Source organism: Cavia porcellus, unplaced genomic scaffold (genome assembly GCF_034190915.1).
Source record: "Cavia porcellus strain 051 isolate PalLab524CR breed Dunkin Hartley unplaced genomic scaffold, mCavPor4.1 scaffold_31, whole genome shotgun sequence".
NCBI classification, from domain to species: domain Eukaryota; kingdom Metazoa; phylum Chordata; class Mammalia; order Rodentia; family Caviidae; genus Cavia; species Cavia porcellus.
Genome location: NW_026947514.1, coordinates 13,302,176 through 13,411,805, shown reverse-complemented (window position 1 = coordinate 13,411,805; position 109,630 = coordinate 13,302,176). Strand labels below are relative to the sequence as shown.

General features: G+C 43.4%; 2 protein-coding genes and 2 long non-coding RNA genes across 8 annotated transcripts; 3 read left to right on the top strand and 1 right to left on the bottom strand.

Annotated features, from left to right (window-relative positions):
- Window positions 1-4,464: 4,464 nt before the first annotated feature.
- Window positions 4,465-19,209, top strand: Psmc1 (proteasome 26S subunit, ATPase 1). 2 transcript variants are annotated; one of them, XM_003472344.5, is made up of 11 exons: window positions 4,465-4,548; window positions 7,838-7,891; window positions 8,542-8,638; window positions 11,028-11,152; window positions 11,380-11,565; window positions 11,828-11,956; window positions 12,777-12,873; window positions 15,355-15,544; window positions 16,386-16,537; window positions 17,213-17,367; window positions 18,851-19,209. In XM_003472344.5, the coding sequence occupies exons 1-11, from the start codon at window positions 4,546-4,548 to the stop codon at window positions 18,983-18,985; spliced, it is 1,323 nt and encodes a 440-aa protein (XP_003472392.2). In that variant the 5' UTR covers window positions 4,465-4,545; the 3' UTR covers window positions 18,986-19,209. The 2 variants fall into 2 exon arrangements, with proteins under 2 accessions (XP_003472392.2, XP_063097232.1); XM_063241162.1 differs by lacking the exon at window positions 4,465-4,548 and having other exon boundaries at window positions 7,884-7,907.
- A 4,717-nt stretch (window positions 19,210-23,926) lies between these two features.
- On the bottom strand, window positions 23,927-69,460 carry Nrde2 (NRDE-2, necessary for RNA interference, domain containing). The gene is made up of 14 exons (XM_003472345.5): window positions 69,304-69,460; window positions 56,168-56,276; window positions 54,951-55,184; window positions 51,246-51,395; window positions 44,683-45,133; window positions 43,445-43,850; window positions 41,782-41,915; window positions 38,512-38,632; window positions 36,485-36,660; window positions 33,789-34,175; window positions 32,108-33,036; window positions 30,922-31,060; window positions 26,231-26,302; window positions 23,927-25,693 (listed from the first exon to the last, which is right to left on the bottom strand). The coding sequence occupies exons 1-14, from the start codon at window positions 69,365-69,367 to the stop codon at window positions 25,568-25,570; spliced, it is 3,498 nt and encodes a 1,165-aa protein (XP_003472393.1). The 5' UTR covers window positions 69,368-69,460; the 3' UTR covers window positions 23,927-25,567.
- Window positions 53,105-53,566, top strand: LOC134474210 (uncharacterized). The gene is made up of 2 exons (XR_010044895.1): window positions 53,105-53,315; window positions 53,453-53,566. It is a non-coding gene; the product is annotated as an uncharacterized LOC134474210 (long non-coding RNA).
- Window positions 68,963-75,505, top strand: LOC106028210 (uncharacterized). 4 transcript variants are annotated; one of them, XR_010044893.1, is made up of 6 exons: window positions 68,963-69,273; window positions 73,482-73,588; window positions 74,023-74,267; window positions 74,472-74,604; window positions 74,773-74,843; window positions 75,040-75,505. It is a non-coding gene; the product is annotated as an uncharacterized LOC106028210 (long non-coding RNA). The 4 variants fall into 4 exon arrangements; XR_010044892.1 differs by lacking the exon at window positions 74,023-74,267 and having other exon boundaries at window positions 68,971-69,273; window positions 74,422-74,604; XR_010044894.1 differs by lacking the exons at window positions 73,482-73,588; window positions 74,023-74,267 and having other exon boundaries at window positions 68,979-69,273.
- Window positions 75,506-109,630: the final 34,125 nt, after the last annotated feature.

Genomic DNA, 109,630 nt, shown 5'->3' with positions numbered 1-109,630 from the left:
GCACGAAAACAAAACAAGAAAAAAACCTATCTCAAGAAAAGACATCTTGATGGCTTCTTCCAATGGCCCCACAGACCCGCAGGTCACCAGGTTTCTTCTCTGTCTCAGCTCTGGGTCACAAACCTTGGCGTCACTGAGGACGGTTGTTTAAAATGCAGGTGCCAGGGCCCTGCTTTTGCTGCAATATCACCTCTGGAAGGCGACCCCAGAAGCTGTCTTTTCTGTTGTTTGGTTGGTTTGCACTTTGGTTTTTTGAGATGAGGTCTCACTATGTCTTTAGGCTGGCCTTGAACACAATATGTAGCCCGAGTTGGCCCCAACTCTTGGTGATCTTCCTGCCCCAGCCTCTCTAATGCTGGGATTACAGAAGTGCACCACCACTTCTGGCTTAGAAGCGGCCTTTCGAGGTTGGAAAAGGGTTGCAAAGCAAGGCAAACCCTGGCCTTCAAAACAAGACTTCTGTCCACCTTTGGCCTCCATCCTGTCTCAGCCACCTTTCCATATACTTTGGTAAAATCCTACTGACCATCAGAAAAAATAATACATTGTCCTTCTCCCCTGGGCAGTTATCCCACTATACAGATGAGAAAACTGAGACTGAGCTGGGTTTCCACTCTTGCCAAAGGCCCATAGCTGGAACTGAGCCTCTTGCCCCTCATTCCCACCTCATATCTCTGCCAAGCTCGGTGGCATTTCCCCACAGCTGGACTTTGGCCAAACAACACCCCTCCTCACACTAGGTTCTCTACTGTTCTCCCCTGAGAAACTTTTGTAGTTTTGAGCCCTTTTGGCCACCAAATCAGTTCCACCACCACTGTACCCAGTCACAGGAGCTCTGCGTGGCTTCTGGCGCTGAGGATGCTGGGACTCAACCCAGCCTCCTTGAAGCTGCTGCATCAGCCAGGCTGGGGCATCAGGAGCCACCTAGAGCATCTGCAAGTGGGGTTGCTTAGGGCAGGTGACAAGAGGTGGGTGCAAATGCAGCCGGCCCAGGACTAGGCCGCAGGAAGAGGTTTGCTGTCTCGCCCGCATGACCTCTCACGGCAAGCAAGCCAGAGCCACGGGGACCCCAAGGCTGCTGCTCAGGGGCCCAAGGCCAGCCCTGCAGAAGCTCTGCTCCCTTCTGCACCCTCCAGCCTGCATGTTGCCTTTCACAGGGGGAGGGGATGGAAGTCCCAAACGGAATGACAGGAGATCGTCAACGGACCGTCGAGAGGGAGACGTCATAGGTTGTTCTGAGTGGCCTGAATGGGATCACCAGGGTCCTCGAAAGTGGAGGAGTGAGGCAAGAGAGAAGGAGCCTTGACCGCAGAGCCAGGGCCAGGGACAGCGATTTTGGCTTTGCGGGTGGAAAAGGTGGCCACAAGAAAGGCACGCAGGGGACCCCTAGAGGCTGCAGACGGCATGGACGCGGACGCTCCTCTAAAAACACAGGCCTGTGGTGTTGATTTTATTTAGACTAGAGGCGTCTCAGTGGGACTTCTAACCTACAGAACCTTAAGGGTATAAATTTTTGTGTGCTTTAAAGCCACTGAATTTGTGATCAGTTCTTACAGCTGCAAGAGGGAACCAGGACAGGTAGTAAGTGATGGAGTCCAGATTCAGGCTGAGGTAGTCTGGTGCCAAATCTGCTCTTCTCATTTCTGGGCTATTGCTTCATCTCCAACCCCTTTGCTTCCCCTGGAAGCTGTGTCTGTTTCTGGCTTCACTACATAGGGCGTCTAATTTTCATCCCTGACAGCTCCTACCTCAGGGCCTTTGCACTGCCTTATCCCTTTATCTAGAAAGTGCTTCCCATAAGTAGCTCATCCCTCATCCTTATGGTTTTTGCTCAAGTACTATACTAACTGAAGTTAAAATCACCCTCATATCACCACATAATTCTTATCCTGTTTAATTTGTCTTGTGGTATTTATTGCCATGTGGCATATTATATATTTTATTTCTATATTTACTTGCTCATTATAAAATCCATTAGGGAAGCAATGTTTTGCCTGCCTGTTTATGGCAGTATCCTCAGGCCCTTGAGGAGAACCTAGGGCACTCAGAAATTATTTGCTTGTGAGTCTTGAGGCAGGATAAAGAGGTCTCAGCTAGCCATTAATGGAAAAAGTAGACTATTGAAGTATGACAAGGGTAAAATGACAAGAGCTGAGTGGGCAGGGGTGAGGGAGAGAAAGAATGAGAGGGTCCTGCTTGGGTCTCTGTATGGTGGCATTAGCCAGGAGAGATTGTGTGGGATTGAATGGATCCTTAGGGAAGACACTAGGTTCGGGTTGGGAACCTCTAGGACAACATGTGCAGTCACGTGCTGCTTACACGACAGAGATGCATTCTGGGAAATGTGTCCCTAGGTGATTTGGGTGGGAATCTCATCCAGTGCACTTTTATAGACTAAGATGGCTATCATGTCACTAGGCAACATACTCTTAAGGACTGATATCCTACTCTCCATCACTGACCAAAACATGCTGCAGGTGACTCTACATACATACTACAAGTGCGTGGGCTACAGAGGCACAGGGAGAAAAACAGATATGCACATATGTGCACACTCACACACTCAAGCATAATCATATACATAAACGCATATACAATTATATACATTAATAAAACATGTATACGTTATTGCCAAAGCATTAGATTCCATACTGTGTTTAAATTCCTGCATATTGTAAGGAGAGGTAAGGCAAATTAAAAAAACTAATTCCACATATAAGAGAGATAGCTATCCATAATGTCTCCCAGCCTTACCATCCTAAGACAGAAGGACACCTCTTAACCAGATCGACCCCTGTGCCCCCTGTCTTAGGAAATCCAGGGAACTGATATAAGATAAAGAAAATGAACAAGAACAGACAATCTAAGCATATTTACATCACGAACAGCCAGGAGACAGCAAGAGAGGTTAGGAAGACCGCCGAGCACTTGAAGCTAAGGAAGGTTAGAAGTTGCAAGTGGGAGACAGTAGCGCTCCTGTGGCTGTCGCTGGTGGAGAGTCTCAAGAGTGTCAGCCATAGGAAGCAAAGAGAGGCGCAAGTCTGCTGTCCATGAAGGCATGGCCACCTGTGGTGCGTCCTCTGGAATTTAAATCTTACATTTTGGCCACCATCTCTTTGAATGTGGTGGTGTCTTAGGAGCCCAGGATGTAATTCTTTGATTGTACACAGGCCCAATGGTCATCCTATGCAACACTGGCATGGCTTCCAGCTTCTGCAAAACTGTGGCCCTCTTTCCCTTGTCCTGCCATTTGATTTCATGTATCACACAGGCCAGATGTCAGATTGGTTAGTGGAGGTTGACAGGGATAAGAGTTCCCATTGCAGTGTGACAAGAATCGTGAGGTGTCACAAATTGTTACAGATCAAAGAATGGTGGCAAAAAATATACATACAGGTAAGAGAAATTCATTCTTACTTGCAACTTCAAGCTAAATCAACAAACTAAGAAACAGTTCTGGGCGAACATGATGCATATATCCCAGCAGTCTGGGAGACTGGGACAGGACTGCAAGTTGCTGCCCAGCCTGCTGGACAACTTAGATTCTATCCTAAGGCGCGCGCGGGGGGGGGGGCATTAGAGCGAGGGCTGGGGCTGTAGCTCAGTGAAAGCTCTGAATTCAGTCCACAAGTACCACCAAAACCAAACAAACAAACAAACAAAACACCTCTGTATTCTTTTCTGATATGCTGAAGATCACCTGTCCAGGGCACATCTCTCCTCCTTTTAGAACCAATGATCAAGAAGCAGCAAAAACTTCCCTTCTCATCCTAGGACTTTTCCTGCCCCTCTTCTCTACAGCCAACGTAAGCTCAATGTAAATGTTTCTTCTCCCCAAAATGTCATTCCAAAACACCTTGGCTCCTTCAGTCTGGAGGGCATTTTCCAACTGCTACCTGTACATGCTGCTGGTGAGGTAGAGAATTTATATTAGGATTGCTCCTTTTACCTTTGGCCAGCATCCTAAACTTAATAACCCTTTATTTCAAACATGTCTTGGTCTCAAAAGTGTGAGAGCAAGAAATGGTGTTCTTACGAATTCAAGATGAGGAATTTTAGACTATTTGACATATGTCAATGGTTGTCAAAAGAAAACAGGTTTAGACAACTCATTACACAGGTACCCTCAAGTATGAAAATTAATTCTAAAAAACAAATAACGTGTTTGAACAAATATGTATGTCAATTTAACAGTTCCAAATACCCCTCCAGTTTTCAGAGCTGTAATTTCTTTCCAGTTATGATTTTAATATAAGATAAATATTTTTATATTTTATAGCGCAATTGTTTCCGTTTGTTGATAAGTTAAACTCATTAAAAATTTAATAAGCTCGGTAAATTTTTTTCAATTAAAATATTTGTAAGATGCACATCACATGTTACAACGTGGTTCCAACTAAACCGCACAATCATTTTGAGTACAGGTTCATCCGCATAGATTTGGTCCCTTTCAGCTACCGTAGCGTTCCTCAGCAACTTCCGCCTTTGACGTATCTCCGCGGGGAATGCACTTCCGGTAACAGCACCTAGAGCGGCCGAGGCAAGATGGTGAGTGACTAAGGTTTTCGATAGCTAGTGGCGATACTAAGTGGTTGGAGTGGCCCGAAGCGCGCGAACTAGGCAGATACGCAAGGAAATCGGTCCGCTCTCTTCCCTCCCAAGGGCCCGGTGTCTCCCGCGAGCAGAGGTTCCCGGAGATGGCGCTCAGGTCCACGGTGGGCCGAGTCCGACCTGCTGGCCTGGCCAGGGACTGGGCGCGCAGGGTCCCCAGGCGAGCGACGGTTGAGTGGGCAACCTGGGTAGCTTTGCTGCTCCGCTGACCTGGGCTCCGCAGACCAGCGAGGGCACCTCCTAGAGGAACCGGGAAGGTGCTTTCTGAGCGGGTCAAGCAGCAGGATGAACGGTCGGCGCAGAGGGGACTCACCCCGGCCGAGGTTGGGGCTGGAGCGCTTCAAGGAAGCAGCCAAGGCGGACGCTTTATGACAGGCGGCGCTGGGTGTTGGTGGCCGCGGTGCAAGAGCAATACTAAACAGCATTTGTTCATTAGTTCGTTGAACAGTCGAGTACTTGCTTTGCTTTTTTTTGGCTAGGATCTGTTCTGGACAGGGTACAGGGGGTGGGGAGCAGGATGCCTTCGTGGCGTTTCCTTTCTAGAGTAGATGGGCAGTAAACAGAAGTATGTCGGGGAGCACAGTAGGGCTGAGCTGGCTGGCCACGGTTGTGTTGGGTGTTTTATAGAGATGGGGAAAGTAGCTATTTTCGATAAGGTGTCAGGAGGACCTTTGAGGGTGGAAGTTGAACAGGAGCTAAATCGGAGGGATACCCATACTAACATCAGAGGAAAACATAGTCTGGCCAGAAGGATCAGTAACTGCAAAGGACCAGAGATGGGATTGTGTTTAGCGTGATCATGAGCAACAAGGAAAAGGTCCAGACCATCCAGAGGTCTTCTGGGGACTTTGGGGTAGTATTCTGACTATAGGGCAGGTACTTCACCAGCATTTTGTCGTTATTCCAACAGTCCCTGGAGTATCCTCATCTCGCTAAAGAGGGCGACTGTGGTGGAATATGAACTGTGTCAGTTTTTTCTAATAGATATCTAGATTCTGTTGACTAGCAGACCTAACTGTTTCTGCCTTCACGTTGGACGAGCTATGACAGTAACCAAGTTCTTAACCTCTCAGGGGCTTGATTTCCTTATCTGTAGAACGGAGATAATGATAGTACTGTTATAGTTTTTGTAAAAGTTGACTCGGATGGGATAATACTTTGAGAATGTTTGGCACACTACTTGTGCATAGTACTTTGCACTGTTTGAGGTCGAGAAACATGTAAAATGTCCCAAACATGGAGTTTGGGACCAATTCAGGCAAATGTCGCCTGTTGGAGCCAGGTTTGTAGGATCTCACAAAAGGTACTTGTATAAGTCTAGAAAGGTTAGAAGTAATCAATTTGGCAAGGACTGGGTATGGCCAGGGAGCAGGTGACGGTGTTTGAGATGCAAAGGGTCAGTTTTGGATGTTTTGTCTTGTTTTGTTCTTTGGTTTTTTGAGATGGACTCATTGAGTAGTCCAGGCTGGCCTTGAACTAACTATGCAGTATAGGCTGGCCTCGAACTCAGCAGTCCTCCTGCCTCAGCCTTCTGAGTGCTGAAATTACAGGCGTCCACAGCTGGCTGTTTAGGAAGTAGCTGGATTGGTGAAACGAAAAACTGGACCCAGAGCTCTCAATTGGGAGGCTTGTTTCCGAACAAGAGATGACGATCCAGACCAAAACAAGGTTGGAGGCATGGAGATTAGAAAGAAAATGGCAAAAGAGAATGAAGAATGGATTTGGATTTTTTTTTCTTTTCTATTTCTTTTTGAGACAGGGTCTCACTATGTGTTTCAGACTGGCCTTGAACTCACTTTGTAGCCCAGGCCTGTCTCAAACTTGCAATGATCCTCCTGTCTGAGCCTCCCAAGTGCTGGGAGTACAGGCATGTGCCATCACACCTGGCATTTGGATGGTTTGTAGCCAGACTGATACTTAAAATCCTGACCTTACCCTTCCTTATTTCACCAATAAAACATTGGAGAAAAATTAATCTGTGTAATTGGTAAGTGATTTGCCTAGGTAGCTTCATTTTCAGCAACAGATAAGAGCTAGTATCTTCTTTGCTTTCCAGTGAAGGACAGCAGAACTCAAGGAAATGATCCGATTTATCCAAAGCCAAATAGCCTATAGTGATAAAGCCAGAATTCAAACTTGTATTCATCTTAATTCCACAGTCTTTGTTCTCAGGCTTGTCTCAGTTTCTCACCTATAAAAGAGGGAATAATGGGCTCTACCTTGGGGAGATTTAATGGAAATAATGAGGTAATGAAGTATAAAATTAATGAGCTAGTACAGAGTTGGGCACATAGTAAGGATCCCAGTAAACATTAGCTGCCCCAGTCACTGGCATGTTTCCTTACTAGGCAGAATTAATAAAACCCTGTAACTTGGACAGCCTATTTCAGCATGACTGGTTACCTAGAATCTCTCCCAAGTCCTTAAGTGCCTAGAGAATTAAAGCATGCAGTTTGTTGTTGATTTGTTTTGTTTTTGTTTGCAAGTGAGGAAATACATTTGACATTAACTTGGCTAACAAGGAAGCTGCTAGTATACTGATTTGAAAGGTGCCTACGTGAAAATGATCTGAGGGGCCTGAGAGCTCCTCTTAATTAATAAGTTCACGTTAATCATGTTTAAAATGACACCATTTCTAAGGTTTGCTCTGTGTTAAGCATTGATTGTCCTGTTAATGAAGGATCTATTTTAAGAGCAGAAAGTACAGTGTTTTTTGTAAATTCTTAACACCTTCAGGTGCTTTAGCTTTTCAAATTAGGAGGAAAGTCTTGCCTGAGAGCTCCTGGACTTCAGGGGTGGGAGGAGCTAAGCTGTTGAAAGGGGTCTTTGGGATCCTGTTGTGATCTCCCTAAAGAGTAAATGATTGTTGAGTGTACAGTGAAGTTCTTGTACTTGATTTCTTGAAATACACTAGTAGCCGCAGTGTTGTAGTTTTACATTAAAGAATGTCAGGCTCTGTACCTTTCCCTTGGAGGAGATCTTAGAACCTCAGCCCTCTTAGTTATGTCTACTTTATAACAGAGCTATTCTTGATGCTAAGATGTAATCAGTTATATGTACTCTCTATGGTACTAAATGCACACATTGGCTGCAAGGTACATCTTGGTTTCACAGGTGTTAAACTGAGAGGAATGTGTTGTGTTTCAGAGTCATAGTACCGTAAGATAGATATCCTTTTGAAGTGAAATGCTGAATTTATATTTGTGTCTGATATTTTTTCCCCCAGGGTCAAAGTCAGAGTGGTGGTCATGGTCCTGGAGGTGGTAAGAAGGATGACAAGGTAAATAAGAAGCCATGTAAGTCCTGTGATATGAGCAAATTGTGGAAAAATGTCAGTGGTATTGGCTGGGTTCTTTCGAGAGTCAAGAATTTTAGAAAGCAAAGTCATTCAGTAGTTATCTAACTAGCATGCCTATCAATGGTACACCCTTTTTGTGTTTTTAAAAGATTTACCTAACCATCAGATAGGTATTTATGAGATAATTATTTTAAATGAGTAAAAAGATTAGTGTTACAGAAGTTTTAAGGTAAATTGCCTATAATTTTAGGTTAAATATTATGAGGTCTGAAAAACTGTCTTATATTAAACTTTTGATATATAACTCAATTCTGATCTTTTTGTACCTTACTGGAATAACCTACTTACTGTCATTCAGTAATATCAAGAGATTATTTATTAAAATTGCAAGAATGTGAAACTTAGTTGTTTTGTTTTTTAAGGTAGCATTTTAATAGCATTCTAAAAGATAGGGAAGGGGCCAGGGATTTAGCTCAGTGGCACAAAACCTGGCAGGCAAGTGTGAGGTCATGAATTTGATCCCCTCCCCCAAGATAGGGAAAACTCTATCACATAGAAATACATGATGATGACACAGAAATAAGTTTGTGTTTTGTGACTTCCATATCACTTTTTTTTCTTAAAACCTCAAGGACAAGAAAAAGAAATATGAACCTCCTGTACCAACTAGAGTGGGGAAAAAGAAGAAGAAAACAAAAGGACCAGATGCTGCCAGCAAACTGCCACTGGGTAATGATAGTTTCTTCTTGCCAGGGAAAATCACCTCTATGCATGTGGCATAGTCTGCAAGGGGACATGGGAATAGGAAAGTGATTAGAGCTCTAGCTTTGTGGTTGTATCTCCCTTCCTCCCTTCCTCTAGATTGGCATAAAAGTTACACATTATTTTAAAATAGAGGGGGGGGGGTTGTTGTTGATTTGGTTTTGGTTTTGGTTTTTTTGGTATCAGGATCAAACTCAGAATCTTGTGTTTGCCAGGTAAAATACAGTATTATAGAAGTCTGTCTCACTTTTAAAAATTGCATTTTCTTTACATAGCCAGCTCATTTAGTGTATTAAAAGTACAGTTTTAGATTATAAAACCCAAGTTGAACTTAAGTATCTCAGAAACACTCATTTCATGAAATAAAATGAATTAAAAATTCAAATCATATGATGCCTGAACTTAAAATTTTCAGTGGCTGCCTGCTGAACATAAAATTACAGTAGTTGTGACCCAGCTCACCTCTCCTTGCTTAGCCCTGCCACTCCCTTTTGCTTATTTGTCATACTGTCTTATGTCCTTTGAGATCTTTGTCCTTACTTTTACCTGTGCTTGAAATGTTCTTCCCTGGGTCCTTCCCCTGCATACCTACTTCTCTTCTCTTTAGGTTTCAACACAAATATTGTCCCTACCCTTGCTGAGAAATACCTCTCTCAGAAGTCTAAGATACTGCTCAGTGTTACACTTGAGATCTTACTGATTGAGCGTAATTCGGACTCATGCTATACCTGCCTCATGACCTTGCTCTATAAAACTTCCTTTGAGAGTTGGGCTCAACCCATTCAGGATCCCTCCTGGCTCTCAGGAACTATTCCTTTTCCCTGTTCCCCACTCCTATTCCCCATTCCTTTTCTCCAATAAATTTTCCTCCTTTGAACCTCAAAATTTTTTTGCTCACTTAAGAATGAAAGGGAGCAGGTGTAGTGATGCTTCCCTGTATTCCCAGATACTTGGGAGGCTGCACAGGAGGACTGCAAGTTCATTGCCAGCCTGGGCAAAATTGAGATGCTGTCTCAGGATTTTTTAAAAAGGGTTGGGATATAGCTCAGAAGTACAGTGCTTGCGTTGCACGCTCAAAGCCCTGCGTTTAACCCTCAGTACCTCCGAAAAAAACAAGAGTCAGATAGTAAAACCATCAGTAAAGAATCAGCTGTTAGTCTACTATAATGAGTCCGTGCCAGTACAGAAAGAGAGGTCATGAGAACGGAATAGGAAGCCTAAAAACAGTCAGGTTGTATGGCTATTTAATGTATGTTGAAGGTGACACCTCAATTCTATGGGGAATGGGATGGGATACTTAATATAAGTAGTCTCCATTTTTTCTTTTTTTTTTTTTTTTAACTTTTATTTATTTATTTAGATACCAGGGATCAAACTCAGGACCTTACACTTGCCAGGCAGCTGCTTGTGCCATTGAGCTGTATCCCTGGTCCTTCCATGTTCTGTTTTTCTGTCCAGAGAAAATTAAATTAGATCACTTGCTTCGTGTCAGATGGATTACAGCAGCTCCAGTGGTGCAGTCAGATAGCACACAGTACATATACATGGATTAGAGACCATGAAAGAAAACAAATAAATGAAAATCAAGGAATATGTTTAACCATAGGGAAGAAGCAGCTTTTTGAAGTTAGAAAACTTGGAAACCATAAGAAAAAGTTAACAGATTTTTCTATAGAGAAAATTCCTCTGTGGCACAAGACTTCAAAACAAACCCAAAAGAAACAAAGTATAGAAAAAATATTTGCCACATATGACAGAGGTGGTTGATAGACCTGATACTGTAAAATTCCATCAGTGGATGAGTACATGTAAAGCTAGCCTGCAACAAAGTATGCTAACTGAGCAGGAACTGTCTATTTTGTATCCATGGGAACAATAACCAAACTATCTTTTGTGTCAGTGCCTTTTTTCTTCTAAGTAAAACAGACTGTTGAGTGAACATGTTACTTTTTGCTCACTATTTGTCACAAACCCCATCCCCATGCTTGGTTGTAACTGCCAGAATTATTCTCCCTTTTTCCTCTTGGCATTTGCTTATTGCTTATTGGGGTCAGCAACTTTGAATTTTTCAGAGTTCTTTTTTTTTTTTTTTTTGAGGTAAGGTCTTAGTTTGTAGAATGAAAGGGAACAGCTGCAGTGCTGCATTCCTGTAATCCCAGATACTTGGGAGGCTGCACAGGAGGACTGCAAGTCCTGTGGCAATCCTCCTGCCTCAGCCTCCCAAGTGCTAGGATTACAGGGGTGCACCACCATACCCAATTTAGAATATTGAAGTGAATTTTATTTTAAAATCTTAGTATTTTTTCATTAATTACAAACTTTAAATTCCAAGATGATACTTATTTTTTAATTACAGTGACGCCTCACACCCAGTGCCGTTTAAAACTACTCAAGTTAGAGAGAATTAAAGACTATCTTCTCATGGAGGAAGAGTTTATTAGAAATCAGGAACAAATGAAGCCGTTAGAAGAAAAGCAAGAGGTAAGTGCAGAAGGTACTGTAATGTTCTTTTTTTTTTTTTTACAAATTCTATTTAGAATTCAAAACTGTCAACAAATAATGAGATTTCAGGAGTTGCACCTATCCAGACTTTATGAAACCTCATTAGCTACCTTTTGAAACTTAGTTGCCTCATAAACCTGGTAAACTATTAGGGCCATTCACTTTTCAGGTATAATGTACTTTTTCTTCACGGTGTATTCATTTAGGAGGAAAGGTCAAAGGTGGATGATCTGAGGGGAACCCCAATGTCGGTAGGAACCTTGGAAGAGATCATTGATGACAATCACGCCATCGTGTCTACATCTGTGGGCTCAGAACACTACGTCAGCATCCTTTCATTTGTGGACAAGGACCTGCTGGAGCCAGGCTGCTCAGTCCTCCTCAACCACAAGGTGTGTTGTTTTTCTCCGGGAAACCTATGAGAATGGTGAGGAGTTTGTTTGTTTTTTGGAACTGAGAATCAAACTCAGGACCTCGCACTTGCCAGGCAGGCACTGAGGAGTTGGTTCTTCCACTTAGCTCCATCTTCCTGTCCCATGATGTGGTCACCGGAGCACTCCTGGTGGCAGAACGATGCTGCGAGGGCTGTGCTTCACTGTAAACGTGTTGCGGTTCCCTCGTGTTCCTGTGCTGAAGCTTGATGTTGCTTGTCAGGTGCATGCTGTGATCGGGGTGCTGATGGATGATACAGATCCTCTGGTCACAGTGATGAAGGTGGAAAAGGCCCCCCAGGAAACCTATGCTGACATTGGTGGGTTGGACAACCAAATCCAGGAAATTAAGGTATGGCTGGGAGCCAGTTCTAGGGTGTTAGATGTTAGTTTCTTATTGCTGTCCCATTTAAGGTACTTTGGAGTTGGTTTGGTTATTCTTTGTCATTATCAGACTGGTGACTGACTCAGAGCTTGCTTGTTGTGGTTGTGTTAATACTGAGCAGAAGGAACAAGTGTACGATAGTGCCTGCAGCAGCAGCAGCACTGAACTGCTTTTTATATGTAGTATTCAATGAACTGTCTATGTGAAGACACGCTGAATCCAGTGCAGCTGTGGGTACCTGGAAACACCTAGTGTTGTATGAAGGTAGCACATTTACCTGCGAATCCTTATGATGTGATGCGTTTAGAACACATAATCCCAGGGCTATCTGTAGTTTAACACATTCCTGCCAACCTGACCCATGGGAATGCATGCATGACCATCCCATTGGGCAGCATGGGACGTCCGTCAGGTGATACGTGCCGCACAGGGAGGCCTTCTTGGTGATTCACAGCTACCTGGCATTAGACATATAAATTACTGCCCCCTGCTGTGAATGCATTAAATGAAAAGGTGAGTGTTCTCTTTCTTAGGTCCCTTTTGCTCAGGAGTAGCTTAAATGTTGCTCAGAGCTGACTTGTACTAGAAAATAAAAGGGACATTGGGTGTAATTTAGAAGAGATGGCTGCTAGAAGCTCATACGTCCTTGGTGCTGATAAATGTCAAGAAAACATCGTAAGAAAAAAGATTTTTCACTTAATTTTGTTGCAAGATAGTCTCATGATGTAACACGCTAATAATATGAGAAGGAAACCTTTCATTTTTACCCAGTGTTTGTTTTCTGTAGGAATCTGTGGAGCTTCCTCTCACCCATCCTGAATACTATGAAGAAATGGGTATAAAGCCCCCTAAGGGGGTCATTCTCTATGGTCCGCCTGGCACAGGTATGCTCTGTGTTTGCCCCTCTGCAGGCACTCCACCTGTATGTTGAGCAGCCTCCTTCATTAGTTATAATTACAACAGTGTCCACTGAGGACACCACAGTTCCTTATTTTAAAACAGGTGCTCAAGGCCTGGGCATACAGTTCATTGCTAGAGCACATTGCTTAGCAAGCATGAAGCCATAGGATCAATCCCCAGCACTCCTTTCTTCACCAAAAAACAAAGCAACAGTGACCAAAACCAAAATAGGTGTGCCAGCTTGCTTTTACAGGTGCAGGAGAGCCACCTTGGTACATTCAAATACTCTGATGTTGGTTCTATGCCCAAGAACTTTGATATATTTGTCTGAAGTGTGGTGAAGCCTTCAGAACCATCATGGAGAACTGCTGTAAAAGCTATTCTGGGGTATTCAGATGAGGTCTATTTCCCTGTCAGAATGACACTGAAGACATTTGACGGATGAATAAAAATTATATTTGAGTGTGTAATGAGTGGACAGGTTGCAGAGAGCAGGACCTAGAGTATAGTCATTTGGCTGAGAGACTTGAAACAGTGTTCCTGAGTGTGCTGATCTGTGCTGAGGGTTGCCCACATTGGGAGGGCATGGGGGTGGGGGAACACAACTGGGAGGCCTGTGCCCAGAAGCCTGGCACTAGAAGAGACCACTCCCGCAGCTCCTCATCTTCTAGCTCTGGAAAGGAACTGTTCAGAGGCTGGGCTTGCTTGTCGAGTCCAGGGCTTGCTTTTCTCTGGGTGGTAGCTGGTACCCCGATGGAGCTGGAACACAGGCCTCCTCACCAAAACCCATGTGTCTTCTGCAGGACATCGACCCTGAACCCATGTGCTTCCTACAGGGGTGCAGCATCTAGTGGGCATGCCCCTCAAAGGAGTGGAGTCTTACTCCATGATTCCCTGATCTTTGAAGCAACCTAGCAGCTAGTATTGGCAGAACTAAAGATCCCCTCCGTATGAGAGGGCCTTTTGGTCTTTCACCTGTGAAAGACCAAGGGGGTAGCCTTTTCACCTGGCACTCTCCTTTCTGACTAAAAGGAACAATATTGCCATATGTCACAAAGCTTAGCTCCCTGTCCTTCCCACTCTGGAGCCCTGGACTCTCCCTAGCTAGCTGCCTTCTCCCCTTGCTGGTCTCAGGGTGCTGGTTCCTCAGATGCCTCTAATTATGAGGCAACACCCAGGCCCTCAGGCACGTCCTCCCTCACCCCCAGAGAGGCCAAGGTTTTCCAGCATTGAAATTCTCAGAGTCATTGCTGTTTGCTGAGTTTTTGTTCTTAATCTGAAAGAAGTGTATCAGAATACAGCAGTGTTGGAAGTATTATTTTAAATTTCTCTAAGAAGTCAGGTGTGGTGGTACACACCTATAATCCCAGCACGCGGGAGGCTGAGCCCAAAGCTAGTCCCAACTGCATAGCAAGACCCTGTCTCAAAAAGACAAAAATAAAAAAATCCTTTTTTTTAAATCTCTCTAAGATGAGTGAGGAACTCCTTGGCCCTTGAAGGGGCATGCTTCAGATTAGAAGTCTCTCAGGCTCTCACCTGCGGGTTCCACTAAGAGCTCCTCTTTGCTCAGCTGTCTGGCTGGGAGTGTGGCCACCTAGAACTCCTCTCTTGACAGCAGGGCCGTATGGATTGTGCCCGGGACCATATCCAGTGTCCCTTTAGGGTCAAAATCCTAGACTTCGTTTCATCACTGACAGTTCATGGGAGTTTAGTTGGTCCTCTAACTGTGGGTTGTAAAGGATCAGGTTAATTTTATGGCATAAAAAATACAGTGAGTGTTTGAGGGAAATTTTTTTAATTTAAAATTTTAATTAATTAATGCCATTAATACCCCTTGCTTCTAAAACACTTACATCTTGTTACAGTGAAAGACATACTGCCATCCATCTCTCTCTCATCATCTCTCTCTGTCTCTCTGAATACTCCCCCTCACTTCAAATACATTTGTCTTGTCAGTAAATGTGTCTTTTACTATAGTAAGTTTTTAAAACTTCAAGCATTTACTGCATTTGTTGGTCACCTCTTGTATATGAAAGGATCCTGGAAAGGCTAACCTAGAGAAAAGGTAAGATCTGTTTCGTTGTTAGCACAAAACAGTTCTTCCTACTTGTCAAGGAAACTTTGGATCAAGATTTGAATGCAACCAAGTATCTAGGGCCGGGGATGTAGTTCAGTGGCATAAGCGCCTGCCTGGCAAGCATGAGGTTGAGTTCGATCCCTGGTCAAAAAAAAAAAAGGTTTTCTGAAGTGTTATCAAGGTTTATGAAAATAATTCAAAATAATCCAGACACGTTAATAGATATATAGTTTCCCCACCTACTCTGGTTAAACATTTGATGGTGGAATCTTTTTTTATCACTAGGGTCTGTCCCCTTGTAGTGTCCTGTTAAGGTAGTAACATCTCTGTAAGTTACAACAACACTTGACATGCCCTTCTTTTATCTTTTTCTTTTCATTTAAAACAGGTAAAACCTTGTTAGCCAAAGCAGTAGCAAACCAAACTTCGGCCACTTTCTTGAGAGTGGTTGGCTCTGAACTTATTCAAAAATACCTGGGCGATGGGCCCAAACTTGTACGGGAATTATTTCGAGTTGCTGAAGAACATGCACCATCCATTGTGTTCATTGATGAAATCGATGCCATTGGGACCAAAAGGTAGAGCATCTTTTACCTGTTGCACTTTATTCTGAGGACAGGTCTTCTCTGAGAATGAAGAGTGTTGGGCTCTGCCTATGTGGCGAGCTCTTGCCATGGCCCGCTGGGTGCTTTAGGTCCTACTGTCTCAGAGGCCAGATGACAACTACCAGAACTGGGAACTGGGACTGTCTGGACAATCATGACTAACCGCCAGGACCGTCAGGACTCTGGAGACACAGCTGTGGCCATGGCAAGGTCTCCCCAAGGAGTTCACAGTCACTACACAGTTGGAATAAATGATAGTTTCAACCCCAGAAACTGCTGCGAAGTATTGTGATCTGTAGCATGGCTCATTGGGTCATCTGAGTCCACTTGTATTAATTACTCTAACCGAATCATAGACAAGCTAATTTATGAAGATGGAAGTTTATTTCCCCACAGTTCTGGAGTCTGAAATGTCCAGTGTCAGGAGGCTGGTGTTGGAGAACAGTGAGCTGCTCCCAGGATGGCACCTCGCAGCTTAGCTCTCCAAAGGAGACCGCTTCCTCTGTTGTGTCTTTATATGACAGAAGAACAGACAGAGCCAGGGCTAGTTCCCACCAGCCCTTTTCTAAGGCATCACTTTCCAGCAGCCACACCTCTGAGTGCAATCACAGTGTGGGGATTCAAGTTTCAGCACTTAGGTTTCGGGGGACACACTCCGACCATAGCAGTGGAGTGCTGATTTGGCTGTCACAGTGTGAGGGAGCACCACTCAGATTGTGAAGAGAGTATCAAGGTGTAGTGTCACGATAAAGTCCTGTCATTCCCCTTTAGATTAGATCAGTTGGGTCTTCATTTTATTTCTTCTTTTCCAAAGATACGATTCAAACTCTGGAGGTGAGAGAGAAATTCAGCGAACAATGTTGGAACTGCTGAACCAGTTGGATGGATTTGATTCACGGGGAGATGTGAAGGTTATCATGGCCACAAACCGAATAGAGACTTTGGATCCAGCACTGATCAGACCAGGTTAACTTTGCTTTAGGTTCAAATGCAATTAATGTGTTTATGTGTGCTCCTATTTTAAGTGTGCTCTGGGTGCAATTATAAAATGATGTATATGTGGCTTACACTGTAGTAAAACTGGGAATTCTAATTTACCAAAAATATGCCTCCTTGAGATAAGGAACAGCACTCTGGAGCTTGTCCAGCCTGGCCCTTCTACTGCTTCTTTTTCTTAAAGAAAGAATTCATATGATAGCTTGGGCTTATTCTTTTCTCTCTTTTTTTTTTTTTGTTTGGTCCTGGAGATCAAAGTCCCGACCTCGAGTTTGCCAAGCCAGCACTTCCACCACTGAGGCAAACCCCCGGCCCCTTATTCTTTACATTCAGGAGGCACTAAAAAAAGTAATTTGTGCTCTTTTATAATGTTTTTACCAAAGTAGGCCTGTCCTTTGTCACTAAGAACAACTCCTTTCATGTATTTCTCTTGGCAGAAATTTCTTTTAAATGGGGTGCATTCAAGTGTAGAAATTTACCAAGTAGAGAAATGATCTTCACTTTTAAGGACTTGGATGCCATTCCCACACGATGCCATCCAATGGCAGTTGCTTGTTTTCCTGTAAAGAAATGGGGTGAGACCTCATTCTGGGGCAGGGCAGAGCAGGGCTGGACAGCGTGTGATGGAAAGCTGTGCACTTGCAGGGCGCATCGACAGGAAGATCGAGTTCCCCTTGCCCGATGAAAAGACCAAGAAGCGCATCTTTCAGATCCACACAAGCAGGATGACACTGGCCGATGATGTAACCTTGGACGACCTGATCATGGCCAAGGATGATCTCTCTGGTGCTGACATCAAGGTGAGCTTCCAGGTGGTGGGCTCACCCTGGAAATGCGGCCATCCCTCAGGACAGACCGTGAGCTCTCAGGGTTAGGGCAGGGATCTGGGTAAATGGGGTGTAATGTCATGATGTCATGTTGGCGAGTGCCTACAGGGTAGATTCACTTTTTATTTAAAGCCATTAATCCATATTTTATGAAATAAGTGCCCCTGAAGCTCTGTAACCACAAGGATAAGTCAGTGACGCTAAGCTTACCGCCTTCCCTGCACAGCCTTGCTCAGATGTGCGGGCCACTCAGTCCCAGCAGAGGAAGGGGGCTGCCACCCACTGCACTCGTGTTCCTACTTTGTCTTTTCATGGACGACACCCTTGGTTTAATCACAAATGTACATGAGTTAGAGCATTTGTTCCCAGCTGCCTGGGTGTACCAAGGCCTGTGTCATTGCATGTGGGCACTACCTGCTGTCCTCAGGTAGGACTGGGTCTTCACTGACAGAAGCCCCCTGGTTAGGTAGGAGTGGCACATACAGTACTCTTTTGGCGAGCTCTGCACTGAGTCTCTGGGTGACTGGCATTAGTGCTAGAGAGCTAGGGGAGTAGCTTAATTGATGAATAAAATGTATCTTTCTTTTTGGTACAGGGGATTGAACTCAGGACCTTGTGCTTGCCAGGCAGGCACTTACACCACTGAGCTAAAGCCCTGGCTGTCTTCCTTTCCTTTTTTTTTGTTTTTTTGGTGTTTGTTTTTTTTGTTTTGTTTTGTTTTAATAGATTACTTTGTAATTGTTCACCAGCTTTTTAAATTTTTTTGAGACAGGGCTTTGCTAAGATGCCCAAGCTGAGCCCAAAGCTGTGACCCTCTCACCTCAAGCCTCCTAGAGTGCTAACTTACAGGCGTGCTCCACTGGGCCTGGCTGTTGTCACCCATTTCTGTACATAGACACTCACTTTTTGGCTAAATCACTTGAAGTAAATAACCTGGTGACAATACCCAAGCAGAAATTTTAGTGCCATAATTTTGTTTTTATCGCATGTTGAAAGTTCTTGTTGCTTTCCTATTGATAAGTAATTGGTCTGAAACTGAGAAAACAAGTATTAGAATTAGCAAGTTCTGCAGTTTACAGTATCTAAGCAGAACAAATGTTCTGCTGTAAGTAAGTAAAATGGACACGTGCTCCCAATTACTTCTAAAGTTCAGGGTATATTTTCCTAGGAAGTCTCCCTTTAGGGTAAGTACAGTTACAGGAATTTACCGACCTGGCAAAGCCTGGCGCCCACAGCCTTGAATCCAAGCCAGTCTATTTTCTAAATTATCACTATTTCTAGGTTTAAGCCATCCCAGATTCTTTCAAAAATTAACAGGGATGCTTAGAATGTTTTAAAAATATTCTTTTCCCAAATGAGCAATTGTATTTAGTCTGTCTTATACCTGATTTCAGAATAACTGTATTGTGTAAGATAAAAATATTTCACTTTCTGAACTTACCGTTTGTTCCTTCAGGCAATCTGTACAGAAGCTGGTCTCATGGCTTTGAGAGAACGTAGAATGAAAGTAACAAATGAAGACTTCAAGAAATCTAAAGAAAATGTTCTTTATAAGAAACAGGAAGGGACCCCTGAGGGGCTGTATCTCTAGTGAACCACAGCTGCCTTTAGGCAAGTGGTTGGGACTTTTCTCAACCCTGGGAAGGACGAGGTTTGGGGAGGTGCCGAAGGAGACTGTGTTACAGTTGGTTTTTATTGGCAAAGCATGTCGTGTCTTTTCCAGTATGACGTTCGGTGCCTACTGGATGGCCTTTGTCTGTGGTCACTGTGCTGCTTGCTCTCTGCTTCCCAATAAAATGTACTCTTTCACAAACACCCTGTGTCTCCACCCAGCCTCAGCAGCAACTGTGAGGAGCCCACATTGCAGTACCTGTTCACCCCACTTCATACTCCAGAGTTGAAAAGGCAGTAATGGTAACAATCACACGGTATTGTTTTCAGAGGAAATAGCTTTCCTCTGTGGTCCGTGCAGATTCCCGGCACTCTAGGGGATACGGGTACAGACACACCATGAGGCCGAGGCAGTGATGGCAAACACTTCAGAGCCTTCAGTGTAACGCACAGCCTGCTGTGGCACGCATCCCACAGGTTTGCCACCACTGAAGAAAAGGTTCCTAGAAGAGAACTCGGGGCTGGAGCACTCACACCATCCTTGTCTTTCCATGTTCTTGGGCTCAGGAACCTCATCATCTTCAAGAGTGTTCAAAACACAGATTTCTTTCCCTTTCCTTTAAAGGAACTGGGCCTAAAGCTCTTAGGTGGAGCAGATTAAGGTAAGCATCTACCTGGCAAAAAGATTTTAAATTCAAGGCCAATCTGAACTATTTCAGACAGCCTGCTTCAGAAAAAATAAAGGTTTATCTCAGTTCTAAGATGAAAAGTCTAGCTCTGGTCATAGGGTAAAATCACGCTGTGGGAAAAACTACATTTGTTTTTTAGAGGCTCAACGACATTTCCTCATGGGGTTTGTGGGAGACAATTTGAATGACTCCCCTTGAATGCAGAACAGTTGCTGTGACTTATATCAAGCCTTATACTGATATGTACAACGCCAACCATGGTATTTCTGTCTTCAATTAGCTCTAAGCATTGCAAATAAGGCTGGCCAGGTACTTGGTATATAATCTCTAAAGCTGTCAGACAGTCTCCTGTTTCCTCACATAGTGCTCTGTAAGATATGAGCACAGCAGGATGGTAGAGCCAATCAGCTCCAGGAGTGTCAACTGGGTGTGAGCCTCCAAATAAAAGGGCTATGAGTTCCCAGGGCACAAAAGTTTACATGTCAGAAACTGAAGCAACAGCCTCCAAAAACAATTCAGTTTCTACCTTAATAGAATTATGCAGATTGATCCTTCTGCATGTTATTCTCCCTGCCTGGCTAGTCAGCTCAAATTACTCATAGTTCCTGCCATCCTTAAGCCATCCCTTCTTCACAAGATAATAAATTCTGGGAGAGGCCTTAGCTTAGGGCCTTTGCCCACACATCCTCACGGGGATTGGGCTTAGGGCCCCTGGGCTGCCCTTTGAATGTCCTGGTGACTTTACTGTCTCGCCCTAGGTCGCATTGCAGATGGTAGATTGGAATGAATTAACTTGCTAGGATTCCCATACATCTCAATGGGACTACAAATATAACGTTTTGGGTTGTGAGGAAGACTGGAAAAGGGATTACAATACTTGGGTTATTGTACTCAATATTTGGGATTACAATAGAGGTTTGCTGGCAGACCTATTTGTGGGAGTCACAGGTCTTTCCTTGCTGGCCTCCCAGTTTGAAGTTTTCCTCTATCCTCAGAGCAACAGCAGCTCAAGCACCTATAAAGCTGAGTCTCCTGCATTTCTTCTGTGTGCACATCTCGGGTCATCTACCTCCCTTTTCTACTTGGACCCTTGTGATTACACTGGGCTCACCTAGATAGTGCAGGATGACCTTTTAAAGACAGTTTCTGTTTGCTAAGTTCCTTACTGTTCAACAGTCACAGGTCCCAGCACTTGGGTGTGGCTGTCTTCGGTGAACCACTCTGCCCACCACAGAGAACATGCGAACATGAGCAGTCTGGTGCAGGAAGAGGACGGGGGCAGTTAGGGGCACCCCATAGAGTGTAGAGTGAGGGGCAGTGCTGCATGGGGTGTTGCTGTGAGCAGGTGAGGATGGCATCCAGCTGGGGTGCTGGGGCTCAAGGCAGAATGACACAACCATGGGAGCTGGGGGGAGGGGCGCGCTTGAAAAGGCAGCCTGATGAGAACCCTTTCCTGTCTTTGTCATGGTCCAGGAAGGTTTATATTGTAATCCCAAGAAGTTGTTACTGGAATTCTAATCAGTTAATTCCAATCTACCACTTCCAGTGCAACCCATGGTGAAAAGAAAGACAGAGACATATACACAGTTGTGGGAAGCCAAAGGGTCCTAGGACCAGCCAAGATGGCGGTTCACAGAACCAAGGCCTCGGCCCAGAGCCCAGCCCAGATTTTACTAACTCTCCATGAGGGGAATGGCTTGGGGATGAGTGACGGAATAGCAGGGAGTACCTGACTATCATGACTACCATGAGCTGGGCTACGTAGAGGTCTGAGATCACCTCTGCGATAAGCAGCAGGCGAGAAATGCAGAGAGCAGTGCTTCAGTTCAGTTTTTGCTCTGGGAAGTCACAGCCCCTTTCTCAAGGCTGGGCTGACAGCGACAGTGGACAGTGTAGAGCATGGCTCTCCACCCTGCCCGGCTCAACCGTGCATCTGGAAGGCAGGGGTGGGGTAACACTGACCTGTGGCTTTACTCAGAGACTACACATCACTTCTCAGCCAGCCCAACTTACACTGCTTAAAGCCATTTGAAGGGACAAAGAAATAGCCTTGGCAGCTCTTTACATACCAATACTTGGAGGTAGGGCCAAGTTTATGCAAAATGGAGAAAGCTGCTTTTCTTTTCAAGGAGAACCATCTATGTAGTTCCCCACACTGGAACCCATACAGGCAAGGAGGGCATCAACGTGGAAACGGGCAGTAGAGGAAGGGTGGCAGGAGTAGGGAGTGTCAGATGAAATAAGGAAAAGGCAAAAAAAGAAAAAACCAGAAGTCTGTCCACCGAGAGCACCTGGGAACCTCCATGTGCCAACAGCAAAGGGCACACCTACACCCACATCTTTGCTCCTAAACACCACTCTTCACTACAAGGAGCCGGGGCTCAGCTGGGGCGGTACCAGATAAACGTGAAACACATTTAGGCAGAAAGCAGGGCAGTGCTCAGCAGAATGATTGGGACGAGTCCAAAGGGGACAAGCTGACCTGAAGCTGCTTCCAAGGGCCAGATCTGAGCATCAAAATAATGTCAGTGGAATATAGTTCTTTAAACAAAACAGGAATTAAACTCATTCTAATACAAAAGGATAAAAAGTTTCACGAGGAATGGGGTAGTATCTCCCTGTAAAACACTTTTCTATTAGACCCAGCTTCATATTGGAGAAATTCAGACAATCAGTGATCAAAGTGAACACTCAGTAATGGATAGCATAGAAGTACATGGCACACAAGAGGTGTCACCACTGTGACATTCCTGGCTCAAGATGCTCTGCCTCAATCAACTCAAGAAACATCGGTAAACACAAACTAAAGGCATTCCACAAATTCAGGATACTCCAGACATGTCCAAACAACAAAGTCAACTTAAAAGCTGCAGACTGAAGACCAGGGACATGAAAGCCAAATTAACTCATGATCCTGAACCGGATCCATTTCTGTCAGGAGACATGAGGACCACTGGCAAAGCGCAGGGCTGGAAAAACACAGGAGTACCGTACCTATGCTCATTTCCTGTTTGCTGCAGTCACCTGTAGGAAACTCAGCCACTTACTGATGGCTCAGGGGAAAAGTCCTTTGTAATGCACATCTGCCTCGGTATCCGTGCGTTTCAACCAACTCTGGGGCAAAAGTATTTTGGGCAAAAAACTGCAGCTGCACTGAGTATGTAGAGCCCTCTTGTCACTTTGCATACAACAAAGGATGCACAACAATGTTTACACAACATTTATAGGGCCCTGGCTCTTGTAGGCAGTGTATAGGTGGCTTACAGCACATGGGAAGATGTGCATAGGTTATATGCAAATGTATGCGGCCTTATACAAGGGACTGCAGCATCCTTGGATTCTGGGATTTTCAAGGGATTCTGGGACCAACTCCTTATGGATAGATACAAAGAAACAAACTACTTAAAACTTTTCTCTAAGTTTCAGGTTAAGAAGTGAAACCCACATAGTACACCCCTATTTCCTCCTAGGTAATTTTCAGGTCCTTTCTTCCTCTACCCTTAGGGAAAGTCTCCACGGTATCCACTGCACAAAAGCAGCCAAAGCAAAGGCAGTGCTCGAGGTCGGGTAGAGGGAGGTGGGGAGCTAGGGTCAAGCCAGAAATGCACTCCGTTCCCTTGTTGACCAAAATAATGCGGAAATTACCATTCCTACAGATGGTCACCACGGCCTAGAGTGCCTCGCACTGGGGATGCCGGACTGAAGCGCTTGGGTAACAAGGATTCTCAGAACCGTAACAATCTTCCCCGGCTTCTTCCACCTGGGGCGCAGGGCAGGGACAACCCTGCCACCCATGCAACAGCCAGTGCTGTCTGCGGCCCTCCCTCAGCAGTGCTTTGGGGGAACTCAACACTCTCACTGCAATATCTGGCCTTCCCCAGAGACCACCAGTCACTGTTTAGTAAGGAGTATGTGTGTGATAAGCAGCCGGAAGCAGAGAGAAGCCTCCACTTACGTGGACAAAGTACAGAGCACACCTCCCAGCTCCTCTTCCTTCCCAGTAACCCAAAGTTGGCCCTGCGTCGCTCAAGAACACTGTCCCACACACCCAAGGCCTGGCCGAGCCCTGGGGTCTGATGTGGTCAGCCATTCCCCCAGCAAGCAGCCACCACTCCTGATAAATGCAACAGCGATGGTCCGATGCCATGGGTGGGCCTAAAACCCCTTCTCTGCCCACCAGATTTACTGTCCATCACCTTACAGACTCAAGTCTAATAATCTTTTAACCAGGCTTTTAAAAAAAAAATTCTTTATAGTGCTGCAGATTGAACCCAGAGCCTTCACACATACCCCGCCCCACTCCACATCCTTGAGGCAAGGGTCTTGGTGAGTCCGGTTGTCCAGGCTGGGCTCAAACTTGTGGTCCTTTCGATTCAGCCTCCCAGAGAGCTGCAATGACAGGCATGCGCTGCCCTGCTGGCTCCAACAGGCTTTTAAAAATCCTAACAATGAGTATCTCACCATCCCTTTTTCTATACCATCTTTACCCACAGAGAATACCTGGTATTTTTAAACCTCTCTCCCCATTTGGCAAACAGTGTGAGTGATCGATCTGAGGTGCTGCAGAGGTGAGGTCCACGGGGTTCACTGCCCACATGCACAGCCCACCCCAAGCTCCCAGGGTACAGACTCCCACCAACACTGAGGCACCAATTGGCCACAGGCCTCTCCCTGCCATGTTCTACCCAAGTGGGAGACGTGGAAGCAGCAGGGGACCAGGGCATTCATATGGACGCAGCTTGGTCCTGGGCTTCTGCCTGCACACACAGGCGAGGGTGGCAACGTTCTCCTCGTGGGCAGCCCGGAAAGCTCTGTTCTCTCTCATTTCCGTACAGCCCGAGTCCCCACAGTCCTGCCCATCACAGCATCCAGCTCTCAGCTCATGTGAGGCAGCAGAGAAGCCGCCACACAGCAGTCTGCAGCATGGGCAGAGACAGGGCCGGCTGGCCAGCGTTCTTCTGTGTGTTAAGACACTGCCCTAGAAAGCGCTGTAGTTCCTTTGCCTCTCTTATTTTTTTTTTTTTTTTAATGTGTAAACTTTTTTTTTTGGTACTGGGGATCGAACTCATGACCTCGCGTTTGCCAAGCAGGCACTTAGGCTGCTAAGCTAAACCCCCAGCTATTGCCTCTCTTCTTTTTTCCCCAACTATGTCCATCAATTTCTTCCCAAAATTATGTTCCACAGCACTGGCTTCTGGATGAGGTGGTAAAGAAATCCAAGTCTTTGGTGGCTCCATGGATAAGGATTAAGAAAAACCGACAGAGCCAGAGAGCAGCTACCCACTTGGCAGCAAGCTCAGGAACGCAGGCGAGCCCCTGTCCCCGTCCTGTTAACCTTGGAAATGACTGCACTGCAGGTCTCTGCAGCACTGCAGATCTCTTCATCATCCACAGCTCAGACACAAACCAGAATGTGCCCACTTCTCCTCTCAGCAGGAGAGTCCAAGGAGCACCCGGACATGCACGGCTTGGCTGGGGGAAGGTGGTGGTCGTGGATGTCACACTCTGGGCTGGGGTCAATAACACGCTTCCTGCAGAGGGGTGCTCATGCTCTGGGTAGCACTTCCCGCGCTCTGCTGACCCATAAGCACCTGGGCTTGGGCAGAGGGCGGCTTCTGACTCAGCAGGACCTCCCGAGCATGCCTGAAGAGGCTGCACCAGGACGGGCTACGCTGGCTGGGCGGAGGAGCAGAGGAACAGGAAGCTGCACACCCCTCAATCACTAAAGGTTTCATTATCCATCAACACGAGTCTTCGTCTTTGTTCGCAGAGTCACATATATAATGTGTAAACAACAGCCTCTGTGTGGTGCACATGTCCCACACCGGTGCTGGAGGAAATGCCTGGGAAAGAGCGCACACACGCCTGGCGCCCTAGTCCTCCAGCAGGAGCTCCAGCTCCTCCAGGGGCAGGCGCACGCGGAGCTCCTTCTCGGTCATCAGATCCAGGATCTCCTGCAGCTGGTCGGGAAAGTACTCCACAGCATCCAGGTACAACACCTAGCAGCAGAGAATACACCCCACAGTGAGGGAGAGGGACTCGGAGAAAAAGAGCAGGTCCCCGCGAGCCCGCCCTCTGCCACCCTCCACAGCCCACAGGCCCTTTCCTCTGGACTTTCCTCGCTCAGGCAGCACCGGGCACATTCAGGGAAGAAGCCAGACACAAAATAGAGGGAAAGCCAGTAAACACCAAGTGGGCCTTCTATTTCCACGGGGCCAGAAGTGTGGCCAGACACTGCAGCCACCACCAGTTTGATATCTGAATGTCTCCTGGGTCCCGAATCTTGGTACCTGAGCTAACTTGGGCAAATGTTAGGAAACCAGCTACTCACCACCCACCCCGCCATGAGCACCAGCCCCAGGATAAGAAAAGGGTACTAATGTCCACGAGGCTCCAACTCCATGGGAAAACTCCGCAATGTGCCTTGGGACAGGCTACTGCCATTCCCAGAGCTGATGTCCCCAGAACACTGGCTGAGCTGAGGCCTGGCGGGAAGGTCCTTGGGATCTGAAGATACCCGGGTCTTAGAGACTTACCTTTGCCCAAGGACAGTTCTGAAGTGCTTTGTAGAACACGCCTTTGCTTCTTTCTTTGTTTCCTAAGGAAACCTGAGATAAGAGGGGAAAAACAAAAACAATCCATTGAAGCCAAGGGACTAGGGCTATAAAAACACCATCCCTGATCTGTTCAGTGCTGTGAGCCACTGTGAGGGTGACCTGGCACCGTGGTAGCTGATGGGAATGGTGCCCAGAGAGCAGAGAATGTTTCCCTCTACAAATGGCCTTTGGGAGCTGACGGTTATCACTTCTGACCCTTAGAAGGAAGTCCTGCAACATCCTTTAGAAGTCCCTTTACTGGGAGCCACCTGGTGACACCAACAGTGCTTGGAATGCATCTGTCAAGTGATGAGGCTGATGACCTTGTATGAAAGAGAAAATACTTTTGTTTTAATATTTGCCAGGAAGAAGTCTGTGGGTGCCACCTGATATCCTCCCACAATATCCTATCTTGACAACCGAGACTCCCTGTAAAATTCCTGGCAGGGCTGAACCGTACATGCAGGAACCCCCTCTTTTCTGGGGTTCTCACTGCACTCCGTCACCCCACAGAACTGTGCCGAGGCACACCAGGAGTGTCTCCGCACAGAACTGAGGCACCCACAGCTGACGAGGGAGCAGAACTACGGACGCCAATCCCTGGCTCGGGCCACAACCATCTGCCGGCACTGACCAAGGGCTTCTGAGGACAAGCGGTCACCTTTGCGGCTCACAGGAGCCTGAGAGCCAAGCTCAGGAAGTGGCTATGGGAACAGTAAGACCGCCCTGGGAGGAGGGACACGAAACTGACAACCACCAGCGGACAAGCACAGCCAGCCTAGGCTGACCGTACTGAGGACCCTGCACCTTCACTTCGTTGACTTTGAGCCCTATGCTCCCTCTTGGTTACCTGCTTCAACCGACTTTAAAATTACTAATCTGGCAGGTGCTGAGGAGCACATTATTAATCCCCATCAGCTTTGCTGTAAATCACAAGCCTGACATACAGGTTATGATAATGGGTCTGTGGGTTCCTTTTTAAGGAAACTCAAACCACTGACTCGTCTTGGTCCTGCATAGGTGGTATGAACGGTTTTTGTTTTGGCACCAGGGATCCAACACGCAATCTTGTGCTTGCCAGGCAGGTGCTTGTGCCACTGACTACACCCCCAGCCTGATGTCAGAGAGTCAAAAACTCCACCATCAGATTGTGCTCCACCACCTTTTCCGCACATGCGCCCTGAAGGCCCAGGCAGTGTGATTACACAGATGCAGACCACTGATTACCTCCATCACTCCTCCGCAGGGCTTAGACCACTCTGCTTCTTTATCCCCTATGTGTCCCTAACCCTATCCTCAGGAAGGCGGAACTGAGATGTGGGCCTCCTGCCTGCACCTTCAGCCTCCTCTGCCGATGTGCTGTCCCAGGGTCAGTCTGGGATACTGCATGGCTGGCGGAATGGCCTGGCTTGGCCACATTATTACAGGTCCAGGGAGCCTCTGATCCAGCCACTGCCTGTACCCTGGAGGTGGGGAAGGGAGGTCCTACCCCAGGCTGCTTGGCCTTCACACTGAGCCCCAGGGCCCGAGAATTGCAAGAGCTGTGCTGCGCAGGGCACTAATGCATCTCCCGTCCCCACGCTGCACAGGGCCACGGTGCATGGCGTGGTGGCGGCTGTGGGCTGGCTTCAGCAATACACACAAGTGTTCGCATTGCTGTTTGAGTCTTCTCTGGTGCTTAGCAATCACTTGTTTTGGCATTTATGTGCCTTCCTGTCTGGTGTGTGTCGCTTCCAGATGAGGGAAGCAACATCTCTAAGATGAGGAGCTGAGGTCTTCAGGTTTTTGCAAAATCTGATTCTCTTTTCTTATCTCATTATGACCACATCTGAGCAACTACTGGCTCATGCAATCTTTAAAAACAATTAGACAAAACTCACATCCAGCTTCTTTAAATAAGAAAAGATAAAAATAAAATAAAAAATATACCTTCCTATAGGGAAAACTGACATTCTGAGAAGTTTTATTTTATTTTTTATGATACTGGAGATTGAACCAAGGCCTTCACACTGAGTTACATCCCTAGCCCTTTTCAGGTCTTTTTTTTTTTTTCTTTTGGTACTGGGGTTTGAACTCACAGCCTCGCACTTGCCAGGCAGGCATGTATGCCACTGAGCTAGATCCAGGCCCTTTAGGTTGTATTTTGAGACAGGATGTCACTGAGTCACTAAGAACTTGCAATCTTCCTTCCTCAGCCTCCCGGAGTGCCAGGACTACAGGCATGTGCGACCCCAAGAAGGCAGCTGAAGATTCTTATCCCTCCCTCCAGCCTTGAAGATGGTGGCTTTTCAACATGGCTAACCTCTGCCAGCTGTCCACAGGATGGGACAAGCAACTATACTGTGGGGATCAACCATGCAAAAAATGCCACTGCTTCCTTTTTTGAGAGTTCTTTGACCAATCCCCCCAAGTTAGCTAGCTTATCTACTTAAATCTCCTTCTTTCTTCTGTGTGTACATGACCTAAGAATCTCGAAAGCAAGTGCCACTTAGGCAAAACAAGAAAAAGGTCTACCTGAAAGCCAGGCATGGTGGTACAAGCCTGCAGTCTCAGCTACTCAGGGAGCTAAGGCAGGATGATTGCAAGTTCAAAGCCAGCCTACGGCAATCAGCAAGACAGTATCTTTTAAAAAAAAGTTTAGTGTGTTAACACATGTATTGGAAGGCCTCACCTAAAACCAAGGTTTTAATCTGCTAAAACCCAACTTTAGTGGAAATTTTAACTGGTTTCAGCCAATTCCTCTACCTGTATTTACCATGGCCAATGGTAAGTTTTAATTGCCTCAATCATTTCTCAGAAACAAAAGCCAGCACATGAGCAAGCGTGGTGCAAGCTGTGCCCCGCACACAGGAAGGTGCGGACGCAGGAGCAGAAAGGACCCTCCTCCAAGTCCGCTCCGCTCCCGGCCGAGGCCGCCTCTGCTCTCTCCTCCTCTCCTGGTACTTGCAGCCTACACCTTGCACTTGGCCCTATTCCGCTTTTCTCACTGAGCCCACCAGATGCCTCAGGCTCTACTAGACAAAGTCAAGGTGCTAATTAATCCTTAGTTCAACACCTTTTCAAAAAGACAGAAAATCCTTAAGGCCCAGATCCCCCCCTCCCCCCCAGTCAACAGCAGTTTTTTGTCTAGAATTCCCCCAAAGCTGGCTAAGTTATGGTCTTGGTAAAAACACTGCAAATCTTTACTTTACCCTATCTCTACCTATTAAGAACTGGGGAAGTTACACTGGCACATTTGCAAGCTTTCCCTTTTTAAATCTAAAGCTCTCATTTGCGGAGAAACACCGAGTGTCAGGGCTGGGGAAATCAGGGAGGGGATAAGACTAAAGCCCAGGCCTCCTGACCGTGCCGCACCTCACCGCCTCTGGAGCCCCACTCCAGCATGTGCGCCCTAAGCATCCACTTGACACAGGAGCCAAGTAAGACAGACCTGGGCTAAAAATGAAACGTGAAAGGAAAGCACAAACTTCACTTTGGATGTGAACTTTCTAGATGTGCTCATTTTTCCTGCATGTGCAATGAACCTCGCTTCTGTGTGCATCCCCCCATGTCCCCACACCTGTGCACGTCAGGGAGGCACAGCCAGATGCATTCGGGAACCCAAACTGCGAGCCAGGCAGAGGCCAGAGCTGTCCTCATTTCATTTACTCTCTGCACCTCCCTACTTCGGCTTTATTGTATGTCAAATGCAAATGTTTGGGGGCTGGGGATTTAGCTCTGCCTTGCAAGCAGGCAGTCGTGAGTTCGATCCCCGGTACCAATAAAAAGGAAAAAGACAAAAAAAAAAAAAAAAGCAAATGTTCAAAACCTACCATGTTTTGATAATTTACCTTATAGGAATAATTAGACATATTCAGTAAGATTTGCAAGTAAGAAAGGTGACACCTGGCTTCTGAAAGGCACGGCATTCACTGACAGTAACATTCATATGACTGGACTAAAACAAGGAAGACGCCTAGAAGACCAGGGTTTCCAAAAAAAGCGGAAGCAGATGTACAGTATTACTGTATTACAGTAGTGCCGTCCTTGCCAGGCCAGGCTTTCACGCAAGGCTAAGCCAAGTCACAGCCTGTTAAGTCAAAAACAGCATTTCAGCCTGCACACTTAACACTCACAGAACTACAGACAGGGCCTCACCGATACTCCATTGCCCCGGTGCTTTTCAGTGAACTTATATAAAGCTGCTCCTACTTGAAAAATCACACCCTGGGCTGAATCTTCTAATAACAAAACAGGATCACAATCAGTAAATTCCTGTGAGTAGAACAGCAAAGAACCTGGGTTTCGGCCCAGTGAAAGCTCTCAACCATCTTCCACGTTGTTGGCTTAATGAACTCCACAGGAGAAACCTGATGTTAAGCTCGACTGCACCCAACAGTCCCCTAATTATACTTCACGTTCATTCTACCAAGTATCTTGAGTAAATCGACAACCTGCAATGTCTTCCCAAGCCCTGAGAAACCTGGGGGGCCCAGGGTTCCTGTGAGGACTGCCCATGCCAAGAGCGTGTGAGGGTGGAATCAGGTCCTCCCAGCTTCCCAGGCACCAGCTAACTGGACACCTGCATTTCTCCCTTACGCAGGAAGAAACAGTTCTGTCAAAACAAAAACCGAAGGTCTAACATTGCTTACCAGGAAATTCAAATACATCCTCCATAGTAAGGGGCACTGGCTGCCACTGTCACTCCGCATTGCATTTTCAAACAGGGCTTTGATCCGATGTGTTAAGCCAGTCTCGGGGATGGTGGCATGGACCTCTCTGCCATCTACCCTGTAAAGCAAGGATGCACGTCACTCTCAGTCAGGGTCTCTCTCCTAACGTTACAGTGGCAAAGGATGCTTTCATGTCCACAAAGGTTAGCAACGACTGGATCAGAGTGTGTCAGGGAGTGTTGTCCTCCAGGTGTGATCGTGGTGGCATCAAGTACATCTGTGATGTGGCTTCTCCAAGCCCAGAAGGCAGCAGTGGCCTAGATTCTGAGTTTTACACACACTGAGTCTGTCTAGAAACCACACAAACTCTGCTTATCTGTTTTCTAAAGAAACCAATCTTAAAGTTTGAATGCAAATCTCTTCTCTGGGAAGGAAAGATTTTTCAATTTAAAGAAGACAAGAGAAGACTCACATGGAGTAAATAAAATCCCAGTGGAAGAAATAAAACACAAACAAAATGAAATGCTATTCAAAGGCAATTTCGCCTAATCTATAAAGACGGAGTGAAGCAACAGTAAAGACTCCAGGAGGAACAATGATGCCTCAGCTAGTACGTTCCCAAGACTACCATTTAACGTTCCGACGAAACCCAGGGGGAGAAAACACGGTACTGTTCTCACTGGCGACCCTGACCAGGTGGCAGTTACAGGCACTTCCCTCACCGATCCCTCAAAGCGACCTTCTAAGTAACTTCTTTAATTATCCCCCTTCACGAAGAGGAAACTGTTTGGGAAGTGATTTGTGTCAGGTCATTCGGTCGCCTGGGAATCAGAGAGGTGACCCCACAGCCTGTGTGTTCAACACTGCGTTTCCACCGCAGCCCCTCAGAGGCCGACAGCCAGCCAGCTGCAAACCCGAGCAGCATGCAAGCTCTTTGAAGCCCAGGCCCGGGAAGACAGGACCACAGCCTCTAATGAAAGAGGCTGCTGCTTTCTAAATATCTTGCTCTATCTAATACTCTACTCTACCACTGTACCTCTGGGAACACCACAGCAGGCATTCTGGGCCTGTGCCGTGCCCAGCTCTGCACTCCTAACACCTGTCAAAGGGGGCCAACACACCAAGCCCCCCATAAAGCTTTGTGAAACACGTGAAGGATCTTTACCTCTGAACAGTTTCCACCAGTCTTTTCCTCATTTTCTCAGCTTCAATTGCAAACAACCAAGGCTCCAAGGGTTTGGCAGACCTGGTGAGGGAATCAAAAAACCTTCTGGTCTTGCTAGCACTGTGGGACTTATTTTGAATCTGTACGTATGACCACCAAAGAACCTGGTTGCCTGGATACAGCTTTAAAGCCTCCGAGAGCGCCTCCCGCAGCGGACTCAGAGGATGAACACTAACTTTCATGTGGAATCTCAGCAGACTTGTGTGCATCAGGGTGACAGCTTCCAGAACACTGCTCCAACTCTGGGAGCTGGCACCGTCCTCCAGGCCAGGGCCTTCTGGGACAACGAAGCCCTTCAGTTTGATGAAAAGCTGCTCATATATCCGCACAGCAGCGTCAATCCCTACGGTCAAATACTGGAAGAGCATAAAGCATTTCACCAAGCTACTCAGGCAGTCCAAGGAGTCAGCAGCAGCCGCACCAGAGACACAGTTCTCACCCAGACAGTCCTGTAGTGCGTGCTCATAAGCCTTCCGAGCTTTCAGAACCTGAGTGCCCAAGACCTGCCCGGTGTAGGGGCCGTAGGAAGTGCTCTCGGTCAGCCTGGTCAGTATGTGAACAGCCCGGCCTGTGGCGGCCCCTCGCAAGTCCTGCAACAGCTCTACCTCCAGCTCAGCATAGAGCAGACTGAGTTCGCACAGCTCCCGGTCTTTCAGCTCACTGCTGCCTGCCATGCTGACCGCTGTATCAAAAACTTTTCTGGCATCCTCTATGTTGCCTAGCAACCACTCCAGATGTGCATACTGCTTCCAGAGACAAAAATTGTTGCGGTTTTCTGGCTCCTTAAGGAGATTCTTGGCTAGTTTTTTGCAGTTCTTCCCCTGGGACTTTAACCTCTTCTTGTTTTTAGTGTGTAGACACCATATAACCTACAGACAAAAGAAGAAGAATGATTCCAGGTGCTCTATAATTTTTAAGCAACCCTTTTTTACTTTTGCTTAAAAGGTACAAAGTCTTCTATGCTTCCTTGATCGTGTATTTGGTAAACACCAATGCTCTCTGAGCTGGGAAGGAAACCAGGATTTGATCTAGGCAACACTAACACGTCCAGGTTAAACCTATACTCAAGGCTGATACACTCCAAATGTTCTCCAAAGAAATGTGGCCACCACATTTTATCAGACACTTTTCACACAACCTGCAGCATGAAGCCCACAGTTAGCTTGAGAACTTTGAGTATTAAGAGTCAGTGCTAAATGTAGCCATCAGAGGGCAGAACAGGAGATGGAGACTGCATTTTTCAGCAGATAGCTATAAAGCACAGGATAAGTAAGTAGCTTATTTAATCTATCCTAATAAGCCTTTAAGTCCTCTAACCCTGCTTAAGCTTATGCCAGTTCTTAACACTAACTACCCATATCACACAGGCATCTGGGAAGACAAAACTGCACGCAGCAGACCGCACTGGCCACTGGGGGTGACCTGATGGGCTGTTGCTTTCCTCTTTCCCCCATGAGCCCTCCAAAGGGCAGCCACAGACAGTGGCCTTCAGGAGTCGCTGAAGGAGGCGGCACTGTGGCACAGACCCCGGAGGAGCAGTCGGAGCCCTGCAGGCCCCTTTGCAGCTGCTGTGAAACGAAAAGGCCCCAGACACGCAGAGCGAGGAAGCAGCTGCAGTTACCTTTGCAGTCTCATACCGTAACCAGGAGGAGCAGAGCTGAGACTTCTGCTTGCCTGAAAATACAGGCATCACAAGGTGGAAGATGTTGCGGATGAACTCCTCGCCCTCTCGACTGTGACCCCTGGACCAGCGAGGACAGCCCAACCGCTCCATGTGGCCGACACAGCTGACGCCAGAAAACGAAGGGCTGAAAAAAGTCAAGGGCTTTTCCTCATAGAGTCTGTTATCAAAGATGCTGTTCTCATCCATGGCCAGGTAAAGGCAGGCGGCTGGAGGGACGGCACCGGAGGGCACACCCAAAAACTGCAGAAAGGCCTCAATCAGCTGGAACCGCAGGTCTTCGCTGGCCAGTCTGATCAGGGATTGTCCAATGTCATCAAACAACACCTGCAACGAAGGCAAAGGACAGTGAGCTCCTTAAAAAACCCACAAAGCCTTCACGTTCTTTCACAGTTCTTTCTATATGGATGCACAGTGGTACCTTGGTTCACAAACTTGATTCTTCTCTTGATCCTGGTCACAAACCAAGTTCGATGAAAACTGAATCAAATCCAGTGGTTCAACACTGACCTTGCGGGGAAATCTGATTCAGTTCTCATCCAGTGCAGTTTGTGACCAGAATTGTGGAGAGAAATGAGTTCATGAACTGAGGTATCACTGTACTAATCATAAACATTATTCAAACTTAAAATTTTTAAGTGGGTAGAGCTAAGTTTTCTGCAAAACAAAGCCTCCCAAGACAACCCAGACAGCAGAGGACTCCCAGGAACCCTTGGACGTCAAAGGCACTTCCACACTCCACTGGGTACCGGAAAGGAGGGAAGAATCAATACATTAAAGCCAACTTTCAAGCCACCCGGCTGAAGTTATGAAAAAATCTACAACCATGTTCTCTTCGACAAGCACACATAATTGCTTTTATAGTTTGACAAATTATAACTGAAAATTTTTTTTGTCTTAGGATAGAAAATTAACTGTTAGAAAAAAAGAAAATTAAGTTTGTGGTTTCTTTGTACAATTTACTTCAGGAAATGAAAACAGCTCTAAGAAAGACAGGAAAGGTAAGAAGAAAACAGGAGCAAGGGCCGGGGATTTAGCTCAGCAGCATAAGCACCTGCCTGGCAAGCTCGGGGTTGTAAGTTCGATCCCTGGTACAAAAAAAAAAAAAAAAAGTAAAAACAACGGGAGCAATGGACCATGTTAAAAGCAATTTTAAAACCCTAACACTAACTGTGTGTGTTCACAGCCAATTTCATGTAACTGTTTTAGAAATCTAAGACCAAGGACACTACCTGCGTCTCAAGGGTTACGTATCCGTTCAGCCTCTACAGCTCTCAGCAGGAGGAAAGCAAAACTCAATACACACAGTAAGACTGAACTACCTGGGATTTGATGCATCAAATTAGTTCATCAGAAAGCTTTTCTCCTTTGGGCTTTGATTATAGAAAAATCTAAATGACAAGAAACTGCTCACGCAGCAGCTGGCTCCAGAAATCAGTTTTTAGAAGACAGGCAAAATTCTGAGGCTGAGAATATTCCAAAGGTTCACTTGAACTCAATAAAATAAATCCTCGAACACCAAAGAAAGAAAAAGAAAAAGAAAGAAAAAACAAAGATCCCATTGTCTTCTAAATATCCAGCCTCAGTGTGGAAAGGGGCCTCCTGAGCAGACTCCCCTCCTACAAAAGGCCAGTGTGAGGTGTCCCAGGAAGCCAGCCCTCCCTGCTGCCCAGAGAGCACGGCATCCCCTCCCGGTGTGTCCCATCCAGGCTGGCCACCCCACCCATCACCTCTCAAATGTTGCTGGTACTCTGAAGCTTCACATGCCAGCATCAAACAAATATTCCAGCGACATCCAAGACTTACCAAGAAGCCAGCACAGGAAAGACACTGTTCTAGGTACAGGTGACAAACCACAAGCTTGTAAGAGAAGCAAGATCCCTGCCTAGGCACCTCACGTGCAGAAAGGGTCACAGAGCCTCACTACTGAGAAAACCTTGAACATAAGACTAGGATATTGTGCAACTAGATCACTTCTAGGAATCAAAATAACACATCTCCCTATTTTGATTTAAAACCTTCTCAGTGACATAAACACCTGCTTGGTAAGCACAAGGTCCTGAGTTCGATCGCCAGTACCAAAAAAAAAAAAAATTTTTAAAAGCTCCAGAGCTGCTGGCCACTTGACAGAGTATTGTGGACAAAACCACGTAGTGACAGTAAACAAAACAACCTGAGACATGCCTGGCACTAGGCAGGAGTCTGTCCACACTGGCTTCTTAAGCGAGCCCAGCTACGGCCACACTGTCCCCACCAGTTTGACTTCATCTTCCAGAGTCGAACCTGGCTGCTACATCTCCACATATCCAACAGGCGGGTGGACAGTGAACACAATTAAGGAATCTAGGGCAGTGACCTGGGTTTTTAGAAGCTGGGGCCACAGAGTTCTAAATGAAAAATTAACTCGATGACCAGCAAGGCAGTCTCTGGAAGGTGACCACAGGAACACCTGGTCAAGTCCCCATATTGGGCAGGAGAAAAGTTTCCCCAGACCTGGACAAAAACAGGTGAGCATCTCCTACATCAGCCAAGTGCTGGGGAGCCCAGCAACCTTCTTTCAGATACCAGACAAAAAAGAGAAAGAGGAGGGGAAAGACCCTGCAGGCAGCTCCCTCCCAGTGGCAGAGGGCACACACCTGTCTCTCGGGATCCTCACAGTCTTCTTCGGTTTGCTTCTTCGTCTTATCAGGGCGCCAGGGCCTCCAGTGCCTCTGGTCTCGGGAACGCTCAGCAGCAAGCCAGATCTGCCACCTGGGCAGAGTTTTGTCTCTTATCTCCTGTTCGTCCTCTTCTGGTTCATCCTCATCCTCATCTACACAAGAATGAAATTTCTAGTTCACCTAAGCAGTACGTAAAACCACCATGACTATTTAATCAGCCCACTGTACCTGGTATGGGCACCTGGCCTGCCCAGAGGGCTCAGGGGCAGGACAGCCTGCCAGGCACTCGATGGCGTTGAAAGTGAAGGACGTTCCTGCAAGCAGGTAAGGTCCCAGGAGAACAAGCAGGTAAGGGGGTAGAGCCAGATAACTCTTAATGCAAAAATGGTAGTGACACATATTCTAGAAAAGCACTGTCCCACAGCACTTTCTATAATGATGGAAATATTCCTTATCCACACTAATACAGTAGCCACCAGCTACATGTGGCATAAAATGTAACCAATGAAGGAACTAAATTCTTAATTTTACTTAACTATAAAGGGCCACATGTAACCAAACATTACTGCTTTGAACCACAAAGTTCTAGGATGTTAAATAGCATTTAATGACTATATTGGTTTAGATTTCCTTAACCCATAAGAATTCTTAGTCAATTAAAAAATAAACTTATAGTAAGTTATCACCTATTATTGTAAATTGACAGAAAAAAATCAACTCAGGATCTCCAATAATATTTCACCTTGTGTCTCAACTGTACATGCAGAATACAAAAGGAAAAGTCTTGGTTGCTGCAAAGTTCAATACTGGAAAATAAACAGGGTATACAAAATGGCACAGCCACACAGGAACAAGTCTGGCAGGTTCTCATAAATAACTAAACATTCATTTAACCAGAACTATGCTCTGGGACACTGAGCACAGAAAAATCGAAATTTATGTTTACCCCAAAATATATATACTAATGTTTATGGCAGCTTTGTTCATAATAGCCCAAATGTCCTACAATAGATGATTAAATAACTGCGACACAGCTGTACAATGGACTAAAAATGAACAAATTATTACTACACGCAACGATTGTTTTACGTCTCTCAAGAACCTTGTGCTAAGTGAAATCCAAAAGGTACAGAGGATGAGAGTGTGGCTGAGGACGTGGAGGAGCTGGAACCTTGCGCACTGCTGCGAGGAGAGTAACACGTATCACCTCTGTAAGTCACCGTGGCCACTGCAGAAAGCTACACACAGTTCCCTCAGCAGTGGGCGGTTCTACTTCTCAGTCTGGGGTTACAGGTCTGGCGCTACTATGCCCAGGTCCGTTTTACCTTTTTAAATGTGGCTACGAGATCTGAAGTCACATATGTAACTCGTACTGCATTCCAAGCGGCTAGCCCTGTGTCAGAGTGTAGATCTAGAGGGTACCTTGGGGTCGTGTGGAATGGCAGTTATATAAATGCTTAGTTAGTAATTATTTTGTAGTATCCCTAAAAAACAAATATTTTTCAAAGGCTCTGTTGGTACACATTGTGAGAAGAACAAAAAGACTGTCTTAAAAAATGTATAATAAAAGGAATGCGAGGTAGGGAGGTTGGCAACAATCTGGCTTCTTCAGGGACTGAGGGGTTAGCTCAGCGGCATAAGCGCCTGCCTTGAAAGCAGGCAGTCGTGAGTTCGATCCCTGGTACCGATAAAAAAGAAAAAGACCAAAAAAAATAAAAATAAAAAAAAAATCTGGCTTCTTCAGAAGTAATTTACAGAAGAAAGAAATGCCTTCCTCTGGAAACTCAAATCTTCAGAGCCCTATGTACCCAACAAATGGGACACTGAGTGCTTTGAAGTCTCCAAAGAGAAGAAATGTCCTACTTAATGTTTTTCTAAAACATTTTGATGTCTGTACAATGTTCTTAAGTGACTGACAAACGGCATATGAAGATAATCATATTGATGTAACGACAAATTCAAGACGAGAAAGGCAGACCCGTCCTCACCGGGAGGAGCCTCACCTGGGTTGATGACCACCCAGCCGCCCCGCTCCTGCTGGTGCATCCACGCCCGCCAGCCCCGGGCGCCCTTCTCCCCAGGCCGCGGCTCTCCGCTATCCCAGAAGGGCTCAAAGAATTCCACCTGTTGGGTTTGGAAAACAGAAGTTAGACCTCCTCTGTACAAACTGAGGGGTCATGGGGCAAATGAAGTGCTGGGAGACAGAGGGGATCATGGGTCACCTAAAATCATGTTTGCCACCAGTGTTTAAAGTCAACTTACAATACAGACCCCAAAATAGAGAGTCATCTGTACTGGTAGGTTGCCCCCAAGACAGCTCTCAGCACCCCACCCCACCCCCCGCCTTGGTACACATGCTCTTAAGTGTGGCTTGGACCTAGTGACATCTGACAAATCAAATACGGACCAAGTGACAGGTGCCACTTTCAAGAGTAGGTTACAAAAAGACTGGCCGAGGCCTGGTTCCAAGGGCCCGCAGCTGGGGCAGAAAGGGGCAGTTTCCACTTCTGACCCTCCGGGGCAGTCTAGCCAGGGACAGCAGCATTGCCATTTCCTCTAAGGCCACTGGATTCCCTCATCAATATCTGAGCTCGTGGTGCTTTCAAAACCTTTTCAGAAAAACTGAAAATTCCAGGGGGACAGACCATGTGCTACCAAGGGGAGGAACACATCCTAGGTAGCCGTCTATTCCTAACACCTGGCCACGTGGCACAGTGCTCACAACAGAGCAGGGACTCAGTAAGTGCTGGCAGGCACAGAGGTGCAGAGGGAGGCCTCTGGCCAGGAGGCAAACGGTCTGCATTTTAAAGCCCAGCCCTGTGAGTCCTGAAGACTCTCACCCAGTGAGCCTCAATGTGTGGGAAGCAATTGGCTACGGTAAACAGGTCCCTGCAGAACAGAACGCGAAAGCAGCACTGAACGGGAGTGTGAGCTTATGATCCACGGGTGGCAGGACTTGAAAAATAAGCAACAGGGCTGGGGACGCAGCTCAGTGGCACAGGATCTGTCTGGCAAGCACGAGGTTGTGAGTTCAGTTTCTGGTACCAAAATAAATAAATAAAATGAAAGCGAGCAACAACCTACCCTCATTAAAACTTTTATACGAAGCCTTTTAAAGGGGACAAGCAGGCTTCCAGGAGGCAGAGTCACAGGATCATGTCACCTGAGGCTGGACAGTGCCACACACGTGTTGATGTGGGAATGTGTCAGTCACCCCCAGAAGGGGAACTGAAGTGGGGGAAGATTATAGTCCATCTTCACAGGTTTGCTCTTGTAATGAGTGATGGAAGAAAATGAATCAAGACTTTTTTTTGGTTTTGGTGTTTTTTTTCGGGGTGGGGGGGATGGATTTTGAGACAGTCTTCTGTGTTATAGTTAAGACTGGTCTTGAATTCACTAGGCAGCCCAGACTGGCCTCAAACTCACAGTGATCCTCCTGCCTCAGCCCCTCTCAAGAGCTGGGATTTACAGACATGTACCACTATACCCAGTGACAAGAAGGGTTGGAGGGCTTTGGGATTTTTATTTCCCCCAGGGATACAGCTCAGTGGCATAGAATCTGCCTGGCAAGTGCAAGGTCCTGAGTTCAATTCCCAGTACAAAAAAACAGAAGAAAAAAGTTCTGTTTCTTTTCTTCTTTTTGTCTTTTTGAGACAGGATTTCATTATGCAGTTCAGACTGGCCTTAACTTAGTTTGAAGCCCAGGCTGGCCTTGAACTCACAGTAACGCTCCTGCCTGAGCCTCCCAAACCCTGGGATTACAGGCGTGTGCCACTGCGCCGAGCCAAGAAGAAGGATTTTTTAAAAACAGTGTGGCAAATGTTAACAATCAATTAATTTATTCAAAGAAACAGACCGGTGATCTCAGACTGCCTGTTTTATGTTATGCTACTGTGTTTATGGTAACAGTGTCACTGGGGAACAGAAGCAATCGGTGTAAACACTGCTCAGTGAGAACGCTCACTCCCAGTCATCATGTAAGCGCTGTGGAACACACATGCCGTGTTTCCGCACCTCAGATCAGGGTCCTCAGTGCCTCACAGCCACGGCGGTGGCCTCCCACGCATCAGTGACCATACCCATCCCACACAAGGAGTCTCAGCAGACCAAGGGGCGAGACAGGGCTTGACTCTCAGTGTCCTCAGAATCAGTTAAGATCACTTCTGGGTAGATATGGTGACACACACCTGTAATCCTAGCACCTGGGAGGCTGGAGCAGGAGGATCACCGTGAGTCTGAGCCAGTCTGGGCTACATAGTGAGTTGAACAACAGCCTAGACTACATAGCAACACCCTGTCTCAAAAAAACCGAAATAAAAAAAAAATCACTTTTGAAGCACAGCATATTCTTAAAATACCAAAACATTTCTTAAAACTACTTCTCTGGCTTATTAATAATCAGCTAACCAATATCAACTGCAGTGATTCTTTAACCTCACTTTGTCTAGAAGCAGCATCATGATGAAAACGGGCTCTACTGGCCATTCAGGACAGTTCTACCTGCGTGAAGCTCAGCCTTGCAGGGAGACTCTGGCACGGTGGCCGTAAAGTCAGATGCTCTATTCATATTCCCTGACTCTCTTTACAGGACAGAAAACTGAGTTTTCTTTGGTATAAAAGGGAAGAAATAGATTTTCACATATGTATAGCTCTGTGGCAAGATGCTTTTATTGCTTCATGTAACAAACACTGACAAAGCTTGTCATTAAAGGTCAAATCCTCCTCAGTGAGGTCTGGTGTGGACTGTGACTTCCTTTGCAGCTCTAGCAAAGACTGAGGCAGAGCTGAGGTTCGTTAGGGGAGCAACACAAGACCCAGACGAGCAGGCACAGAAGTGGAGACGGTGACTCGGGCTTACAAGTGAGACGGCTGCTCCTGACTGGTGGGGCACCCTGCATTTGACAGGGTAGTCGGGCACGCTGTGCTCACCTGCACCCCAGCACTCTGGGAGGCCGAGGCAAGAGTATCACAAATTTGAGCCCAGCTTCGGCAATTTAACAGACTTAGTGATACCCTCTGTCAAAATGAAAAATAACAAAAGGGCCGGAGGGGCAGCAAAGGCCCGGGGTTCAATCCTCAGTACTAAAATACAGCAAAAAAATGGGAGTCATACACAAGGAAAAACCGTATCAGTGAATCTCGATTTGGGGGGAAGGAAGGAAGCTCCTTTTATTGACCCACAGTTCACCACTTTCAGTATGGAATTTTCCTTGGGTCACTAGAATACTTCTGAGAGAGAGCGCGCGGCGGGTCATGCAAGCAGAACTCAGTACCTGTACTTTGGTAGGAAGATCTTTCACGCTGTCAGGTTTGAAGAAGGTAAAATCAATCATGGCCTGGAACAAAGAGACGGCCTTCTCCGAGTGGCCGGCCTGCCGCAGAAAATGGCACTGCTGAAGAAAGAGTGCTACCACAGGAGGGCAAAGAGAAGGGTCCCTGGTTAATACCACCGACGGGAGGTGTGCAGTGAAACACCAAGAGTTTCTTTTGCTAGAAATACTGCTGCAGTTTCAAAGCCGTAACACACGTCCTGATTTTAAAGGGGGAACGGTGGTACTGTGATTCGAATATAGTTTTGCTGTTATATTAAACCACCACAGAACACAAATATATTAACAGTGAAGAACACATGCTACCTAAAAATAAGTCCAACGGCTGATAGGAACTTGTTGTCAAATACTCAATGCTCACGATCACAGGAAAACTAGGGAGAGGAAGAAGGCCTGGATTTTTCTCAGCCAGCAAACCTCCGCTCACTTGACTGGACACTAGATGGCAGTATTCACCAGCAAAGTGCACTTTATGTTCCAGGATGGCTGTGAACAATTCTAAGTTCCAGGTTTGAAAATTTCCATTCATCTTCATTGGATAACTCCACTTAGTAAATAATACAAAGCCATTTAAGCACATCACAAACAATGCCAAACATAAGGTTTACAAAGACATCCCATGCTACTCATTTTTATTTACTTTTTTTTAATTTGGTGCCGAGGATTAAACCCAGGGCTTTGTGCAAGCAAAGCATGTGTTCTATCACTAACTATACCTCCAGCCCCAAATGTCAGGCTTTGTGCTGGTATGGGAAGTTCTTATACTTCTAGAGCAACCTATTTACACTTTAGGTACTAACAGAAATACTCAATTTCAAACAAAAGCCTGCCACAGGCTGCACACTGAGCTGACCTCACCATGTACCATCTCGTTTAAGGCCGTGCATGACAGCCCTACAAAGCAGGAATTTCACCACTGTTCCTGTGGGAGAAATGCAGCTCACACAGCTCAGGAATCTGCCTGAGGTCACCACAGTTAATGAGACTCAGGCTGAAGACTGACACAGTCCTATTCTAGGCTTCTCTGGGATACACCAAAAACATGAACAGCAAATAACACAAACAGTTTATATCCACGTAGTCAGTACAGCATCACACGAGCGTTAGTGCCGGAGACCCTGGAACTGAGGTCTCCACAGGTAAAACCACTAACAGCCAAAAATCTGACTTGCTTCACAAGTAGGAAAGTTGGAGCTTCCTGTCTAATGTATTTTCCTAGCTCTGTTGGCTCTGATCCCACAGCTACTTGCCCATCCTTAGAGCTGGGAGGTGGAGGTGGGGTGGTGATTTGTTGTAACTAACTGGAGTTACAGCATTTATTAAAAAGTCAGTTCTGACAATTTATACTCTTAAAATAAGTAAAATCTTCAGCCAGGCAAGATGGCACATGCCTGTAATCCCAGCCCTCAGGAGGCTGAGACAGGAGGACGGCTGAGAATTTCAGCCCTGGGCTACATAGCAAGTTCAAAGCCAACCTGAACTACATGGCAAGACCCTGTCTCAAAAAACAAACAAACAACAACAACAAAAAAATGTTCATTTTCAACTAAAGTCGAATGATAGAAGGTGTGACTCTTCCCACACAACTCTCCGCTTTCCCGCTTACCAAACATGGCCTCTTCTGTGCCGGGCAAGGCAGGGTGCGACAGGATGCTGCCGTCCCTCACCGCAGACAGCGTGCTCAAGCACTTTCCATAAAGGGCGTGGATCTTCGAAATGGAGAAGGTGCTAAACTGGCTCTGGCAAAACAAAAGGTACTTCTGCCACAGGACGGTGTTGTTGGGATGCAGAAAGATCAGCTTCTGCCACTCCTTGACCAGCATGGGAGGCTCCCAGAACTCGGCGCACAGCTTCAGCTTGGCCAGCTTCAGCTCCACGCTGCTCGGGTTACTCTCCACGGCCCGCTCCAGGATGGCCAGCTTCTTCTCCAGGACGAGCTTCAGGGACTTCTTCCGCTTCTCCTGCTCTCCCTCCTCCATGGCGTACAGGCCGGGGCTCTTCATGACCTCGTCCTCCGCAACGGAAACAAAGACTTACTATAGCAAATGCGAGGGGGAGCCTCAGAGGTCAACGGCGCTGACAGCCCTGGTGGGGTTCCCACCTCCCACCTGAGTAGCACCTCAAACTGCTACTCAGACTTTGTTGATGGCCGCTTGTTTATCTGTTTCTTTTCAGGAGAAGTTGGTACCCAGGGTTCCTATGGCCTTACTCCACCCAACAGACTGTCTACTGTCATTGTTAACTTAGATTTATGTTCAATGCCTTAGAAACCTTTTTCTTAAGAGCCAACCTTATCAACAACACAGACAAACGTGCAGCACAGTCTGACACGTGCAGGAAGGGTTCAAAGGCAGAGAAAGGCTCCTTTGGGAAGCTCCGATGACCTGCGTGCTCAGTAACTCCCCGCGCAGCCTGTCTCTCCCACAGCCCTGACTCTGCCTGTGAGGTCTGCGCCCCAGGACCACCTCTCCCCACCTGCTGAGCACTGTCTCCCCTCTAGAGCCTGTTTCTGTGCTGCAAAGGTAGCTCAGCGGCAGGGTGCTTGCCCAGTATGAAGCTGGGCTGGGTCTCCAGGACCACAAGAGAAAAAAAAGCATGGAGAACGGAGTCTTATTCTAGTGTCCCCTCCCCTTGGCAGCCTTTCTTCCTCCCTCATGACAGGTCACCACGTTCTCAAGCAGCATGAGCACATTCTCGACCCCAGGGTGCATTCTTCCTCACTGGACTCCGAGCACGCTGGGGGCTATAACTACATTCCAATCCCCTTTATGTGCCCGGTGCCAGGGTGTGCCCAAAATCAGGGAAGTCACCCCATGGCAAGAGAACCAGGACAGCGACACTTACCTGAAAAGCCACAAATGCCATCCACAGCTGAATATCCCGAGGATTCTCCCGAACCTTCCTGTTAAACTCCTCCACCTTGGCCTTGAGAACAGCGCTCTCTCTGTCTGCCTGGGAATCTGGCTGCTTTGATTCTGGCTCTGAAGGACCCTGTCCTTGTAACCACTGTGTGGTTGACTGATCATAAATGCCCAGCGGATTCAACCAGCTGGTTACAGGAGCAGCGACATCTTCTGAGTCCTTCACCGGGATAAACGAGACTGGCTCCGAGGAAGGAGGCTCTGTTTTACTGGTAACAGCGATGCCATCAATGTTCATTAATCCCACACTCTTCTTCGTAAAATAGCGTTCAGTGTGCTTGCGTGGCTGCTTCTTGGCCGTGGAAACCCCTTCCCAAGACACACACTGCTTCTTAGGGTTAATGCCCAGGCAGGAGTCTCCTTTCCTTTTATATCTAACATTAGAAAAGAAAAACAGTTACTGCCTACCAGTGACTGGGCACTCACCACACTCACTGCTTATACACAAATTTACCCTGCTGTCCAGCTGTCCCTATTTAGAACCACATTCGAATTAGAATGAGCTTTCTTCTGCGGGGCTTGACTTCTTCCTGTAACACTTTAACCTTTTATTAACATCTCCCTGAATTTAAATAATGCCTGGCTTCTGCATCTTAGAAACTTGTATTTTTCTGGAGCTCTGATCACCACAGTCATCTGTGACAGGCAAGGCAGAAATCGCCGCCCCTTCTTTCATACAGGTCCTAAATAAGCACACAGACCTGGAACCTGGGTCCCATTTTCTCAATACTGTCTTGCATACCTACTTAAGAGTATATCTAAGATTTTTTTTATGCCTGAAACAAAGTATGTCAAATGAACTTACAGTGGTGGTTTTCTACTCTAGAGGAAAGAGGATGGATTCTAAATTGCTTTCATGGATATACAGATGTTCCCAGAGACACCAACAGATGACTACTGAATACTTGCACAGGCGAAAGATAAAGAAAACTGTTCACTTTTCTGTCTGTATGATAGCAAAGAACCCAGTTAAAAACTGAAAGATAGAACCTGAAGTTTCACACAAGAAGACACAAATGGCCAAGAGGTGCAAGAAACACCCTCCATGATCAAGGGAGTGCCCATTAACACCACGAGACAGACATAGTACACACCCCAGGAACAGCAGTAAGTGACCACAGTTCTCATATGCTGCTGGTAGGAACATCAAGTGGTGTGATCACTTTGGGGAAACGTTTGGCGGTTTCTTAAAATACTCTAAACACAGACCCACCCTGTGACCCAGCAAGTCTACACCTAGGTATTGACCCAAGAAAAGGAAACTGTATGGATACACAAGGACTTGTGTATACTAATGTTCTCAGTAGCTTTATTCTTAACAGCCAAATATGGAAAGGGTCCAGGTGTCCATCAACAGAAGAATGGGTAAACAGGGGTACAGCCATACAATGGAATACTCCTACCAGTAAAAATGAATACAGGTTCAAACTCCATGCAATGAATGTTATCACTATATATATCTAAAACATACCAGTAAAATAAAAAAAAAAAAAACAGGAAATAAAGGAACCAACTGCTAATAAATGTCAATGGATAAATCTCAAAAACACTGTACTAAGGGAACTCAAATACAAAAGACCGTGTTGTATGATTCCATGCATATGAAATTCTAACCTGGCAAAACTGATCAACAGTAGGAAAAAATTAGAATGGTCACTGCCCTTGGGAAGTGCGGGTGGGGACCAACTGGAAAGGAGCGTGAGGGGAGATGCGGGGGGCAGGATCACAGTAACAGTGCATATTGTCATAGAGGCCTGGGCTACCCGGAAGTATCTGTCAATGCCCAAAATCGCCAGGCCACACTCTCGGATGTCCCAGCCTAACCTTCAGCCAAATACGCTTCTTTATAAATTACCCCTTCTCAGGTATTTCAATATAGCAACAGGAAACCGAACAAACAAACCTTTTCTCTATCACACTCAGTTCCTCCCAGATCTTTCTCTTTTGCCCTGAGAATCAAAAACCACTAAAGCCGGGGCTAACGTGGTACAATGTATGCTTACCAAGCACGAGGCATCGCCAGCACCACAAATGAACCAACACACAAACGTAAGGAAGGTGTGACGGGAGACCACAGAGAGCACCAGGCCGCTCTAAACAAGCCTGTCACTCCCTAAGGAGCAAATTATATGTAAAAAAGCTAATTCTGTCCCATTACAACTATTTCAATAGTACTGATTCCTCATCAGTTAAAAACATGCAGTATCTGATTCATACAATTTATTAAAAATGTTTACTTGGCTCTTCTGACTTTTCAAATAATAGCTGCGTTTTGTGCAGCAAATTAAAAATGCTGAGAAGAGAAGAAAGAATCTTTCTGGTTTATCTAACCTCCTTTCACATATGTTTCTGCTTATGTATTTACACACATCCTTTTCAAAACAAGTGGACAGCACATAGTTTCAAGCTTTCCTCCCTACTTTTAAGCATTTCTCCATATCACTACCCTTAGAAAAATGTGGTTTTAATTAGCTTCAAACTCTACTGTTCTATTGTATGGATTACAATTATTTAACTATTTTACTATTGTTGAACATTTCAACTGTATATCATAGAACCTTAATACAGGTCCAGACCATAACAATGCAATATTCCCCCAAATGAAGGAGCTTTTCCTATAAAAATCCTCATCAAATAATCTGCTAGACGTCACTTGAATCATTTCAGAGGTAGAAACTCTTATTTCAAAGGTTCAATAAATGATATTTTATATACATTTAATTTAAATGAATGCAATTATAAACAATAAAATGGAGAGAAAATAATTATCTCTAAAAGGAGCACACAGCTGTGCCCTGAATGCACTCAGTGGGCCTGGCTCTGGAGTGAGCTGAGCTGGGCAAAATACATTTGCTTTTCCTTAGTGGCTTCCACTCTCACATACTCCTCATAGTGTCACACTACCTGTGTCCAAATTCCAACGCTACCAATGACTGGCTGAACGAACATGACCAAGTTATTAAAACCTGTGTCTATCAGTCAGCTTCTCATTACTATAACAAAATACCTGAGGCAAGTTACCTTACAGAGAAAGGTTGGTTTGCCTCATAGTTTAGGAGACCAGAAGTCCAAGGAGCATAATGCAAGCACTGTTGAGGGTCCCTTTTACTACATCACATCATGGCATCAGTACATGTATACCTCTGTGCCCATCTGGTCTCTTGGCCTCTCCTTACAAAGCCACAAGGATTCAACCATGGGGCTAAATCCAAATGACAAAATCTAATCCAACCATTTCCTAAAGGTTTCACTCTAACCACCAAGGTTAGATTTTCACCCCCTGACTACCTTCAAAATAAGACTTTGGGGATTAAACTGCATATATGCAGAGGCACAAACCACATTCAAATCACAGTGGCTTCTGCCTATAAATCAGCTACTCAGAAGGCTGAGGCAAGAGTATCACAAGTTTAGATCAGTCTGAGAAACTCCGTGAGATTTGCTCTCAAAATACAGTAAGAAAAAGGCTGGGCTTGCAGTTCAGTGGTAGCATGCAAAGCCTGTGGGTTCATTCCTCAGCACTATAAAAACAAAAAAATGAAACAAAAGCACCATCTGTGCCTCAGTTTCCCCATATATCAAATGGATTCCGAATAATAACAGCACCTGTGCCACAGAATTACTGGAGTGGTCAAAAAATGAACAAATATAAAACCCTTGGGAGATTATCTGCCACATAGCAAAGGCAAGATAATTGAACTGTTATTAGCACCTTATAAAACTTTGCTCCTCAACATATACCAATTATTTTATCTGCTGGATAGCCAAAGAAACAATCTATTCAAAAATGGAGAGTAAAACTGACTGAGCTGAACTGCACTGAAAGTCAGTATTTTACTGCTGATGGTTTTCCAAAGGTAATGACTGCGTCGTTTCCATGTGACACTCTAACTACAGAACCAAAGCTCTGTTTCCCGTAATACTCCACACGTGCCGTGTCACTGCTGGATACACACACGCTTCCCCTAAACCTGGCTTTCTGCAACTTCCACTCAGTCTCGGTTCTGCCTCCCTGAGCCGCGCAGAACACTGTGTGTCCATCTTCCAGAGGTCAGCTCAGCAAAGCTTAAGCAACCAGCCGGAGCGGTGGTGCTTGCCTAGAATCCCAGCACTTAGAAGGCAGAGGCAGGAGGACTGCTGCAAGTACAAGGTCAGCCTAAGCTACATAGCAAGGGCCCGCCTCAAAAAACAAAATAAAACAAATTTTTTTTAAACACTGAAACCACCATTATCAATCATGTACCTCCAAGAGCCAAATATTCACTACCGCTCATCTAGTTCTCACAGGATGGAGCAAGTCTCATCGTGAGTAACTTCTTACAATCTTCTCAAGGCCCTCAGACTCTCTCTGTCCTCTCAAGTGTGAACACTCAGTACCTCACAGAGACTCCACTGTCCACTGGCCAGCTCAGAGTGCTGTGTGACCACACATTCCAAACCTGGGTGCTAACACTTACGCAGCCACTGATGCAGGCAGGACTGCCCTGCTGAAACTTAACTGAGTTATGAGAAAATCAGCAATGCCCCACGTCTTTTAATAGTGCTTTCTTTGCACTTTAGACTAATAAAGTTGTGCCCAATTACTCTCTGCGTAAGAACTGTGCCTTTCATTAGCAGAACCTCGAGAGCCACTCTTGTTAATGTTTTCTCCTTTTTTCATCTATTAATAAATAATAACCCTTTAAAACTGCATACAAAGTTCCAACTCTATATCAAATATTAATAATATCTGAGTGTAAGGCAGGACAGGAATTCTAATTCCAAATTTACAAATTAAAAACAAGCTCACAGATAGATGACTTGCCTGGATTATACAACTAGTAAATGGCAGGCAGAATGACAGAGTGGGTCCTCTGATTCCAACTCCACAAAGCATCCTACCACAAACCTGACTCCTTCCTATTTGTGGTTCAAATCCCAAGCGTGCTGCTCCCCGGTTGCCTGGCCTCAAGCAGTTACTTAATCTCCCTGAGATTCCTCTTCCTCCCCAAGGAGCCTCTGTGGGCATCCACAGGCTGACACAGTGAAAGGAGCCGAGAACCACAGCACGCACCTCCCGCCAGAGCACGACTGCTGACCTCCCATGGAGGGGGGATCCAGACCTATGGCACTGCTCTGTCGTGGCATGAAAACCATGAGTGCAGGTGCGCCGAAACAACCCAAACAGCAGCTGGGCATGGTGGCACATACCTGTAATCCCAGCATTCTAAGCGGCTGACAGGAGGATCGTAAGTTTGAGCCCAGCATGGGTAACTAAAAGTATGTCTCAAAATAAAAAATAAAAGCGCTGGGAATTAGCTCAGTAAAAGGCCCTGCGTTCAGGACCCAGTACAAACAAACAAAAAATGCATATGCTTTAAACATAATAATCAGGGCTGGGGATTTAGCTCAGTGGCATAAGCACCTGTCTTACAAGCAGGTATAATGTCAGGATGAGTGAAACATGCTCAAAATTTGGAAATGCAGTAAGGTATTAGAAAATGAAATTTATTTTAAAGTGTAATTGTCCTACATAGAATATCCTTCCAAGATTTCTTCTTAATGTTATATCCTATGGTTCTCTAGCTTTGATTTTCATTACCTATAAACTTATCAATAGTAAAGACTGTATTGCTCTTTACATTCCCAAATTTCCTACAAATTACTAAATGTCTAAAGGGTTTTAGTAAGTATTCAAGGATCTGTTGTTTTTGAGACAGGGTCTCACTAAGTTGCCCGGGCTGGCCCTGAACTCACAATCCTCCCCATTCTGCCTCCCAAGTAACTGGGATTACATGCATAAGCCACTGCGCCTGGCTTATGCAAATATTATTTTTCATTTGACAGTTTACAGGGGAAAAGTCCAAAATCATTACAACAAATACCTACTACAGTAAATAATACCACCCATTTTTATGATCATCTGGTGTTACACACTAGAAGTAATTTGAAAAAAAGTCATTTCTATAAAATGTCATTTTCTGGGCCAAAAAAATAGCTCAGCAGCACAGTGCCTGCAGTTGGCAAGCACAAGTTCCTGAGTTCAATTCCTAGTACCCCACTCCCCAAAAAGTCATTTTCTGAAATGGCACGTGTAGGGGATGAATAAAGGGCTTTTGCTACTTTTTAAAGTGAACACAGATTAGAACAAATTGCTTCTGGATACTCATCACAATTAACTGCTGGAATTTGCAGTCACAGTACTACTGTAAAAATACTGTATTTTTAGATTCATTTATCCAACAAACATTTATTAAATACCTATTACAGCAGCCACTATGCTAAGGACTGAGGATAAATTAAGAATAATCTGAACTGACCTCAAGGATTACATTTTCAATTCAGAATGTGAGATGAAATATGTCCCTTTAACAACTTAACAATGCTAAGACCCAAAAGAATCTATGAAAGAGAAATAAAGGGGTAAACAGACAATGCTCAGAAAGTTCAGAGGAGAAACGTGTTTTACTTCCCACAGCAGCAGTCAGGGGAAGGTGTTACGGGTACCTTGCTATGTCCCCTCTGTAAAGAGACTTATACTCCCAGTTCGCGGGATCTGGTTTCTTATCTGTCCTAAAGAGCTCTCCTGTCACAGTCTGGATGTCCTCAAGCCAAATAGAGTGATGTCCAGCATCAGCGGCAGCATTACTTCCTTGACTGTGAGACAAAGGAAAAGGAAAAGACAGTTCAGAAGTCTTCCAGTGATGTATTAGGCATTATCCTAAATAAGAAAGCTCATCTTTTCAAACCGCACATACAGCATCAAAAACACAAAAGTACATACAACTGCACATGTCATAGAGATGAGGGGAAGATTCTTATTCAGGGAAAAGTTTTAAAAATAAAGCAAAACTAAATGACATTAACAAGAAAGTCTCAGAAATTAAGCTGAGGTATTACTGGAGTGGGGCCGGAGATACAGCTCGGCAGCACAGCGCCTGCCTGGCAACTACCAGAGTTTCAGGACAAAACCCAGCTTCAGGGGTCCCAACAGACCCAAACCTTACACCAACCGGAGAGACAAGCAGTGGTGAGAGGCAGGAAGGGAGCTTTAATCAGCTCTGAACAGATCAAAAGGTTCAAAATCCGCCCTCAAGGGGCTGGCAGAGTTTTAGGGTAAGAAAGGGGAAAACAGACAGGATTTGGGGTCTGCACAGCTGGAGGGAAGCGAGCCTGCTCGGGCTGTGTTCTGGTGCATCAGTATCTCAGGACTGGTTCTGTGGGGTTCTCCGAGAGTCAGTGTAGCTCAAAGGGGTGATCTGGCTCTGATACTGAGACGAGACATGCACTGCTCCTGCTTGGTGGGTGACCCCATCAAGGGTGGTCTCTGAGGCTCTGCTTTCCTGCAATCCTAAACCGCTGTGCTTTCAGGAGAATGACCAGAGGCTTCTAGGCATCCTCCAGGGGAATGACAACCAGCTGGGAAGGCCGGCAGCTGGATGTCCCCACATATCCTGAAAGTTACTTTAGTTACTCTCATCTTGGTTTCCTCAGTCTTGAAGAAATGAGACAGGCTAGGTAAGTTTAGGACTAATAATCACTCCTTAATGATTCACATGCCTGTGGGCAGAGCCGAGCAGGAGTCTGACTCTAAGTTTTTAAGTAGTAAAGGAGAAAAATGAAGGCGGACATGCTAAGCTTCATCCTGCTTCAGTTTCCCAGTGGACACTTGCAGGCCCAGTCTGTGAGCTCCTGTCACAAGAGGATTTAGGTGTTCTTTTTAAACATTTGCCTTGAGTGAGTCAGGGATATAGTTCAGCAGCACAGGTGCCTGCCTGGCAAGCATAAGTTTGATTCCTGGTACCAAAAACAATTTTTCATGTAGCGGGGTGTGGTGGCACACACTATAATTGCAGCACTCAAGAGGCTGAGGCTGTTTTTCTTTTCTGACTTTTCTCTTTTTTAAATAAAAAAAAGATACATATTTCATTTAAATGGACTTAATTGGAATTTCAAATTAATGTCTAAATAAGGTTTTTTCCTTTAAAAATATTCCTATTCTGAAGCACTTTAGAATGCTAGGCAGAGGGACCACCACACATTCAAAGGTGACAAACATGACACGACAGTGAGATACCTTTGCTTCACCTAATATGGTGACAGTGAACCTTTTAGAGACCAAGTGTTCAAACACCAAATGTCCAGCCCAAAACCCACTGATTTATCGCCAAGTGCCAACACCACACTACAGTTAAACTTGAATACCGAGGTTTTACTTTAGCAAAAACAACTGTTATTGATGCTCAGCTGCTGGGGCCACTTGGCTTGCGTGCTGAGCGCGACACAGCCTGTGTGCCAAGGTCTGCCACCACTGACCTAACTTACATGCAAGTGCTCACTTCCTGCAGCTCATTCCTGTGGAAAGGCACTGGCTGAACTGCTTACTGGGGTGTGGTCTCAGTCCTTTCCTACAGCCCTGTCCTGTGTATGCTGTACCTATACGTCTGCGCCTCCTACGGAAAGAGCAGAATCCTGAGAGTCCCCTAACACAAGACCCTTATTTATCTCTTTAAACCAATCTGTGGACTGGCTGACTTTCAGCTCTGATACAGAGGAAAGGAACGGCTTCCCCAGGAGGTAAGCGAGAGGGAGGGGAGCATTCTCTGGCATCTAACATCCTTTTTCCACTGCAGAAAATCAGCTCATAATGCTGATGACACAATAAGCTGCCAAAGAAGTCAACACAGCCATTAACCGCTGTTCCATCTTTTTAGCTCTGCCCAGATACAGATTCTGGAGGATTCTAAACCATTCTTGGCAGAGAATACAAAGGAATGGCATTTCAAGGATACAAAGTAGCCACTTAATAAATATATGCTGAACGATGAGCCTCGGGTTAAAATATAAAATTCATTAAAATGAACAACTGTGGAAGGCTGTCTACAGAAGCTGCAAGGGACAGAGGAAAGAGGAAGTGCCCACTGGAAAAAGATCAGCACATTCCAGAAAGAAAAGGAAAGCTGACTGTGGGTGTAGATGGAAGCTGCAAACCACTCCCTGGGAGGAAACAAGCCTTATCTCTACCCTGGTGGATACTGAGGTCAGGAGGCAGGATGTGGGGGGGAGCTAGGAAAGAGCTGCCTCCGCCTCACCGTGAGGGAAAACTCATCCCAGGAAACAAAGGCCAATTAGTAGCAGAAACCTCTGGGGATCCCCGGAGTAGAGTCCCACATGGTATGCTACTTTCCTGACATCATGGAAAGTCATTCACAACGCACTAATATCTTAATCTTTGTCTATGTGGAAACAAATAGTTCTTGCAGGCCAGTCTTCCCCAAAACAGAAACCGTAGAGGTTAACAGCAAGAAAGCACAGAGAAGGACAAGAACAACATTTTTTTTTTTTTTTTTTTTTGGTACAAGGGATCAAACTGACAACCGCATACTTGCAAGGCAGGCGCTTATGCCACTGAGCTAAATCCCCGGCCCAAAGACTACATATTTTGATCTTAGTTAGGTTACTCCACAAAATGGCAAACTTCAAAATGCCATTTGGACCATAAAACCACAAAGAGGCTCTGCTCTCTGAAGCGGATAAAGCAGAAGATGGAATTAACAATCCTGCCGATCTCTGTGTGGTTCCTACGTGGCTTCAGGAAATTCTTTAAAACCCATTTTCCTCAGCTCTAAAAAAGGACAGGCAGATAAAAGGTTAATTTGCAGAAGCTGTAACAATTAAACTAGTTTCTTTAAAGACATACTAGAAAGTAAAGATAATGGGCTAGCTATGCAGCTCAGTGGTAGAGCACTTGCCTAGCACATACAAGGATGTTGGTTTGATCCCCTGCATCACTGAATGGGGCAGGTAGACGGACAGACAGCAGGTGGGCACAGTGGCACATGCCTATAGTCCCAGTGCTCTGGGAGGCTAAAGCAAGAGGACTAGCATGTTCGAGGCCTGCGTGAACAACTTAGTGAGACAGAGTCAAAGTGAAAAAAAAAAAAATTAAAAGTGCTGGGGATATAGTTCATAGCTTAGTGCAAAGACCTTGAGTTCAGCTCCCCAGTGTCCTGGGCGGGCCTTGAATTTGCAGTGATCCTCCTGCCTCATCCTCCCAGAGTTCTGGGGCTACAGGCGCATACCACTACACCTGGGTAGAGTTCTCTTTAATTCACTGGCTAGATAAACATTCAAATATCTAACTTGTGGCAACCATCAAGGGAGAAAAGTTCAAATTTGAAATATCACCAGTATTTAAGACCGGCAAGCTACCTGGCTTTCTCAGATTCCCTCTGACTACCCCTGACGCCTCTGTTCGAGCCGTCCTTTCCAGAGTCAGTATCTGGCTCGGAGTCACTGCTATCCGACTGCCCATGTTTCCTCTTCGTCTTCTTGTAGTGCTGATGCTTCCTTTTTTTCTTTTTCTCCTTCTTCTTTTTCCTGCTTACTTGTGCAAGCTTTATGTGAGGGTCACTCTCATCTGATGGCTCTGATTTCAGAGGACTCCTGCTTGAGAAAATCAACTTCAGAATTATTTTCAAAAGAGAAGTAGAGAAAATACTATGTAAATAAGTAAATACACAAATAAGTATATAATAGGAATCTCTACGAATGTTCACACAAATCTGCTATTTGCCCATACAGTACAAGTACTTCCCTGGATTACAACTCCCCTAAAGACTTAAGAACCATCCCCAAAATGAGTGAAGAACATTTCACCCTAGTAGTTTCTAATCCTGTACTTTCACAAGTAGTCATCTTTAAAGGACTACTTACTTTATCAGATAAAGTATTTGAGCAACATTACTAAAGGTTTATTTTCAGTGCTATGAGATAGCCTTAGGATCAGAAACAAAAGGTTTAATTGTGGTCCTTGTTTTTAAAGGTGAAAATGAATTGTTCTTTTTCATTACTCAAATATCTTAGACAAAATTCTTCTTGAGTGTTAACTAGTATCAATTTCCAAAGGCTTCCTAATACTTAGGATTCAGGTTTTTCATCATTAGATTCTCTAATCTATTTGTGAAAGAGCACACTTCTCAATTATGTGATCTACAAAAAATTATTTCATAGCTGGGTAGGTGTGTGCCATTCTGCTGTCCCCAGTGTTTTCCTTAGATTTTGCCCCATGTTATGTTATATGGGCTATTTTTACAAAAGTGTTGAATATGCAATTAAAGAAATTCTAAATTACAATATCCTAAAGGTTACTAATGAGGAGAGTAAAGTTACTTGAGAACCACAATGATGCCATTTCCCTCGTGGCCTAATTACAGGCACTAATTGTGTCACGTACTCGCCACTGCAATGGAAAAAAGAACAATCTATACAAGTGAGATCAGGAAAACAGCCAAGAGTCCCTCACTGCTCTAAGGAGAGGAAAAGCTCAACGGGGCTTTCTCATTATAGGGTTTTCTTATACACATCATCTAAGCTAACCCAGAGACAACATGCAAACAAAGGCTAAAATCCCTCTGTCAGAAAACCACCTTGTCAGTGCGGAGCCTCTGGAAACAAGGGCTGCGGCCTCCTTGGCTTCTTGGTTCAACGATGTTATCGCTCCAACACAGAAGCTGGGGTTGCTCAGCCAGTCCAATTCTACACATGCCAAAGGGAGAAAAGATCAATAACATTAGCTCAATACGACTTCGAAAGTGGTAAATCCATTCATCCCAATTCACAGCCAATGGCTGCCAGACACTTTGAACACCCACAGAAGCTGAACAGAACCCATGAAATTTTTATTTTACAGGGACAGTGCTTGAACATACTCTAAAATATTTAAGACTGAAATCCCTTTCTGATATATCGTGGCTTTTGCAACTTAAGCAAAAGCCAGGAAACAAGTATAGCCTAAAAGGCAGCAAAGTTTTAGGTATTCCATCCATGTTACCTAATAAGCTTGAATGCTTCGGAAGCGTTAGGTCTGTTAACCTCAAATTAGATTTACACAATTCCGAAAAATTAACAAGGCAAATCATGCATAAAAGTTCACAGAACTTCACAGAAGCTGACGTTATAAGGATGAAAATCTTTTTAAAAGTATGCAATGATCTATCTTAGTACAGTAATTTAACCTTTCCTCATAACAGTACCAATCTTTGGAAATAACACGATTCAATTACCAATGCTAAAACTATATACATGTTAATTAGTACATCTGGGTGGAAAGATTAAATATCTAAACACTTTTCTATTTATCCGTAACTTCTAACTTTTCCAAATAAAGTATTTCTAAATTGCTTACTTGCCAACTTTTTTTAAGAGTCTGAGGCAGGCGTGGCATGCCCCTGTAACCCCAACCCTCTGGAATCTGAGGCTTCAATTTAAGGCCAACCTGGGTTAAATGGTGGGTTCACAGCCAGCTTGAACTATATAGCAAGATCCTGTCTCAAAACAGACACACACGAAAGAATAAAGCATGAGATGGCCATAGCAAGGAGGCCCATAGAGGGGCTCACATTCTGTCTAGTTTTGTTTTAGGGTGAGAGGCCAAAGCACATTCATATGCTAAGGGAAAAGAATCCAGGAAAAGGCTACATCCCAGAGAAGAGGGTAATGACAAATTTAACCATGTCATTGATATAATTTACATACTAAAACGTCCACTCACTTAAGGGTTGTATAACCATCTCCATCACTGCAGAACGTTTTCATCATCCCATAAATAAATCTGACTCTACAAAGTCCATCACCTATCTCCCAGTGTCTCCCCCTTTAACCCCAGGCAAACACTCGCTTTGCTCTACAGATCTGCCTAATTCAGACCTTTAATTTAAGAGAGCTCAGATGACATGCAGCCCTTTGTAACTTCCTTCTTCCACTTGCGTAATGTTTTCAAAGGATCATCCATGCTGCATTACAGCTTTCCTTTTCATTATCTAACAACAATCCACTTTGCTGGACATGGTGGTGCATGCCTATAATCCCTGCTGGAAGACAGCTATGAGTTCAAGGCCAGCCTGGGCTACATGGAAAGTTCAAGGCCTGATTGAACTACACAGTGAAACCCTGACTCCAGGGGGGGAGGGGGGGCCCTACCTTACGGATATATCGGTTTCTTTATTCACCAGCTGTTGGATACTTAGAGGTTTTGGTTTTCTTTTTCTTTATGACTATTATAAATAGTACTGGATACAAATTTTTAATGGATATTTCATTTTTCTTAGGCGATATCTCAGAGCGGAACTTTGTCTGCTGGGCCGTATGTATTTATCTCATTTAGCATTGTGAGGAATGCCAGATTGTTTTCCAAAGTAGCTGGATCATCAGATCCCATTTAACAATATATAATTCCATTTTCTCTGTGTCCCCTAAAGACTCATTATTGTTTGTCTGTCTGATAACAGTCAGCCTACTGAATGTGATTAAGTTAACTCAATGTAGCTTTAATTAATCTGCAATTCTCTCATGACTAATGATGTTGGCATCTGAGTTTACTGGCCATCCACAGATCTTCGGGGAAGTACTCAAATCCTTTGCCTGTTTTTACACTGAGTTGTCTTTTGATTACTGAATCCTAAGAACCCTTTACATATTCTCGATTTGAGTCGCTTACAGTAACTACATCTTTGAGAGGGGATATTGGCAGCATGTTCCCTGAAGGCAGGCACTTTCCCTATGTGCTGGGCACACAGGAAAATGCCTGGCATACAGTACAAATTCAACAAACATTCATAGGAAAGAGAAAAAGGAGGAAGGATGGAGAAATCCAAAATCAGGCTACTTGTGGGCCAGACGGCAGGCTGGCAGCATTTACATGTTCTAATCCACGTAACACTACTCTAGAGGAAGTATGACAAAGAACACTTCACAGAAGAGGAAACCAGTGCGTGAAGGAATAAAGTAATTAATAAGGACAATAATTTACAAAAGTTCACACAATCTTGTCTCCTTTTGCCTTCTGAGGTCATTCTCTTCTGTTGGGCCTAATTCCTGGCAAGAGGTCTTTGAAAACAGTTCCTATGGCTCACCAAGATTGGAATTGTTTCCACAACAATCAGATTCTATTGCGTACAAAGGAGAAAAGTGGGCAAAAAATGGAACAAACAGTATGCCAGAAAAGATACTCTCGACTCATTTCAATATATTTCACTTAAAAATTTGAAAAAGACATAACTAGAAGAAAATGTAAACAAATACAAACATCAAAACTAACTAAGTACCTGTCTTAGTAATTTAAAATACCCAAAACCCGTAAGTTAAAAGAAAATGTTTATGTTTAGCTCACAGTTGGTAGAGGTTTCAGTCCGTAACTGGCTGGCTCCAAGGCAGAGTGGAGGAAGAGATCTGAGAAACAGTTCACGGGGAACAGAAGGTAGTAAAGCCACAAGGGACCTTAACAGAGTCTTCCTGCCCCTTTTATCTTATCCAGGCTACTCAGGGCCGGTAGCACTCACACCCTTAATCCTAGTGCTTTTTATTTTAGCACTGTACCATCAACCAATTCCAGTGTTAACACATTCTAGATCCAGTCACCTCTGAAAAAACCCCACCTCTGACTGCAAGAGGCTTTGGGGGACATCTAGACACAAGCCATAACAGTATGTGACTCTCCCAGGCCTTTCAAAAGGTTCAAGACAGGCCTCTTAAGGATGCAAAGGAGGCTTTGCCACAGGGAAACACGAAAGGAAAAACAAAAGTACTTTATAAAAAACTAACACTTGCCAGACATATAAACCCTGTAATTAGACGTGTAGGCCTGTAATCTCAGCAGTTTAGGAGCTTAAAGCAGGAAGAGCAAAAGTTCAAGCCCAGCCTGGGTAATAAGGGATTTACTCAGACCCAGTTTCAAAATAAAAACTATGAAGTCCTGGAGATGTAGATTAGTTCCAAAGGGTCTGGGTTCAATTCCCAGTATAACTTACTTACACACATAAATACGTACATACAGGTCTTGAGTTTAAACCCAAATTACACAGACCCTCTGTGTTGCCCTCATATCAAAAGCCAAAAAGTAATTTTCACCTGATAAAAACAGGGTTTTTTTTTTTTTTTTTTGGTAGTGTATTACTTGGCTATTAATGAATTCTTAGAATAATCATTGGGTGATTATTACTCAAAATTTTGGATGATCAGCTAATCCAAGGATTTTCAAACTTTTCTTAGCCAAGGAATTCACTTTTCAACGTCAGAGAGGTACAATATGCAGAACAGAAAAGGCAGGAATGCTCACCCAAGTGTGCAGCCGACGGGGCAGGCTGAGAAGGTTCTTGGAAGCAGAGCTTGTAGCTCTCTGCCTCACCTGTAGGTCACATGGCCAAGGGCACACACAGGAACCTCGATCTACAGACTGCATCCACTGCTCTCCACCACACCATGGTGCTACTATGTTTCCTCAATTGAGAGGAGCTTCCTTTATGTCTCCTGGACATTGGTACGGGAGGCTGTTTTAACAATCTTCACACTGTGAATTCATTATCCACATGCCTCTCTTCCCACTATATCCTAAGCCAGTGATGGCAAACCTTTTAGAGACCAGTACCCAAATTACAACCCAAAACCTACTTATTTATCACAAAGTGCCAGTACTGGAATTAAATATGAATACAATATTGAAGTTTTAGTTTAGAAAAACACAACTGTTATCCCATGCTCAGCTGCTGGGTGACCTGACTTGTGTGCCAACACAGAGGGTTCTGCACACCTGCTGCAGCACGCATGCCACAGGTTTGCCATTGTTGTTCTAAACTGATGAACAACAACTCAATTATGGGAACATGATTAGTAATGACGACTGTGCCATAGACAGTGGCAAAAGAAAAGTAGTCAATACTATTCTGCCATTCAAACAACCACATCAACCAGTTTATAACTCCTGCTTTCTCCCCTCCTCCCACCTGTTTCTTTCCAAACTGAAAGCAACATGAGGGCAGGAGCTATCACTATTTACTCCCGTATACCTGATTCCTAATACAAAATAGCTACAGTCAATTCATATTTTTGGAATAAATTATTAAATGAACGAGGCTACCAACCAAATCTTTGTATCTTTTTCTCTAGCACCTAATAGACTATACAAACTAAAGAAATCTGAGACTGTCCTCCCAAAAATCCATTATTCAGGTATAAAGCACAGCCATTATAATTCTTCCATCTTTCACTATGTGTATTTAATTATTACTGAGTGCTCATGAAGTGTCCAGGCACACGCCAGGTACTGGGGTACTGCAGACTCTGCTCACATGGTGTTTGTATGAAATTGTAACTCTGGTCAGATGATACATTTGGATTGCCAAATTCGATTTTAGTTAAATAGAATCCTGGAGAAAATTATCTGACATTAAGAGATACTTCATCAATCAGACTACAATGTCCTTTTCAACTGTTACTTACATCCTAACATAATTTACAGTGTTTGACAGAAATCAAATATGTATATAGATAACTGTGCCAATACTCCACAGGATGTAACATACTGCAGAGAAAACCAGCAGGATACCTAATGCCTGCAGCTTAAGAGAGTGGGAGGACAATAAATAAATAACAGTTTGGAACACGCCTAAAAAATGGCATTCTGCCATTCACATTCCCCTCAACATGGAAGAAAGGTGGAAGCATTAAGCAGGAAAGACGCCTTTAAAAAAGCACAGAGCTAAGCGGTAAAACCACAGCATGCAAAAGCTTTCAGGGTAATTTAACAGCAAGTAATACAATGAATCATCAGCAAATACTTAACACTGGAATTCTTTTGTGGTAAGTTTATTATGTAACTATTTCTGTAACACCACTGTCAATGTTTTTATTCAATTTCACCATGGATGGAAGGAACTGTCATGAATAGATTTTGAATTTAATTGTATAAAATATCTAAGTTCTGTACCCAGTCTGCATTCTGTTATAACAAACTAGCACTGATTACTGGTTTGCTGGTGTGAACTGTGAAGAGAGCACCACCCCTCTAGAGATAATTCCAAAACACTTCTAGGGCCAACTGCATAAACACAGTAGCACTAGGCATTTACCTAGGATGTGAAGAGGCCCAGGACCTTCAAGGGTGGTTAAAGCACTAAGCCCCCAGCACTGATGATACCATAGCACAGTCCAATACTAAAGTTCCAGAGTCAGAAAACTCGTGTTCTAATTGGCTTTATGGTTTATCTGTAGCACGATTAGAGAGCAAAACAATCTCCCTGGGTCTCTTTTACGTTCAGCAATTTTTTTCCAACTGCAAGCCATACAGTGGATAAATTCAACAATAATCTCACGGAGCTGATTCAAAGAAAGCAGGCTAGGCGAGCATCTTGGCCAAGGGCATGCTCCTAGGCAGATAAAACAGGTTGCACACAGGTCTAAAAACCAAGAAACCACGATTTTTGGGGGAACACCAGTAAGCCATTGTGGCTGGACCACTGGGCTGAGTAAAGCGGGGGCAAAGTGACAGTGGTGAGATGGGGCCTTAAAAAAAACAAGGGCCTTGAGCAGTGGCACACACCTGTAATCACAACACTCTGGGAGGCTGAAGTAGGAGGAGGGTAGCCTAGACAATTTAGGGACCCTGTCTCAAAAAAATTAACTAATTAAAATAAAAGGGCTGGGAAGTTAGATTAATGCAAAGGCTCCTGGATTCAATTCCCAGCATCATCCCAAAAAAAGTCAGTTTTGGTTTACCCTAAGATCAGTGGACAGACGTTCTGAGAATTTTGAGCAAGAGTAATAACATCACATCTGGTGTTCAAAAGAGTAGTGTTTAAGAGCACTGGAAGCTAGACTGTCTAACTCAGACTATGGCTCTGGGACTTACTAGCCACAGGAGCCTGGACAAGTACTGGCCCTGTACCTCCATCTCGGCCTCCACAAAATTCAGACACAGGACTGACTTCATGGGGTAACATCTGTAATGCATTCACAAACGTGAGTGGTATACAATGATTTAAAATAAGCACATTTGAAGATTCTTATTCCAGTGTGGAATGGTTCAGGGAGCGAAGGCAGGAGTGAAGGGAACACTGTTTTAGAAGGTTGTGGTGCTCATCCGGGCATGACTATGGCCAAAGTGAGGCAGGCATGGTGAGAATATGAACATAAAGGAAGGAACAGATCGCAGGGGTGCTTGCGAGGACCAGATAAAGAACTAAATGGAACAAGGGGGAGTTGTGACGTGTGTCCGTTTCGGTTTGGTTGAATGATGGTACTAGTTTCTCGTGTGGACATCGGAAAACCAGGTTTGGGGGGAGGGAGAAAATAAATTCAGTTTTTCCCCCAAATATGGGTAACAGACCTGCTTTGTATGTTATTATGAATTATGAACATTCAGCGAACTGATATCCACGTTCTGTCTCAACTGTTCAAGTATTTGACTCACAAAAACAGTACTTTAGGGCACACAATTCTAATAAACAACCTTGAAAGCAGAAGAAAAGGTCAACAACGGGAGGAATCAGAAATGAGGGTTCTCTGTGGACCTGACACAATGTCCTCTCCTCACACCTACTTGTTACACAGCTCCCCCAGGCTCCCGGCGGCCAGCGATGTGCAACATTACCTTGGCGCTGGGGCTGGAGCTTAGCAGTGTCTAAACACTGACCTTTGCTCTCATTCTGGGATTGCCCGCCTTTCTGGTCTGGAGTTTAATGTTATTTAGATTGGAACTGTATACTGGCTACTACTAACAGTATCTTACATTTTTTATAATATTTTAAAGGCAAAAAGTTCAGAGCTTCTATTTATAACAGCAGAAGACTGGAAACAGTTCCAATGTCCTTAATAGGGGACTGGCTGAACAAAGTCTGTGCGACAGGATAAAGACATAATGAAGGTCACTGCACTCTGCTGGTAAGAGTAACCTCCAGGGTCTAAGAGAAATACAGAATAGTATGCACTTAAGAAAGAAAGGATATCATCAAAGAATGAAAATCTTAACCTGGAACCCCAGCATGGTGGTACACACCTGTAATCACAGAAGTCTGGGAAACTGAGGCAAAGGGATTCAAAGTTCTAGCCTAGCTTGGGCAACTTGGCAAGACCCTGTCTCAAAATTTAAAAATATTTCGAGCCCCACTCCTGGTACCAAAAAAAAAAATTTTTTTTTAAATAAATAAATAAGGCTGCAGATGTACTTCAATGCAAAGGCCCTCAGTTCAACCCCAAGTAACATAGCGACAGGGGAGGGACATATATGTTAAACTCCAGAGTAAGGGAAGAACAAGCTTGAGGACCAGGTATGGAAACATTTTTTTTCTCTGAATATAGCTGTTTCATATTTTCAACTTCTGAGCCACACAATTGTTGTGTACCATTAGAAAACAAATCAAGGGGCTGGGGATTTAGCTCAGCGGCATAAGCACCTGCCTTGCAAGCAGGTGGTTGTGAGTTCGATCCCCGGTACTGATAAAAAGAAAAAAGAAATCAAAAGGAAGAAAAAGGCAATGGCTAAAAATTAGCAACAAAATATCACATTGTGTATCAAAAATGGTGGCAAAACTACAAAGAATTATTTCAAGTGACTTTAAAATAATAATTTAACCACACATCCACTGTCCTAAGAATAGGATCATTAAAAAATCTGAAGGCCAGGTATGGTACCATACACCTGTAAGATCCCCAGCACTCAGGAGGCTGAGGCAGGAGGATTATCTAAGTGAGCTAGGAAGTGAGCTCAAGGGCACCCTGAACTGCATAGTGAAAAACCATCTCAAAAGCAGGCAGTCATGAGTTCGATCCCTGGTACCGATAAAAAGGAAAAAGACAAAAAAAAAAAAAAAAAAGAAAAACCATCTCAAAGAAAAAAAAAGACAAAAAACAAAATAAAACAAAAGTTAGCTCTTTCCCAAGCCTACTTTGAATGTTCCCCTAGAAGTTATTAGTCCTGACATCTCTAACATCTTACTTACCTTGTTCTGTTACTTTTTTTCTGCTTATTCATACCACATACTGTTGTGTATTTATCACTGCTCTGTACATCCAGCAAATAGTCACTAAATACTTGCTGTATTTTGGACCTGTGCTACAGGCTAAGTATGAGGTATGATCAAAAAGTACAGCCAATTTTTAAAAGGTTATTACAGTAAGACACACCGACATTAATCCCCCTCACAATACTCCACCTCATTTTAAACACACTTATTCTGTCATTCTTCCCATTTCCTGAAGCAGTTCTGAAGTCTTCTTTCTTGAGTGTCTTTAATTGTGCTATCACGGCATCCTGAGTTGACTCAAAGCTTTTACCTTTCATGGTCATTTTCACTTTGGAGAAGAGTCAGTAGTGCCATCACACCAGATTAAGTAAATACGGTAGATCAGGACATGTTGTGATGTGTTGATGACCCTGCCTTTCTGTTAGATGGCAGCAGCACTCACCACATTTTTGTCACACTACATAAACATTCACAAAAGAGAACTTCCAGAACTGCTTACGAAAACAGCAAAAAGGAAGGGGTAAGTGTATTCAAAGCAAAGGGAAGTATTTTGTGAGTTTAATGACAATGGGTTTTTTTTTACCATGATACAAATTTGTAATTTTCACATTCACAGTATAACCCCGGGCCCCACAGTATATTTCAAATACAGTGTTAAGTTTTACAATGAAAATACTGTCCCTGATCTTGCTGGAGTTACAATCTGATTTTGCTGAAGTTACTATCCACATAAGAAATTATACACAATAATGAGAACTGTTACAAAAAGAGAAGTGGAGGAGCTAAGATAAGATGTAACAGACTTTAGTCACATATTCCCCTCTCAAGCGGGAGTGGTGGGGAGCGCTTGGCCTGATGACGCCACGGACTAGGATCCAGTAGGCTAGCCCAAATCAGGTCCCTGCGCCTAGCGGTGCACCCTAGCAGTGAAACATTCAGTAGGTTGACCTGGAGGGGCGGACCCAGCAGAGTCTGCCCAGGTCTGTGTCTCCTTAGTACACTGCAGTGAGTGGGAACACCTAGCCGGAGGATTCAAAGAAACTGCAACAGACAAAGAGAAAAAAACTGGGCCTCCTACATACGCTTGTATGGAAGGAACAAAAAGTATGGGAAAAGGGAGCAACAAGAAAGGGTCCTCAGTCCTCAATCCTGAGAACACTGATCCAGGAAAGGTAAACGGAAAAGAGAATGAAGACAGAAAACATGCAATATCTGACACGGCACCTATAGATATAAAGCGGTATCTCCGGAGCCTCATAGACAAGTTCAAAAATGAAGTATTTAATGAAATAAAGCAAGAAATAAGTAGAATAGTTAGAGAAATGCTAAGCACTGCCCAAGAAAAAACAGACGGTAGAATGGAAGAACAGAAAAAAAGGGGAGAATTGTTTGATGGAAAAAATAGAGAAAACACAGAATACGTGAAGCAGGTTCAAAAACATTACCAGGAAACTAAAAACTCTATTGAAAGCTGGCATAACAGCTTGAAAGAAACTAAGGATAGATTATCAGAACTGGAGGACAGATTTGTAAGGTGGGAGCATGAAATGAAAAACTTCTTAAAAATAACAAGAAAACAAACAACAATAATACAAAGACTAGAAGATGATAAGATGATCTATAACTTAAGAATTAAGAACATAAAAGAAGTAGGGATTCAAACAAATGAACTACAAAAGCTATTCACAGAAATAATCCAGGAGAATTTCCCTAATTTAGCAAAAGGTAAAGATACTCAGATGTATGAGGCATACAGGACCCCAGCCACCTACAACTCAAACAGAGCTACACCCAGGCATATAATAATCAAAATTCCAGAAATCCAATATAAGAACAGAATATTAAAAGCCATCAGAGACAAGAAACAGATCACTCACAAGGGAACACCCATCAGAATTACAGCAGACTTCTCGGCACAAACCATCAAATCATGAAGAGCGTGGGGGGAAATAATTCAAGCTTTGAAAGATAATAACCTCCAGCCAAGATTGATATATCCTGCACAACTGTCCCTAGAAATTGATGGAAAAACAAGGTGCTTCCAGGATAAAGAGGAACTAGAGGAATTTGCAACCACAATTCAACTCTACAGAGATTACTGCAGGATATTCTAAAAATGAAAAATACCAAGATCCCAGAAACAGTGGCAGAGCGGCCACAATGAATGGAGCAGAAAGCGAAATGAAGAGGACAAACTGACAACTAATGACAAAAAGAGCCCAACAGAAATGAGGCAGAGAAGGTTGGATGGTAGGAATAGCCATTTTGGAGAAAACAAGACATCATAATAGGTAGTGCTGATTTAATATCCTCTTGTTTTGAAGTCCATCAAGCTTTTGTTCTTCTGTCTCCATCGGTTTTAACGTGTTTTATCTTATTGGATTTTATTATATGTGATAATATAAACAAAGACTTTTATAGACAAGGAGATTATACAGAAACCATTGTTCATTTTCTGTTAGTTGATTCTAAATACCCTGTAATACTGTCATTCTCTTGAATGGTTTTACATTGTCTTGATATGTTTGATGCTATAGTATACGAAGTTATACCCAAAGATTTTAAGGGAAGAGACATTATGGCAACTACTATTATGTCAAGATTATCTTGTGGTGAAACACTATTTTGCTTAAATGGCTATGTTTTGATCTGCACTGTTTTGTTGTTATGCCCTCTTTTTTTATCTCAATCTCCTTTTTATTATCTACTTTTTCATTTTTATTCTTTTAATTAAGGGAAAAATAAATAAAAAATAGTAGGATATATTATAGTAACCCACTTTGATTTCCTATTAACTTGATTTGAAACTCTATATTGCTCTCACCATCTTGTTTTGACTGATTTTCCTCAATCTGTTATGCTAGATAGTACCACGTTTGAAAATATAGGCAACAACTATGAAGACAATAAGATTCACTGTGATGCCCATTCTGGTTGACTATTATCTTCTTTGAAGTCCTCTAATGTCTCCAATGTTTTGGTTTTATTGATCTTATTCTTTACTGTTTTGATCAATTTTATTATAACTGATGACATAGGCAATTCTTTTTAAGATAACAAGAGGCATTATGGTAAGCATTGTTGATCACCTTGTATTTTGTTTTTACATTATCTATTATGTCCATCGTTTTGATTTGACTGACTCTGTCCTGGTATGTCACATTTGGTTTTACTTTCTTCAAAAAAAACAAAGTAATAAGAACTATGGGAGTAATAAAACCCAAAATGTGAATTTTCATTGTACAAAAGAAAAGAAAGTTCTCTAAAAAGTATAACTGCATATATATTTAAGTGTATAAGATAGATAACCATATTACTGAGTCTTGTTGGATCATTGAACAAAACTGTTTGCAGTCTCACTGTTTGAAAGTCCCCTCTATATGCTTTAATTTTGTAACTTCAACAACTATTTCCAAGATGACAACATGTAATTAACTAGTGATTTCCTACTGTTTATTTTTTCTGAAATTCTATATAACTTGTACCCTTTTTCTGTTTTTCTTCTTTTTTCTCCTTAAATAAAATTAAAAAAAAAAAAAGATGTAACAGAAGGTGTATTACATTCAATTTAAACTCAGAATGCCTCAGGCACTTGTATATGTTGTCCCAAACTGCAACCTGGCCTGATAGATAAAACTGAAATCTAATGTTAGGGTAAGAGAATACTCATACAACAGTTATGTCTTAGTGAATCACAGCAGCTGAGTTAGGTCAACTACAGGAGCCCAGCTGACTCAAGGCAAAACACTAAGCTATAATCAATTAAGTTGTCTCTGTATGTCATTTTCATTTTCTATCCAGAAATGTTATCTGACCATATTACAAACCACCAGTTCATTGAACCTGTTCTGGGCTGAGGACCACAGTATCTAGAATGGTAAGAGCTGAAAAGCCAGTTGCAGTGATAACATGTCTATAGTCCAAGCTACTCAGGAGGAAGAGAAGGATCTCCAGGTCAACCTAGGCAATTTAGCAAGATGCTGCCCCAAAATAAAAAGGGAAAAGGCTGGGAGGTGGCTCAGTGATACAGTGGTCGCTTAGCATGCCCAAGACACTGGGTTAAATCCCCAGCACCAAGAAACAAAAACTAACCTCAATTAGAATCATTAAATTTGTCCTAATTTTGTCACCACATAAGGTCATGATTAAAGATTAATTTTTAAATGAACTCACTACGTGTTTCAGTGTTAATAATGAACCTCTGTTTTGAGATGTTTAAGGCTGAAACAAAATAATGCTGCAACCTGGCACGCATTAAGTCTTCAAAAAATTACTTAGTTCTTTTCACTACGTGCTGTGTCCATCAGAAACTGATCTGGCTTTGGATCCTAACCCTTGGCAGCAGGCCTGCCAAAAGACAGGAACCTACTCAGCATTTTAGAAACAACTGCAACAGCGAAGTTAGAAATACGTAATAAAAACAATATTTAACCAGGGGTCGCCTTCGACGTGGAATACACTTTCTTTTTAAAGGTAAACTGAAGGTCGGGGAAAGAATGCGGTCCAATAATATAGTGATCTCTTAGCTCCAGCTCTAGGAACACCTCTCTGTCGTTCTTCTCCCTGTCCTAACTGTTTAACTAGCTCCACAAGGAGCCCTTACGTCCCACAACCGGACTAAGACCACAGCCCTTCCCAGAAGGCTTTGCAGCGCCGCGGAGCATTGTGGGATACAGAAGGAATAAACAAATCCACGTAACCGAGACTTGGGCCAGAGAAGCCGCCATAAATCTCATTGTGTGAGTTCCTTCGCCATTTTATATGCTTACCTTTCCTAGAGCCCCCGCTACCGGGAGCCTCGTCAACGCCCGCAAAGGCTGGGAACAACGCCATGATCACAGGCCTTACCGCCGTCCCCCTCCACGGAAATGGCGCCAATCAGCGACCGCCGGTTGGCTGCCTCCGCCGTCCTGTTGCACGCTGGGAAGTGTGGTTTTCTTGACGCTTCCTGGAGTTTGACCGAGGCGAAGAGGGAGGAGAAGGGCGGGGCAGGCCCAGTGGGCGGGGCAGATGGGCCGGGCGGGAGTGGGCTGGGTATCCTTAGGTTTTTGAGAAAACCGGAAACGCGGGAAATAGCAAACCGAATTATTCAAAAGTAGAAAAGGATTAGGAAGTTAGAATGCCAATTCCAGTTTTAACCTACACGTCACTTGTCCACTTGTTAAGTGTATCAAATCAGTCAAATATTCTAAGATGTCCTAGTCTGCAAACTATTGAGAGGCTTAACTGAACAAATATATATAGTGTTCAGCATTGTGTCTTATCCTGAAAAAGCACTTAGGAAAATTAGCTGTTGTGAGTTCTGACTGCAAGTTCATCTGCGAGCCTTTTTTTTTTTTTTACAAGCAGTCAATTTTTGTTTTTTACAGGTAGTCACTTAGTTTTTACAGGCAGTCTTTATTTTTATAGTGCAAGCCATTTAAAGTATCCTAGATACACAGATGGATGCAAAGTTCCATCAAGATCAAAACTGATAAAAAATACATTCACGGCCGGACGTGATGGCGTACTCCTGAAATCCCAGCACTCGCAGATAGATCGGATCGTTGCAGGTTTGAGACCAGTTTGGACTAAAAACTGAGCCCAAAGCCAGCCTGTCTCAAAAAGACAAAAAAGAAAAGAAAAAGAAAACTGCATTCACCTGTCTAGGTTCTTTAGTGACTTTTGGTTTTGGGGGTTTTGTTTTTGTTTGGTTTTTTGTTTGTTTTGTTTTGTTTTTTGGAGACAAGATCTTGCTATGAAACTCAGCCATCCTCCTGCCTCAGCCTTCTAAAGGGTGGGATTATACCACCACCAGGCACTGCTATAGCATGTTCTTGAGACAGCGAAAAAAAAATCCCAATCTAACTAAGTATGCTACTAGAAATAAGAAATTTAATTTTTTAAAAAAGACAATACCACCTAGAAGCAATCAGCCAAATCCAGAATGTGGGAAATTATAGAAAAGAATTAGTTTATTCTCAGCAAATCAATGACACTGAGAAGGCGGGAAATTGCAACAGATTAAAAGATTTTAGAGTCATATCAACCAAATGCAACCTCATGATTCCAATTGCACTAATTGTAAAAAGAACTTTTACTGTGGTGGAGGGGAGGTGATAAGGATTTGGTGCATGCTAACCCTATGCCTAAACCCAGCCCTTAAAGGACTTTTTAAAGGGAGACAGAGAAACAAGGTGAATAGACTGTTGCATGATATCAAGTAATTCTTGTTCACGCTGCTAGATATACTAATGGATCAATGGCACTAAGATATCCATACTGATTTGCAAATGAAATTAAATACACAGTGATATATTTCTTTGGATCCCTGGGAGCTCAGTGATATTTAGAGTTAGCTATGATACTTTAGAGACCAAAGATACAAACGTAGTCATCAAATCGAGGAATATAGATGGACACTTGGGAAGCTACATGATAACATAAAGATTAGGATGTGTAAATTCACGATCAGCATGTTTCATGATTTCAGTTCCTGATTTTAAAAGAGACTTGTAAAAAGGGTGTTGGAAAGACTGCGTATATGTAACTTTAAATATCAGGTTCTACCAAAATCTCTAGTTGTTGGGGCAGGGATTTAGCTCAGCAGCATAAGTGCCTGCCTGACAAGTGCGAGGTCATGAGTTCAATCCCCAATAACATCAACAACAACAAAACTGTAGCTTTAAATTATCTCAGCTGATTAGTATCTTTCCCCTCCAAAAACTACAGTCTAAACCATAATAATAATGTTTCTGTAGTTAAAAGGAATCTGGGCATATTAAGTACTTAGTATATTTACAAGTGTGTTAGAGAATTTGGCAGGGACTCCTTATGAAAATAGTTTAAATTATGTAGTCACATAACCAATCTGGATTGCTGGTTTGAAGTTGAAATCTTAATGACGTTTAGGCAGGGTTTTAGGACATCTAAGAAATCTGATGTTTTCCATATTTGTAATTGCAATTGACTAGGTTTATTGGAGATACTTCAAGAAGGTTGATAGATCATCAGGTAAATGAAGTACCTGAAAAGGAAATAAATATTAATGAATAGATGTATACAAAATGCATAAGTCAGGGGCTGGGGATTTAGCTCAGCGGCATAAGCGTCTGCCTTGCAAGCAGGCAGTTGTAAGTTCGATCCCCGGTACCGATAAAAAGGAAAAAGACCAAAAAAAACCCAAAATGCATAAGTGTGCTGAGCAGAAGCCTGCAAACCTTTTCTTAAAGGGGCACATTATGAATATATTAGTTTTTATGGACCAGAGGGTATCTGTCACAATTATATTCCATCTGTGTATTGGGAAAGCAGTCATAGAGGATAGATTTATAAATGAATGTGCCTGGCTATATTCCAATAAAACTGTATTTACAAAAACAATCCCAAAGGTGGTAGCCTACCAACTACAATACTGTTTAGTATTATATTAGACTTTCGTTAATTCCCTTATAAATTGAAACCAACATTTCTCAAGACTCCTTTAAAATTATTGCTAAAATTTGGGCTTCAGTCAAGGCATAGTGGCACACACCTATAATCTCAGCACTCAGAAGGCATTGCTGTGAGTTCAAAGCCAGCCTGGGTTACATACTGTGTTCAGGGTCAGCCTGAACTACATGACAAAATCTCGTCTCAGAAAACAAACAAGCCGGGCACGGTGGCACACATTTCTAAGTAATCTCAGCATTTGGGTGACTGAGGCAAGAGGATTGCCTTGAATTCAAGGCCAACCTAAGCTATATAATGAGACCCTGTCTTGAAACAAACAAAATAGTATGACATCTATGATTTGCTTCGAATTAATACCCAAGGGAGTTAACAGATAAAGAGGTATGATAGAAACAAAATTGACCCACTAGGTGTGGTGACACATGCCTGTAACTCAGCACTTGGGAGGCTGAGGCAGGAGGATCAGCATCAGGTCAAGGGCAGCCTGAACTGCATAGTAAAACCCCGTCTCAAAACAAAACTAAGAAAAAGAACAAGATTGGCCCCAACTTGAAAATTACTGAAGCTGGACTAATGTGTACATGGGGATTCATATACTATTGTATCCTTTTTTGGTTTAGTATATTGAAATATTCCATACTACAAAATTTTTAACCAATAATTAAAACATTTTATTTTAAAAACCATAATATATGTATCACTGCTACATACAACAGAATGAATATCAAAATCAGTATAAGTAAGTTAGAAAAGAGTACTGATAGTTTGATTTATTTATAGAAACTGCAAATGAACGCATAGTGATGGCGGATCTGTGTTGCCCAGCTATGGGACCAGAGGGAGGGATGTTCTCTGGAGGGCTCGGGGGAACCTTTGGGAGGTGATGGAAGTGTTCTGTATCTTTATCATGGTGACAGTTCCATAGGTGTGTGACCTTCTGATGTATTAAAAGCTTCATAACAGTGAGGGTTTTGAATTTGTCTTAATAAACGGAACTTTTCCTGAGTAAACAATTTGAGACTGAGAGGGACACGTGGTCTCTGTGGCAACTATATTGAAATTTGAATTTTATTCAGTTTTCAGGCATCATAAAATATTATTCTCCTTTCCATGTTTTCTGCAACATTCATAAGCATAGAAACTATCCTTGACTCAGGCTATAAAAACTGACAGTGGACTCATAGACCTTGGCCATAGTTTTGTAGACCTCTAAAAACTTTTTTACTGTTGACTAAATTAAAGGTAAACTTTAAAGGTCTTTTCTTCATAGAAACAACACTCCTAAATTTACCACAACTCTACTAACATTGCGGTATTATTTGGGGAGGCTACCAGGAATCGAACTCAGGACCTTAGATTTGCCCAGCAGGTGCTTTGCCACTGAGCTATATCCCCAGCCTCTTGTATTATTATTATTATTATTATTATTATTATTGTTGTTGTTGTTGTTGTTACTACTAGGCATATGGCTGAAAATCCCGAAATAAATCAGAAATGATTTGAAATTCTTATTTAGCTTTGTATGTAGCTTGACTAAAGGAAGAGAATGCACAACTCATCCATTTTGAAGCATTTCTATTCGTTGTGGCAGAAATAACTCAAGGCAAATGTCTCTGGACACTGGTAAGAGTAAATCATTTCTCTGAACCTGGAAGCAGAAGGGCAAATACATGCAGGAGAAGGAAAATAAAAGTACAGGCCAAACAAACAAATGAACAAACAAAAACATGAAAAGAAGTTTTGTTCTAGTTGCTGGGAGGAGGAATGGAAAAGTGGTGGGCATGAGTAATGGCTAACAACCTTAGAAAGCAGCCTTTGTGTGACGCCACAAGGAGCCACGCTACGAACAAAAGGGTTGCAGGAGGCAGTTGAACGGAGAAGGAGATACAGTACTCAGCACTTTGTTGGCAAAATAGTGCTTATATAATTCCCTTACTTTTAGACCTGGGTACCACACAAATTGAAAAGACTAGGTGGACATGTTTTGCCCCAATAGCATCCTCTTTTCTGAATCTGCAAGAAGGTCTTGTCACTAAAGTGGTGCCTGTATGTTCCAGCCCCATCTGATAGGTCACACTAAGTGTGTGGCTCGGCTTGGCCAAGTCTTTAGTTGAGCGGTTCACCATCCAGCACTGACCCAAGCAAGGCCAAGCCAAGCTCTTTTCCAGGATTTTTAGAACTCACGGAAAAGCAAAAGCTTCTCTTTGTGTGTGTGTCTGGGCTGCAAGATGTGATAGCCCAGGAGGTGGTGGAGAAGCAGGGGAAACCTGCCTGCGGCGGCGAGAGAAAGGGAAAACCAGAGGTGAGTCAGAGAGGTGAGTTCCAAGCTTGTGGAACTCTCCTGCTGGAACCCAGCTTTGTCTCTGTGCTCGGGATCTTTCTAGGCAGTCACACAGCCTTATTTCCCCTTGCCAAGCAATGAAATTCATGTGCCCATTTTGTCATTTGCTTCCAAGAATCCTACATAGTACAAGGAAGACTAAGTGATGCCATTCCTCCACTCAAGGTCAAAATCCCAGATCTTGGACTTGGCTCCAGTTAGTTTGAATGATGAATGAGACTTTTAAACTGGTCTACCAGGTACACAGAGCGGCCAACTCCCTTTCATCTGCAGGAGGAAGGAATTCACACTATCTCAGGTAAACTGGAGAAACAGGTTTATCAACTCATTCAATCTTAAGAATTTTCTGTTGGTTTTATGAAGTCAAAGAAAACATGCCTTTTGGAAAATAGAATAACAAGGAAGTAAAAGCCTGAGCCTCTTCACTGGTGTGATGTGCTTTCTCTTCTGTTCCGTTTTGTTTCAGAGGACAGTGAGAAGTCTTGGATTGGCCATGTCTTAGTACCGGACATAACCCTGAGCAGTCATTCTTTGGTCGTAAGTAAACTGGTCTATTGACGTCTAAGTTACAGTTCACATCCTTCAAAATGTGTGAAATGTTCAGATGTTCTGTAGAAGTACACAGAACAAAGTCATCAACAACCCTTACCCATGGTATTTTTGTTTAAAATAGTCATCACGAAGCTCTTTCACCAAAGGTTCACCCCAGAAGTCACCTCTTTCTTCCTTTCAGGGAAAGGAGCAGAGAGGAGGAGAGGACAATTGGCCCCACTTCGTTGGACCCAGGGCCTGTTTAGTAAGGAAAGGTCACAAGGATGCCAGGTGACCGGCTGCAGCTGTGCATGGTCCTACTTCCGTCCCACCCCACGGGACCTACCCACAGTCTGTCCTGGCGGCTAGGTGTGCTGCCTTTTGGCACCAGTGGTGACCCAGGGGTGCCAGGCTGCCCACATTGGTTGGGAATCCAGCTTCTTCAGAGCTGTGGTCACTCCATCCACTGTGGCCAGAAAGCGGGAACCAGAACTGGCCAAGCAATGGGGTTATCGAACCTAGGTCTTTCTCAAAGAGCTACACAACCGGCCCTATTTTTTATCCTAAAGCTTGCCAAGTCTCTATAAGTTGCTCAGTCTTGTGATCCTCCTGCCTCAGCCTCCCAAAGTAGAGATTAAAGGTATACAACACCATGCCTGGCTCCAAAATGCTTTTGAAGAGTTTGGCTTTTGTTATTATCACTCTTCCAGAAAATGATATGTGGCTTTGTGCATTCATGTTTCTGACAATTGAAAAACACCCCGCCACTGAACTATACCCCATCCCAGTGTATGTTTCTTAGTGTTACGTTAATAATAAGAGAGATCAATGAGACAACATAAAGCATTTTTTAAAAAATAATTTTAAAATCCACAAATAGTTAAACCCCCACTCCTCTGGCTGCCTTTCTTTGCCTAGAAATGTGACATTTAAGAAGTGAGTTGGCCCAGTCTGCACTTAAAATCTCCTTCATCTTGTTGACCTTTTTCTCTCTGGCAGTTCTCCTGGCTTGTGGGTGGGTATCTTACCCACAAGTGCGGCAGCAGGAGCTGGCTGATCATCTCTTTCCCATCTGCATCTCTCTTTTCTTCGCCTTCATTCATTGCCAAAAAGAGCAAGAGTGTGCATTTTCCACCTGTAGAGAGGGATGTAAATTAAATTGGTCTTCCCCTTTTGCATATTACTTATTTAGGGATGCAGAGAAGGAACCAGCTTCACCTACCATGTTAAACATAATACAGAAGAAGTTTTGAATGTAGGAAAGAATAAAAAAGAGGGGAACTAATTGCCATATTCCCACTATCCAAAGATAAATGCTTATGTTGGACTATTTTTTGTCCTGTCTCTCCAACTTCCTTCCTTCCTTTTTGTTTTCTCAATGTCTTAGATTATGAGTAATTTTTCACTATAGTTGTGATTATTTTTTCCACTTAATGTTATGAACAAACATTAAAATGTTTCTGCTTTATTACAAAGACTAGAAGCATGTATTAGATGAATATTCCATTCAGTGGATGAAGTCACAAAATACTTAGCCATGTCCTGTGACTCCACTTCTTCCGTCTCCTCCTCCGGCTACCCATAGCTCCTCCAGAACGTGAAGTGCCTGGATAGACTTGTCAGTTACAAGATCTTAAATGTGTAGTGGCTTCCCTTAGCCAAGGGAGATGTTTGTAATGACAAATGGCCTCTTCAGAGGACTATAAGGAAGAAGATGGTCAAAAGGACAGCCCAAGGGCAAGGTGACACCTTCCAAAAAGACATATACAATTTGAAATAACATTTATTCAGCAGGGCCCGTAGTGCACCAGCAATACATGCAGACATCTCAGCAAACAATTCTGACCTGAAGAGTGAGGTGCTAAAGATAAGCTATGTCAGAAGACACAATTGCAACACGTTTGGTGTAAAAATCTCTGTTGGCTTTATTTGTGATTCTAGAACCAGGCAACACTTCGTTGTGTAAAACAGCAAGTATTCATGGAATGAGTCAAGCAGGTTGGTTTTATAAACAGAAAAGAGCTGAAGAAAGCAGAAACACGGAATAAAAAAACAGGCTGGCCACTTCAATGGTCCTTTCCTTGCAAGATAGGCAGGAAGAAGATGTAACAGTCCAAAAACAATTGACTGCTTAACATTGTCGTTTCTGCTTGCTTGTTCCTCTTTTTCTTTTTTTAATTGTCTTTCCAGGTAAGGATTAAAGCAGAAACTTGTACATTGCATGACTGTACAAACTGAAAGTGGATTTTTGGGAAATTTGGTGATTCTTTCTGCCCGTTAGTTTGTCAGGAGGTCACATAACAATTTAGGTTTGGTGATGCAAAGCTTTAATGGGGTGATTCCGTTTTCATCTTTCAGGTTGTCTATTGGGGCCAAGTGCAGGAGCTTTGTCCAAATCAATGGCGTCCTATAATTTTCATTTAATATCTATAAGTTAACAAAGCAGCTGGATGTAGTGATACACAGCTATTATCCCGGCTTAGTGAGGCCTTCCCTCAAAATAAAACTTTAAAAAGGGCTGGAGGAGTAGCTCAGTGGTAGAGTGCTCTCCTAGTATTCATAAGACCCTAGGTTCAGTCGCAAGCACTGAAGGTGACAAAAAAATGAACCAAAGCTTACAGCAGCACTGGGGAGGTAGGGATTAGCTGTGCCTCCCTGGAAGGCTCAGAGGGGAGCTGTTTACCTGGATCTTGAAGATAAGAGAAGTAATAAATACAGACTGAGGAAAGAGCATTGCAGAAATCTGAGTTATAAGTGGTATAATAAGGAATTTATCTGATCTTTGTTCTTGATTCTTCCTGGGAATTAAGTCCTTTGACTTTCTCTAGTAATATGATAGGAAATTTTTGTTATTCACGGTGGGCCCTGACTGTACTAAATTCAAGCTAACAAGATGACTCTGGACAAGAATGGTACATGCCTGTAATTCCAGCACTCAGAAGCCTGAGGCAGGAGGAATGTTGCAAGTTCAAGGTCAGTTTATGCTACATAGTGAATTTAAGGCCAGCCTGCAAAGAAGGAAGGAAGACAGACAGACAGAAAGAAAAAAAGGCAGGCAGGCTCTGGATGGGGGAGGCCATGCAGTAAGACCAACCATGGTGGCTTAGTGAGTTGGGACTTGGAGCCGGCCTGACTTCCAGAGAGTGTCCTCCAGGGATGATTGGATATAGAGCTCAATCATGTGACCAATAATTTAATTATGCCTACATTAAAAAAAAAGGAGGAGGAGGAGGAGAAAAAAAGAACAACAAAACTCTAGACACAGAAGTTGGGTGAACTTGGGCAGGAAACACATCCAGAAAGTGGTAAATTCTGATTCCACAAGAAGAGACCGAACACACACACACACACACACACACACACACACACACACCCCGCCCCAGTCAGGACCCTCCCTGCTCTCCCACCATGTCTCTGCATTTGGCTGGGCCTTATAATAAAACCTGGAGATATAACTCAGTGGCAGAAACGTCTGCCTGGCAAGTGTGAGGTCATAAGTTTGATCTCAAATAAATAAAACCAATAGTACAATCACCCTAGGTATCCACGGGTATGGGTTCCAGGACTCCTCACGAATGGATTCCAGAGTCTTGGACCCTTCAGTATCACGGTGTACATAATAGTATTTGTGTGTAAACTATGCACATCCCTTGCATCCTTTAAATCATCTCCTAGGCCAGTTATGACACCTAATACAATGTAAATGCTATAAAAAATAGTTATCATGTTGTATTGCTTGGGGAATGATACCAAGAAAAATGTCTGTACAATTCAGACACAATTTTTCTAAATATTTTCCATTCTCAGTTGACTCTCTGGATACAAAGTTGACTGTGTGGCCCTCTCCTGAGTTCCATGACTTTCTAGTAAATTGTCAAATCCCAGGGTGTCATGATGACCCTATATTTGTAGAGCATTGGAAGTGCAGGCCAGACTTCACAGCTGACGTCTGAAGTGAGGGTGGTTTCATTAGCTACTGTCCCTTAGACCCGTGGAGTGTGTGGCAACTGTTGGTGGCTCATGAGCTGCACTCTGCTGGGACCTTTCAAGGAATGATCAAAATATACGGTGAGTTTTAGATTTTAAAACAACATTATTACAATGAAAGACACCTGGCCATTAATCCCCCTCTAAGTACCCCTCTTGCCTCAGACACACTCATCCCATCATTTTTGCCACTTTCTGAAGCCATTCTGAGGTCCTCTTCTATGAGTGTCTTTATAAAGTGTGATCAAAATATACAGAGCGCTGCTGCCGAGTGTCACCTGACAGAAAGCAGGCTCGTGAGTCCTCACCACCTTCTTCACTGGGTCTGCTACCTTGTCACTTTCAGCTGTTCCCCAAAGGCAAAATGACCATGACAGATGAGTATTTTGAATCACGATATAGCCCCAGTAGTGCAAGTAAGGCCCTCACAAAATAGAGGACTTCTAGAATTGCTTCAAAAAGTGGCAAGATTAATGGGATAAATGCATTCAAAGAAAAGGGGAGTATTTTGAAGAAGGCAATCCATCTTTTTCTGTATTTTTTTTTTAATTTTTAAAAAATGTCCACTATAGGACCGGGGATTTAGCTCAGTGGGCTTAAGCGCTTGCCTGGTAAACACAAGGTTGTGAGTTCAATCTCCAGTATAAAAAAAAAAAAATCCACTGTATTTTCCAATCCTTCTGAATATCTTGAAGGATTATAAGTCAGGGCATATCAAATTTTGGTGTCTTGGAAAAATCAGTTTAGCCAGGGTGGAATGGCAGGAAGGTATGTCACAGAGTGCCAAGGAGGAAAACCAATAAACGACAATAATACACAGGAATCAGAAGCTGGGCTGTTCTTTTTGAGTTCATTCTTAGGTATGTTTTGAGGATGAATTTCAGAATTCCCTGAAAAATAAGCATAAAGTGACACTGGAGAAAGAACTGACCCCAGAGGTTGGCTTGGCAAGGATTGCCCAGTGCATCATGGAACCAAATTAGCCGGTGACTGGAAACATTCCACTTTCAATTACTGGTAAGCTACAAGACTAAGGTCTTTTTGTGGGGGAAGGAGGTTCAGATAGGGTCTTGCTGGTAGCCCGGGCTGGCTGCATATGTACAGTTCTCTTAGCTTTAACCTCTGAAGGTGCTGGGATCACAGGTGCGCACCACCACATCCAATTTGGATTTGGATCTTTTGAAGATATGTATCCTCTTGAGTCTTTGAGAAGAATTTGAACACAAAAATAATAAAGTATCATATTGCTACTCTTACCGCCAATTTAACACATTAGTATTTTCTTTTTTGCTTGTTCTGTTTGTACATATTTGCCTTATACTTCAGTCAGTGGTTCTCAGCATGAAGAGGGAGGAACAGTTCTCCCCAGAAGACATTTAGAGATATTTTTGGTTGTCACAACTTAGGCACGGGTGGGGAGGGTGCAGAATATCCTGCAAGGTGTGAACAGCCACTGCCACACTGAATTACCTGCTGAAAATGTCGATAATGCTGAGAATGAAAACCCTTGATTTATGTAAAAGAAATAAAATATTAGAGTTGGATAGTATTCCATTGTATAAAAATACCACAACTTTTTTTAATCCATTCCTCAGTTGATGGACACTTAGGTTGTTTCCAAGATCGGGCGATTACAAATTGTGCTGCTATAAACATAGGTGCACATATATCACTGTGGTATGATGCTTTCAGTTCTTCTGGGAATATGCCTAGAAGTGGAATAGCTGGAACAAATGGGACTTCCAATCCCAGCTTTTTGAGGAATCTCCAGACTGACCTCCACAATGGTTGCACCAGTCTATACTCCCACCAACAGTGCAGGAGAGTTCCTTTTTCCCCACAGCCTCTCCAGCATTTGTTGTTGGTGGTTTTCTTGATCCTGGCCATTCTTTCAGGAGTGAGATGGACTCTCAGTGTGGTTTTAATTTGCATTTCTCTAATGAATAATGATGATGAACATTTTTTCATGTATTTATTTGCCATTTGTATTTCTTCCTCTGAGAATTGTGTATTCATCTCAGATGCCCATTTTTTAGTGGATCTTTGAATTTCGGGGGTCTGATTTTTTTTAATTCTTTATGTTTGAGACAGAAGTCCTTTGTGTGAGGAACAGTTTACTAAGATTTTTTTCCCAGTTTGTGGGTTTTCTTTTCACTCTGCTGGAGAGCTGGGTGTGTAACTTAGTGGTAGACTCCTTGCCTAGTTTGTATGAGGCTCTGATTCAATTTTCAGTAGCGAGTAGGGGGAGAAGAGGAGGAGGAAGAGGAGACAGGGTGGGGGGAGAAGGGGAGGGGAGGGGAAGAGGGTGGGGAGGAACTGGAACAGCAAGAAGAAAAATGAAAAGGATTTTGAGACAGAGCCTGGGCTACACAGTGAGTTCAAAGCCAGCCTGAACTACCTCGGGAGACCCTGTCTCAAAGAACAAGAACTAAAAGGAGAAGGAAAAAAAAATAATGAAACAGAGAAAGAAAGTAGAGAAAAGAAAGAGGGAGAAGGAGAAGGAAGGAAAGGGGGTGCAGAGGGAAGGAAGGGAGGGAGGGGAAAGGAAGGAGGAGGAAGAGAGACAGAGACAGAAACCACGGATAAAGCACTTTCTGTGCCTCACCAAACCCCAGTCCACTTCCCAGCCCCTCTCTCCCCAAGGACAACCACTATCCTGTGTTAAGGACAAATATTCTGAGCTTTTTTTTTTCTTAAACCATTTCTATTTCTGCTGATTTCTTAAGGTTCAACCTCTGACAATGTTAGATCTCAGTTTCTTCTCTAGGCTTGAAAATGCCCAGTGTCAGTACCCCAGACTGTGAGGCTATTTAATCACTAAGCTTACAGAACTGAAAAAAACCGCAACTGCAGAAAGGTCACCCTCTGACCGTGTCTCAACTTTGTGCCCTGAAATGTGGCCGCAGGGCTTTGCTCTGGCTGACCTCCCTGAAGGAAGGTCGGAAGATCCTCCCGTGACAGGTAGCCTGCCCTGCCCACAAGAGGAGAGGAAGGAGACCCGGACGCCAAGATAGCCCTGAACCGACAGGCCTGGCGCAGTTTTGCCAGTGACCCTCCAGCCACACCTCTGTTCATAAAAGTACAGATTTCCCTGCTCACAGAGTCTTCATTTCTGAAGGCTTCTGTGTCATATAACACTAAAACACGTGTTACTCTTTTCCTCTGTCGTCTGTCGTTTGCACAGGGTGAACTTACACTGGTTAAAGTACAGTAGTAAAGAGTCCGTGGCACAGTGCCTGCCTGGCAAGCACAAGGTCCTCAGTTCAATTCCCAGAACCAAACAAAAAGATCCCGTGTCAATCCTTCACACACACACACGTGTGTGTGCATGCCTATACGCATACACAGCCGGCTCCTTACCACTATTAGCTTGTGCTGCTCTCTTTCTCAAACTAGTCTGGGCCGCCCACCTAGGAATAGGAGAAGACAATGAACTCTCCTCCATTCCCTGTGATAGCAGCTAATCAGATCATGATGAACCAGCCCCAGAAAGGACTTTTTTTTTTTTGTACTGGGGACTGAACTCATGACCTTGCGCTTACCAGGCAAGCGCTTGAGCCACTGAGCTAAATCCCCAGCCCCCCTCCACCCCCAGAGAGGAACTTACACAGAGAACCAGATGTGTTTCCATGATGAGCAAATGCCACTTTAACACTCACACCTTCCTTGTCTCCTTTGTCCCTACTGCTGGAATAGGACAGGGACCCTCAGGAGGCAAGAGACATGGATTGTTAGGCCTTGGGATTTCCCCACCCTGCCTTGCTGACAATGTATGGAACTATGGGCCTCTCAGTCCTTATGCAAGAGCCAGGTGTGCTGTGACACCCGGAGGGAGGCCAGTGTTGCCAGTGGCAGGAATGGCTGCTGATCCGTATCTTAAAAACTAAGAGGCCATCCCCTTATACCTGAGGCCGTCCTTAGGAACTCATGGTAAACTACCATCCTGTTGCTCAGGAACTGGGATAAGATAATGCAACTAATCACGTGAAAAGATGTTGTTCTTATTAATTATAAAAGAAATGAAAATTTCAGCACAATAAATAAGAGCAAAGATTTAAAAGACTGAAAATACCACTATATGGGGAGATAGCTAATGACATCAAATGAGAATTTGATGATGCACTTTTTTTTTGTTTTGTTTTGTTTTTTTTTTTTCGTTTTTACTGGTACCGGGGATCAAACTCATGACTGCCTGATTGCAAGGCAGGGGCTTATGCCACTGAGCTAAATCTCTAGCCCTGATGATGTACTTTTAAAAATCACAGGAGAGCATAAAAGAACAGGTGACAAGAAAGAAGTAAAGGAAATACCTTTAGCAAGCCTTTCTTAAGAAATTTGTTTTACATATGCATCAATTGTATTTATAATAATGAAAAAAGAAAAAATCAAGTATCCGTACAAACACGATGTAGGCTTAAAAGTGATGAAGCCAAGTTTTACTTATGAGGTGGAAAGCTGCCATGATTTATGACATGTTTGAATCCCAGGAGCATTAAGTAACAGCCCCAGCCCTTTCGTGTTTTATTTTGAGAAGGTTTTTCTAGGTTGGCCAGTCTGACCTCAAATTTGTCAGCCTCCCAAGTAGCTGGGATTAGAGGTGTATGCCACCGCACCCATCGAGGGCAGGCTTTTCTTATAAAACTAACAACACATCCTTTGGTTAGTGAATCCAGATAATTTAAGTCAAAAGGACCTATTAGAGTAGATATTACACTAACCAAATTTCAAAGACAAGAAGTTTTTTTTTTTTTTTTTTTTTTTGTCTTTTTCATTTTTATCGGTACCGGGGATCGAACTCACGACCACCTGCTTGCAAGGCAGGTGCTTATGCCGCTGAGCTAAATCCCCAGCCCCTAAGAAGTTATTTTTTTAGCAACTGAGAATCTTGTGTGCAGTTTCAACAACAACCAGATGGAATTCCACAGATAAACCCATTTTTTCAAGTAGGAAAAAGGAATGAAAGTGTCCACATATGTTGGTATAGTGCCTGTCTGGTTTATCGATTACTTTATTCAACTCTGATGTGACATCTCTTTAGTGAAAAAAAAAATCATTTCAACTCGCCACTTGCTCTGAGTGAATTTTTATACTTAGAGAATCAAAATTCAAGTCCGGGCCCTCAAGTTCAAAGATCTCAGCGAGGGCTGAGGTCTTCATGGTAAAGCACTTGCCTAGCATGGGTGTGAGACTCCAGATGACAGTCATTGAAGGAAGCAGAATTTGGATATAGCTCTCCATTCTGCCTCATTGATAGACAGAAGCTTGACTGACTTATGCAGAAGAGACAGATTCTTTATTAGACTGAAAGACGGCACCTAGGATGGTTAATTCATTCCCTGGTTTTCTACTGTCCTCAGATGTTTAGCTAAGTGATTCATCAAGACATTAAGGGCATAATGTCTTTTAGCATCTCTCAATAGTTTCAAGTATCTGTTCACATTCTTTCAGCATATGGCTGCATAATCTAGGGGGATTCTGCAGAATGTGCTGATAATGGCTTCCTCCTTGACCTTCAAGTTAATTATCACCACTGAATCTTTAATGCTTTAAAAATACATGTCGCTTATTTTGCTTGAGAATCCATGGTTTAATAAATGTCAACCTACAGATTAAATTATGTTAATGTTTAATATTATTTTTGAGCTGTCAGAAATACATTAAAAATTAAAATAAAATTAATTCTTACTTTGCCATTCTTATACTTTTGGGTAATATTATCTTTTACCATGTTATGACATTCTACAAATTGATGTTTAGTGTTTTGAATTAATGAACTTGGTGATGTTTAGTGTTTTGAATTAATGAACTTGGTGATGTTTAGTGTTTTGAAATAATGAACTTGGTGATGCCTTGGGTGCTATATGTCGTTTTTTTCTTTGCTATAAAACTTTATACATCATAACATGAGACCCTGAATAATCATATGAACTGTGCTGAGGAGATTCAAATAGGATCAGCAAGAAAGACAAAGAACTAAAGTATTATCTCTAATATGCCAGCCAGTGAAGCTGGGCTCTGTGCTGGTGGGCTTGAGTTAACGTTCCAGAAAGGAACCATCCCAGTCAGGATGCACAAGAAAACCTGGCCTCCTGGCCTTGAGTCATCAACCAAGCATCTTCAGAATGCAGAGCCCCGGCAAGAGGCAGCTGAGCTTGTCAAAGTAGTGACATTGTTGGTATGTCACCCTGGAAACTTCTAGAACTGCCAGGGGTGACTGTTACGCTTCATATGAAGCCCTAACTGTATCTACGCATTTGATTTCTTTGACTATTTATTTTATTAAGCATGGATGGGGCTCCTAGCACAGCACCAGACTGTGAGAAGTAAGAGTGCCTAACACAAAGCTGGCATTCTCTGGGAAGGGTGTTAATCTCCTGGAAACCCTGTGTCATCACAGGAGGGACCTCTCACATAGAACACCGTACCCGCTGGAAAACTCGCAGGGAGGTGAGGCTCAGCAGGGCGGCCTTGCTGTGCTGCTACCATAGTCTGTAAAGGCCTAGAACAGCAGGGAGGGTGAAGAGAATTGGCAAGGTGACAGGAGTGCACATGGGCTCCGTAGGGGTCCAAATCCAGCACTTGCAAGCCTGGCCGTCCTGGCCTTGGTAAATACAAAGGCACTGAGATTCCGAGCAGCCTTCTCAGGCAGAGGCTGCTTCCAGCCATCTCAGCCCACTCTGCCTGGTGGTCCTAAACTTGGAAATGTACCATGAGAAGGAAAGCTTTTCACCTGGCAGAAGGGATTTAATATTCAAAGGAAAGGATGATGACAGAGAGGAAACACTTGTTATCGCTCAGAAAAATAGGTCTGATGACCAGATGCACCAGTACTGATTCTCAGGCTGAAACAGCCTGATTCCCCCAAGGCTGCTCTGGTGGTGGGAGCCCACCCAAGACACAAGAAGGAAGCTTGCACTGGAGAGGAGGATGTAGCTGCTGAGTTAATAAGCATTTATGAGCCCTTTGTAATGTTAAGCAAAATACCCACCACACAAAGAGACTTCAGTAATCTAAGTATTTTATTCCTGTATCAAAAAACATCACAGAGGCTGGGCATAGTGGCACACACCTGTAAATAATCACAGCACTCTTGAAGCTGAGGCAGAAAGATCCAGGGAAATAGGAGTTCAAGGTCAGCCTACGCTACGTAGTGAATTCAAAGCCAGCCTGGACTACATAGAGAGATCCTGTCTCAAAAACAAAAACAAAACAAACAAATCACAGAACTTAAATTTCTAGAATTTTCCTGGTTAGTCCATTCTTCCATATTGTAGTTGGACAATTTGCCCTTTCCGCTTTGATCACCTTGAAGAGGAGTAAGTCTTCTTTACTTCCTGCAAGGCCATTACCTCCAGTGACATAGGGCTGATCCAACTCAACAGTGTCTGTGCTTCACACATTTACCTGGCCTGCTCCCTCAGTTCTTACCCCGCCAGTCTGTTCCTTGCTGACATGCTCTGGTACTGAGGCCCTCTCCACCTTCCTTTCTCTTCCTTGATTTGAAGTCCTGATTAGTCCTGCATAAGACCCTTCAGGAGCCCCTCTCTCAGGACAGGTCCCCCTTGAGCTAGCCTCTCGTTGAACAGATGTATTGGGGAAAAGGATCTTGTTTGGCTTCAACTCTTATCATACATAATTTTTCTAAAGACTTATTTTCTGATTCTTCCTCAATGACTGTTATGGTTTGTGTCTAGATGTCTCCCCACAGCCTCATTTGGTCATGGGTAGGGGTTTTTCAGAGGTGGCTGGAGGTAGACTGTATGATGCTGGAATTGAATTACAGCATGATGCTAGGTTCAAGGGCACTAGGATTCAGGGGTGTAAGTGCTACTCACCCTAAGGATTCTAGATAAAATAAAAGAGGCAGAAAGATACTGTTAAGGTCCCTTGCTTGTGCTACCTTCTGCCCATCATGAACTGTTTCTCCTTTGTGATGTCTCTCTGTCGTGTACCACTCTGACTTGGAGCCAACTGATTATGGACTGAAACATTTGTAAACTGTGAGCTAAATAAACCTTTCCCCCTTTAACTTTGGGTGTTAGGTATTTTATCTCAGCAAGAATAAAAGAATAACTAAGAGCATGATGAAGGATGCTGTGTATCTCAGGGTCCTCACTGAAAACATCAATGAAGGTTACACAGGGCTATGTTTCATCTGATGTATGAATGTCTTATTAATTAGATAATAGGGCCAGATACTGAAGTCCTTGCGTTGAGGATCTCCCTTGTCATTGGATATTTTCGGCTAAGAGTCCAGTGCTATGAAAAATATAGAAGCAACAGATTCTAGTTGTCACGTGTGTTGAGAAGAGAGAATCTTTTAGGCCTGCTCTGCCATAACTGTCCTAGTGGGTCCCCAAAGCTATGTAGTGTGCTCAATATACAGTATATGTTTCATATACGGTATATATTTAAATATACAGTAAATGTTTAAATTTTAAAAATTTATTACAGTAAAAGACTTATTGCCATGAACCGCCCTCAGAATATTCCCTTCAGCTGCCAACACATTTCTCAGTCTTGCCACTTTCTGAAGCATTTTCCAAATGCTTCTTCTTCCAAGTCTCCCTGTTGATTCTCACCAGTTACATAGTGCAAATATTCTTATTTCTTTTGGAAATTCCAAATCCATTTATTGCATCATCAGTTGGGACCCCTGAAGCCCTCAAATTATGCTTAATACTTGGTACATATATGCATATTATTTTCTGAGAAGACCCATAGCTTCCATCCTATTCTTAAAGGATCCATGACCCTCTTCTCTTCCAGAATGATTGAAAGCTGTAACTTTGATCTATACTATCATGATGCTACCCTTGTGATAGTCATGCAGCCTCCTGAATGGTCCTCCCGAATCCCAGCTCCTCCTCCCAGTCAGTTGTGTACAGTGATGTTATCCCTTTGTTCACATCAGCTGCACACAAGATTTGCCTGCTTTGGTTCCTCCCCCAGGTGCCTGGTCTGCCTATTCCCTTACCTCGGGGCCACCACATCACTCTTACTCCTAGTAGTCCGTTTGCTGCTTTCCTGCCTGGAACACCTCCCTAACCCTCTCCCTATGTCCATCTACAGCTGACACCTGACTAAGCCCAGCCCAGAGGCAGAGAGTGGTTTTAGGTGATGGAATGTGTAGAGTGTGGGCCCAAATGAAAGTTGTTTGCATCAAGTTTAAAACCTTGAAAGAGGAAGAGTTCTCCAAGATTTCAACCTTGAAAACAAAAGAGCTCTACAAAGTAAATAAAAGCAGAAAGAAATCAAGTGCTTGTTCTCAATTTCTACTGCACTGATGCATCCCACCAGTGCTCAGCAAAGAGTGGCACGTAACACTTAAGAGTGAAAGAGGAATGTTATATTGGAAATAAATCTGAAGGAGAGCATCAAAATTTGCATCCAGGTGTGCTAGGGCATGCTTGGAATCCCAGCACTTGGGAGGCTAAGGCAGGAGGATCATTGTAAGTTTGAGGCCATTGTGGGCTACATAGTGACTTCAAGGCCAGCCTGAACCACATATAGCGAGAATCTGTCTCAAAATAAAACAGAGCAAAACAAAACAAATGTCAAGCCAACTACTTTGTAAAACATAGATGACTTCTTCCCTAGTTCTTATATCACAAATTGTAATTTGTAAACTATGGGTGACAACAATTAATCATATATTTCAAAAGAGTAAAGTTGACTTTGAATGTTTTCAGTGCAAAGAAATAAATTTTGAGGTGATAAATATGCTGGTTACCTGATATTCCACATTAGATGCCTGTGCTGAAATGCCACACAGCACTCTATAAACATGTACGATTATTATATTTCAATTAAATATAAATATATTTTAGGGCTGTGGGTGTGACTCAGTAATAGAGCACTTGTCTAGTAGGCCCAAGGCCCGAGGTTTAATCCTCAGCATTACAAGCAGTAATAACAGTAATAAATAAAAATGTACTTTCAGAAGGAAAATAATTTTTATAAAGTATTGTCACTAAACAGCTTACCACACTGCACTGAAACTCAAGTGATACGTTTAATAGGCATACTTTATACATCTATTAATAGTTTTTATAGATATGATTACAAAGTAAATCTAAAATAGAAAGAAAATACATTTTAATTAATAATCAGTAAATAATCACCTCAAGCATTTGCATAATTACTGTTAGTTATGCAAATAACCCCAGGCCCTAACTATTTAGGAAATAGTTCTTTGTAACACGTTCTAAACCAATCATGTTCCCCAAGAGGAATTCCCTAAGAAGAAATGTGCTCACAATTAAGTTGAATGTTCAACATGACAAATTAACATTATTATTATTATTACTGGTACTGAAAATTGAACTCACTACCTGACACTTGCCAGGCAGATGCTTGTGCCACTGAGCTAAATCCCTGGCCCAGTGAATTAATATTGGTGTTAAACTTGGGCCAAAGAGAGAACGGAACATAGATGCTTGCGCACGGCAACAAAACCATCCTATGATCTGTTATTCATGCAGGTGACAGTGAGCTGCCTAATTCCTTAATTGGAATTCCTTCCACTTCCTTAATTGGAAGACCAAACAGGAAGCTGGTAGCTGAGCAGACAGGGCTCATTCTTCACGTCGGCAGTACTCATGAAGTTCTTCAGTTCATGAACAGAGTTCTTCAGTTGCAGAGGATAATGGGCGATCATCAAGGCCAAGACAATGCAGTCACTTGCCCAGGCCCCACCCTGCAGGTGCACAGTGACCCTGGAGTCAGACTGCTGACAATCTACTGCCTCCCAAATCTGTGCAGTTCTAGATCTGTAGGTTCCCCCTAGGACTCAGCAATTCTCTTTGGTCTTTCAAAGCGAATGGGAGCCTTTAAAAAAATTTTTTTTCAGTTAAGCTCCTGAAAGCTCCAAAATGAAATCATGGGAGACTTTCTCCAAACCCTAACCTTCAAAGCCTGCTGCCCGGAACATTCCACCATTGTACAGACCACACAGCCCGTCTCTACCACAAACCAAAAGGAGAATTTTGAAACAAGTGAGCCCTCCGCAATCATTGCTCCACTCATTTAACTTAGGATCAAATGAAGGGCTGGGAAGCCCAAGACCTGAGCCAAAACTGCTGAGCTGGCCCATGACCTGTATTTTCCCAGGACAGAGGAGATTCTATGAACCCCAGTCCCTCTGGCTATTAGCAACACTGGGGATATCTAACAAAGTACACCTTGCTTTTCAGCAGGGAGCTTAGAAGTCCTGAATACCTGGAGGGTTTTAGCATTATATGAAACCCATTACTGTAATGCACCGGAATATTTTCCTATCACAAATGGATTCCCCTCCCTTGCCAAATCCTTTCCATCCATTTCTTTTGGAAATGGTCTACCTTAATACGCTTACACTGTTACACAGATGTGTGTCAGGAATTCCCGTCTGCTAGACTTCCTTGTAAAGCTTAGTTAGCACTGGCAAAGATTGGGAGGAGAGGATCAGAGCTTTGGAGATTTTACAATGCAACCAGTAGCCAAGACTTTGGAGATGAAACCCGCTTAGGGTGTGAAGCAGAGGAAAAGCTGCTTGATAGAGCTGTTGACTCTGCCCTTTGACTCTAGGTTTCGCTGTCCTGCCTTTTTTATACCAATTAAAGCTCCTTGCCCTTTCCACCTTTGCCCAGGGGGTTGGATAGATTACCAGATTCATCAGCAGTCAAGGCAGAGACATGCAGAGACATGGGCTGAACTGCTTCATTTAGGAATCGTCTAGAGAAGATTCCCCATTCACTGAGGCACTGGGGCAATTATTTGCTGGCTGACAGTTACAATAACTTTTTCCTGCAGGTCAGTAACTGGTCCAAAAGCTAACTTCATAGGATGACTGGTTTCTAAAGGGCTTTTGCCATAAGTAATTCTCAAACAATCAGTACAGCATGTTCAACACACTTTCACCCAGTTCAATTTCTTCCTTTGTGGCTCCTGCCACTGATAAGGTATGAATTTTTGGAATGGGGCAATTTGGATCTGCAGGGGCATTTTTCTTCCTTGCTCTTCTGTTTGAAAATGGGACTGGAACAAATCATGATTGGCAATAGTTCGTGGCTTTGGACATAATCAGTCCAAACTTTTCAACTGCTCTGGGGAGGGGTGGCATTGAATTATATTTCCCCAACCTCTTTAGCAATAGCAAGGTGAATCTTTCCCAAATTTGGGGTCCCACTCTGTAACTTCATGCTTCATGCCGCCCATCACAAAAAGGAAGTTAAGGAAAAAATTAAATCAGAGGTCCTTTCAGTACAAATTTCCGATCATTGTAGATAATGACTTTGCCACAAGGTTCTCTATTTGATAAGAAAAGACTCTTTTGAATACTTGTCGATCTTTGGCCTATTCAGCCAGTTTGACATTTAAAAGGGTTAAAATATACATCCCACAATCTTCTGGGACAATGGTTTCTCTTACTAGGAAGACTGTTGGGGTAATTGGTTATGTTTGTTGTAGTGGTGGTTGTTATGGTGACCTAAACATTTCCACCCCCTCCACTGGCCATCCGCTAGTTGGCTGAACTCTGGCCGTGTGGGGTTCATGACTGTTCCTTAGTCGGCATGGCTTGTCCAGCCACCCGTGCCAAAGAGGGAGCATGCACAAAAGGATCAGACTAGGAGAAAACAGGAAGAGCTTAAGAGCTTTGTCAAAAAGACAAAGTGCGACCTTGCAATAAGTACTTCTCAAACAATCACTACAGCAGTACAGGCTTGAAAACTGAGGATGAGCCACACAAACCATTGATTGGGAGAGCAGTTTTTAGGCTCCTTGACACAACCAGTGCACAGGTTTTGGAAAGAAATTTTATTATAAGTAATTTGTCCTGTTAATGTGGTTGACTGATACGTGAGTGCATTAAAGTCTGTGATTCCCATAGGAGTTGTAATCCCAAAATAAGCTTGCTTTTCAACCCTTAGAAATTAAAAAAAAAATCTGTTTATTATTATAAAAATTAAAAATATGTGAGATAATTGTCCCCAAAGCAGATAGATGTGTGTTTCTGTTTTGTTTTGTTTTGTTTCGCTGTAGTGGGAATTGAATCCAGCACCTTCGATGGATGGTGAGTTACATCTTCAGCCCAGCCCCTTTTTATTGAGACAGGGTGGCTTTAACTTGCTAAGTTTCCTGGCCGGACTGGGCTCAAATTTGAGGTCCTCCTACTTCAGCCTCTTACAATGCTGGGGTTACAGGCATGGGACACATGCCTGGCCCATCTTTTTTCCTCTTTAGATTGATTTTCTCAGGTAATTGTTGTAGTAATGGACAGCAGACACCATCGCTAAGTATTCATAACCTTGGCAAGTCATTCTGATTCAGGTACTAAAGTCACCCTCAGATGCAGACCCCCAGCTTAAAACATCAGGAAGTATCACAGGGAAAAATTACAAATTGAGTTTAGAGACCTCAACCGGCTTTTATTTGTAATTCTGGAACCAGGAAACACTTCATCTGTAAAACCCAGTACATATTCCAGTGGACTGAGGAGAGGAGGCTGATTTTATAAACAGAAAAGTGCTACAAAGAACAAAAAGCAGATTGGTCATTTAAAAGTTGCCTGCCAAGCACTTGCCTGGTAAGCGCAAGGTTGTAAGTTCGATCCCCAGTACTGGAAATAAATAAACCAATAAATAAAAATAAAAGTTGCCTGCCTTGTAAGGTGGAGTAGGGAGCTAGAACCAATAGGAAAATAACTGAGTATTTTAACGTCAGACTTCTTGTCTGTTGTTAAGGATTAAAGCGAACAATTAAATGTCACGGCCATGCATATTGCTATCAGCCTGTTTGGGAAATTTGGCTATTGTCTCTCACTCTCCTGATTTCTCAGATTGTCAGATAGTAATTTAGTTGAGGTTCAGTGGTGCAGAACTTCAGCATGAGTGACCCCTTTTTAACTTTCATTTTGGTCTGTCAGAGACCAGTGCAGGGAGGCTAATCCAAAACAACTGCCTCCTATAATTTTTATTTAACAGGAGTAAGAACTTGCAAACAGAGTCTACAGATGAAAGCACAAGGTTGGAATCAGAAAGATGTGGGTTCAAATCACATTCTGAAGTTGGGCATGGTGGCGTATCCCAGCACTAGGGAGGCTGAGGCAGGAGGATCATTGTGAGTTCAAGACCAGCCTTGGCTAAAAAGTGAGCTCAAGGCCAGCCCAAACTGCATAGTGATACCCTGTCTCAAAAAAAAAAAAAAAAAAAAAAAAAAAAAAAAAAAATCACATTCCGCCACTTCCAACTTGCCTATAATTCTATTTCCCTGCAAGAGAAGAGAATATGAGTGAAGTATGTGAAGCACCTAGTATTGTGTCTTGTGCATAGTAAATGCTCAAGCAACTGTGCTTAACACATTAATGGTGCTGATGAATCATGCTTATTTCAGTGACATATACCATAAACATGTCTGGATGAAGGGTACACTATTCACCAGGCCAAACCTCTTTTGTGGTAGATTTAATGATCAGGATATTAAGAAAGATTTTTTGGTTTTTGTTTTTGGGTTTTGGTTTTTTTGAGACAGGGCCTCACTATATAGTTCAGGCTAGCTTCAGGCTCACAGCCATCCTTCTGATTCAGCCTCTTATGTGCTAGGATTACAGGTGTGTGCCACATATCCAACTCAGAGAAAGTTTTTAATGTACCTATAACAACTATGCTGTCAGTTCAGTCATTAGCCATGAAGTATAGTCAGAGGGTCACTGCACCAGACTGACAGCAGTGCCTACCTGGGAAACTGGCTTCCTGGCCAACAGAGGGCACGCTGTCCTGGTCAGGATGGGCTGGGTTTTGCCACAGTAACAGGCACTCTCTGAACCTCAGCAATTTAACACAGCAATATTTATCTGTCCCTTTGCAAAGTCCACTCTGGTTTCTTGAGGTCTCCAGGAAAATTTTCAGGCAGGGGTCAGGCTTCTTCTCCCTTGTGGCTCTATCACCAAGAGACCAAGGCTTTTTTGCGGCAGCTGCAGCAAGGGAAGAAAGAGAAAGTGACCCCTCTCACATCTATTCACACTCTGTTGGTCAGAACTTGTCACATGATTCCACCCACGGCCAAGGGCTGAGAAATGGGGCTGGCTTTGTGGGACAGGATATCTGGTGAATGTCCCTGCTACCAAATCAGAACCTCTGGGGGTGGGACCCAGTGGGCTATGTGTATATTGTTTGCTTTTTGAGTCTCACTATGTAGTTCTGGCAAACCGTGAACTCACTATGTAACCCAGCCTGGTCTCAAACTCGCGGCCATCTTCCTGCTTCAGGCTCCTGAGTGCTGGGATTACAGGCATGCACCACCCCTCCTCGTTAAGGACTCTTGTTTGCAAACTCTCCAGGGAATATATTGCAAAGTTGATCATTACAGTGCTGTGATTATTGCAGGGAAAGCTGCATTGTGAGATAACAATTTGAAAGAATGGAAATGAAAGGATGGCTCCATCATTGACATGATTAAAATCAGAGTCTAAGTCTGAAACACAAGGCTGGCATTTATGTGGAGCACTCAGAGACAGGTGCCTCTCCAACCTGCATTTCTGGCCTGGACTCTCCTCTGCTGGGGTCTCACAGCTCCTTCAAAGCCAGCTCACTCACCACCACACGGTTTCCCAGGTCCTGGGTCACTGTTGGTATGCACCCTCCCAGGAGACTGCTAAGCCTTCCCAACAGGGAACCTTCCTGACCCCATTTATTTCCTCTACTCCTCAAATCCAAGCACCAGAATCCTGTTTCTCTTTACCATGCTGTGCATCTTGTCTTCTCTCTCCCTCCATTGCGATCCCCATCCAGGGTCCTATCACTGCTCAGCTGGTCTCTCTGCCTCACCCAGTGTCTCTTTCTTCTCCTACATTGTTGTTGGAATGAGCTATCATGTGCATTTTTACAACTCAACCCGACCCTTATCTCCCACCCTTCTCTGGGATGCTTTTTTCCGACCTTTTTCTCTCCACACTTGCCTTATGCATCCATGGTCTGCACTTGTGGGTACATATCTCCCCTCAGCTAGGATGCAAGCCAGGAAGGCAGACGGTAAGACTGCCTCTCCAGACATGGGCTCCTTGTCATCTAACAGAGTGCAGCATTCATGGGGTTGCAAAAAGGAGGCTAAGGGCTGGGCATTTAGCTCAGCGGCAGAAGCACCTGCCTTGCAAGCAGGTGGTCATGAGTTTGATCCCCAGTACTAATAAAAATGAAAAAGGCAAAAAAAAAAAAAAAAAAAAAAAAAAGAAAAAAGAAAAAAGGAGGCTGGGCAAAGGACATAGTACCTGCCACATTATAGGTGTTATGTAAATGTGTGGTTTTCATAGTTATTTCATTTGTTCTTGGTGTTTTGAGGCAAGGTCTCACTATAGAGTTTAAACTGGCCTTGAACTCACTATGAAGTCCAGGCCGGTCTTTTTTTTTTTTTTTCCAGGCCGGTCTTTAATACAAAGTGATCCTCCCGCCTCAGCCTCTCTGGTACTGAGATTATAGACATCACCACTATGCCCAGCTTATAAATGTCTGTAGCATGAAAGAATAGCATTTCTTCTACCTGGTTACCTGGAGTATCCATTAAAAGATTTCACCAAATCCTAAATAATAAAACTAATTAAAATGACCCTTCATCTATATGAGCATGGCAGCTTTTCTTTAGAAGACTTGATAATAAAACCCATCTTCATTGGAAAGTGTTCTGGGTTGTGACCAAAGATTTTATAAGAGGTGAAATGAGTTGTCATGGTTAGGGTATCTGGGTAATAATCTTGCTTTGCCAAGAAAGCATTATTATCATCTGCAGAAAAACAATTTTGAATAAAATAAGGTAAATTAAAAATAAACCACTTGAGTGAACTAATCTCATAGCTCAGGAAATGCTAACAAGAGAAAATTAGGCTACTTTTTTTTCTTTTTTATTGGTACCGGGGATTGAACACACAACCACACACTTGCAAGGCAAGGCGCTTATGCTGCTGAGCTAAATCCCCAGCCCCTAATTAGGCTACTTTTAATTCAACATATAATCCATATGTGCTTGTGGGAAGTTTGCCAATATTAGTGTTAATATTTCTTATATTTCTGAACATCTATAGCAGTACTTATTCACACATAGTAAAAGTGAGCCAGAGTTTACTCAGAATATATTTATTTCTAGGAGTGTTTATAAGCCACTTAATGTGTAGTGTCTCCTGTCTTGAATTATAAAATATTGCAAAAGAATGAAAGATTTTAGTCGGGTTTTTTCCTTTTTAGGTCTGCTCTTTCATATTTTTAAAGGACTCAGTATCTTTACTTACTCAAGATTTCCCACAAAGGGCTAGGAATATAGCTTAGCGGCACAGTGCCTAACTGGCAAGCACAAGGCCCTGAGTTTGATTCTCAGTACAGAAAAAAAAAAAAAAATTCCTCTAAAATCCTGATCCCAGGAGATCATACCATAAACAAATAAATAAATAAACTAAGAAATTACTTAGACTAAGAATACACTGGAGCCTGAGAAAAATCTTCTAATTTATTTTTACTGCCTCAAAAGAATAGTTTTATTTTAAAAAGCAGGAATGAAGTTGGGTATGGTAGCATAAACCTGTATCCCAGCATTCTGGAAGGCTGAGGCAGGAGGATCACAAGCCTGAGTAATTTAGTAACTTGGTGAGATCCTGTCTCAAAATAAAATTTAAAAAACTAAAAGAGCTGGGGATGTAGCTCAGTGCAAAGGCCTTGGATTCAATCCTTAGTAACACACACAAAAAGTGGAATGATCATCTCTTTTGCCATTTTGGCATGTTTTAGAATTTACTGGTTAGCTGACTATTTTAGTCCGTTTTGGCTGCTGTCACAAAAGACCATAGACTGGGTAGTTTATAAACAACAGAGTTTATTTTTCAGAGTCTGGAGGTTGAGAAGTCCAAGATCAAGGGATCAGCATACATGGTGCCCGCTAGGGGCTCATTTCTGGAAGCATAGATAGTTGTCTGCTGGCTGTGTCCTCACACGGTGAGCCAGTGAAGGAGCTTGCAGGGACCTCTCATATAAAGGCGCCAATGCCATTCATTAGGGCTCACCCTCCGGACCTACTCACCCCCCTCCAGGCCGACCTCCTATAATTAGCTTTTTTTTTTTGGTACCTACAAAGCTTTTTTAAAGAATCTACAAAGGCCAACCTCCTAATTAGTATTTAACATACAAATTGTGAAGGGACATAGACATTCAGTCTATAGCGATTATCGAAAGTGACTTATAGGGGCTGGGGATTTAGCTCAGCGGCATAAGCGCCTGCCTTGCAAGCAGGCAGTCGTGAGTTTGATCCTTGGTACCGGTAAAAAGGAAAAAGACAAAAAAAAAAAAAAAAGAAAGTGACTTATAAAGCATTAACCTTTGGGTTCTCTTATATTTGCAGCAACAATCAGATTAGAGTTAGAGAACAAAGGGCACCTGTCCTGGACTGTGGCATCAGCTGAGTTGTGAGAACCCTCTGAGAGAAGCGAAGCATGGGGTCCCCCTCTGAGGACTGCTTTGCCTGGGAGGGGCACAGTGCTTGCCTGCTTATCGGATGAAATCAGTGTGGCACTCCAGTGACCTTGCCCCTCAGATGCTGACTCTGTTAACAGAAGAAATGCAAGGAGGAGGAAGGGGAGCATAGAAATAGTACATCTAGCCAGGTGTGGTAGAGGCTGAGGCAGGAGTATCACTAGGAGTTTGAGGCCAGCCTGGCTCCAAAGTGAGACCTTGTCTCCAAAAAATGACGGAATGAATGAAGCAATATATTCTGTTGCTTGAAGCAACTAAGCATGGGAGCTTCGTTATAGCGGTCCTGGCAAATGAATATGCCTGAGAATCCCCTTTACTTCTACTTTTTTTCGAGGAACGTGTATGGGACTCTGAGCAAGGCCAAACTTGCCTATTATACATACACAGCATTCGTAGCTAGGGAACCATTTTATAGTGACATTGAGTTATATAATCGATTGATGGCAGGATCTCTCTCTCATTACACTACAAGAGCGGGAACTGTACCCTTCTCTCCCTTTGTGGGATCCTTGGGATCTAGCCTAGGGCATGGCACATAGCAGAGCTCCCCAACTATGCAATAAGAGAAAGCAGTAAGTAAGCAGAAATAGCTTAGGGATGAGGTGAGAGGTTAAGCTTTTAACAGAAGGCAGGGGGCGGGGGAGATAGTGGGCCTGATAGAATTTCCAGAAGAACCCTAAAACACCTCTGCTGTAGCGGATTCTATCTACAAAGGTTCGAAATGCACATACTTGAGAGTAGCAGGACATTAGGCTGTGCCTGCACTAGCACCTCCCTAACAGCCCCCTCAGGAAGCGAGCCTGGGAGAGGGTACACCGTGGAAGACGCCAAGTCAAGATCCAGAAGATGTGAAGGCAGAATCTGTGACTGGATGGCCAAAGAGGAGAAAAAGTGTGGACTAGGATAATATTAAAACATCCTTTCCTGGCCCCTCTTTTGCTAAGGCTCAGCTTACTATTGGTCAAAAGCAAACTACAGCATTACTACTTACTCCAAGAGACCCCTTTCTAGGGAATTCTAAAGGCCAACTTAGACTCTTCGCAGGTACTGGCAGCCCAGGAGCTATTTCCCTCTTCAACTAGATGTGTGCCATAGGGGGCAGCAGAGGATGGGCAGTTGGGGTTCACCCTTTCCAAGGGAGGCATCACGAGCCTGGCGTTTGGTCACAAGGCTCATCTGCTGTAATTAAGATGGAAACCTTTGACATCTCGATCCCACAGGGTATGTGTCACCACACATGACCAGTTTGTTTGCCTCTTAGCGGCTCCTCCTGCCTTTAACGGGTACAAGGAGGGAAACAGATTTTCCTCACTGTCCAACTCAGGATGTATACTCCTACTGCAATAACTGTACATCCCCCAAATCCTGCCCATTCACACTCTCCGAGATTAAGGCCAGCTGTATAAAGAATCGGCCTGAAGTGTATTAAAATCTTAGAAAGGACTATGGAATACAGCTGGTCCAACCTCCCTTCCAATGCAAAAATGTATTCCCTAAAGTCCCCTAGTGCAGGCCCTAATTTATGCTTAAGTCTTCACAGAAACAAGAATCTATTTTTTTCTCCTAGACAACTTATTCCATCATGAAGCAACTGTGCATAACAAGATTTTAAATATTTCCCATTAAATGGGGTACTGTATAGCCAAATGGCTCAATTTAAATTTCATACTGGTGCCTTATTTTTCTGAAGGCAATTGCCTAAAGAAAAATATTTAATTGCATATTTAAATAAAAGGTACAAAATTGACAGACAGCGATTTTATTCTTGGATTTATGGCCACTAGAACATTCCTGTGGCAGGAGAGAAAGTACACTAAACTTTGAAATTAAATAGATAGCTATACAATTATACTGTATAATTAGACAGCTATATATATCCAACATGTAAATTACACATTTGGAGTCCTTCCCCAGAGCTTAATTTCAGACTTTTCAAACTGAAGCTTTTTTTTTTTTGGTGAAACTTGAACCTCTTAAAACACTATTTGTGAAGTGTCTTTCCTACAGAGATTTATGTTCGTGAATGATTTCATTTGTATTAAATGTATTACTGGCACATAGTGTAGTCATTTTGCTTTATGGTAGCATATTTTAAGAGTAAAAGCACTTGCCAAAAGAGTATTAACATATAATCAGCAATAGAAATGATGTCATTGCTGTAAGAAAATTCTGCAGAGATTCCAGAGAATTCTGCAGAGATCTACAGCGTATGGCTACATGCTAAAGGAGATAAAAGGAATAAAACCAAATACACATCACTGTACAATTCTGAAGCATGATTTGAGTAACTGGAAATAAAAACCAGACGCTTTAATCGCAGTATGTTTTACGTGAAATATCAGAATCAGAAATTTTAATGTTAAAAATATTTATAGCTGGGTGTGGGGAGATATGACTTTAATCCCAGCACTCAAGAGGCTGAGGAAGAAGGATGGCCATGCGCTCAAGGCCAGCCTGGGGTACACAGTGAAACACTGTGTGCTAAAATCAATCAATCAATCAGTCCTAAACATATAACCAAAATAAATGGAGTCTTCTAATTGGGCTCAATGTGTAAATACTTTACACTGATTTTTGAAAGTCAGTAACTGGACTTGTTCAATCCAAGAACAGAGAAAGTAGAAAGAAAAAGAATCTAATGATTAAGTCATAGAAAAAGAACTAAAGTTCCAGGATGGCAGAAGGAAGGGGTAATCTTAGTGGACATCTCTACTCTGCCAGAAAGGGAGCCCAGAGGAGCTGGAATGGTTGGACAGCACTCACCCCGGGTTCTCTATGATGGGTAACAGCCGCTGAGGTTTGATGCCACTGTAAGGATCTATGTTAATGAAAATTAGTTCTAGGGGCTGGGGATACAGCTCAGCGGCATGAGCGCCTGCCTGGCAAGTACAAGGTCCTGAGTTTGATTCCAGGTACAAAAAAAAAGAAAAAGAAAATTAGTTCTAGTATGTACCTGCAATGTCAACCAAACTAAATGGTGCTTCTTCTATATATTTCAACTCAAAAGGAATTAAAACCTCCACAAACATGGAAAGGCAGTGAAAGTAAATTGAAAACTACTTGGAATAAAATGGTTTAAAAGCCATCATGCAATCAGAATGATTAAGCACAATTACTTTCTTTTCCTAAACAGAATGTCAGAACTCCATCCTTTGGCTATCTTGGTGTCTCAAATTACTGTTAAGTAATGGGAAAAAAGCAAAATAATTCTATTTGGATCTGTGTGGGGACCAAATTTAATTATAGGCAAATTCCAAAATTCGTAAGAGAGTCAGACTTTTCCCTCTTTGGTCTTCTGCTTACAATATAGTTTTGAAAGAGTTGAAAAATATTTCCCAGTGCCTAACTCCACCTACGCTCATGGTGAAGTAAAGTTGTGCTTTGGGTTCTCCATGTGACAAAAGATAAATGCTAAGGTTCATTAGCAGTAGATGGAAGGAGAGAATGTCAGACATATCCAGGATGCAACTGCAAACCACCTATGCTCATCACTTTCCAGCACTACACAAAGGAAGATTCTTACACTTCACCTCCATGGATGAGAAGCTGAGCACAGCTTTCATAAATTATGCAAGCCAGCACTTCTGCACAATTAACCTCGCAGAGCCACTGCGCTGTTCCAAACATTTCAAACGCAAAGGAATGAACTATAGCAATTTGGAAAATCAAATGTTGCCTAGAAAACAATTATCTGGATCAATAAACAACTGAAATTAGGATGGGGAGGTGTCTTCAATTTACTTGATTTATTTTTAGACATTTAAAATTAAGGAGAGAGGGGCTAGCTGGGCACAGTGGTGCATGCCTATCATCCCAGCACTTGGGGAGACTGAGGCAGAAGGAGTGCGAGTTTGAGCCCAGCTGGAGCAAATTAGTGAGACTATGCCTCCAGATAAAAAACAAAAGGCTGGGGATATATTTCAGTGCCCTGGGATCAAGCCCCACCACCTAAAAACAAAACAAAAGATGGATAGGGGCTGAAGGCATAGCTCATTGCTAGAGAATGAGCATGTTCAAGGCCTTGGGTTTAGGCCCCAGCATGTTACTGCCCCAAAAAATAATTATCAAAGAAAAAAATTCAGGATCCTGTACACACCCATTTGGAAACAAGTTACATACATGTAAGCAGGTATGCTCTTGATTTGTGTAACACTTATGTCCTGGCACTAGCAGATATACTACTCTGGGTTTCAGCAGTACCTTTTAGGATCCATAAGATGGCAGGCCTACATTTCACAGTGATGTTTAAAAATGTAAAATACTCCGATTACTCTGAAATAGATACTGCATAATATCAGCAGTACACACCTACGAATAATGTTGGGGTCACCCATCAAATTAAATTTATAAACTGAAACTAACAACTATTACATCCTATTCATTACATCTTACCGAATCACAAATTACTGTAGCCAGAAGGAAACTTAAGACCACCTACTTTTTCCTGCCATTCTCCACCTGGAAACCAGGGTCCAGATGTTAGTGCTTTTGAGGGACTAGCAGAGAGGGACCCAGAACCCTAATCTCCAATTCTACATCAGTCCTATCACTTACAATATTCCTCCAGCTCCTCTCCAGCTCTCCGCTGAGGAGTCCATTTTTGTTCTTCCCTGCAAACTGCCTTTTGTTCCTCAAGAGAGTGCTCCTGGCATAACACAGCAGTGCTACATGGACCCCAGACAGGGATTTCCAAAACCCTCTTTGCAAATTGCTTTGTGGACTTCTCAGGCTTAGCAGGTGGTGCTATACAGTTGTTCTAGAAGCCACAGGATAAAAAGTGCCATTTCCTTAAATGACCAGTAAGACATCTTTTTAATTAGGAGAAACATAAACTGTAATAAATTTTAAACAGGAAATAAAATGTCAAAGAAATGCTCTTTGAATAGGCTAGATCAGGCCTGGATAGTCAGCATCCTTTGGTGGGAAGTTCAGAGCAGGACCTGACTAAGATGTTCCTCTCCTCAGGTCACAGATGGGTATCTCCCACCACAAGGTCATATTTTACTTGTCATGTAACTATTGTCATCCTACTATTCAAATACTATATATTTGGTCCTGAGATGCATTTAACATCAGTATTTGACAAATATTACCTTACAAACAGTACGCTATAAACCAGGTATCAACTATTAGGTATGAGAAACATGTTATAGTTACAGACCACTACTAGACAGACCAAACACAATGCATACAATAAAAATAAACCCAAGGCACCACTTTTAGATTTGGAGGGGGGATGCCGGGGATCAAACTCATGACCTTGAGCTTGCCAGGCAGGTGCTTATGCCACTGAGCTAAAACCCAACCCCTATGCTTTTAGAATTTTATAACTTTATTAAACATGTTACTATAAAGTATAGAAGTCTAGAAGACAAGAGAGCTCAAGGACTGATCAAACCTGTCTGGGTTTATGTTCTTATCAATGAAAAAGAGATTGTATTAGGCTAGTGTAGAGAAAAATAAACCTAGACTCTAAATTGCTTTTCTCATACCATTGCTTTACCATTTATTTGGGCACAATTTTTTAATGAATGTGACATAAGATAATTAGCACCTAAACCTTTTCCTGTACATTTTGACAGTGATTAATTCACTAACTTGAAATATACTCACTTTCTTAAATAGTCTCAGCATACTGACTGCTTAGAAATCAGTGAACTAGTCAACATCATGAAAAACAAAATGAGACTGAGGGATAATTCTAGATTAAATGGGACTAAAGATATGACCTCTAAATGACATACATGTTCTGGGGTTTTATTTCTGCTGTGAAAAACATTACTGGGACAATTGGCAAAATTTGAACAAAGATCACAGGCTACACAATATTAGGCTACACAATGCTGTAGCCATTGCCTGAACTGATAGTTGCTCTAGCATTATGTAACAGAATTACCTTGCTCTTGCTTCTGGAACTATACAATCAAATATTCAGAGAAAGAGGGTATATAGACTGCCTATCATATAGAGGCTGCATGCAAGGATGACACTTTGCAAGGGCACACATCACACTGGAAAAGGTCTTTTGGACTTTTTACAATGCATTTTTGCTTTGATTTCAGTGGAACCAAAAATTTAGTGCTCTATTACAGGGGCCACAGAATTACTTTAAAGTATGTATCTTTTCAAGGTTTCTATGGCTTTCATCATATTCTCGAAGGTAGTGATGATTCCTAAAGTTTGTAAGAACAATGACCCCAGAAAGATGTAAATGACACATTCTAAGAGGACCTGACACAGAATGGATTCAGTAAATACTGGTAATGAATCTGAATGAACGCTCTTTTCCTAGAGTACAACTAAACTTTCCAGTGTAATCACTAGAGATAAGTGTTGAACAGGAAAGATAAAGAGCAAAACGACAAATCAAGATTGTGACTACTACATGCAAGATACTGACGCAGGTGGTGGGAGGACTTTCAGGAAATTTGTTTTAAGGAACTTACAATCTAGTTGGAATGACAATATACAAAGTAAGCATATTAGCAAAGAGCTGAAAAGAAAGTCGATTACTATAAAATGTATATTCTCTCTTTTGGGGGGACAGTACCAGGCATTGAGCCAAAGGCCTTTGCACTGAGTTAATCCCCAGCCTTTTTTATTTTGAGATGGAGTCATGTTAAGTCACTCAGTTGCCCAGGCTGGGTTCCAAGGTGTGACCCTCCTGTCTCAGCCTGCCAGGTGCTGGGGTTATAGACACATGCCACCATGCCTAGCTATACTGTAACTTCTGAAGGTAAGCCTCTGAGGGAAAGGCCTCACATGTATGAAAGATTTTGACATGTACGCACCAGATTTTAATCTTTCTATCTATAATGTGAAATTTCCATTGAGAGTATAGGAAAATCAACTCTCTGGGGCCCTGAAACCATTACGTATTTCTCATCAGGCACTAACTCAAAAAAGAGCTTTTACCCAGAAGTAAATGCTTTGAAAATTTCCAGTTTACCATTCAGGAAATATCCTCAGCAGGAGTATTTGAAGGCAGAGAGGTAGATCTCTAGGACAGTGTTGCTGGCCACTAACTCTCTCCTGTAACATTTCTGAGAAGTCCCAGGAGACAGGGCCTAGCCCACTGAAGTCCCAGGGAACAGGGCCTAGCTCGCTGCTGTTTATACCCAGCATAGAAAAGTGTCTAGGAAATACGCAGTAAGATCAATATTGGACAAAAAGGTTCAGAAATTTAGTCTACAGTGCTATTTGTTGTTTCATTTTTTACCTCAAACAGCACAAAAGCACTGCTGTTTATAAAGCACTGTTTCTTTCTTTTTCCTTTTTATTGGTACCAGGGATTGAACTCACGACTGCCTGCTTGCAAAGCAGGCGCTTATGCTGCTGAGCTAAATCCCCAGCCCAAGCACTGTTTCTTGAATCTTCTCTAATTCCACTGCGTATCTTCAGATTACAGCTAATTCATAGATCAAGTACTACATCTACTAAATTGTTTTTTATTTTTTGAGACCTCACTATGCAGTTCAAGGTTAGCTTTGAGTTCACTTTGTAACCTCCTGAGTGCTGGGATTACAGGCATGTGCCAAGCCCAGTTTACTACATACACTACAACACCTTCAGCTTTCTGATTTGTCTACATGGGTGAATCTGGACATTTTACTATCTTATGCCTAAATTTTCTTTTCTTTAAAACTTTAATTTTTTAAAAATTTTTTGGTACTGGGGACCCAACTCACAATCGTGGGCTCCCAAGGCAGGCGATTATGCCACTGAGCAAAATCCCCGGCCTGGCCTAAATTTTCTTACTTGTTAAAAAGAAATAAATAGAATTTTAATCAGCAGTAAGCAAGATATTGTAAGTAAAGATATTGTAGGGCAAACTGTAAGCATTAGATAAATATTTGCCATTATTCCCATTGTTACTATCTTCATGAGTGTGTCTAGTCATCTTTAAAGTTTATCTTGTAGTTCCATACATTATCAAATCATTGCTGATTTTGTCAGTTTCTTCTCAAAAATTTTCAATGAATTCCAGGTATCGCCTGCAAAGTGTGGCCCTTCATTAGCCAGCTCTAACCAGCCTGCACCAGCCTGCTCTGAGTTCATGATGCCCCTTCATAAACTTCTTCCCCTTCCCTGACACGCTCTGCTTTTTCAGCCTCTGCCTGCGTTCCCAGTGAGCCCTCCATGTGGCATGCCTTCCCTGGGTCCATCCATATAGGGTGCTGATCCTCCAAGCTAGCTTGGATGCCATCTCCTCTGTGAAGCTTTCTCTGACCCCTCTAGCAAACTGAATTCTGTTTCTGGACTCTTGAAATACTGTCATTTCCTCTTATCTTAAAAAATGTTTACATAGGTTCACATAACCCCCCAACTTCTAAAATGTAAAGCCTTTCATAACCAAGGTCCAAGTTGTTTCATTTTGTATCTCCAAGGTCTGCAAATCCAAGTTGACACTCAGTGAGTACCTGATCCTATTTATTGGATCAGTAATCAAATATCTACAATAAAAGTAGGATGTAGTAACAGGAAAGAGTGAAGTAAGTGCTCAGAGAGCCCAGGGAAGAATGTATCTTAGCTGACTTCATTTGCAGTGAACCTTTTAAGGACACACTAAAAGTCGGGGCTGGGCAGACTACAAGCAAAAGTCTAGACCAAGGAGCCAATTTGAGGTGGGGAAGCACAAAGATTTAAGAATAATTCTTAATGTTGAAATTTAAGCAATGTGGGCTGGGGACTTAGCTCAGTGGTTCAAGTGCTTGCCTGGTAAGCACAAAGTTGTGAGTTTGATCCCTGGTATAAAAAAAGAAAGAAAGAGGGGGCTGGGGATTTAGCTCAGCGGCATAAGCGCCTGCCTTGCAAGCAGGCAGTCGTGAGTTCGATCCCTGGTACAGATAAAAACGAAAAAGATGAAAGGAAAGAAAGAAAGAAAAAAAAAAAAGAGAGAGAAATTAATTTAAGCAATGCAAAGGACAGTAGGTTACTCGGACTGAAAAGGCCAGGCTGTGTCAGGCCCTAAGGGAATTCCTAAAGGAACTTCAATCTAATCCTAAAACAAGAAAAACTTTTGAGATTTTTGAAAAGAGAAATAATATATTCAGATGTAGTTTATTCATTCATTTGCCATGCTAGGGATTGAACCCAGGGCCTCTTGGTGTTTTACAAAAATACTCTATTGGCTAGGAATATAAAACGGAACTAGAATTGGGAAACTGCTATGGTTTGAATGCGTGCTTCCAAAATTCTTATTGGATTGCAAACCCCAAAGTGATGGGGCCTTTTGGGAAGGGATTACTCATGAGGGCCATGACCGACCACGTGAAGAGGACTGGTGCCCTTATAAAAGAGGTTTCAGAGTTGTGTGGCTCTTTCATCTCCTCTGCCAGGTAACGACAAAGCATCCTTCCCTTCTGCCCTTCTACAATCCTGCCACTTGTGGACACAAGGTGCAACCTTGGAACCAGACAATGAGCGCTCACCTGGACGCCCCATCTGCTGCTGCCTTATCTTGGACTTTCCAGCCACCAGAACCACGGGAAATAAATGTGCATTTGCAAATTTCCTAGTCTGTGGTATTTATTATAGGAGCAGGGACAGATTGAAACAAAGACCAATGAAAGGTTTTGTAACAGTAATGAAAACAGCACTGACACATTGAATTATAATACTATAGAATGTCAAGGTGAAAAAAATGTAAAAAAAAGTGGAAGAGGGCAATGGCAGGAACAAGAGTTTTCATGGAGAGAATTCAGGGAGCGCACCAACGTGGACAGAAACATGGAGCATCTTTATTTCCGCTGACCTCTAAGTGAAAAGTGCCCCACCATCAATGACGACCACAGGCATAAGCCATAGTATTAGGTTTTATGAGACTGGTAAAGCAACCCATGGCATTAAAAGGGGTTTTTGCATCCTAAAGTAACTACAAATTTGGTAAGACTTTTAACCAGAAACAAAGATTGTAACAGGAAAATTTTAAGATGTTAAAAATCAAAACCATGTGTGGGGACTGAGACAGCAAAACAGTAAGAATGGACAAAGTTAGCTGAGGGTGGTGACGCGCACCAGGAATTGCAGCTACTCAGGAAGCTGAGGCAGAAGGATTGGAAGTTCCAGGCCAGTCTGGGCAGTTTAGTAAGACCGTGTCTCAAAATAAAATTTAAAACCTGGGGGTAGCGGGTGGTGGCACACACCTGTAATCCCCGCACTCAGTTGGCTGCAAGCATCACTGTGAGTTTGAGGCCAGCCTAGACCACATAGTGAGTTCAAGGCCAGCTACACAGCAAGACCCGGTCTCAAAACAAACAAACAAGGAGGGCAGGAGAAACACTGAGGATGTAGCTCAGGGGTAATGTACATGCTTAGCCTGTGCTAGGCCCTGAGCTCAATCTCCAGTGCTGCAACAGTCACAATAGTAATACAGATAAAGTTATCAGTTTGACTTGGCTGTGCTCAGTTTCAGGTGTTTGTCCGTGTTTATAGAAAGACTTCCATGTTTCTGTGCCTAGCAGCCCCCAGCTACAAAGAATCCAAATCGTCTCCACATAGTAAGAGTCTTCACTTTCCATTCTGCTCATCTTTTGGCACTGAAAATAGTGCAAAGGTGATCCACTGTCCTGGTGTACCCGAGACAGAGGGGCTTTCCAGGGCACAATCGTAAAGCAAAGCCAGGAAAGTCTAGGACAAACTCTTTTGAGCCAGTCAGCTCAAGAACCCCTCAAATCTGGCACTATGGGTTAATAGGCATATAGTATGTAAGAAAAAAAAATGCTATTAAAGGTTTATTTTGGATCTGAGTGTGTTTATTTGTTCTTCCCACGACGTAGAAAATATTAAGGAAAAATCTTCTCACAAGGTTAGCTAATACAGACATTCAATGTATTAGTAACAGCATATCATACATATATACACACACATATACATATATATGTTGATAGTTCTACAATTTACAGAGCTGATACATTTGCATATCTCGCAATCCTCACAACTCTGAGATACATTTGATTCTTTCCTGCTCTACCTCACAGAAAGCAAGCGGCAGACTCCTGGCACTGCAGCTGCTAAACACTAAAATACTGTACTGTGTGTTCTAGAGGCAGGAGTGGTTGTTGCTATATGGAGATTATGCAAAGCTGCAAGTTTCTTTCTTCTGCAATGTCCCATGAACTCAGCGTTCTAACATTATACTGTTACATAATAAAATGGAGTGTGTGTTGTAGGTCGGAGACACCCGATGGGTTTACCTAAACAAACCTACAGTACACAAATCAGTAATTAAATATTTCCAGACTGATAAGATTTGCTAAGAGCAGCAATAACTTGCAAATCAAAATGTATGGCAACCGGTATAAAAACAATACTGCTTGATGCATCTGATCACAAAATCTACACATGGTAGTGTATTAGTCTTATTAACAGAAATGGTCACACCCATGTGTGCCTGTATTGATCAACCTAGGAAGCCTGAGGTGGCTGGGAAACGAGAAAGCCTGGCCTCACAAACCAGGGCAGTCGATTAATATTAAGGCTTAATACACAGGAGAAGCCAGTTCTTCCTGGGTTTATTGGCAGCACAATTCACGGACTACCTCGCCTTGTAACCATGGCAACATTCACATCAAGGCAGTTCCAAAATTCACCTTTGGATAGCCACAATCCACCGAATTTGCACCTACGCAGCTGAAATAAAACCAACAAACATATCACCACAAGCTAAATCAAGACAACCACGACCTTTCCCACGTCCCTAGTCTCTCAACTTATCCAGGAAACAGGATCTTTGGGTTTTTCACCCACATCCCAGGAAAGGAAGGTGAATTTGGAACAACTACAGTTTGTTGTAATTAAGAGAGGAAGGGTTTTCTTTCGCTTTCTCGTAAGGTGGACATCAGAGACGAATGAAAACCCAGACACTCACACCAACATAACATTTTCCTTTAAAAGGCAAATAAGCCATTATGATACAAATAATTTCCTGCCAATAACATCTTGTCGCGTGTCTGTCGGGCAAGCTGTTTTGCCCCTGCAGCCCACTGCCTCTGGAGCCCAGAAAGCGTTTCCAGCACGACTGTTTGATTTACAATGCTAAAAAACAAAACGCGTTCCGTGCAGGCGGGACCGCGCACAGCGTGAGCAAGAATCATGACGTATTCGGGAGAGCTTTCCAGAACGGCCCTTGCTCCAGCAAGACGCCTAGACAGCAAATCTCATTTCTGCCCGTGGAAACTCACCAATCTCACCTTCTCCCCACCTCACGCACATGGAGAGAACGCAAACCAAGCAGTTTTATTAGAAAGGCAGCTAAAACTCTTGTCAGACCCGTCCTTCCTGAGTGGCCACTGCCCAGAGCGCCGCGCCCCGAGTCCT

Coding starts and splice junctions, on each gene's coding strand:
- Nrde2 (XM_003472345.5), bottom strand. CDS start 69,367: ATGGCGTTGTTCCCAGCCTTTGCGGGCGTTGACGAGGCTCCCGGTAGC. Junction 41,916..43,444: donor CACAGAAGAGGCCATGTTTG/GTAAGCGGGAAA, acceptor CTCCTGTGGTAG/CACTCTTTCTTCAGCAGTGC. Junction 38,633..41,781: donor ATCTTCCTACCAAAGTACAG/GTACTGAGTTCT, acceptor CAAACCCAACAG/GTGGAATTCTTTGAGCCCTT.
- Psmc1 (XM_003472344.5), top strand. Junction 11,153..11,379: donor CGTTAGAAGAAAAGCAAGAG/GTAAGTGCAGAA, acceptor GTATTCATTTAG/GAGGAAAGGTCAAAGGTGGA. Junction 12,874..15,354: donor CTATGGTCCGCCTGGCACAG/GTATGCTCTGTG, acceptor CATTTAAAACAG/GTAAAACCTTGTTAGCCAAA.